Source organism: Panicum virgatum, chromosome 2K (genome assembly GCF_016808335.1).
Source record: "Panicum virgatum strain AP13 chromosome 2K, P.virgatum_v5, whole genome shotgun sequence".
In the NCBI taxonomy this organism is placed as follows: Eukaryota; Viridiplantae; Streptophyta; class Magnoliopsida; order Poales; family Poaceae; genus Panicum; species Panicum virgatum.
The window spans coordinates 46,183,674-46,287,402 of record NC_053137.1 but is presented as its reverse complement, the minus strand read 5'-3'; the positions used below and the strand labels follow the sequence as shown (position 1 = coordinate 46,287,402).

General features: G+C 46.5%; 9 protein-coding genes, 1 long non-coding RNA gene and 1 pseudogene across 18 annotated transcripts; 3 read left to right on the top strand and 8 right to left on the bottom strand.

The window, feature by feature from the left end:
* Positions 1–25,237: 25,237 nt before the first annotated feature.
* Positions 25,238–32,195, bottom strand: LOC120695366. Its single transcript, XM_039978637.1, has 8 exons — positions 31,986–32,195; positions 30,166–30,228; positions 27,575–27,650; positions 26,841–26,956; positions 26,598–26,687; positions 26,385–26,516; positions 25,891–26,059; positions 25,238–25,706 (listed from the first exon to the last, which is right to left on the bottom strand). The coding sequence occupies exons 1-7, from the start codon at positions 32,193–32,195 to the stop codon at positions 25,931–25,933; spliced, it is 816 nt and encodes a 271-aa protein (XP_039834571.1). The 3' UTR covers positions 25,238–25,706; positions 25,891–25,930.
* Positions 32,196–32,516: 321 nt separating this feature from the next.
* On the bottom strand, positions 32,517–42,894 carry LOC120679604. 6 transcript variants are annotated; one of them, XM_039961238.1, is made up of 13 exons: positions 41,999–42,893; positions 40,995–41,271; positions 40,450–40,635; positions 40,116–40,268; positions 38,484–38,906; positions 35,969–38,122; positions 35,396–35,589; positions 35,145–35,300; positions 34,520–34,754; positions 34,124–34,431; positions 33,274–33,649; positions 33,019–33,206; positions 32,517–32,916 (listed from the first exon to the last, which is right to left on the bottom strand). In XM_039961238.1, the coding sequence occupies exons 1-11, from the start codon at positions 42,775–42,777 to the stop codon at positions 33,358–33,360; spliced, it is 5,157 nt and encodes a 1,718-aa protein (XP_039817172.1). In that variant the 5' UTR covers positions 42,778–42,893; the 3' UTR covers positions 32,517–32,916; positions 33,019–33,206; positions 33,274–33,357. The 6 variants fall into 6 exon arrangements, with proteins under 6 accessions (XP_039817172.1, XP_039817182.1, XP_039817200.1 ...); XM_039961248.1 differs by having other exon boundaries at positions 33,024–33,649; XM_039961266.1 differs by having other exon boundaries at positions 33,019–33,649; positions 40,995–41,233; positions 41,999–42,137.
* A 7,597-nt stretch (positions 42,895–50,491) lies between these two features.
* LOC120696067 lies at positions 50,492–51,835 on the bottom strand. The gene is made up of 3 exons (XM_039979226.1): positions 51,148–51,835; positions 50,959–51,039; positions 50,492–50,742 (listed from the first exon to the last, which is right to left on the bottom strand). Exons 1-3 carry the CDS (start codon positions 51,721–51,723, stop codon positions 50,638–50,640), a joined length of 762 nt encoding a protein of 253 aa, XP_039835160.1. The 5' UTR covers positions 51,724–51,835; the 3' UTR covers positions 50,492–50,637.
* Positions 51,836–53,588: 1,753 nt separating this feature from the next.
* LOC120695365 lies at positions 53,589–55,094 on the top strand (annotated as a pseudogene).
* A 1,146-nt stretch (positions 55,095–56,240) lies between these two features.
* Positions 56,241–57,206, bottom strand: LOC120696066. The gene is made up of 3 exons (XM_039979225.1): positions 57,031–57,206; positions 56,653–56,874; positions 56,241–56,575 (listed from the first exon to the last, which is right to left on the bottom strand). Exons 1-3 carry the CDS (start codon positions 57,121–57,123, stop codon positions 56,486–56,488), a joined length of 405 nt encoding a protein of 134 aa, XP_039835159.1. The 5' UTR covers positions 57,124–57,206; the 3' UTR covers positions 56,241–56,485.
* Positions 57,207–57,504: 298 nt separating this feature from the next.
* On the bottom strand, positions 57,505–61,833 carry LOC120695364. Its single transcript, XM_039978636.1, has 4 exons — positions 61,653–61,833; positions 57,960–58,171; positions 57,672–57,866; positions 57,505–57,597 (listed from the first exon to the last, which is right to left on the bottom strand). Exons 1-4 carry the CDS (start codon positions 61,831–61,833, stop codon positions 57,505–57,507), a joined length of 681 nt encoding a protein of 226 aa, XP_039834570.1.
* Positions 61,834–70,167: 8,334 nt separating this feature from the next.
* Positions 70,168–73,556, bottom strand: LOC120679598 (ethylene-responsive transcription factor 1-like). Its single transcript, XM_039961220.1, has 3 exons — positions 73,073–73,556; positions 70,561–71,486; positions 70,168–70,453 (listed from the first exon to the last, which is right to left on the bottom strand). Exons 1-2 carry the CDS (start codon positions 73,383–73,385, stop codon positions 70,606–70,608), a joined length of 1,194 nt encoding a protein of 397 aa, XP_039817154.1. The 5' UTR covers positions 73,386–73,556; the 3' UTR covers positions 70,168–70,453; positions 70,561–70,605.
* Positions 73,557–77,433: 3,877 nt separating this feature from the next.
* LOC120679594 (E3 ubiquitin-protein ligase AIP2-like) lies at positions 77,434–80,808 on the top strand. The gene is made up of 5 exons (XM_039961206.1): positions 77,434–77,823; positions 79,097–79,310; positions 79,645–79,886; positions 80,092–80,301; positions 80,406–80,808. Exons 1-5 carry the CDS (start codon positions 77,665–77,667, stop codon positions 80,553–80,555), a joined length of 975 nt encoding a protein of 324 aa, XP_039817140.1. The 5' UTR covers positions 77,434–77,664; the 3' UTR covers positions 80,556–80,808.
* A 1,949-nt stretch (positions 80,809–82,757) lies between these two features.
* On the top strand, positions 82,758–89,651 carry LOC120679587 (AT-rich interactive domain-containing protein 4-like). Its single transcript, XM_039961199.1, has 16 exons — positions 82,758–83,864; positions 83,951–84,207; positions 84,304–84,495; positions 84,975–85,028; positions 85,586–85,674; positions 85,747–85,999; positions 86,083–86,139; positions 86,738–86,769; positions 87,176–87,311; positions 87,388–87,558; positions 87,705–88,301; positions 88,399–88,536; positions 88,632–88,730; positions 88,875–88,975; positions 89,062–89,152; positions 89,247–89,651. The coding sequence occupies exons 2-16, from the start codon at positions 84,043–84,045 to the stop codon at positions 89,364–89,366; spliced, it is 2,295 nt and encodes a 764-aa protein (XP_039817133.1). The 5' UTR covers positions 82,758–83,864; positions 83,951–84,042; the 3' UTR covers positions 89,367–89,651.
* Positions 89,652–96,959: 7,308 nt separating this feature from the next.
* LOC120679576 (glutelin-2-like) lies at positions 96,960–97,681 on the bottom strand. Its single transcript, XM_039961193.1, has one exon. It carries the CDS (start codon positions 97,612–97,614, stop codon positions 97,123–97,125), a length of 492 nt encoding a protein of 163 aa, XP_039817127.1. The 5' UTR covers positions 97,615–97,681; the 3' UTR covers positions 96,960–97,122.
* A 1,162-nt stretch (positions 97,682–98,843) lies between these two features.
* Positions 98,844–102,988, bottom strand: LOC120679565. Of its 4 annotated transcripts, XR_005677236.1 has the most exons (4): positions 102,345–102,988; positions 101,471–101,509; positions 101,287–101,382; positions 98,862–100,760 (listed from the first exon to the last, which is right to left on the bottom strand). It is a non-coding gene; the product is annotated as an uncharacterized LOC120679565 (long non-coding RNA). The 4 variants fall into 4 exon arrangements; XR_005677242.1 differs by lacking the exon at positions 102,345–102,988 and having other exon boundaries at positions 98,844–99,473; positions 99,560–100,760; positions 101,287–101,796; XR_005677246.1 differs by lacking the exon at positions 102,345–102,988 and having other exon boundaries at positions 98,844–99,473; positions 99,564–100,760; positions 101,287–101,796.
* Positions 102,989–103,729: the final 741 nt, after the last annotated feature.

Genomic DNA, 103,729 nt, shown 5'->3' with positions numbered 1-103,729 from the left:
CGTCCAGCTTTGGTCACACTAAACACAAAGTGCACTGGCTTCTAAGCTTTTTTAGGCTGCTTCGCACAAGTCGGCCCAATATGAAGAGCAACAACTAAGCGTTACTTGGGCCATATTCCCCCAAAAAACTAGTCCAATATGTGAACACTCCCCCACACTTATAAGTTGTGCTACTCCACTCTCCACAAGCAAGGTGGAACGCTTCCTAGTATATTTTCTTGCTACAAAATCATAGGTAATGATTTTTTGGGGGTATGCTGTTGGTAATTTGCTGACACTGAAGAGAATGCTAGAAATTATACTAACAAAACTGTTGGTCACTCCACAAAATATATTAATAGGTAGTAATATATATGTTGTTACACACTTATAAAATAACTTCTGGAAATTGTGAAAATTCTTTAAGTGATCGACTTGACTCTTATAAAATAACTAAGAGTTTTGAAGGAATGGAATAGACAGCAATAATAAGGGTTCGCTTCCTTAGCAGACATTGGCCATAGAGAAGGGTGGAAGAGGAGGCAACAACTTAGATGGCACATGTCAGCCATGATGATGGGATGAAGGGGCTCATCAGCGAAGGGGACGGAGCCAGGTAACTGGGAGAGTTGAGAAAGCTTCTACGCGCTTAGAGCATCTCCAGCAGTCCCCTTTCCTAAAAATTTATCATTATTGGAGAAAGAATTGATGTAGTAGTCTTCCAATAATCCTCCTTTTCCCATATATTTTAGATGGGAACGTATCAGGTGCAAACCAACATCTCCGTGCAAACTATGAAAACTTCAATCTGAGTCATTGGATCAATATCCAAGGGGTATGGGGGATTGAGTAATTTTACAATCTGGACCCGCCCTTGGATTGGGTAGTCACACTTTTGCAAATCCCCCCTCCCACCTCTCCCCTTGGATGTTGATCTGATGGCCCAGATTGAAGTTTCCATAGTTTGCACGGAGAGGTTGGTTTGCACCTGATATGTTCCCATTTTAGATATGTATGTTGGTGGAGAGTGTCTCCGGACCAGACGAACACCAAAACAGTACGGAAATGCACACAAAACAAAGTAGCGGGTTCTCTCCCTCTCTATTCAATGCGTCCCATCAATGCTTATTACAGTAGCCCCTCGGAGCCTCGTTCCGAGTTCGGGAAGGGCGTGGCTTCGACTTCGTGGGCGCCGCAGGTGCCCGAAGCACCACCCTTCAGGCTGGGCACCGCAGCGGTATTCGGCGAAGCTCAGTCCGTGTCGTCCTGCAAAAAATGTCGCACACCTTTGCCGAGGCGCAAAATTTTCGAAGTTAGTTTGTTAGCTTGCGCCCGGAAATTGGCGGGAAAAAATTTTGGTGGGAGAAAAACGTCCCCGCTCCTTGAATTCTGAAGAGACAGCTTTGCCCCTCGAGTTTAAGTTTGTCTCAGTCGTGGAGCACGGGGGTGCGGGCGTCTTTTCACTTAGCGACGTTGGTGTTTTGGTTTGGTCGCGGCCGCACTCCCCTCTTTAAATACCAGTGCCGCGCAACACAAACACTACTGCTTGTTGCCCTTGTCTTCCGGTCTCATAGCATCTTCTTCATCTCGCTTCGGTTGTAGTGCTTCAGAAAGTGGGGACATCGGATAATTCTGCATCTTCGGATATGGTGCCGAAGAAGGATCTATCCAAGGGGCCAACAACCACTGTTCTTGGTCTGTCAAAGATGATGCCATCTCTCCTCGACGATCTGGTTAGTCGAGGCGTTGTTTCTGCGAATGACGTCCGCCCACCGCCGAAGGGTGAGACGAGCGCGCGTCCTCGCAGCGACGAAGTGGTTGTTTTCCGTGACTTGTTCACCGCCGGTCTTCGGTTGCCACTGGACCCTGTGGTGGTGGACATCTTTCGACTGTTTGGGGTATACCTGCACCAGATGACGCCGATGTCGATCCTTCGGTTGAGCTTGTACATGTGGCTGGCGAAGACCTGCTAAATAGCTCCGAGCGCCGAGGGCTTTGCTCGTGCATTTAGGATTCATTATCAGCCGAAGAAGATTTCTGTTTAGTCCTCGGACGGCGTGAAGATATCGACTATCCCTCAATACAGGTGTTATACCTTCACCTTCCACAAGAACTTGCCTTGTTTGGTGGCTGCGAGCAAGAACAAGTGGGCAATTGATTGGGTGTCCCACTAGTTCTATCACAAGGTTGCGTTGGACCCAACGACAAAGACTCATGACCTTGTCATAGACCACATCCCTGCTCTTGGTGATGTGCCGAAGGTTGCCTCCTACGTCTGAGCCGAGGACGAGGCTTTGCTCGCGCTGCATCGGAAGCTGTCGAAGACCTTCGGCACACGAGACATCATCGAAGAGTTTGTGGCATACGACTGCTTCCCTGTTAGGGCTGGCTGGGGCCATCTCCAGCTGGTTGGCCTTGGACCGCTAGATCAAAGGTATCCTGATACCTGACTTCGTGACTACCTTCAATCTCTTGGCCAAACGTAAGTTTCTCATTCCTTTGATCTTTGCTCTTGCGAGTAATATTGCCCCGCTTTGTCACTTATGCCTTGTGCCTCCTCTCCCATGCAGGTGTTGATCCTGTAGTCATTGAGAGCCGAGCCGATGAGATAGTTGGGCCGGTTTCTACGAACGAACACAAAGCCTTGGTGGGGCACCTTGGCAGAGTTCGTCGGAACCAGGTGTTCCATGCTTTGGGCCTCTCCGCACCTCGGCGTTTGGCCGAAGTGAAGCTCGCTGAAGGCCAGGGCCCCGCTCCTACAGGTGCCCTGGAGAAGGCGAAGAGGAAACTTGCGTCCTCGTCGATAGTGCCGGCGAAGCGAAGTCGGGTTCTCGAGGCCCTTCTGAATCCGTCACCCCTGCAGAGCAAAGGGGATTCCGAGGACGCCGGGAGCGAGGACAGCAATTGCCTGTCAGGCGAAGTGACACCCCTTGCTCCGAAGAATGTGATGTCGCTGAACGTGGCTCCGGCATGCCTGGACCTTGAGTTCAGCACCATTGGGGAAAGCGGTGACGAGGGGGTGAAGAAGAAGTGCGGGTCAAAATCAACTCCCCCCTTCCTCCCCTCCCCCTCCCCCCCGCTCGGCTGCGGCGCGCGAAGCCCCTGCCTCTGGCAAGGATGCAGAGATGCCGTCCGTGCACGACAAAGCTGCCTCCGGCTCTGGGATGAACGGGAAAGAAAGCAGTTCCTCGGACAGCAGCAGCTACTTTGTCCGCGATGCTGATCCGGAGGCCGTTGATACCGAGCTAGGTGCGAAGCCCACCGCCGTACGTCTCGGCGGCAACATCATCAAGTCTCTTCATTTTGAGAGCCGAGACCGTGAGCACGCCCTCTTGGCGGAGGCGGGGGACTCTTTCGGCTTCCGGCTGTTCGAGAAAGAGCTAATGGAATCTGGGCAGGAGAATATATTGGAGAGCGCACAGGATCTGTCGCTCAAGGCCTTTGTGGCTGTGTGGTGTGCCGCCCGGCAGCTGGCGGCCGAAGGCAGTTCGAAGACTGCTGTTGCAGATCTGGAGGCAAAGGTGGCTGTTCTTGAGCAAGAGAAGGCTGCCCTGCAACAACACCTTGATAAGTCCGCAGAGGAGAATGCGACTCTCACTACGGAACTCTTGGCAACGGCTGAACGGGCAGTCAAAGCCGAAGACGCGGTGAAGGCAGCGAAGGAGCTCGCCGAAGAAGCGGAGACCCGCCGGACTCTGATGCGGAATCGGCTTCACACTTTCAAGGAGGCGGTGAAACCTGGTGCAGCGAAGTTGCAGGAGGAGCTCCCAGATCTTGTCGAGAAGTACGGGCTTGTTGCCCCTGAAATGTCTATGGAGGACAGCATCGGGCTGGAGGTGTTCTTCAAGTGGCTTCGTGCATGCGTTGCCATGCTGGATGCTGGGGCTCATTTCCATGAGGATCTCAGCGCTGTTGTTGCCGTGCGTACACTTAGCGCCGCGGTGTACGGTCTTTTTCCCGCCGAAGCTGGCAACACGGGCAGTGTGACAAAAGCGCAGCTCCGTTCTCTTCGTGATGAGAATTTTCCCTGGCCCGGGGAGGACGCTGTTCGTCCCGAGACGTTGCCAGCTTTGGCGAAGAACATTGCCAAGAACTTTATGGATCGCTTCTTCAAGGGCGATGGCCGTGCACTCGTGCGACGTGAACTTGAACGGATGAAGCCCTAGGTGAGTTCTCGTTTACTTCGATTGCGTTGTTTCTTCGCTTCGAATGTAGTTGATCATCTCCGGTATTGGTGTTTTCAGCTCCAAGCCAAGGCCGATGCTATCGCGGAGCCCATTCTTGCCGAGGTTGTGGCACCTGTTGTCGCTGGAGAAGGACCTACCGGCGAATACCAGCTTGGCGAAGAAACCATTCTGCCGCGTCCTAGCGAAGACGGTCGGAAAACTGCTGGCGAAACCCCAATGCGTGAAGGCCACACGGTGGCGGCTTCTTCTCGCCCTGCCGCTGGCGAGGAGTGTGGGTCGTGGCTTGTGATTTTATGAACGGCTTTTGGTTGTAATTAATATTTTTAAGAACTAACACCTTCGGTATCTGCGCAGGACCCTGTGTTGGCCCCTGCGCAGGTGACCGAAGGTATCATTCCTCGACTTTTGAAAAGAGGTGACTTCTATGTTTCTGGTGCGTCTTGGGCGAAGGTTCACACCCGTCGACCTTGGATTTCATTCGAAGACTTTTGGTCCGACAGAAAGCGAGTTTACGAGCGTCGGAATGCCGATACGAAGTGTTTTTTTGCTGAGTTTCAGCGCGATCCGGAGAAACATGCGAAGGTCCTCGCCGATCGCGTGCTCCGTCGTGAAATAAAATGAATCCTTGAAACTGATAGGCCTTATAGTGCTCCCGCGGGTCTCCTTGAACCGAAGCCGGAGCCCGCGGATGAAGAGCCGTTGTCTCCTCACGAATTTATGTATCGCCATAAAGGCATCTTCGACGAAGGCTTTGGTTAATGTTGCATTGCCCTCGATTGTAGGGGTCGGGTTTGAAGCATTTCTTCACCGAACAGCCAAAGAAATTTTAGATTGCCCGGTCCGCAAACTCATATCTGAGGCGGACCTCATCGTCTTCGAGGAAGAGGCCTCGGATGTAATTGTATGATTGTTGTGACTTCTCGCCACTGGGCGAAGTGTATGTTTATTGTATAAAGTTGTACTTTGCATCTGTGATGGGTGTGTTGTTTTCTCTCGTTTGCCCTTCGGTCGTGCAAAAATCTGTGTTGCGAAGCGCCACCCCCCCCCCCTTTGTGCGGGCGAGAGGGTGAACGTGGTTTGTTTTGTTCGTTGGCGCGGCAGTCGTGCGCGAATTAGTTTTGCGAAGCGCCACCCCCCACCCCTCCCCCTCCCCCCTGCCCTTTAACCGTACAGTTCTTTGTAAAAGGACTTCGTTAGATAGCCTTCGGCTCTTTAGCTTGAGAAGGCCACACCTGGCCTTTGGCTTTCGCACGACAGGACTTTTTCGCCTTAGGATTTCGCACGTAAGGACTTCGTTAGGGATACTTTGGCTCTTTTAGCTCCAGAAGGAAACACCTAGCCTTCGACTTTCGCGCGACAGGACTTTCCCGCCATAGGCTTTCGCACGTAAGGACTTCGTTAGGGTTCCTTCGGCTATTTTAGCTCGAGAAGGACACACCTAGCCTTCGGCTTTCGCACAACAGGACTTTCCCGCCTTAGGCTTTTGCACATAAGGACTTTGTTAGGGATCCTTCGGGTCTTTAGCTCGAGAAGGACACACCTAGCCTTCGGCTTTTGCACGACATGACTTTCCATCCTTCGCTTGTCCAGCGAAACGATTTTTATTTTTTTCCTCAGAAGTAAAGCTGAGGGGAGCAGGACCCATTTTAGGTCTTCGCGCCCCGTGCTTACTTCTTTCAAGCTTCTTAGCTTGCGTTTTGCGCCGATGACTCCCCTCTTCGCTTCGACGAAGAGGGACAGACGCTTCGGCGCCGCCTGGACATGCCTGTGCCCTCTAGACTTTTCTTTTTGCGGGGGCCTTGTTTATATTTCACAAGGGATTACATAGAGTTCCGCCTTGTTAAAAACCTCACACCTTCGACGCCCAATTTGAAAGTGCGAAGGCTTCCTCGTGAGGAAAAGAGTATGGGCCCTTCGATACATCATGCGAATCTTCGCAAGGGAAAGGAAAAAAATTTTGCAAAGAGAAAACTAATCTATGAGCCCCTTTGGTTATTTCCCTCCAGTGGCTTTTACATAGTTCCTACACATAGTACTTCTGTAATATGTCCTTGTTCCACGAATATGGGTCTTCAGTACCTTTCAACGTGCGAAGCCTGCAGGCCTCTAGTCTTGCAGTGGATGCGAAAATAAACGGACCCTCCCACTTGTTGTACATCTTTCCTTTTTGCTTAGCCTTCGGGATTCTCCGAAGCACCAAATCCCCCTTTTTTATTTCTCTGGGCTTTACCTTCTTGTTCTTCCACTTTCGCGTTTCATCTTGGTATTTGCCGAGGTTGATTGTGGCTTGCATTTTGCCTATTCCGATGGTGTCAATCGAAGGCTTTATGTCTTCTTCTATTTCATTTGCTCCTTCGGTTGTTCTCCATGACTTGAGTTTTATCTCCTCGGGGTCATGGCTTCTTCGCCGTATAGAAGCTTAAATGGGGAGAATTTTGTGGTTTTTGATTCTGTTGTGTTATGCGACCAGATGACTCTTGGCAGCTCGTCCACCCATTTGCCCTTCGGCAGTTCTGTGATGTTTTTCTTGATGCCTGCGAAGATGATACCGTTGGTCCTCTCCACCGCACCATTTGACTGCGGGTGATAGACTGCTGCAAAACACAAGTTTATCCCCAATTGTGCGCTGAAATTTATGAAGGTTGTGCAATCAAACTGCTTGCCGTTATCCACCATGATCTCCTTCGGGACGCCGAAGCGACAGACAATGTTTTGTCAAAAGAACTTCTGAAGAGCTCCGGCAGTGATATCCCTCAATGCTTTTGCTTCGATCCATTTAGAGAAATATTCTACTACAACTGCGGCGTATTTGTAGTTTTCGGGAGCTGTAGAGACTGGGCCAACAATATCGATGCCCCATCATGCGAGGGGCCATACCGGAGGCATTAATTGCACTTCGTCTGGCGGGAACTTGCTGTAGGGTGCATGCCTTTGGCAATTTGGGCATGTGCGCATCACATCGTGTGCGTCGGCCACAACCGAAGGCCAATAGAAACCTTCGCGAAATGCCTTGCCTACCAGGGCCTTTGTTCCAATATGCGAAGAGCACACCCCGGTGTGTATCTCCGTCAGCAATTGCTTGCCTTCATCTCGTACGGAGGGGCGCGCAGACCCCCCTGGTAGAGCTGTTCGTTGATGATCTTGTAACTTCGAGCGCGAAGTGCCATTTTCTTTTCTTCCTTCTTCGGGGGCGAAGTGTCCGCGAAGGTGAGCCATGATTTTTGCTCTCCCGTCTTCGCTTGTTATGGCATTGATGAATTTTGCAGGCTTTTCGGCATAATTTACAGAGCCCTGCTTCAGTGTTTCAAAAAAACACATCTGGTGGCAATGGGTCGTTTTGTGCTGCTGCCTTCGCCAATTGGCCAGCCTGCTTGTTCTGCGATCTGGGGGAACTGCGTATGCTGAAACCGAGGAAATACTTTTCCTTGCTTCGCACTGCTGCCAAGTATTTCGACAACTCTGGCTTTTACTGTTCCGATCCGCAAGTCCCAAACCCTAGTGTCCTCTGCGGCTTATGCTCCGGCCTCTGCCCCTAGAGGTTGTGGAGCACGGAGGGTCTTCCGACGGCACCCGTGGCCACGGCAGCACCCAACAGTCCACGGCAGCCGCAGCGGAGGCCTTCTCGGCGGAGCAGTGGCCAGGGCAGCGTCCGAGTCCATGGCCGCCGCGGCTTGCACGTCCCTCTCCTCTGCTATTTCCTCTACGCGAAGTAAACCGACAGCAGCTCCTCCTGGAGGCTTCTCCCCTCTATTCAATCTCATCGCAAGCAGCAGCTCCCACATTCTTTAATTTCCTTGCTCTGTCTTCTTCGTGAGGCAAGCAAGCAGCTCACACATCCTCTGCTCTTTCCACCGAACAAGCAAGCAACAGCCCACTGCCTCCCCGTTCCTGATGCAACTCAATCCATGATCAAGAAATCAGCTCTGCCAACGTCGTTGCCCAGATCGAGAACCTCGGCCTCCGCGGTCGTGGTCGTGGGGTGCGGGGGCACCGCCGCAGCGGCCGGGGAGCCCCGGCACCGCTGCTTGGAAGTCACCTGGACTGACTTCGAAGGGCGCAGGAGGGAGGAAGAGAGTAAGGAGTAAAAGTGGCCCTACGTATAGTATATTGGACGGTTTATTGGAGAAATGCTGCAACATCTCTCTCAATAATAAAAATTTTGATATTGGAATATCCCATTAATATTTTATTGGGAGAAAAATCATTGGGAGACTGCTGGAGACGCATCTAACCAGCTGTGAAGCAACGTGGTCACTAGTCTGCTTCATTTAATCTGCAACTATAGTACTATGTTCTTTCCTGCCTACTTACATTCGTATATGCCTTCAAGGTAGCTGAGGCATGCAAGAATTGAAAGAGAGGCCAGGGCAAACAAGATTTTAACCGCCGGGAAATGCAGCTTGGTAGTAACTCTCACTACTAGAAAACGGGCCAAAGATAAAGGCTGCTGTTGCAACCGGTACTAATGCCACACATCAATACCGGCTGCAAAAGCAGCTGGTATCTTTGGCCAGCGGCGATCAAAAGTAATGGGTTTGATACCACTAATGGCCACGTGCCTACCACAAAGGCACCGGTTGGTAACTTCAACTGGTGTCTTTGGCACCGGTTGTTGAGCACCAACCGTTACATTTGGCTCATGCCTATAAATACCCCAACCCCTCTCCCCTCCAATCTGCCGTGAACTCACTGTTCATGCTGCGCCAATTTGAGACCCGCAGCTCAGCTAGGCCTACCGCTGCTGCGCTGCAGCGTGCGCGTCTAAAAAAAACATTATCGTGCCACTGCCATTAATACAGCCAGAATTACCGTGCCAAAGAGAATCGTTGCACAGACGATGATCCCAAATCCTCAAGGCTCTAGGCAAACAAACCAAGATCCATATATAGAAATAAAGTTTTTTACACAGTCATGCAGCCAGAAGGCCAAATGCGTCATTTCTTGTACAAAAATATAAAGTTCCATATAGAGAAACAAAATTTTTATACAGTCATGCAGTCAGAAGGCCATATGCATCGTTATAATTTTGTAGTTAAGTTTTATTAATAGTGTATTCAATGTTAGTTATAAATTGATAGTATGAATGAACTATTTGTACACTACAATAATGTATATAAATATATTGTGGACCCAGATGAGTCGGCAATGGATGTACATGGCCGACCGGCGTTCAAAAGAGTTCATTGATGGCGTGCATGAATTCATAGAAGCGGCCGAGAAACACAAATATGGTGGTTTCGTTTGTTGTCCATGCAAATTCTGTAAGAATGGGAAGGATTACTCATCATCAAGAACCATCCACAGTCACTTGTTCAATAGTGGTTTCATACCGAACTACTATGTTTGGACCAAGCATGGAGAAAGAGGAATTATGCTGGATAATAATGTAGAAGAAGAGGACAGAATTCCTGACTTTACAGCCAATTATAATGCCTTTTTCAATGACCCTGCAATGGGTGAGCCTGAAGAAGATACTGAAGGATACGTTGTAGAAGATGATCTTGGTCAGATGCTGCGCGAAGCTGAGGAAGTTTGCCAAACAGAAAAGGAATCGAGAGATCTGAAGCATATGTTGGAGGACTACAGAACATTGTTGTATCCAGATTGCAAACAAGACCAAAAGAAATTGGGTACCACATTGGAATTGTTGCAATGGAAGGCATCAAATGGTTTGTCTGACAAGGGATTCGAGGATTTGCTGAAACTTATAAAAAACTTACTCCCTGAGGGTAACACCTTGCCGGAGACAACATACGAGGCAAAAAAAAGTTGTTTGTCCTTTAGGATTAGAGGCACAGAAGATACATGCTTGTCCTAATGACTATATCCTATATCGAGATGATCCAGGCGACGTTGAGGGGATGCGTGTCAAGAAGAGGGTGCCTGCCAAGGTGATGTGGTATTTCCCTCTAATACCATGTCTGAAACGTTTGTTCATGAATAAAACGAATGCTAAATTGATGCGATGGCACAAAGAAGAATGTAAGTAAGACAATATGTTGAGACACCCCGCTGATGGGTCGCAGTGGAGAAAAGTGGACAGAATATTCCCAACATTTGCAAATGATGCGAGGAATATAAGGTTTGGCTTAAGTACGAATGGTATGAATCCTTTCGGTGAGCAGAGTAGTGGCCATAGTACCTAGCCTGTGACACTCTGCATATACAACCTTCCTCCCTAGTTGTGTATGAAGCGAAAATTCATTATGATGCCGGTGCTTATCCCCGGCCCAAAGCAACCCGGTAACAATATAGATGTGTATCTAAAACCACTGATTGAGGATCTTCTATTGTTGTGGAAAGAGTAGAGTGTTCGTATGTGGGATGTGCACACAGAGGAACATTTTAATTTTTGTGCATTGCTTTTCGTAACCACCAACGATTGGCCAGCACTAAGCAACCTCTCCAGACATTCCAATAAGGGTTATAGGGCATGCACCCATTGTTTAGAAGAAACCGACAGCACGTACCTCAAGCACTGTAGAAAGATCGTGTATATAGGTCATCGTCGGTTTCTTCCGATCAAGCACCCATTAAGGAGGAGGCATGTTCACTACGATGGAAAGGCATATCATCGTACCAAGCCTAGGAACCGTTGTGGGAAAATGGTGTTTGAAATGGTCAAAGATATAAAAGTAGTATTCGGAAAAGGACCCGGCAGCAGATCAGTGCATAGTGATGACGAACGTGCACATATGTAGAAGAAGAAGAGTATTTTTTTAGAGTTACCTTATTGGAAAGTTTTAGATGTCCGCCACGCAATTGATGTGATACACCTAACAAAAAATCTTTGTGTGAACCTTCTAGGCTTTCTTGGTGTCTACGGTAAGCCAAAGGATACATTGGAAGCGCGGCAAGATCTTCAACGTATGAAACAACGGGCCGCCCTACATCCAGAAAAAGGGATAAAGGACATCATTACCTAGATCCTGCGTGCTACACTCTTAGTAAGGAAGAGAAGCAAAGTATATTCGACTATTTGAAAAGTATCAAGGTCCCATCAGGCTACTCTTCGAATATAAAGAGGCTACTGAACTTGAAAGAGAAGAAATTCGCACACGTTAAGTCCCATGACTGTCACGTGTTGATGATGCAATTGATTCCAGTTGCACTTAGAGGTATTCTACCAACTAATGTTCGAGCAACAATCATAAAACTATGCGCCTTTCTCAACACAATTTCTCAAAAGGCAATCGATCCATCGAGTTTAAGCAGGCTATAAGAGGATGTTGTCCATAATTTAGTCAGTCTTGAAATGATATTTCCTCCATCATTCTAGTTCACCTGGTCAAAGAGATTGGTATTCTCGGTCCTGTTTTCCTTCATAATATGTTCCATTTTGAACGATACTTTGCAGTCCTAAAGAAATACGTTCGTAATCGGGCTCGTCCAGAAGGAAGCATTGCGAAGGGTTACGTCACAGAGGAGGTCATTGAGTTTTGTGTTGACTATGTGGAAGAACTCTGTCCAATTGGGATTCCAGTATCACGTCATGAGGGGCGGCTGATTGGAAAGGGCACACTTGGAAGAAAATCAATAAATGCCACAGATCATACCACGTTGAGCAAAGCACATCTCACAGTTCTGCAACAATCAGCCTTGGTGGTTCCATACATGGAGGAGCACATGCAAATTATGCGAAGCATGTACCCTTTGAAGTCTGAGACATGGACTGCAAAACATCATAACGATACATTCGCCACCTGGTTGCAGAAGGAAGTCATGGCCAACGATCAAATTCATGAGCAGCTAGCTTGGCTGGCCAGGGGTCCGGCAAATTCAATTCTGATGTACCAAGGATATGAAATTAATGGTTATACATTTTATACAAGAGCCAAGATAACAAGAGCACCAATCAAAATAGTGGTGTCCGTATAAATGCCACTGACTCTAGTGGCCAAACGAACTCATATTTTGGTTACATTGAAGAGATCTGGGAACTCGACTATGGGTCGTTGAAGATCCCTCTATTTTCTTGCCAATGGGTTAAACTCATAGAAAAAGGTGTCAATATCGATGAGTACGGAATGACAACGGTAGACCTCAAAGAGCTTGGCTATCGAGACAAACCATTCGTCCTAGCTAACGATGTCACCCAAATTTTCTATGTGCAGGACATGTCTAGCAAACCGAAAAAGGATAAGTCTAGAAATAAATCAAGTTTTGTAGGTGCGGAAGATGAGCCAAAGCGCCACATAGTTCTGGCAGGCAAAAGAAAAATTATAGGAGTCGACGATGTCACAGATGAAGAAGAATACAACAAGGTCGAAGACATGACTCCGTTCGCAGTGGAAGCCTTAGACACCGGTTTTCGTTCCCCACCTGGTGCCAAAGGGGAATTTCAGTTCCCGCCCGTTGGGCACCTAAGGCACCGGGTGGGAGTTCACCCGGTACCTAAGGCATTCCTTAGGCACCGGTTGGATACCCAACCGGTCCCTAAGGTTGCCTTAGGTACCGGGTAACTTTATCACCCGGTGCCAAAGGCTTCCACCATATAAGCACCGGCCCTCTCCATCTTCCTCCACTCGCTGCCCCTGCTCGATCGATCGTCGCCGCCGCCTCGCCTGCTCGACCCCGTCGTCCCTGTGCTGCCCTCTGCTCCGGCCTTCTCCACCCCGCCGTCCCTGCGCCGCCCTCAGCTTCGGCTCGGCACCTCAACCTCCGCGCGCTGGCCGGTGCTCTGCCTCCCCCGCGGTAGCGCGGCCACCCGCCGGCAGCCTCGATGCCCTCCGCGCCGTGTCCTGACCTCCTCGACGCCCCGCGCCGCGTACCCGACATCGTCCATGCCCTACGCGCCGCGTCCCCGACCTCCTCGACGTACGCCGACGCCGACGCCACCCCGGCTCCTCCGCCCGCCGCGCCTTCACCGCCGGAGCCAAGTGCGCCGCCGCCCTACCACCTCGATCGACCTCCGCACACGCATCCCCTCCGACCCGCTCCCTCGATCTTCGCGGCCGCCATCAGCTCCGCCTCCCCCGCAGTGCGGCGCAGCCGGCCGGCGCCCCCTCCCCCGCCGGCCGACCCTTGTTTTTTTAATAGTTACATTAGAATTTTTTCCTTATATTTTAGATAAAACAATTACTGTCATTTTTAAGTTTTTTAGCTTATATATATATAATATAATATAGTTTTATTGTTAAGTAGATAGTTTAGTTTTATTTAGTTTAAAATTTATTTGTTTTAGTGATTACTAGATAGTTTAGTTTTATTTTGTTTAAAATTTAATTGTTTTAGTGATAACTAGATAGTATATAATTTATGTATATTAGTTTCATGTATAATTAGTATAATTAGTTTGTTATGTATATGTATATACTATATAATATATAATTAGATAGAATTTTAATAATTTTTGTATAATTAGTTTGTATTATATATGTATATATGTATATAGTATATAATTTTAGAAAATTTCATGTATAATTTTAGAGAATTTAGAGAATTTTCATGTATAATTTTTTTACAATGTATAATGTATAATGACGGATAGTAATGACGATGACGACGAGTAATGACGACGCATGTCAATTTTATTACTTTTTCTTTACATGTGTAATTTAGATGTACTTGTATTGCATGTGTAATTTAGATTGAGTTAAATTAATTCTTGAGTTCGAACCCGTTCGTATTCGCTCTCTAACTCACTAACACATTCGCCGTCCCTCGACCCTCGACCCTTGACCCCGTTCCTCGACCCCGTTCGTACCACAATTGTATAAACTATCGATCGTCGACACTCGACCCTCGAATACACACACACTCACACTAACACACACACGCACACACTCACACACTCACTAACGCATTCGCCATCCCTCGACCCCGTTCCTCGACCCCGTTCGTACCACAATAGTATAAACTATCGACTGTCGACCCTCGACCCTCGACCCTCGAATACACACATTCACACACACACAGACACAAACACACACACACACACACACATTCACTCACACACTCACTCACACACACTCACTAACGCATTCGCCGTCCCTCGACCCCCGACCCCGTTCCTCGACCTCGTTCGTACCACAATTGTATAAACTATCGACCGTCCCTCTAACTCTCTCTCTGTGGTCGTCGCTAACTCTCTCTCTCTCTCTCTCTTTCTCTGTCCCTCTAACATACACACACACACTCTCTCTCTCCCTCTAACATACACACACACACACACTCACTCACACTCATAAACACACACTCTCTCTCTCTCCCTCTAACATACACACACACACATTCTCTCTCTCTTTCAAACACGCATATTCGTTCAAAGAATTGAATCCTCCTGCTTCATTTAAGGATGGACACATACTCTAACATATTTTTACAGTTTCAGTTAAGGATGGACCCCTTCGGTGATGACGAGGCCACCAGGCAATACATGTTGGACGCAATAAACGAAGATACGAGGGCCAACACCACCCAGCCAATCGCTGAAGTAGATGCTCAGACAGCTGATTCGTTCCTGAATATGTCTGGAGATGCCGATGAAGAAGATGATGACTTTGCGCCGCCGCCCAATCAACAGCAGCATGTTCCAGTACGAATCTTAAAACTATATGCATGGTGACTTCGGTAGATTATTTTTGCAATTAACATATCTTTTCTGTAATTTAGTCGACCTCCGCATCGACTTTGTTGAGCCAGTCAAAAGGGAGATGCCAGCCAACCAAGAAAATGGAGGGAAGACAGGTCGTCACAGAAGTGGACGCAGAGGGCTGTCCAAGTGCTCTAGAGGCTGCTAGCACAAAATTTGTCAACCAATGTGGGATAATTATTCGGGCAAGAATTCCGATCACCACAAGACTATGGAAAACGAGCAAACCCGAAGAACAGCAACACGCCGTGCCTGCACATCAGAAGGAAATGCTATGGGCAGAACTCAAGGATATGTTCACTCTTCCTGAAGGAGTTGACCAAGAACTTGTGAAGAAATGTGCCTTAAAAAAGATGGCCCTTGCCTTTGCAACTTTCAAGAAGAAGTTGTATATCAATTACATCAAGAAGGATAAGGAGCCGATCTGGGACGATCTTCCTTAGGTTAAACCATACTGGGAGGAGTTCAAACAATACAAACTATCAGAGGAAGCCCAAGAAAAATCCGAACAGGCCAAGGTGAATGCAGCAAATAAGTAGTACAGCCACCACCTTGGGGCTGCCGGGTACAAGAAGTCAGTCAAAAAATGGCAGAAGATGGAGCAAGACCTTATGGATAGAGGCATCAGGCCGATGACTTGGGATTGGCCGGATAGATCCAAGTGGTGGTTATTTGCTAATGGTGTGACACTAAACCAGTTGGATGGAAGTTTGGTCGTGCCCGAGCATATGCAAGAAGTGTCCCGCGATCTAGTCGCTGCAATAGATGAGGCCCAACAAGGAACATTCCAGCCTCAAAGGGAGAATGATGAGCTGACAAGGGCATTAAAGAATCTGGAACATCCTGGACGAGCCCGCGGCATCGGCGTGGTCCCATGGAAAGTTGCTTGGGCCGGAGATTCCTCATACAAGACTCACCGAAAGAGCAAAGCCGAACAAGAAGAGAAACTCTGTGCCATACAAGAAGAGAAACTCTGTGCCAGATGTTGTGATAAGCCCGGCCTCTCAGTGATGCAGCAGCTGTGCATCCACGGCGGCGCCCGACGTACAAGCTGAACAGCAACCCCAGATTGAGCCAACGGTGGTAGATGATCAGAGGTATCCAGTGGATGATGTCACCATGCCGACACTGTGCGAGCTTCATGTGTGAGCAAGGAATATATCCATTCATGTCGCATACAGGTTAGCCCTGCCCCTGAATCCTTCTACTACAATTCATGGAAGGCCGATACCCCCTGGCTACACCTCCATCACAGTCGAGCAGATAGTTGGAAACAATGAGGATCTTGAGCTCAACTTCGTTGGAGGAGATGGAGAGAAGACATTGAGAGACGCACTGCACGGGGTCGTTCTATGGCACAAGGCTGACATCAAACTTACTGCAAGCACAATGGCTCCCGTACAGACTGATCGCCCGTCTCCGCGGCCTCCCTCACCGCCGTCCCCACAACCAGCTCCTTCACCACCGTCTCCGCCGGCGCAAAGGGCCACAAGTACTCCAACTCCTCCTGCACCAGAAAAAGGAAAGAAAAAGACAGCATCCATCCCAGCGACTGGACCCTCAAAGAAGAAGCAGAAAATGGTCGAAAGAAAATTGACCTACGAGAAGACCACTGAGGAGTTGGAAGAGGACACTGCTCGATATATAAAAGAACAGTTGAAGCCTAAAGTCCCCCCGTCGAGGGAAAATGTACCTCTAGAATTAGGGAAAAAACTTCTCGTGAGCCTAGACAACCCACCACAACCGAAAAGCTTACCCTCGGACTATGAACGTACTCTGATAAAGGCACACAAGATGAGAAATGTGAAGAAAAAATGTGGCACGACCATTCCTCAGCTTGGCACACAACAAAAAGAACTCGAGCCCCTCCGGGTGCTAGGGTTGCTACTCCTACACCCGACGGACGTACAACTCCAGGCGGACCTACAGGCCGCGATATTTCTTTCTGAAACTGGATTAATGCTAGAGGAGGCAATGGGGCAAGTGGAGGCGGAAATCCCTGTCGCTCCCGTTCTTATTCCATTCCAGCATGGAAAACCTTTTGTCACTGAGGAAGAAGAGAAAAGTCTAGGCACGCAGATGTTCAATTTGCATAGATGGTACCTGCGAATGTCGAATGACGAAGGGAAAATGTTTGGAGTCAAGTATCGTGACCATGATTTCTTCCGCGGGGAGGATGACTTCTGGGTGTACTTCGAAAATTTATATCACATTTACCATCGACAAGCCCTCGACGCCTCTATCATCACCATTTGGGTTTTGTAAGTATCACTTATCTCTACATTAATATTTTTTGTTAACAAGAACATAATTATATGTGTGCATTATAAAATTTCTATTGTATCATTTAGACAGGAGACCCAAAGAAGCAGAAAACATGAATGGCACCATCAGATCGGCTTCATGTCTCCTTTGCTAGTCAACCAGAAAGTGCTCAACAAAAATTACAAGGAAACGTGCCAAAATATGTACGATTCGTTGACTAGGTAAAATTACAAATCCTATATTTTCATACCATACAACTTTGGGTTAGTCTTGATCGACTCAATCCTCTGTTATATTACTAAATAAATACTAAGTCGTCTAAAATATGTATGTATATATCCTATCTATATCTGCAGTCATCATTGGATTTTACTAATACTTTTCGTAGAGACCGGCAATCTTATAGTCTTTGACTTAATGAGAAATCCAAAGTCTGCAATCCAACATATCATAGACCCCTTGAACAGGTAAGTTCAGTTTACACAATCAAATTATTTTTCTATTAATAACAATTCTTGAATATCAAACTTAACTTTGAGCGCATGGTTTGGAAAAAATTTGTGAAAAATAACAAAGGACGTGGTTAATGGAGGCCCGAACTGAATGTTAAAATGGATTATCTGGTATGTTGATTCATAAAGATTTGTCTAATTAAGTATATAATCCCAAATTGTTCTAAATTGAGTAATTTATTTGTTTATCCTTAAGTGTGCGAGACAACAACAAGGAACTGATTGGTGCGGGTACTACGTATGCGACTACTTGCACATCATGACTCCATGCGGGAAGACTACTGATGAGGACATGAGAGTACGTCCAAACCGTTCACTAGTACATTTTCATAATTGTACTAACGCACATGATGTTAATCATTTTTTCCCTAAATAATAGATGTCTCAAATGGGGGATGAATGTTACTCTACTGATCGGATCAACGCCGTGTGCGAGCAGCTCGCCGAATTCATTTTGAACGAGATCTTGGATCCTAAAGGCGAGTTCTACCACAACGGTCACATCCATAGAGGACTTCCATCAAGATCCTGAGGGGGCTAGTAGTTGGACTACAAACATGACTTGTACATTTGTAAATATTTCTAAACGTGATGCCTTGATGTTTGTATATTTGTAAATATATTAGTTCATCTAATTAACTTAATTATATGCTCACATTTCACTTTTAGTTAGTTTCAAATATTCTCTGAAAACGAACACGAACGACCAATGAACGTATAGTACTGTAGAGCTCGAGTGCGTTTAGTAATTATAAAAGAATAAATATTAATAAATATAACAAATAAAACTGAATTTGAGAAAAAAAGAAAAGGTCATTGGTACCAGCCCCTTTGATACTGGTTGGTCTTTCCAATCGGTACCAATGGAAGCCTAAGACACCGGTTGAAAAACCCGGTGTTTTAAGACGAGGTCATTGGTCTCGGTTTGCGGGAACCGGTTGGAAAACCGGTACCTAAGGCCTTTTCCAACCGGTTCCTATAGACTGTTTTCTAGTAGTGTATGGAGTAATCACGTCGCCGATGGGTACGGCACTCCTACCATTCGTTATAGCTAGGCGCCGGCCGCATGCATGTTTGTTGCATCTACCCGGCGCGGGCGTATGGCAGAGTACTCTTGTCGGAATCTCGGTGCAGACGAGGCTCGTGTCGGTACCTCCCCGAAATCAACGGCCAAACGTCAGGGTGTCGGATCGCGGACCTGCCCCCTGCTGCTTGCTAGCTGCATGCACGCATGGCGCCACGCCACCGGTGACCGGACTCGATCGTGCACGGCGGATCTCATCTCTCGACGCCGCACCACCAGCGCGCCCCATACCCAGCCGCAACGGGCGATCCACGGCGGACGCTGCGCGATCATCAATTTAAGTGGCCGCGCGCGCGGCGGCTGGGCTGGCCGGCCGGCGCCTTCAATTCACGCCCAGCCGCCGTACGCCCGCGCACGCACAGGCACAGCCGCCTGAGCCGCCGGGGCATCCACATCCGCTCTCATTTAATGCCTCGCCGGGCTTTCCGGTGGTGCGTACGCCCGGCTGGTTTGAGCGTGCAACTTGCGCGTACGGCGGCCGGCCGGCCGGCAAGATGGTGCCGAGTGCGACGACGCCGCCCCTGGCGTGCCATGCGCTCCAAGTAAGGTAATGTGCTACCGACAGGTATGATCCGTGACCAGACTATACGTCGCGACGGTGCATATAACCACGTACTACGTTGGACTATATATGAGCCAATAACGTAACCTTCCGTGTTGCCTCGGGAGCTCATGCATGGGTTAAGACGTTAAGTGGTCCGTGCATTTACGCCAAGCATAGAGTAGAGGGGTGGAGTTCGATCACTGTCCAGACTACAGAGCTTCATACTGCCGGATGTGCAGCCATTGTTAAATTTTCGTACGATCCGAGTACCACTCAGGATCAACCATTGCTAATCAGTACAGTATTACCAAGGAGTAGTGTGAGGGAGAGGTTGAGGTGATTTGGAGAGTTACTTTGAAGAGGCAGTCAGTTCATTCCCCCTGCCCTTTGAGAAGTTTTTATTTTTATTTTTTTACCTAATCTTTTACCTTAGGATTTTTACTATCCTCTTGAAGATGCTCCAAGAACTCAAAGTTAACTAATTTACTAGGTATGGCAGGCTAGCTCCTAGCTGACCGTTTACAAACTGACAGGTAAAAAAATAAAATAAATGTGACCTGTACTTTGTTGGTTCATCCACGCAGGCATTTTGGCTATCAATACCGGTGAATGTCTTGATGCCTTCACTCATGGTCAGTGTGTCGTCAGACCAGCAGTATCCCGCCAGTATATTCTGCGGCTGCCGCACAGGCACGGGTTCACCTTACCGTTTGCACGGTAGATTTTACCGTTTTTATTGTAGCGGTAACTATTTTTTTTTACTTTTGTATTTTTAAATTTTGAATCGGAAAACACTGGTTACCGCTACCGGTAAGTGTTGCCGGTTAGTAGCGGTATCGGTAATAAAATCTACAGTAGGCCGGTAAGGTGAACACTATCGTCAGGTCCAGCCAGGCACCGATCAGCTGCCTGGCCACCTCTACGCCTCGTAGGCCGTAGGGGGCCCGGTGGCCGCCGCTCGATGCAGGGCATGCAAGGACGGATCGGAGCGTGGACACGCACGCGCGCCGGCCGCTGCAGCACGTGCAGATGAGAACAAGCGCCGCGCGCTCGATCGGGCGCGGGATCGCCGGCCGTTTGCTCGGAGGGAGCAGCGGATCGCAGAGCGGCGACCGCGGCCCGCGGCCGGCGGCCGGCACGGCGCGGCGCGGCGGACACATCACACATGGGCACGCGATTGCAATTAGCAGCGGTCAGAGGGAGAGCATCAGCGACTCATCTCAGACTAATTAGTCAATCCGAGAGACGAGATACGGCAGGCATGTGGATGTGCATGCATGCTGTGTGCGTGGCTCGCCGGCCCAGTGTTGCAACACCTGTCCCTCGCATGCAAGACGTTGGCCAGAAATTTAAATGTGATCGGCTGAACGTTCAGTTTCCAGATTACAAGTCAATGACACACCACCCTTGCATGGTGACGTGGCCAAGTAGCTAGGTGTATTAAATGTGTTTCAGGAAAATTAGGAGGATACCTAGCTAGTGTGCCAATAACTGGCGTGCACGTGCTGCAGTGCGGCGGTGTATCGACAGACGGCGGTTGGGGCATGTGGCGTGGTACACTGGCGACGACACTGCCTGGCTGCATGCGGCAGTGGTGGTGGTGGTGGTGAGCGAGGAATCTCGTGGAGAGAGCAGTGCACTGCGATGATGATGAAGTTCCAGCCTTGTATCTGGATGGTCATCTGGAAGAGGCATAATTTTACCGACCGTTTTCAGATATTAACATGTAATTGTGCGGTCTGTGAAACGACCTACAGATGATTAATGGACTTAACACGTACTGTAATACGTACAATGCGTTGGCTTTTAGAGTCAGATCAATAATAAAGGTAAGTATTTGGCTATAAGTTATAAAAGCCAACCTATACAATGGTTAGTTTTTTATTTGTCTATTAAATTTCTTTATTATTATATATTTCTATTATCTTTTCTATTCCACCTCACATATCTTTATAGGAACTAACTACTGCTTATGTTTCCGTGCCCATCTTATTTAAGAGCCAAACTCTCTTCTCTCTCCTTCCTTCTTTGTCCCACATCAGCAAAAAAAAATTGATTAGCTTGGCTATAAGCCAATTATTGTACCAGCTCTTGCTAACTCTACTAGCAGGAGTATTTCTTAGTTTATTCATATAAAAGATATTATGAATTGCATGGTAGATGACAACCAGAATAATGGTGTAGTTTCATAGTTCTAAATTTAGATTACGAGATGATTATTTGGTGAAACATAATCTCACATTTCTTTATGAAAAATCCTATGTTGTAGTACATGCATGTCTCGTACTATAGGACTATAGCACAACTAGAAAAAAGCCGACTACTACCCAATCATAAGGCCTGTTTAGTATTAGTTTTACAATCGGTACTAAGCAACTGAAAAATTAAGGGTCTGTTTGGTTAGACTATGGCTGGGAAGAAAAGCTGCTCACCCGAAAGATCTCGCGCAATGGCGGCAAAGCTCGCCCAGGGGGGCGGAGCCCACGCCACTGGAGGCTCGATCGCATGCAGCGAAGAGAATCAGAGAGAGGAGAGATGACGGGAAAGAAAAATAGATCGAAAAGGTACGCCTGCTCTTCATAACTAGTGGCAAGGGGTAATTTTGAGCAAGAGTTGGAAGCCATAGCCGATAGAAGCATGGTCTCAAGTGCTGTGAAAAATATACTACGTGAAAGCCTGTACTTTTGTGAAAGTAGGTTGTGCTTGCGGGTCGTTTGGTTGGCGTTTATTTGACTTTTTTCACAGCAAAAGCAGATAGCAAAAAGTAGAGCCAAACGGACCCTAAAAGTCTCGATCATCAAGTACCTGTTGTATGGTCCGTTCTAAAAGTACCTTTAAGGCCTGTTGTTTGAGCTTTCTGACTTCTTGTTAGCATGAAAAGCCAGAAGCCCAAACAAATGATGAACTTTTCATGCAGCTTCTGGAAAGCTGGAAGCAAAAAAAAAACTGAGTTTATATGGAAACCTGGAAAATTAAGTTTTTTGAGCTTTTAGTAGCTTTTGAGCTTAGGAAGGTAAACACATCTTCTAAAAGTTAGTGTTGGATTTTTAGAAAAAAAAAAGCTAGTAGCAGCTTTTCAGAAAAGCTCAAAAGCCGCAGCTCAAACAAACAGGCCCTTAGTATGATTGGTAACACCAACAGGTACTAAAAGGTAGATATCAAAAAAATTAAAAAGTTATTTTCAAATCAGGTATAAAGACCGCACACATTACATGTAGCTAGGATTCAAACTCTAGTCCTCTTACCTGGCACATACTGGGCTTACCATGTCACCTACACAGCAGATCTAATTGGAAGAGATATGTTTTCTTTTCAAAGTAACTCGTATAACCCTTTAGTACCGCGTGGTAACACCAACCAGTAGTGAAGTCTATATTTATACTAGTACTGATTGGTGTTACCACCTTGTAATATCTCTCGAGCCTTCCACCCACCACAAAAATATCGGATTGAGTTGGACCTAGTTCCGGATCCAGCTCAATCCGCTAATTCTTAAGTAGATCATAGACCGTTTCTCTAGTAGCATAGGACTATAGTAACGTTAACATTGTTCTACCCACCGTCCTTGAAAATTGTGACGTGTCAAAAATTGTGAGTATGCCAAATCTTTTTACCAAAAGTAGGGCAAATTTAGAATATCACTTGGTTGGGCTGTTTCTTTAGCCTTCAACCAAACAAGTACCAAAATTTATAGGCTTTGTCCATATTTTGACATGCCAACATTTTGGAAGCGAACCAACCAGACCCATAGTACATATGTTTTGGGTGACCAAAATGTAACCATTGTAAACGCAGCAGCCACGCACATTGAGAGGGAAAGTATAAGGAAAGCAACAGGGTCTACATGACACGAGAATTTCGCATGCAGGCATGTACACACGGACGCAGACGAGACGACAGCGCTTCTTCTGTAGCTATACGGAGCCGAGAACGTGGATCCGATTGAATGCATCAGGCGGCAGCAGGTATAACAGTGGCCTGCGCCTACTATGCCTACCTACTAGGCGGTTATCCGATCAGTACTATAGCTCAACTGTTGAACGAACGTGCACACGGAGGGGGCGTATGTGTGTATGTGCGTATTCTTCTGCATCTTAATTATAATGCCGCCGATCATATAGTCCAAGCAAACGGCGCGCGGCTGCAACTACGAATCATTCAAAACGTTGCAGGCCGGTACATGACAGAATGAGGATAGAACAAGGGCGTTTTTACTTAATTTCGTTGGATGTGAACTTGCATTCATAGCTGCCTCGTCCATACTCTCTCTATATATTCTTTTATTTGTACAAACGAACGTCGTTCATATATAATATGTATTCTACTATATACATATATATGCGCCTGACATGCATGTTGCCATACTATCCGCAGGACATGGGCGCTTGGACCATACATGTATGCAGTGGAAATACATATTGTTGGTGGGCCTAAAACTAACACTGCAAAGTCAAACTACTTTAGTTTGCAAAAATTCCCAGATTTTCTGAAATTTGTTACGAATTACACTGTCGCAATATAGGGGTTTTTTCTAAACACAAAAGCTCCGCCCGCCCCCTCTCTATTTATTAAGAGATGGAAGGGCAGAGTCCTTTGGTGTCCCTTCCATTTAAGAATTTGAGTTTCACAATTACTAGCCTATTTCTCTCATGCCTTTTCTCCTTCATGGTTCGATCTAGTATCCTAGACGTAGAGGATCAATAATGTAATGCAACGCGACGAAACTGATGCATGTCAGGTCAATGTGCGTAACAGATGCATTCGTTAAGGGACCATGGCGTGGGCGTCCAATGTGCCATGTCGGGTCAGGCAGAGATCGAGAGAGAAGCGATAGGAGGATCGGACACGCCGCCGCCGCCGCTATCGCGGCACGGCCACCAGCTCGGCGGCGGCGGATTATATTGCACCAAACGAACGTGTGTGACCAAGAACGAAGCAGTCGTCCACGTTTAGTCGTCGCTCTCGCTATGAATCCCCGGTCGCGCGCATCGGATTCGCTCGACAGAGGAACATGCAAGGCACGCAGAGGGGTCAATGTTTTCTAGCGGCCGGAAGCGGGTGGAGTAAGCTAGCTAGCTAGCTAGTCGTGTCGCGTCCACCACACCGTAGCCGCGACCCGACGGCCGGCGGCGGAGGATCGGAGGAGATCGCCAGCGAATCGAGTCCGCCCCATGCCGCGGGCAACGACGTTGCCGTTGCGGTTGCGATTGGTCACCTGCAGCTGCCTGCCGGGGATCCCGTCGCGGCGGGAGATCCGTCCCGTCCCGTCCCCACCCCCGCGCGCGGCGCCCGTCGGCCGGATGCGCACGTGAGGGCGGCATCGACGCGAGATGTGACCGGATCGGCTCACTGTTCGCACGGCGCGAGATGCGCGGCGCCCGAGCAAGCTGTCCGGATCGTATGGTGAGCGTGCACTGCACACTGCAGCGAAGGCTCTCTGTACACAAGAACAACCTTCTACTGGAACTGCAGCAGACACGAGTATAAACGGGGCAGGTAACTCTGGGCAAGCGTACAGGAAATATACGGTTACTAAGGGTGAATCGCAGCAGGCTCACGGTAACATGACGTGCAGGGAGGGCCTCTGCTCCGCAACATGATCGACACTGATCGATAGCGAGGAGGCCGTCGTTGTCGCAGAACGCAGTCGGATCTTCGTGTTCGATCCGACGACTTGACTCGCAGCGATCCTGACCACCTGATTGGGGCTGGCTGGCTGGGGGCGCCAGCCTCAGCAGTCAGCATATCCTCGACTGGCCGGATCTCCCCCAGAGATTTGGTCGGCTTCCGACGGGACGCTGGTCCCGTTTTGCCGAGCGTTTATTACAAATCAACAAACTGCAATGATGGCGCTGAGATGAAAAATCCAGCCATGTTGTATTCGTAGACCGTATTAACCTCGTAAAGTTCCTGAACGTAGACGGATTGCTGTACCCTGTGCCTGCACAAACTTGAAACCGAATCGGTCAGTTTCCAGGTCAGCGTCCAGTCCTTGCCACCACACACGCCCGGGATGAACAGACTCGCTACAGAATCAGCTGCTAGTACATACAGCACTCGAGGACCCCAAGCAATACAATCGCCCGAGCTATGCGGTTAGATTATTATTACTACTAAGTATGTGTCCAGAAAATACAATGTGGCGATATATATACATTTCCTGTTACACCTATGACGCCCTTCCGACAGCCTGTAGAAAAAGCCGCGTCGGGCTTGTCTGCGTGCAGCGGGGGCATTTGGCCGACTTGGCCTTGCTGGCACCGTACCTCCCAACAGGATCATGTTTCTTGGACTTTGGGTTCGGTGCATTGCATGAGCTGCAACTACAATCTGAGTAGGCCCCGAACACGCAGTCTTGATCTTGATCGGGTAGTGTAGTACGGCTACGGCCTGTGGGCGAGAACAACCAACTTAGCACACACAGCCCAAATGCACTGCTTCTAAGAACCATACAATGTATACTCTGATATCGCATCAATGCCAGCCTCAGTCGACAGCATTAGCAAAGCAGGAACTGATGAAGCATTCCTGACGCAGGCGCCTAGGTTAGTTCAATGTAAACAAGATCATATCATTGATTCTCCATAGATTGCTCCAGACATGTTGCAAGTGCGATGCAATTGGTTTGTCCCAAATGTATTCGTCAAGTAATAAATAAACCCAAAGGTTTGAAAGTCTGTAACTGTCAATTGAGCCAGTGATTTTGAAATCTACATACTACATACCTTCATAAGAAGAATTCTGAACTTCAACGGATGTATTGATTTAAAGGGATCTAAGCCAATCAGCAATAGTTCTTGAGAGAACCCTTGTTTCATTCAGAGCCAATGATTTCAAACCCTGGGCAACAGCATCTGCTGGAGTGTATTCTGAACCAACTTGCCATTTCACATCCTGTTAAGCAGCAAAAGTGAGTGTTTGACATGCCTGGAGCATATCAATAGAACCAAACAGACCCTAATAGTTTTCTGAAATGGCAGACAAGATAAGAGCAGATAAACTCTCTTTACTATGAAGCAATGACTGCATGAATGCTAAATGGTGGTGAATGATCCCTAACTAAACATCAGCTTTCTTGCTTCCACTCTAATGCTGTCAACAAGTAGAGACTATAATTGGGGGGTGAATGAAGAACAGGGTCATACCCTTGCACATATGTAGCAGGGTTCCTTGTAATACCATTTGAATCCGTGGACGAAAAGTATGGTATATATATTACCTGTATACATGGAGTTAGATGTGTTCCTGACAGTATAACTTTCTTTATTTGTCCACCAATTGAGTCTACTCGGGGTCTCAGAACATCTTCAACTATGTCTGTATCATCAATAGCATCAACACTGAATTTGACCTAGGAGACATACATAAAAATTTTAAACACTAAACCATAACATATATAGGTTGAATTCAGTAGATGCAAGTTTGCCAGTACCAATAATGTATTGGGTACGCTGTAGGAATTCTTGCAGAATTCACGGTTTTCAGGTGGTGTTGGTTTGAATTCAGAAACACCTTCTCTAACCTGTAAATAATATGGGGAAAACTATCATCATAACAGTCTCTGAAGATCACTAGAAGTCTAGCACAGGACTTGGAAGCACCAAAGCACAATATTTTTTTTAAAAAAAAGACGAATCACTCTCAAGAAAATAATAGATGAAGATTCATACAGTACCTGATTCATGACTGATGGTAACTGATCAACAAATTTGCTCAGAGAAACCATAGCTTCTTGATCATACTCACGTATAAAACCTCCAGCTAAATCAAAAAGAGCCTTCCATGCATCTCCTAAAGTCATGACATCACATCTTACTAAAAACGTTCATGAAACATATCAAGCAAAAGTTCATGTCCTTGTTTCACTCTTTTCTAACAAATTTTAGCAGACAACAATGTACACTTCTACTATGTCAGAAAACTATGTCATTATGTGAGGCAGATGCAGCATGATATCATGAAGCACTCCAGAAACTACAAACTAAGTAAGAGCAAGCCATCAACCCAGATGGGGTTATCAGGTTGTTTGATTGTTGCATCCATATGGAAGCATAAGTTATTTGGGAACATATCAGGTGCAAACCAACCTCTCCGTGCAAACTATGAAAACTTCAATCTGGGCCATCAGATCAACATCCAAGGGGAGGGGCGCAGAGAGGTGGGAGGGGGGATTTGCAAAAGTGTGATTACTCAATCCAAGGGTGGGTCCAGAATGTAAAACTACCCAATCCCCCATACCCCTTGGATGTTGATCCAATGACTCAGATTGAAGTTTTCATAGTTTGCACAGAGAGGTTGGTTTGCACCTGATACGTTCCCAAGTTATTTATAGTCTTTTGAGCCAAAAAAATTTCAGTAATTGATAAATGAAAGATAGCACGAGAAGGTAAATTGTAACCTAACAATCACCTGATGCATATCTGGCCAGAGAATAAACAGGTGATGCCTCCATCATAGGCATCAGTTGACTAAAGAGTGGGCCTATCTGCATAAAACAAATATACTATTAACAGAGAGTAACTTCAAAAGATCAGTAGGAAAGAGAACAGGATAACATATAACATTTTAGACTGAAATCAGCTCTAGGCACAAATTGTATTTTGCAACATGAAATTGGAGAATTGACTAGCATTGCATACACAATGCTAATACTTTGTCATCGCCAAAATATGTTATACAGCCACATGATGCGTTTTCTATGCTCATTTAGGAACCAAAATAACTGACCCTGAACTTTTCCCCATTGATGTCACAATGGACTCGCTGACTGTGAAGTGTGAACACAATACATATTGCCAACCGCAATGGAAGTACCTTATACCTATTTTTGGCTGAAAGTGACAATGCCCTCCACACAAAACATCGAACAAACAAAACATATGACAGTAATGGTTGGGGATGCACTTTCAGAAAACAGCTACATGTTGGGGGGTTATGATGGGGTGGGCAGGTGTGTTCTACATATTCACAGTTTGAACTTTGAAGCAAGGTCAGACACTCAGACACAGGAGCATAGGTTGGCTTGGTCAGTCCAGAAATTATTGACATTCTACGATGTTAAGCCAAACTGCAAGGCTCTGATCTGAAACAGAAGAATTAGAATCAATCACTCAGTGATATTGGATGTCACAATCTTAAGTAGCTCAATTATCTTCTTCTATTAATACAATGATACGCAGCTCTCCTGCGTGTTCGAGAAAAAAAAAATAAGTACCTCAATTATGCAACCAATGTAAGACATCCTCTTGGCTGTGTCCAGTATCTGGGCTTTTATATCCTTGAAGGTACATTTTAATATCGAGACAAAAAATACTTTTTTTTCGACAAAAGGGGTGCCACTTCAAATGGTTCTGCAGTGAAACTGTTTTGCTGACTGCTGACTACCACCCAACATCCAATGTGCCTCGAATAGTTCAATGCAACAACTCAAATTTAGATGTCAACATGTCAAGGCCCTCTTCTCAATTTGGTGGTGACCTCAGTGGCCAATGGTGCCAACACTTTATTCTGGAGTGATACATGGCTGCAAGGAAAGGCTATTGCAGATCTAGCCCCTAACCTCATTGCTTGCATCTCAAAACAAATTACCAATAAGCGACAGTGCAGCAGGAGTTTATGCTTCACAACAAATAGATTCAGGATATTAGAGTTTCTTCATGTGCTAATGCCCGGACAGAGTACCTGGATCTATGGGGCTTGATTCCAGGTTCATCTTACAGCCTGACCTACAGGACGAGCTTGCTGGAGGCTTTCAGCTTCTGGACAATACATGGAGAAAGCAGCGTAACATGAGTTCTTCCTGGACACTATATGCTTTGCACCATGGAAGCTTATCTGGAAAACTTGGGCACCAATAAGACACTGCTGGTTCTTCATATGGCTCGCGGTACATAAATGCTGCAGGACAGCAGACAGATTGGCCTGTAGGGCACTGCCACCTCTATACACCTGTCTACTTTGTTGCCACGAGAATGAAGCGATAAACCCCACCTTAGCCTCTTGTGTATTTACGTGCCAGGTATGGTTCTTGCCTTCTTGGAGGGTTGGTTTACCAGACATCTCACCTCGGAGTTATGATGCAACTTTAAGTGATCGGTGGTTTTAAAGGACATGCAAGAAATTAGACAAAGAGGCGAAGGCTTTAATTAATTAGTGATTCTAGGTGCATGGCTGTTATGGAAACACTCGAACGATTGTGTATTCAATAAATGTACTCCAGATTTGCAAATAAAATGTCTAAAAACAAAACATACATGAACAGAAGAAGAGAGGAACCAAAAGCTAACAACAGAACACTAATTAAAGAGATGGAGAGGAAAAAGAGGAGAGGCAAACATAATGCTACAGACTCGCCACTGACTCAGCAAACTGTTTCCAGGTCAACTACAATGTTACTGTGGCACGTCTGAAAACTTGAACCTAGTGTTGCCTACATATGTTCTTGTGTTGTGGGTTTCTTGTGAGATGGTGTGAGTGTTACCATGTGTTTCTATGCTTTTTTTTTTGTTTGTACCTTTTTTTCTTTTTAATGCAATGATGCTGAGCTCTCATGTGCGTTCTAGAGCAAAACTCAAATTAGATACTTAACTACAAACTACTCAGTTAGACAAACGAATTATACAGTTAGCATACAGTCAGTTTGCATCATATTATTGAGTACCATGCACTGACACTCAGCCTACAGTCAAAACTCAAAACACTCTTTCCTTATTTTTCAGGTACAACTAACTAGAAAGAAGAGTTCAACCAGGAACTTGCATCACAATTCACAACTAATTTTAGGTCCAGATTTTCTCCTAGTCACAGTTAATTAGAAAGTTCAGCTACAATTCCTCTACTGGTCTGTACAGATAATTTCATAAGTTTACACTCCGGTTTCTATGGTTGCTAGTCAGCATCAGTAACTTGGCAGCCAAAGCCTTACGAAGGGAAAACAGTAAGGCATCAAACAGAAAAGGCACACCAATTAACAATAAGGTAAGAAAACCCAGACTAAATACCTGTTCAAAGTAAGGAACAGCCTCTGAAGCCGGCCTATTGTTGAATGAGACAATGGCGTTAGCCTAAAATGAGCAGAACCCAATGGATAAATAAGATCAAAGCCACTCAGGTGCCAGCATATATGCAATTTTATGGAACTCAAGCCTGACTAATCACTATACCAAATTATTCAAGAAAACAGAAACATATGCGGACACTTTATCCACCCAACATCAGCGACGGTGGCGGATAATTTCGTTTACCTTTTCGTTTTTTTTTATCCACCCAACACATTCGGCGAAATTTCGGCCGAAATTTCGTTTACCTTTTCGTTTTTTTTCCGAATCCCGCCATTTGCCGGAAACGAAATTTCGGCCGAAATTTCGCCGAATTTCGCTAATTCCGAACGGAAAGAGAATTCAAATTCAAAAAACGAAATTTCGGTGAATTCCGACCGAAATTTCGGTCGGATTTCGACCGGAAAATGATGTCCGTTGTGATTTTCGTACTGTTCCCGAGGTCAAATGAAAAACTTTTGAATACCAACTTTGTTCAGTTTTTCGAGATCTACAACTTTTGTTTCAGGAACTTTTTCATTTGAGCAATGGTTTGAAAGTTATTTAATTATTTCAAAAACTACCAATTAAAAGTCTTGTCATTTCATGTGACAACTTTCATTTTCTCTCTTAGGCCTCAACTGGACTTTTATTATTCTTGTTATGGCGGATATTCCTATAAATTTTTAGGGACATTAGTTGATCCAATTGAAAGTTGTTTTAAATCCAGGACAAACATGATTTGAATTGGTTATCAATTCATGTGACAGTGTTTGAATTTTTTGTTTGATTCAATTTGTATAGAGAATTGTTAAAGCATTCTGAAAGGTGTGTTTTCCGGCAGTTTTCCAACGGAAAGTTTTTCCCTGCTCTATAGATGGTGACAATTCTCTTGTGGCCTAAGATTTTGGTCACATGCATGCTGTGGATGCAAGAATTTGACCTTCTCTTCTTATTCTCGGGACTGGAATGACGTCGGAGGAAATTCACTGGAATAAGGTTACATTCACCGACCTACTATTGCAATGCAAAGCTTTCTTCCACGAAGTGGGGGCAGATCAAAGGCCACAACTGACTTAATCTGCAGTTGCCAATGGAATTTAACACGTATCAGCAATGGCCACAACTTCAAAAAAAAACTCCCAAGTCTCCACAGTTACCGGCTACAAAGCTAGAAGAAGAGCCAGATCGAGGGCCTGGTTAAGAATAATAGACTACAGCAGACAGAGGGCTTTAGCTGCCATCTCATTCGATCTCACCGCTACATACAAAAGAAAAGAGCTGCTAGATGATAATATAAAAGCAGATGCAAAAGGCAAAAGCGAAGCAAGATTGACGACGAGCCTAATTGGACAGCACGAGGAAACCAGATCTACTAGTCTACTGATGAGAGTATAGTCCACCCGGGCCGGCGATGGATCATCATCCTAGTTGCAGGTATGCATATGAAATTGAATAGGTACCTCACCAATATCATGATAAACCAAAGTCTAGTTGAAGTCGAGGGGGGAAAACAAATTTTTGCACATGAAATGACGAGTCATTCAAATTACGATTTCAAATGTTAATTTTAGCCTAGCAAATGATCTTAGATTTGAGTGTGTTCTAGTCCTATTTGCTTAGAAAAACACCTAGTTTTTTATCATATTTTTTACATATTTTTTTACAAATTTTTTTGAATTTTTGAATTTTGAAACGAAATTTACCGAAATTTCACTTCCCGGTAACTACCGAAAACGAAAAAAATACCGAAATTTCGCCGAAATTTCACCGAAATTTTGAACCCTGTTCCGCCACGAGGCCCGCGGCGCGGCCGCGCCTTTCTGCCCTGCACCAGGGGTGCCACTTGTCCTCGCGGCGATCCTCCGATCACGCCGGACGCTGTCAGCCAGGGACTTCGGCCCGTCGAATTCGTCCGCTGCGTTGCTGCTGCTTCCTCTCCGCGGCTCCTCTGCGGCTCTGCCGGTGCCGGCTAGCTGATAAACCCATGCCATATTACTCAAGCCAACGGAGAAGATTTCTCGAACGCCGCAGAAGTGAACCCGAGCCATTACTTTATATAATTCCTGCAAAACTTTTAAGTGATTAAAACTGTTATAGTTCAGGTAAAATTTGAAGTCAAGTTCCCATGTTAACTGATGCGAAATCTCAACGTCCAGATTTCCTGGCAGTATTGCAGAATTTACAGCTGCCCAGCAGAATCAGGACTCAGATGCACATTGCAAGCACAGGTTATAGTTTCACACAAGATTACGCCCAACTGCCAAAGCGAAAGACATGACTCTCAGGATGAGAACTTGGTCAAAACTCAAGCATTGCAGGTATAGGGCAGGCCACTTTGCTTGTAAACCTTTACTAAATTCAGCTGTACAATTATACAGTTGGAGTAACATTACAGCTATACACGGTAACATTGACAGAACCGGAGGTGAGGGGAGATGCATCACCTAAATCAGCTAACACAGTCATTGTACTGGAGCTACTTTCTGTACACAGTATATGTTGGCAAAACTCGCTATCTCAAAACTTGGGTGTGCTTATGTTCAAAGATTCATGAACAGAAGTACAAGTTCGGGGGTCAACAGACCAATACCAGAAGTCAATTGTTATGATTGTATGGACAAATCATTGATCGAAGTCAGGCGCGACTATTATGATCTGCTAGTTTCTCTTCCCAAGTATATGCAACAAATTAGGTCATTTTGTTCTACCCGCCTGCATTCATAGTAACAAAGGTGTTAGAAATTTCTTAGGCAGTAAAATGGAACGTCAATTTTCCGTCAAAAAATGAAAGTAAAATTGTGGTAAGGTGCAAACCTTACAAAGTTACAATGCTGGGAAGAAACCATCCCCGTTTGGATCACCTACAAAAGAGTAGTATACACACTTGCCAGGCATAAATGCCTTGGATACTCCAATTACAGATACAAAGCCATTCCATTTAGCAGGCCTCTCAGTCTGATGAGCACGGAGCTAACCGAGAGCATATCTTCGCACCCAGCAAGCTGCGGAGCATCAAAACAATCAAGCTGCAGTTTAACATGGTAGCAAGAGCAATCCTTCATTACTCACATGTGCGCAGAGGTGATTCATCCTTGTTCAAAGCTCACTCCAACAGCTATATGCCAAGAGTAATATTTACTCTTTTGACTCTTATCACACAGATGTATCCTTCTGAACAGGCTTTTGAGGGAAGAAAAGGATAGCAAGCAAAGAGCAGATACTTAAGCCAATAACACCATCAAAAGGATGCAGATGGTAGGTGCTAATCATCCAAAACGGAGTTTCAGGTTTGGATATTATAACACGACTGCTTTGTATTAGATAATTAGTGGTCATAATTCCAGAACGCAGGCCAACAGGTGCAGCAAGCTTTCCTTCTGTCCTCTGCTTAAGTCCAAAAAGCGCCAGAGAAAGTAGCAAGAAACCTGGTACTGAGGGTAGTGACCTGTCATTCAATTGAATTGTTGTCACAAACTTTTTCGACGCTTTGCACAAGTGAATCACGCTTTTATGTTAAAAAGACGGAAAAGTTCATATGTACGTATCTCAGAATTAATTCTTTCATGTGTTTGAAGTTTTTGAAAAAAAAAACTAGTTAGTTCATTGATACTGCATGTCATTCTTGGTTTTATAGTAACATAATGGTTAAACATTGATATGCACATGTCCAATAATGTTCACTGCACCACCCCAAAAAAAAATGTGTTTTCATTTTTTATTGTCCCCCTTCCCCTCACCCATCCACCCACCGCCTGCAGTGTTAACTGACACCCCTCCCAAATAAGACTCAGCACATCAATGATTATAGTTCCTAAGTTTAGTATTGATTGCCTTAAGCATTCACTAGCAGTGGCATGAACCATGTACAGATCAATAAAGCAGTGAAAAAACAGGTGATAGTGGAACAGAATTGACATACCGATGAATTAGAGAAAACACAAGTCCTGATATCAGAATGGCATTGTAGTAACCGAGGTCAACAGCAATTTCCTCTGGAAGCCACGATCTGAAAACCATTTCTTCCACCGCAGCAATGCTAGTTGCTGTGGCAAACCCTCTAAGAGCTAGCATGAATACATTACTAGAAGACTTGATAAGATCAAGGGGCCTAGCTAAAGATGAAGAGAACCCTGTCCGAAAAGTTGCAAAACCAAGTAGAATGCTTATTGAGTGCACCAACCCTACAACAATTACACCTCCAACTAGACCTTGAAAAAATTCTCGCAGCTGCAATAAAACATCAGTTGTCATATGTGTACATAATCAGCACTCTGAATCTTTTCTAAGAAATACCAAGGTGGCTAAGAGGTTATACCCTAGGTGCAGACCAAATATTCATGCCATATTGCTCAACTGGATCCTCGTAGCCCCGTATCCTTTTGCCCCATAGCATAACAAGTATCGTTATAGATACATACAATCCAACAATGCAAGCATATCCAATAATCCCAGTTGAAGCGCTTATTGTCCAACTTTGAACAAGCGTTGGCAGTAGAGGAATCACAACAGGAGACCATAGGACGAGAACCATTGAAGAAAAGCCCAATATCCTATCAATGCAAAGAAGGCACAAATGAAGGATAGCCTAAGAATAAAAAGTATAGCATGTCTACGATGGTGAAAACTCACCCAACTAATCCACAAAGGGCAAACTTGTATTCTAAACATGACAGTTACAGGGAGAACTAAGTCCACTGAAACCGTGGCTCAAGTAACAACTACTATAGTACTACTCAAGAATGAGCCACTGACTGATAGCTCTCCAAATCTTCTCTTATAGCACAAAAATTGAATGTAAGTGTACAAACGAACCTCAGATGAACCAGGATTTTTTAGAAAACTTATTAACTACTAACATAATCCATCTGATGAAGGCACGTGAATTACATTCTCATTTTCTTTTCAATTGTTTCTCCTGCGCATAAAAACATAGGACTAACCTCTGAAATAAGGGTCGTTCGCTGATACGTAAGAATGAGATAAGCCTATTAATTAAGCTCATAGCACCACGGATTCCACCCCAGAGTAGAGCAATTTTTCCAATGAACCTCAAAATTCCACCTTTCTGTCCAAGTTCAGCTAAAACTGCAACAAGCCTGCTTGCAGAAAAGTCAACATAATAAGCGCATTAACAGAAAACAAAGAGATGGTGTAATGACAAAGTAAGAAAACAACAGTAACATTAACAGACCTTTCATGATCAACCTCACCATCACCCTTTGTGGGAACTACCGGCCCTGCAACGGATAAGGCTTTCTCAGCAAAACTGCTCATCAAATTGTTCTCGCTCTTTCCCTGTCTAGTTTCCTCATGCTTGACACTTTCAGCCTGAACAAAGTCCTGCTGATTTTCATCCTTGTTGACATGATTTTCATCCTTACTTTGCTGACATATAAAGTTGCATGTATATAAGGGAATGTTCCAATAAGAAGAAAGAGAAAGATTAGACAATCCAACTCTAATGCAGTATAAAAAGGGAAAATGAAGTATGTCTTGTACAAATGAAAACCACTACTTCATACTTCCTTGAACATTTAGTTTGACCAAAAAAAACACACCCTGAGCTGACACCGTTGCCCATCTTTTATTTGCATAAGGAATTAAATACTTTAAAGGAAAAATCTTGAAACAAGTTTTGTTTACCTCATCTATTAATTCTTAAACATTACCTGAGGAATTGGACAATAAATCCAGCGACATAAAAATGTAGTAAAAGGCAAAAGGAAAATATAGACAGAATGAACTTGGATATTAGTTTACTTACTTGATGATGTGCTACCAAAGCGGAAGCACCTAGGGCAGCCGTCACAGCCCCTACCATCATACCTTGACCCTGTGGACTTGTCGTTTCCTGCTGGTAGTCTCCATGATCGTTTTCAATATTATTATTTGTATTTGCTTCGCTACTATCCTGAATATTTGCTCTGGTGCTATCCTGAACAATAAGATCCTCACTCAAAATATCTGATTTCACAGTGGCTTTCATATGGTCATCATGTCTAGAGACATCAACATGGATGTAATTTCTCAAACATGCCAAAGTTACACCAACTATGACACCCACAGGAAGAATGTTCCTCAGATTCTGAGATTTCTGAACTGCTGTTGCTACAGCTTCAATGACATATTTTCCATGTGTTGCACCAAATTTGACAGTTGTTGGGCTTCTTTGCACATGCGCCGCTGAATATAACTCACAGTTAAGCACAATAATTTCGGAAACTTCAGCAGCAACGCGTTCTACATCATTTGCAAGACCTCTTTCAAGTTTCCTAGAATCTGTTGTCCCTATTTTGCGACCAACTTCAATTTTGAGGGCGGCTGATAGTTCATTTCTAATGAAGCATCTAAGTACCCCTCTCAAATCACTACCAGGTTTCAATCTGGCTGCTACTGTATTATTCCATCCATTTGACTTGTATGTAGAGTCTGGAAATCTTTCTGGTATAAAGTAGGGTGGCTCAATAACATTGCCCACTTTAGATGGTTCTTGCGGGCATCCAGCATACTTGACCTCTTCCATGGTTCCATTACGTCTACCAGATTTAGAAATGTCATTTTGCACATTATCCATGTGATCTGCTATTTTCCATTTACCCTCTTGTGGATCAAGAAAAAGATCTGTTGCTGAATTAGGCTCTGCTGATTTGAGTTGCAATTGTGTATTAAGAAATTCATGGAGGTACATTGCGTACTGTGCCTTCAAGTAAGAGTTGACAGCGATATCTAACAAATAATCAGGTAAGCCACTGACCTTCATACCATTAGCATTCACATGAGCGCCAGCTTCATTTCCTTGATAATATCTAAATTTTCCACTACCAGATGAAACGATACTTAGGTTGGGATTTTCCTTACCAAAAGCATAGTCATCTTTGGACATGATTGAATGACTTATTCCAGCACTGCTATATTCTTGTTGTTGAGATGATTGGATTATAGCTTCTCCGCTTGATGCATTCTCCATATTCTCCTTCCCATGAGATTCTGTCTCATCCACAGAAGGGCCATCACCATTTTCATCAGAATTTTCCCCATTCTCAGAGTCCTGTTGTTTCTGAAACTGATCAATCATATTCTCAAGGACTCCAAATACACTGTTGACAGCCATTTGAGTTGAGTCATCAAATCCAGTTAATGCATCTAATGCTTGGGTCATAGTAATAGGGGAAGGTTTTGACTCTTCTTTTTTAGAGACTTGCGTGCTTTGATCATCCATATTATGAGCAGCCTTATCTTCACTGGTGCGAATTGTGTCACCTTCCTTTTCTATTGCATGGGATTCTGGATTCTGATCTGCTGTAGAATCTGCAGACTGCCCTCTTTCTCTAGGAGACCCATTTGAGTTGGCCGCTGATGGATCATCTGAAGATTGCTTTGGAGTCGTTTCGCTGACCTGATCATCAGAAGCTTGCTTTGCAATCGTTTCGCTGCCCTTCTCTGTTCTATTCTGCTCTTCATTGCTATCGTTGGTTCCCGAGTCAGACTTATCTGATTTATTGGGTTGAGTTTGTTCACCTCCCATTTCAGTTACAGCTCCAACAGATCCAGAAGTTTGGGATGGCTTTCCTTGTGATAACTCCATGCTTTGTCCAGGAATGTCATCATCTGTTGTGTTAGTGTTTTTCTGGTCCCCGTCACCAGCAGTTGCAGAACTCCTGTTCTGATCAGCCATTTTGGCATCCTTAAGCCCACTATCATGATCTGAATCTTTGAACTTTTCCTGGGCTACTGTCCTGGTGGTGGTTGGTCTTACATTGTTCCAGCCAAGTCGCTTCAATGCATCTAAACTGAAATTTTCTCGTTTGGAATTTAAAATTTCAGACACAGAAGTTGTAAGCTTTCCACGCACATCTTCAGGTACAGCTTCCTCTAGAGCTTTCACAAGAGTTTCACCTTGCTCCACTGCTACCAGAACCTTATAACAAGAAACAAACATGTAAGCAAACTCGATATATGTCACAAGAATCTAACAGGCAATATTTATACCTTCCCCAGAAACAAACAATCATAGTTTAGTTGCTAAACAAATTCTGTATGTTTATCGGGAAAAAATAACTCTATGTACCGAGTCAGTTATTTTAAATATATAGCATAAAAGAAGGAAAAAGAATAAGAGAAACTAAGCACAAAGTTAAAAAAAATACAGCAAACTTAGAAGCTAATCCAATACTCCAATCCGGCAATCCCCTTTATTTAGGACACAGGGATGACTATTTTCATCTTCAGGAAACTGCAGACAAACTGTACAGCAGGGAAAAGGTAATATGTCTGCATACCTTCTTCTTCTGATCATCATCAAGAGTACCAGGCATTGTAGCATCTAGCATATTCATCACGAGACTTGCTGATTGTAGTGCCTGGCCTTTTTCAACATCTTCAGAACTTCCTTCTGACTCTTCTTCTGGATCTCTGTTTACCCTTTCTACGTCACCATTATTTTTCAACTGCCCATTTTCATTGTTTAGAGCACCGGAATACTCTCTTGCAGAATCAACTAGCAGCCCATTTATTCCATGAGGAGCATTATTATACAAAATAAGCTCGGATTGAGGGCGAAAACTATTATCTTTTTGAGCTTTCCTCTCATTCACTTGAGGTTCAACAAATGCTAGACCTTTGGATGGGTTAATTGTGATGTCTACATCTTTGATAAGTGGATGGCGACCCTTCAGAAGAGCAAACTCTACTGCTGACAGCCACTGCATAAATTAAAATAAAAATTCAGCTTGACAGCTGAAAATGCACATAATAGAAGAAGCATGTGCAGGAGATACATAGAAATTAAAAATCCAAGGGGCACTACAAGCAACACTAGTGATTTTTTTTCTTACAATTTTCATGAATGCTATAATATCTAATAGAGGCAAAAAAAGGGAAAGCAATCGAGATTGTGGTTGTACATCAATCTTATGTATGTTACTGGTACTTCAACAAATTATCTATATTTAGAGAGAAATTTTACGGTGCTTGGAGATTTTACGAGCAGTTGAGGAGTCCGGATCCAATGGTTAAAAGGGGGGAGGAACCAGTTACGAAGAACTAAAGATGTGGACCAGAACCTATTATTTTGTGGGCCAGGAACCACTTATAAAAATAATCTTAAGGGTATTTTAGTACTTTTCCTATCCTTTCCGTAGATCTCTTTGGAGAAAAAAATGATCGATTGATTGAAGTCGCCCCCATGTCCAGAGGATTTGATATCCAATCTAGCATCAACTCAATAGCATGGAGATGCATTCAGCAAAGGCAGGAGCGTATTGCCACGGGTGTTCAAAATGATGGTGGGATGCCAGAGTGGCGAGTAATAGGTCATTGTAGGGGTTGTTGGTGGGCTGAGGTAGCCTAGCTAGTGAACCACAGGGCCACGAGCTCATGGGCGGTGAGCTCCTCCTGCGTGGCTGCAAAGGAGAAATGGGCGCTGGGTGATGGAGGGTCTCTGGATAGTTGGTGGACGGGCTGCAGTATCCTCTGTTCGCCTGATTGGAAGGCCACCGGCAAGACCTTGCGCAGGCGAGTGATGGCGAGCCCATGGGCGGCGCCAAGCCCCTCCCCAAGCGCCGCGGAAGGGTTTTTGATCTGTTGCGGTGAGGAATAACTGGTGCAAGTTAATTAAGTGAGCAACCATAATTACTAAACTACCCTTATTTGTAGAAAATTATCTCTTTCTCAGATCAAAGGATGAGAATTATTATGATGGAAGGAACCTCAAGTTCCTTTCAAGCACTATAACAAACCTCATATTTAGAAGGAATACTTCTACAAAATTAGTTGCTGGCACTTCTTGTGAAGAAGTCTTGTTAATAACACCAAAATATACATGTCTACTGCTGGAAGGTGGTACGAGTATGCTTCCATTTGGATTTTGGAGTCCTAGAGAAAAGAAAGAAAAAAAATAAAACAATGCTTACCTCTAAGGCAATATTCTGGCACCATAACACTGTGTATCTCTGAAAGGTGAAGATAGTGGAATGTACACAGGAACAAAGGAGAAGGCTTGTAAAAGGATTCTCTGATATTGAACTGCGAGGTACTGAAAGAAGTGGCACAGTCCCATCATCGCTCTGTGGTACATGTCTTCAAATTAGATAACTAGAAAGATGGAGTTAACAATGGCATGCACTAGATTTCCTTATAATGATAATTAACTTTTAGATAGAAGTCTAAGAGTTCATAGTAATATGCATGCAAATAATAAGTTACTAATCTCTAGCATTGTTTACATTGACTAAGTTAGAACTATACCTGTATAAATAGTAGAGGTATTTTCACATAGGCAATTGACAGCCTTGTGCTATTTTCAGAATAGAAGTCATCAAGAGTACTAAATCCATGTGATACCATGGATATTGCTCCATCAAAGTCACGCAAACTCCTAGCTGATAAAGCCTTTTGAACATTGAAATCTTTATCTTTACCTTGAAAGAGTTCCTGAAAGAGTACAGCATCAGTTGTTCGGCAAAATGCACTTACAGGGAAAAGGCTAGAAATACTTGCGGTTGCGGTACTGCCATGGATTATAGACATCACTACAATAGCAGAATCCTGGTTGTTAAGTATCTCAACTTTCACAGCTTACATACTTTGTCTATTTAGAGAAAAAGGTGAAATGAGACCAGTAGGGCTACTTTCTACAATGACCTTCCACTTATTTGGTGGATTGATATATTCACATGCCCACCTCTGAGGAGATTGTGCAGACATGAAAGCACATGGTAGAAAGGGGGCAATTTTTTCTGGATGTGTGTGTGTGGGTGGGTGGGGGGGGCAGCAGTGGGATCACAACCAACCTTATTAGCGTGCAGAATATCGACCAAGCCAGCCGTGAGCTTTTGATCAAGAGCTATATGATGAGGGAACGATCTCGTTGCTTCATGTAGGTCAAAAGGGTTGTCGATACAAACAGCAGCGGTAAGAGGAGTAGACTCTCCGACTTCCACGAGGTACTTTGTCAGCATATTTGCACCATATCCCCATCCAACACCCATTAGTGTTGTCCAAGGTCTCTTGCTGTTTATGAACCGTACTGCTGTGCAGATATCATCACTGTCAGCTGCTGTAAATAACCTACATAAGCAGTTAGTTTAGAAGCCCTACAATCTAGAACAAATATACATCACTGCCACATCAAAACTTATGTACAAGCATCAGGGAGGTACAGTAATGAAATGAAGTAAAAATAAATAAAATGAGTGCATGATTGACCACATTAGAGTCCTCGTGATGTTCCAAAACTACAGATTTTTTTAAAAAAAAGCTTAAAAAAATCTAGATATTTTCAGTGTAAACAATAAGAACCTAACACTTATGGAAGATGACATTGTCTGAACTTGACAGTCATGGTGCTAGTGACAGATTTTGACTACAGACTTGTCCAATTACATTTTTGTAGCATATCAGTACCTTTTTTTTAACATAAGGCAGGAGCGCTGCCGGATCATATCAGTACTTACAATCACTAGGTTGTGTAAGCAATATCATCTAAATTCTTTGTAAACCGGCTTCAGAATGGACAGCAGTTATGCTAGCATATCTGTGGCATACTTATTTTGAATTGACCATATAACAGCACAGGGCAAACATCACGATTTTGGTACTACATCAAGTCAGAAGTCGATGAACAAAAATGAGGAGTTTCAAGTGCAATGAACACCTATAAAATAACTGCAAGGTTCTAGTTCTGGCACCAAGGAACTTCTTGTGACAGGCAAGGCAATGATTTACCCCAAAGCATTTTGCTTTCCAATTAAGTAGGTCAACAATTCAGCATCACGAATGCAGAGAAGAATTTCACCTTGGTGTAGTGAGTGGGGAACCGCCGCACCCTCTGGGGTTCATCACAATAGGAAAGTAGCCATTCTTCAGCGCATCCACCACGAACACCTTGATGCTCCTCTCCATGCTCCCCTCGGGCGTCCCCGGCACCACGAGCACCGTGGAATCCAGCCCATGCTCCTTTTCCAAGTCCAGATTGTCGGGCCAATCGAGCGCGATCACCCCGCCGTCCTCGAGCGCTACGCAAATCCTCTGGTAGGAGACGTCGCAGGCGCCGTCCCCGCCGCGCGCCGCGGGGATGCGGCCCCGGCTGAGGTTCACGTAGTGCCGCTCCTCGGCGAGCAGGCGCTCGTTGACGCCGTCGAGCGGCACACCGCCGTCCTCGAACGAGACGGACGGGCACCGCAGCAGCACGCACCGGTTGAACGGGGTCGGGCTGGTGAAGAGGATCCACTGGCCCGCGGCGTCCCCGCACGCGTCGCCGTAGTCCTCCGGGTCGGGCGACGGCGGCGGCAGGCTGGTCCGGGGCGATGAGGAGGAGGAGGACCAGGACCAGTAGGAGGAGGCGAGCGCGGCCGCGGCGGCGAGCGCAGCGGGGCCGACGAGCGCGAGGGAGGAAGGGAGGCTCGCGAGGAGGTCCGAGAGGGAGGCGCAGGGAGCGAGGCGGTACGCGCGGTCGTGGTGGTGGCGCCGCCTCCGTTGCCGGCGCCGGAGCACGAGGACGAATGGGGTGGGCGCGGGCGCGGCGCCCCCGCGAGGGAGGTGCGGAGGAGGCGGGGGTCGGGAGGAGAGAAGCATCAGCGGCCGGTGCGGCCAAGTCTCGGGAGTGGGAACGCGGCGGCGGAGAGGGAAGCACAAACGGTGGTGGAGGGAGGCGCGGAGCGGATGGGGGGGAGAAAGGGGAAACGGGACGTCGACGGCGAGGCGAGGAAGGCCCGCAGTTCGTTGCCGTGGCTCCGACCGGGCCCACGGGCTCCGTCACCGACGGGTGGGGTCCAGGGCGTCGCGTGGAATGTCCGACTGCCAGTCCGCGAGAGAGCGAAGCGTACGGTCCCAGACTAGGGAGGCGGCGTGGGGCGCCGAGTCCATGGGCCGGGTTTTGTGGGTGGGGTGAGGTGGGGAATGCCCGTAGCTGCCAGCGCTTCGGCGACGACCACGTGGCACCGCGCGGAGGCGGGGCATGCACGACAAGTCGACAACCGGGGGGAGAAAAGAGTTGAACAGTACACTCGCGGGGACGGGTTGTTTGATTGCAGGACTAAATTTTAGATATGTCACGTTAAAAAAATATTAACATTTAGAAGTATTAAATAAAATCTAATTACAGAATTTTTGGCTAAACTGCGAGACAAATTTAATGAGGTATATTAATCCATAATTAGTGAATGATTATCGTTCCATTACTGTATCAAATCATGAATTAGTTAGGCTCATTAGATTCTTCTCGCGAATTAGCACTCATCTGTCAAAAAAATTTATAAACAGATTTTATTTGATACTCCTAAATGGTAAGGTTCTTTTTGATGTGACAGGGCTAAAAAACACTGTTGGAAACAAAACAGCACCTAATTAACCAGACAGATCAGAGAATACTCCCTGGGAGTAAACTATTTTACTTTATCCTAAATTAAATTAATCTAAGATTGACTAAAGTTATATTCCTAAATAAATTATAAAAATATATTTTATAATAAATCTAATTATTTCATTTGACATTCAAAATATTATTAATATTTTCTATAAACTTAGGCAAACTTACAACAGTGTGATATAGAACAAAATAAAATGTCATACATTTCAGGATCGAGGGAGTAGTTAATTATCCTCATTTAACTTTTACCGCTCATATAATATTTCATTAGCTAATTGAACCCAGTTAATCCAAACTACTCCCTCCGTCCTAGAATATAAGGTGTGATTCAAATTTTGTACTCGGATGTATATTATTGTAGGACTTTTAGATAAGTATTAAATGAAATTTGGCTAGGCTAAATGGTAATATGAAGAGTGAGATTTTGCTAGACTATTGGATCCAACCAGGACGTAAGGAAGTATTGCTATCAAAAGTTCAACTATATAGAGACTTACCGTACCCCAAGCTTACGACCGTATTTACGTTATTACCACACCCACTGCACTAGCCTGTTGTCGGTAAAGTCGCTTCCTTACCATCCCCGCTGTTGTCACAACAAATCAGCCATCCTCCACACCACTAGCAATCGCTCGAGTCCCGATCATACTGCTCTAAAAGGCCTACGTCACCATCGCCACCACCATGGAGCCACACAATAATCTTTGTGTTTTAGAATGGCAAAGGTAAATAGTTAGAAGAGTCCCATGAGAGTGAGAGATTTTTTTTTCTAGTGGCAGAGAGGAATGCATTATAGAAGTGGGTTTCTACCGTTGAGCGCTCGCACGTGCGAACGAGATAAGCCACGGAATAGGAGGTAGCCTGGTAGCAAGCTGCAAAGGTTAAGGAGTAGGCAACGAGTATGGTTTCGGAAGCAATTGAGGTTTTAATAGCAAGATGTTTGTATATTGCCACGAGTAATAATATAAATTTGCATGAACATATAAATATACATGGGACCAACAATTTGGTGTTGTGACTGTGCGAGGCATTGATTATCCAAGTTCTGATTGGAATTCCGATAGATTGATTTGTCTGGTTACAATTAGGATTTCGATTGATTTGTCCGTATTCCGACTAGAATTCCAATTGACGGACCAAGGAATTATTGCTTATTTTAGAAAATATATATTTACATGGTTCCGGACTTTCAGTTCTTCCAGATCCACCAATCAACAACACATGACGAACCAAAAGTCAAGGAATCATTGCTTACTTAAATTGTATGTCTACATGGTTTCAGACTTTCGGTTCTTCCAGATCCACCAGCCAACGACATGTGACGGACCGAAAATCAATGTACCGCAGAAACGGTCTGCTCTTTGTAATTACTAGCAAATATGCCCGTGCGTTGCTAAGAGAAAGAAGATAAACCTCGCACACTTCTACTCCACACAATAGCTTCTGTTTCCAGCACGTCTTCTGCCAGTAAAATTCAGGTGATATCAGTCCAATTAGTTCTGTATAAACTTGTAAACTTGACTACCAATAGAGCCGGATGAAAAACATGTGGCTCAGTCAGCTTGTTTAACTCTAGATGATTTAGCTCAGCACTACTCCGCTCATTATATTTTTCTAACGAGCTGAGCTGAGCCGAGCTCCGGCTAGCCATCCGCCGACCGGTCATGCCGGAGGCCGCTCGCCCCCGTCGCGTCCCGCGCGAGGTAGGCTGGCTCCGTGCTCCGTCTCGACTACAGTCCTACCCGGTGATCCTGCTTGCTCGGCTCGCGTCCGTCTTCTGCACCCGCACGCAGGCGCAGTTCTGCCAGCCGGCGACCGCGCGACGCCGCACTCCGCGCCCGCCCACCCTGTCTCGCCTCCGGCCCTCCTCTGCTGCTCAACGCAGCCTCGTCCACGGCGGCAGCCCAGCGTTCCCTCGCCCACTGCCTGCAACGGGAGCCGCGCACCCTGCCGCTTGGCGGCGGTCGCACTAGCTGAGATGTCCATCCGCGGCCACGCCAGAGCCAGCGCGCTTGTTGCGAACTCGCCTGCGTCAGTTCCGCTTCGCCCGCGCTCCAACTCCGCACTCTGCCACTCGGCAGAGAGGCAAGTTGCAGCTGCTCTGAGTACCTCCACGGGCCGGTGAAAGTGATCGGGTGCTCTAGCCTAAAAGGGAGAGAGGGTGAATTAGTCACTTTAAAAATTTAGACTTATAGGTCCAACTAGTTTGCACAAAACTTAAACTAAAACACGCTATCTAGATGTGCAACTAGGTTGTTATAGTGAAAACCCTATCTCAAAAGAGTTTAGCAATCTATAGCCTTTCCTATCAAGAAACTATTCTATGAAAGTAAAGGCACACAAATTGCTAGTATGAAATGCGGAAGCTTAAAGAGCGGGATAGGAGATAGCAAACTCTTGACGCGGGTGTTTATCCCGTGGTTCGGTTAGCCACAAAGGCACACCTACATCCACGTTGTTGTAGCACTCACTAAGAGTATTGCTACTCGGCCACCAAGTCTCTTTCGTGAACACAATCACGGTAACCTTGGCCCCGGGTTCCACTAAGGAGCTTCTCCACAAAGGATGGGGGTCTCCACATCCCCCGCACAAAGATGTCGTCGCCGCTCCACACCAAGTCGGAGGGTCGATGACGTTGCCGGCGAGCTTCACGCTCCAAGGTGCCGGCGCACCAAGTTTTTGTTTTGGTTCGCTAATGAACCACAGCACAAAGGCTCTAAGTCTTCAATCTCACTCACTAAGAGCTAATCCTTTACACAACACTCTCAAAGTATGCTAAGGGCTAAGGATATGATCTTGATGCTTTTGTATGGCTTGGAGATGTTCTTGGGTGTGTGTGTGGGGGATGTCCAGCAACTCCAGCAAGCTTCAAATGGCCGGGGTGAGGCGTATATATAGGTCACCAAGTCCTGTAGCCGTTGCTCCAACGGTCAGCTGAAAATCTACGTATCACCGGAAGAACCGATGCATCTAGCAGGGGTAGCGTCGGTTCTTCCGGTCACTCATAAACCGAAGTAGCCGTTGAAGTCCTGACAGCTGATGCAGTGACCACCGGTTGAACCGATACTTTGTACCGATGCATCACCGGTTCATCCGGTGCTTAAGAATTTTCTCCTGACAGCTGACGTCATTACACCGATGGTATGCACCGATGCTTCACCGGTTCAACCGGTGCTGAAGAATCTTCTTCTGGGGTCTTGACATCGTCTCTGGAACATAGGACGCCCAATGCACCGATGCCCCTTTTTTGACCCGTCGGTTCAACCGGTGTCTAGGCTGACTTGGCTTTGATTTCCTTCTGCACCAAACTTCATAGCGTCGGTTCTTCTGACAAGCGTCGGATGCACCGATGCTTATGCATCGGTTCTTCCGGTGCTCCTGATCCGAAAGCCTGAGAATGATCATTTTAACAATCATATTAGTCCAAGTGTTGTGTTGTCATTCGATCACCAAAATCACTCGAAATGACATAAATGGTGCCATGTTCGTTACAGCCGGGAGGGAGCAGCGCACGCCAATTGGAGTTTGCGTCGGACTCGGTGTTGTGGGGAGGCCAATTGGAGTTTGCGTCGGACTCGGTGTTGTGGGGAGGTTTTTTTTCTTTTGGCCCACATGTCATTGAGAGATGACGGACCAAAAGTCAACATGCTGCAGAAACCGTTCGTTCTTTATAAATAGGTATATAGATATAGATATAGGGCCCGTTTAGTTTCCAAAAAATTTCGTGTGTTACAGTAATTTCGAACGTTTAACCACTAATTAGAAGTGTTAAATGAGGATAACTGACAAAACCCATTCCACAACCCCCGAGCAAAATCGCGAGACGAATCTAATGAACCTAATTATGCAATGATTAGACAATGTCGTGCTACAGTAATCAATTTCTAATGACGGATTAATTAGGCTTAATAGATTCGTCTCGCAATTTCCCATCCATCCGTGTAATTAGATCATGTTTAGCCCTCCTAATCTTCGGTTGAAAATTGCTACAGTAATTTTCCCAAAAAAATTTGGGAACTAAACGCGCCCATAGATATAGATATAGATTTTTTCAGTAAAAACAAAGTTTATAATCCCCTGTGAGTGTCACTTGAAGATTTTTTTATGGTGTACAACTCGTCATTTTTGTAATCGAAATTATGGACGTAAATGAACCTTCATTGGTGCTTGATAGGCATGCTAAATTTTTCATAAACCAAACATGATATTGTAAATACTGTTGTTCTTTTAACTCTGTCAAAAACTTAAAATATTTTCTCTAGAGCATACTCAGGATTTCATATATTTTAGGAGACTCGATAGAATTTTAGGAATTTTCTCTTGAGCGGTATACGTTGCGCACACGTCGTGGAACATTGTTGCGCGCCAAACAGAGAGAAGTCGGATAAACCCGCATCGCCGCATGCCATCATGTCTTGTTTAACATGGCGCAACGAATCGCTACACCGAGTTACTCACGAGCATGGCCACCTGGCGGAGGTGCGGGATCTCAACAACTACGGTGTCGTCCTCCTTGGCGGAGGTGTTTTTTTTCTTCTTTTGGCCCACGTGTCATCGAGAGAAGACGGACCAAAAGTCAACATACCACATAAACGATCCATTCTTTATAGGTAGGTATATATAGATTAGGTAAAGATAAAAATATGCGGGTGGGTGCATGATTGGTAGGTCGCATGACTAGGGGAGTAGCAATGGAAATCTTAAGGCTTCGATGATTTAGCAATGGGACGATGAAAATTAGAGGGTGCGGATGACATATTGCACTATTACAGAAAGGGTCTTCGATTTTTGCATTTAGTCCAGACCACATTTGGGTCCAGGATTAATCTAGGTATTAGTATTCCGGTGCAACGACTAGGGGTGAAGGGGCTCTTTAGTTCCAACTAGAGCCACCAACCGGGACAAACTTTTAGTCCCGGGTGGTAACACTAATCCGGATTAAAGGGCCACCTTTTAGTTTCGGTTGGTGTTAGAATCTGGACTAAAGTTCACGGCTTAGTTTAAAAGGATAGCATCCCAACTAGAGTCACATGTGTTTATATAGATAAAGTGATAAAGAAGATATACGTGAGACAAGAGATTTTGGGTTCAAGTCTTATAAGCCATGAGAATTGATGGTACTTATCCATTATTTTTCTAACCTTCCACACAACCGGAACTAAAGGCGCTTTTCATGGTTTTTATGGCGTCGCCTAGGCGTCGCCTTGTCGTCCGGGCGATTTCTGAATCGCGGTGTCCAGCCCGCCATGACTTTCTGGCGTATGGCGTCGCCTCGTGAAGAAAGGCGTCGCCATGGCGTCCGACGGACGCCACGCCGGGCAGGAAGTCGCGCGCTCGCAAGAAAAACGGCGGGAAAAGACGCGTGGGAAGGGGCAGGCGCGAGGCGCGCGCACGGGAATGGCAGGGGCGAGGTGCGCGCGCGGGAAATCGCGGGGGTATAGCCCGCGCGGGCACGCCGCAGGCCCCTACCGCGCCAATTGAGAGAGAAGGGAAGAGAGGAGAGGGGGGAAGAGAGGAGGAGGCCGGCGGGACCTGAAATCCGGCGGGGGGAGCTACAATCCGGCGGCGCGGCTCCTCCACCAACCACTCCAGCTTCCACGACTGCTACTCCATGCCTCCACAGCCTCCAATCGGAGCTCCGCCCGGCTGTCGATTGGAGCAAATTGTGGCTGCCTGGCGGGTTCCCCTGCTCCTCCTCTTCACGTGGCTCTGCCCCTTTGCTTCCTCTGCTGGTACGCCCTCCCTAGCTGCATCACATGGACGCAAGTTCCTTTTCCTCTGCTCTGCTGTAGTGCTTGATTGGTGCTCTGCTCTGCTTCTGGTTCCTCTGCTCGATTGGTGCTCTGCTCTGCTCTCCTGCAGTGTTGTTAATCTGATATATATAAGTAGATAGCTTGTGTGAATGTGTGGTGTGTGCCTGTCTGCCTGATGCCTGCGCTTGTTGTTCAGTTAAAAATGTCTAATCGCTTAGGTTTGTGCTGCTCAATTCTAAATGGGGATATGTGTATGGCGTCGCCTCGCCGCGCGCCTTATTCGCCTAAGCGTCCAGAATGGGGTGGGTCGCCGCGCCTCGCCTTACCGCCGTAAAAACAATGGCGCTTTTCTAGTAGTGTTGGCCGAACGATGGACGTGGGAGCATCGGGTGTATGAAATTTCACAAGACGAAGTGTGAAAAGTGAACTTTTCACTTTTCTTTTTAGAAGTAGAGATAGAGATAACTCCTCGTTTGTTCTATGTTTGATTTGGTGTGGGCGATGTCCCATGTTGTTCTATGAATTTCTATCTCATAATTGATTAATTGAATGTCACTGCAGCGGGGGAGTCTATTCCTCGCATGCTGTGATGGGAATCCATCCCATCACAGAAGCGTCCTTCTTCTTCCACCGCCACTCCTCTGCTCCCCCGCCTCTCCCGCCTTCGGCAGCGCCTCTCCCGCCTTCGGCGGCGCCTCTGCCGCCCAGCTGCCGTCGCGCCGCCTTCTCTTCACCCCGTCCACCAGCCACTGCCCACCGGGAGTCCGACCCCGCCTGGCCGGCGGTGCTCCCCGCCGCCTCGCCCTCCGCCGGCCAACCTGCCACCATTGCCGTGCCGCCCCCGCCCCCATCCCCCTCCTCTAGGTCCGGTGGCCATGAAAGCCCCGACAACCCAAACCCTAAAGCTCCGCCGCCGCTCTCCACCACCCCGACCGCCAGCGGCCGCTTCCTCCCCCCCCCCCCAACACACACACAACCACCCCTTCCGAGCCACCCCCTCCCCCTCCCCTAGCTTGCAGCCCCCGCCCCCGCCATCACCATCGCGAGTTCAGAGGTGAAAGAAGCCTCTGTGATGGATCGATGCAAAATCACATATACGATAAATAGATTTCACCGCTGCATCTTCTGCCCTTTTCGATAAAAAAAAGGAGCAATCATTTTACTAGTATTGATGCTGATGAACATATAGGATTGACTACGTCTGAGTGTATTTACATCTTGCATTGGGGTCCGGGGACACCGAAAAGAATTATTTTGTCTTAGGTTAAAATTTTCACACAATTAAAAATAAACTTGAAGCTGTGAGACTAAGTATCAGCATCCTAGATCGTCAAGACTGGCCCTCTTTCGTCTGGACCTCAAGTCAATCTTGATAGAGCACTTCTGCGAGATGTGAGGCAGTGAAGATAAGACGAGAGCCTGCACAAGGAACCACGAAAAATTCAGACCAATCGTCTTACAGAAGCATGCGCGTCTGAACGTACTACAATACCACAAAACATTATATATATATATATATATATATATATGTGTGTGTGTGTGTGTGTGTGTGTGTGTGTGTGTGTGTGTGTGTGTGTGTGTGTGTGTGTGTGTGTGTGTGTGTGTGTGTGTGTGTGTGTATGCAGGCACAAATACCTTTCGTGTCATCATGGACTTGATTCCTTCACGCAGCACAATGTCGGTGTAGTTGGTTCCAAACCTGCAATCCAGCCAAAACTGCACCCAAAAAATTAAAATACGATCGAACTTCAGACACATTATTGCGTTTTTTTTTAAAAAAAGAACTTCAGAAGTAAGAGGGACAAGTGTTGTGGTGGTCTGGACCTGAACTTTTGGCAGCGCGAAGTTCATGACGTGCGTCCGGGCGTCGATGCTCCCGGTGACCCTGATCTCCATGTAACTCCGCTGCGCCGAGAGCTCGCTCACGAGGAGCCGCGTCACGTTCCGCGCCGCGAGCACGGCGTGCACGAGCACCGTCACGTTGCCGCTCCGCGGGGGCTGGTAGAACGCCGGCACGTCCATGGCGCCGACCGACTCGTTCGCGTACGCCACGCCCAGCGCCGTCGCGCCGTACCGTATCCCGACGGCGTTCAGGTTCCGCGCCGCGAACACCAGCGACGCCACCGCGCACGCCGCCGTCCCGTTCGGCGGCAGCCGGAGGCTGAAGGACCGGTCCGTCTGGATGGACTGCAGGTAGAAGTCCGGCTTCTTGAGCCTCGCGACGAAGACGACGAGCAGCGCGGCGCCGACGGCGACCAGGAGGGTGACCGAGAGGAGCAGGTAGAGGCAGAGGCATCTGGCAGAGTGTGGATGACGATGCCAGTGGTGGCCATGGCCGCTGCTCTCCTTGTAGCTACTGTACCCTCGCCTGCTGCTGCGGCTGCTGGCACCATGGTCCATGGCCAGCTACGACGGCAGCGTTATGCCGGCGAGATTATCGATCGAGGAGGCATATGGATCAGAGGAGCGAGATGCATATATATGTTTTCGTTTGCACATACACAATGCGAGGGGAAAGCATTGGCTCATCCCCTTCTCCTTGGTCGCAAGCCCCGTGCAAATACTTCACTTGCCTTTATTCCTTTCGTGAAAAGTGTGTGTGAATCTGAAATCCTTGAGAGAGAAGATGGAGAATCACTTGGAGCTGCAGCTACGCAGGTGGCTGCTCGGCTCTGTCATCCGGCCTAGTGTTGACTAATGTAGCCTATGTTTGAAACAAGGTTTTCCATTTTTTAGGCAAAATAGCCAATTTCATCACTCAACTTTCTTCCAAAGCTCAAATTCATCATTCAACTATAAATTGGTCAATTTAGTCCTCAAACTTTTCATTTAGGCTCAATTTCGATGTGGCATGCTTACATGGCATGCCAAGTCATCCCAAAATGCATGAAAGGTTTTGGACATGTCCAACACCAAGATCAAATCAAGTGGTATACTACTCAATTCAATAAGATAGTGGAAATAAGTTATTTAAGATCTTGTGTTTGTGAATACCTTTTAGTTATCTGTGCATTCTCATTGATTATTGAATCATAGTTTTTTAGGAGAAATCGAATGTGAGGAAAAATCAAAGATAAAAGAGTCAATTTATGTTTATTGAATCACTTTTACATTGCCCATTGTTGAGTAGGCATGCTAACATTGTTCCTTACATTAAATAGGATCATATCAAATATTAAAGCTAAAGCGGTAAAAGGTAGTACCAAAGCAATAAAGTAACCTTTATTTTCTACTAAAAAGCATCATCCTTTTAGTATTTCTTGACACGAAACCTTCATACTTAATATTCTCCAAGATATCATTATCAGGTGCTAAATTTAGACTATGACAACGGACAACCACATGCTGAATAAGAGGCTCTAGGATTTATGTCTAAAATTTGTCTTTGTTCTCCTATATTTTTTCCTTTCATGTTCCTGTCATCTCACGTTGTCTATATGAAGTTCAATAATCTGGGAGTTTGGGAGATGAACAGGCGGCGTTTGTTCTTGCGGCATGCAGCGTCAGAGTTTGGGAGGCGAAGATTTTGCGGAAATACGGAAGTATTGATTTTCTAGTTTCCTGCATCTGCCAAGCGGGAAACTGTTTGTTGTATGGGCTTTGGTGGGTCTTTTTTTTGCTATAGATAAGTACTAATTAGCTAACTAATTACAGGATTTGGAGGCCCCAAATATTTTGGGTCCCTGTGGGCTGCCCACCTTGCCCACGCGCATTTTTTTTAAAATTTCCTATATATATGGTTCAATAGATCTTAGCTTCAAAATCTTTCAGTATTTGAGATACGTGTAAACAACCACGCCCGCTGGATCCCACACCCAAACCCTAGCTGCCTATCTTCTACTCACGCTGCCGTTGCGCTCTGCGTCGCCGCCCGCCGCCGACCACGGCTGCCACGCGCGGCGACCCCTTCCGTGTCCACCGTGCGCCGCCGTGCCTGGCCCCGCTGGGCCGCACGCCGCACCCACGCCCTCCCACGCTGTTTTCCGTGCCGCCGCCTAGCTCATCGGAGAAGAAGCTTTCCGAGGTCACCATTCACATTTCGGCTAAAGGTAGGTGACTTATCTGTTTTCCGGAAGCTACATAGAAGTCTCAATTTTTTTCCCCTCTGCCGCCCCTTATTGTTACCGAATCAGGATTTCGGAGGAACACGCGATTGCCTTGTTCGATTTGTATTCGTTCACACGCTCCCTCATGACTCCACCTTCCTATTTTTACGCAGGATTAATTAACTTCGTGCGCGTCCCTAATAATCTTGAGCGGCTGCAATGGAAGGAGAAAAACCCCAGCATGATCAGCATCAGTCGGAGGAGGAAGCAGTCCGCGATGCCGCCGCGGACGGAGCGGCGGAGAGCGCGCAGGCGCATCCCATGGAGGAGGAGGATGTCGCGGTCCTGATGGAGGATGGCGCAGGTCGGTCGGATCTCGATCTCGACGCGGTCGCGCGGGAGGACGAGGCCATGGCGCACGCCTTGCACATGGAGGAACTCATGCAGGTGGAGGACTGGGACCTGCGCCGCTTCGAGTTCGAGGAGCCGGCTGCCCCCGCCGGCGCTCATGGACCGGGGTTTTCCACGCCGCGCCGGCGGGGCAGGCCGTCAATCTTCAGCTCGTAGAAGGGCAGCCAGTCTTCGACGGTGCCGCCTTCGTCCAGATCGACGCGATCGGCGCAGCAGTAGCTCCTCCTGCCGCAGGAGGCGTCGGCATGCAGGAGCTTGCTGCCGACCACGCCGCGGAGGGTCTGTAATTCTTCGCCGCCGCCCAGGGCAACGCCGCCGGTAACCAGCGGCAAGATGCGGCGGCGGATCGAGTGGCGGCCCCCGGAGCCTTCAATCAGACGGCGGCGCGCCATGGCCAGCCCGTCGGCGGCGTCGAATCCATAACCATCCGTTTGAGCAGGGCCGAAGCAGATGCCGTGATTTCTGCAAGACAGGCCGTGCTCGGCAACGCTTCCTCCTCCCCTGCCGTCCTCGCGGGCATGGAGGAAGAGCACGACAACAACTGGTACGAATCCGTCCTCCGCGATGCTCAGAGGATGGAGCAGATGGAGGAGCCGGGACTCTACGAGCTATCTTTCCCAACACTTCTTCCAAGCTCCCAGCAGGAGCCCTGCTACGGCTCCACCGAGGGGTCGGGCTTCTTCCAGCCGTCTGACTTGGACCCCGACGACGACGGTGAGGGTGCCGCCCCTCGGCGACGACGAAGTGCCCATGTTCAGCTGCGGCATCTGCTTGGAGACCCTCCCGATCCTGGACCTCTTCCACGGCGTGCCGTGCGAGCACAGGTTCTGCGCGGAGTGCATGGCCACGTACATCGAGGGCAGGATCCGCGCCGGCGAGGTGCCGATCCCGTGCGCGGACCCGACGTGCAGGGAGGGGGATGACACCCGCGCCGAGCTGCACCCCGAGGCCTGCAAGAAATCCATCGACTTCGCCGCGTTCGGCAGCTGGGGCTACCGCCTCACCGAGGCCGCCATCCCCGCGAGCCGCCGCGCCTACTGCCCCAACCGCCAGTGCGGCGTGATGCTCTAGACCACGGGGGGTACGACGCCGGCCATGGCGTTCTGCCCGGCGTGCGGCCACCCGATGTGCGCCACATGTGGCACGGACTGGAGCTCCGACGGCAGCGGCCAGCACGACTGCACCGAAGGGCCGAGCGCCGTGCTCGTGAAGAAGCTCGCCGAGGAGCGTCGGTGGAAGCAGTGCCCAAAACGCAGGATGCTTGTTGAGAAGACCTACGGGTGCAATGTCATGCGTTGCAGGTATTCCACTTGATCTCCTCCTGTTTATTTGCCTCAAGTTAAGTAGTCTTGTGTTTATGCTAAATTGCTAATTAATTATTCCGTCATGAACACTGTGCATGTGTTTGTTTAGTTTGATTATTACTATCATTGTTAGTGCTTGTCTTGGTGAAATTAGACCAAACTTATCCAGTATTTGAAACTGGGAGGAAATGAATTGGCTTCTCTGCCAACAATGCCAATAGGGCATACAAAATCTTTGTTATTTCATACTTCATGGGTCCTTCAATTTTCAGGAAAACCAGTTATTACTTATTCCGGACATTGCATTTTTTTTTTGTTAATTCACACTTCACTGATTTTCACATCATCATATCTCACCTGATGGTATAATGCACAGTACAATGTCAATTTTAAGTCACATGGGATATATGAATGTACACTCACCATTCAAGTTAGAGTTATCTCACACTTCACTACCAGATTCACTGGCTTTGCCGAGTGCCGGTTACACTCGGCAAAGGCCAGTTTGCACTCGGCAAACTCTTTGCCGAGTGTTACACTCGGCAAACACCACTCGGCAAAGCCTCCCACGGCAAAGGGATCTTTGCGGAGTGTCGGATTTCGGGCACTCGATAAAGTTTTTGCCGAGAGCCCTGGCACTTGGCAAAGCGGCCACGTGGCGTCACCCTGGGCCGGCACTTTGCCGAGTGCCAGGCGGCGACACTCGGCAAAGTTTGAAACTTTGCCGAGTGTCGGCGCCTGGCACTCGGCAAAGTGCCGGCCCAGGGTGGCACCACGTGGCCGCTTTGAACTTTGCCGAGTGTGCGCAAACTTTGCCGAGTGTCGGCGCCTGGCACTCGGCAAAGTGCCGGCCCAGGGTGGCGCCACGTGGCCGCTTTGAACTTTGCCGAGTGTGCGCCGTTAGGCACTCGGCAAAGTGCCGGCCCAGGGTGGCGCCACATGGCCGCTTTGCCGAGTGCTGGATCCTGGCACTCGGCAAACGTTTGAAACTTTGCCGAGTGCTAGGGTTTTAGCACTCGGCAAAGCGGCCACATGCTGTCCTGTGGAAGGCCACTTTGCCGAGTGTATTGGCTTAAGCACTCGGCAAAGTGGCCTATTTTTCTTTTTTTTTTTTGCTTCTTTTTCTCTGTTTTTCGATACAAATACAACAAATATATATATAAATGCAGGGGTCATTACAGGCAGTTATAACGACAAATATATAATTTTCAATTGCGACAATAGCATCGATACAAATAACACAAGATAATGTCCATCACATCACATAAAACGAGTCCGAATACAAGTCCATCACATAGATAGAGTCCGAATACAAGTCCATCATATCACATCACAAGTCCACAAGGGTACTACAAGTCCATCACATCACAAGTCCAGTAGGGTACTACAAATCACTCACGGTTAGGTGGAGGGGGGTGGCCAAGATTGCCACGGGGCCGCCGGCGAGTTCTGGTCCGGAGGAGGGTCGTTCGATGCGTTCCACGACTGATTCTACAAATAGAAACACATAAATTGAGTAAGAATAACAAAGATATGATAATTAATATCTACAAACAAAGCATACTCACGGGAGTGTCAGAAGGTCCTGCAGGAAAGTAAGGCTGAGCTGGTAAGGCGAAGGGAGGAGGCGGCGTCGCATAGTTCATCGACGCGCCAAGTCCTTGCATCCAGGTGACCATGCTGTGCAACATAACCGACTGCTCCTCCCTCAACTTCCGCTCCTGCTCCAGCTTGGCCTCGACCTCCATTCGGCACCTCCTCTCCTCCTCAAACTTTGCCTCCATCTCGGCCTACAAGATTTAAACCTCCATGTTACAATACGAAGCAAAGTTTCATTTTAATCATAGAACGGCAACTAAATCTAAACTAACCTGTCTCTGGTGCACACTGGCCACTGAAGTCTCAGGCCGTGGGCGTATGGGCGGGGTCGAGTCGGTGGTACTTACCCTAAGCTGCGAGAGACTGGGCGTACTCGCCGTGTCGACCAAGCTGTTGGCGATCAAGTACCGCCCGTGCTTCTTACCTTGTCCCGCCCTCATGATGGCTTCTCCGGAGAGTGGCGCGGTGGTCGGATCCCAAGTCTCCCCGTGGAGCGTCCTTCCCACCTCCGTGTACGCATTGATGCGCGCGTGGATGCTTGGATTTGTGTAGGCCTCTGGTGGAGCCGCCGGGTTGTAGGCCACGTCCGACGTCGCCCTGCCCATGTGAGACATGGTGTACGCCGTGAAGTCGTTGCAAGACTGGCCTGGATGAGACTCCAACTGCCAAGAAGTCAACAAGATGATTAGTAAGAATTAAAAATATAGCTTTAGAAAGAATGAAGATATTAGTGAACTTACCCAAGTATTCTTGTACTCGCCGAGGCTAAGACTCCCTTGATGATGTGCCGGACCCGGCATCATCAAGCGGCGCTCCCAGCATCAGGCGTGCTGGCGGGCCCAATCCTCGTTGATCCACTTGTCCACCATCATAGACCAGCACTTGGCTTTGTTTGCGCACCCGTTCGGAGGCACCTAAACGTAATGAAGTGCATGACATATTGTAATATCAAATACAAGATAAATGAGTAGATATGGCATTTATTTACCCTTAAGTACTGGTCTCGCGTGAGGAAGATGTCCCTTGCGGCTAGTTTCTTGACACTCTTCTCGAACTCGGCGCAGTACACAACGACGGCTTGGACACGCGCCTCGTAGTGCATGTCCTTCACCAGCTTGTAGCAAGCCTGGTGAGCCAGCTCGTTCGCCCGGGCCTCATAGCCTTCCTCGCACCTGTAGAAATCCTGCATATATACCCACAAGATAATTGCAATCATTATTCCAAAAATTGAAACAGAATGCGATATTTCAACCATTTTAGTGCGAGGATGACTTACCCACAACTCCCCGACCACCCGCCTCGCTTTGGTGGTGAAGTTCCTTCCTTCGCGATCAGTAGCGTCCGGGCTGGCCATGTAGTGGTCCCACGTGTATGCCGGCTCCAGCACTCCGGCATGCATCACGAGCCCGGGGAAGTGCAGCCGGCACAAAAGACCCAAGATACCATTGGGCTTCCGTTTGTGCTCACCAGGCTGCAAAAAAACAACCCCTGCAAGAGTGTTTAAGGTAAAATTTTAGTTAGTATTGCAATTTTAAATATATGTAATGCATAATAAATAAGTACTAACATACTTACTTAGGCTCTAGTGGCCGAATCATCGGGAGTCTCGCTAGAGGTACCGGACGTCGCGGGAGTTGCGACGGTCCACGCCTCTAATCATCCTCTAATCATGCGGTCAAATGCCTTATTAACTACAGCCCATGCTACAGTGCCATAATTATGGAGATTGCTTTATAATTAGACTTCATTTAATACCTCTAATTAGTGGTCAATGGAGCAAAAAGTTTTCATGAAAACTTTTTCACCCCATAACCAAACAGGGCCATAATCTCTCTAACTCCTTGCACTTATTGTTTTGACACCATTTGTAGGTGTTGTGCTGTCTTCTGCTACACCTGCGGGCGCCTCAAGCGGCCAGTGCGAGAAGGAGATGAGTTCTGTCGGTGCCGCATCCGCATATAATGCCTCAACCCCATTGCAGTCAGGCAAGAGTAAAGCTACGCCACACCCACAACAGCTCACCAAAGGAGGAAGGGCAGTCGACGAGCACCAGATGTCCAATGAAATTGTTGTGGCTTTGTAATTTGCCTTGAATTCAGTGTCATGTTTGTGGATGGGGGCTTGCATCTGGCAGTTTAGTTTCAACACTTCTATTTGGTGGTCATTTTCGTAGACCATTTTTGTTTTGTATGTGTTCTTCCTATGCCTTGTTCTGACGAGTGCTTGGAAGAAAACTTGGTCAATTTGTCAGGTGGTGTGTGGATGAGACATGTGGCTCATGAGGTAATATTTGATTTATGTTGCATTTGATATATATTTTGGTGGATTTAATGTTTAGCATGCCCCCAACATGTTTGTGATGTTTGCACCTCTTGTTGGCTAGTATTTATTCTTCTTGAAGACTTTTGTTCTTTCACTTCGTGATTAATAAATACTTAAAATAGCAGTCACCACTATAAAGATTATTACATATTTGGTACTTAATTAAAACTTATGAATACATTAAGGAACATAAACTTAGTTCTTATTAGTTGTTCACACATAAATTCGATAGTGGCATTTCTATAAATCACTTGGGTGTTTTTTCCTTACATTTTTTCTCACTTTTGAATGTTCTTATTGTTTCTAGATTCGATTGGTGGTGGTGATTGATTAGCCCATCGATGTGTTGTGGCCAAATTTGGGTTGATTTTTAAGTCCAATACAACTTTCATCATCCTCCCTAAAGTTTGATCTCTCTCTCTCTCTCTCTCTCTCTCTCTCTCTCTCTCTACTGGGGGATAAGTTTAGACCTTCTCTATCATACGTTTCTAATGTTTGCAGTCTATTGGTCTTATGTCAGAGATTTTAGGTTTTGTTGGTCATGTATTCAATGAGAAGCTTTGGGTTAAGAGGATGTATTTGCCAGTGTTTCGACTAAATTTTTCATGACAATGTTTTTTTTCTATATTCCTAGTTTTGTATTCTTTCCTCATATTCTACCTTTAATTGGAAAATGGAATGAATGAATCGGGAACCAAAAACCGCTAGTGCCTCCGCACCTTGATGACATGCGCGAGTTTACTGCCTTTCCGGCTACCACGGCTCGTGCGTTCGCCTATGCATCCACTCAGACACTCCCATCTAGGGGCGGTAATGGGCCAGGGCCCTAGTAGCATCTTCACATCGCAACAAGGACTTTAAATTTTTTAGCTCAAAATTGTATAAGATTAGAGCTCAATCTTTTTAGGGCCCGGCCTTTAAATTTTCTAAGCCAAAATCTAGAGCCCTTTACCAGGGTCCTGCTCGGGGTCTCCTGCGTGACCTCGAGCGGACCAATTGCAGAAGCAGTGGAGGCTACTACTGGGCCGAAAGTCTTCTCGGGCTGTTGGTCTACAACTCCTTCTAACCGGAGAAAAATGTTCCACTAGAAAAAAATATTTTTTTTCGAAACCGCTAGAACAAAATATTAATATTCCGTTCAAAAAAATGTTCCATCAGAACAAAAATAAAATATGTTCAATTGGATTCAAATTTTACCTTTGGAAAACGAAAAATGTTCCACTACAATAAAATGTTCCGTAAGAACAAAATGAAAAAAATTATTTTGTTGCAACTTCAAAAAAAAAGAAAAAGAAAAAACAAAATGGGCCGCGCGGACTACAATGGATCTTAAAAATCACAGTGGGCCGCGGAGTCCCAGAACCCCTAATGGGCCACGCGCAGGGCCTTGTGCGATGGGTCAGCACGCACCTGCGCGCGCGACCCCTAGTATTCGTGCCTTTACCACCCTACTCCCATCAATGGCGAACGCGATGGGAGGGTGCGCCGCTGCCTACGACGCCTACCTGCAGGATCTCATCCGTGGCTCTTGCCGAGCCCATATTCGTCGTGGCACTGCCTTCTGCTACAACTGCCTCTCACAACTTCCAACGAAAGGTTGCGGATGCATTCCACGACCAAAGGAGGATGCTTACTCTTCTACCTTAACTCTGCTGAAAGCAAGACTTGAATGCAAATTAGGCATTCCGAGAAATGTTGAGCCGGGCAAGTTAGTTATCTCTGGAGCAGCAAGTTACTCTGCCTTAACGTGTCAAAGACAGGTGCTTTCAGGAGCGGCTGCCTGGGTCAGGCAATGGGAACGGGTGAGGTTATGCAAAAGGCAAAGGATCAGGACCCGTAATAGAACAGCAACGAAGTCGTCTTCCTCCTCATGACCCTGCTCTCTTGTTAAGTTGTTATTCCCTACTGTTCTTGATCCCTACCCAGGGTCCTGCTAATCCCTACCCAATCACTCCTATTCCTCTCCAGAATTATATCCATGTAAATACTCTTGCTATAATGATCTAGAGGTCTAGGATAAAGATGGCAACGGATATAAAATACCCGTGTACCAGCGGATACCCGACCCGCTGGGCGCGGATTCGGGTCTGGGTTTGTGCCCGCGGGCGCGGGCATGGGTACGATTCTAAACCCAACGGGTATTTCATAACGGGTTTGAAAATTTAATACCCGAACCCGAAAACCCGCAAACCCGCAAACCCGCTGACATGTGACCCCTAACACAGTAACACCCTTGTATATAAATCATCTCTACTAGACTCTCTAGGGTTTCTCTCGTTCCTTCCCCACTCCCCAGTGCCAGCCGCCGCTCCCTCCTCTCGCGCCCCTCAGCCAGCGCCCCGCCCCTCCCTCCTCCTCGGGCCGCCGGCCGCCACTCCACCGTCGGCCGCCGCTCCCTCCCTCCTCTTCAAGCCGCCGGGCGTTGCTCCACCGCCGGCTGTCGCTCTCCCTCCTCCTCGGGCCGCCGGGCGCCACTCCACCGACGGCCGCCGCCCCCTCCCTTCTCCTCGGGCCGCCGGGGGTCGCTCCACCGCCGGCCGTCGCTCTCCCTCCTCCTCGGGCCGCCGGGCGCCGCTCCCTCCCTCCTCCTCGAGCCCCTGGACCGCCGCTCCACCGCTCGGCCGCCGTCCGCGTCACCTAGATCCACCCCGGCCGCCGTCCGCATCGCCCACATCCGCCCCAGCTGTGGATCCCGTCGCCCCGCTGCCATCCGTGGACCCCGTCGCCTCGCCGCCATCCGTGGACCCCGTCGCCCCGGCTACCATCCGCGTCGCCCCATCGCCTTGGCCACCGATGGTCGACACCATGGCCCCGGCCGCCATCCGCATCGCCCCGCCGACCCGTCGACCGGCATATCCACGGGCATATCCGCGGGCAAGGCATGCCCGCGGATAGCGGGCACGGGCGTAACTTGCTACCCGTGGCGGGTAGCGGGCACGGGTGCGGGTGTGGATTTTTGCTCGCGGGTGCGGGTTTGTGACACTGGTATCCGCGGGTAAAATACCCGTTGCCATCTATAGTCTAGGAACATAACACAACGGATGCCCGAAATAGTTTGAGACGTATAGAGAGTTTCTCTATAACATCTCCTGTCAGTTTTCTTCAGAGACAATGTTAGCAAGGCATCGATCTCCATATGAACCCATCTCAGTGGGACTTCCACAGCAATGTCTGTGGGTCTACGTTACCAGTCAAGGCATTGATTTTTTCAATTTTGCAACGCAATCGCTGCTAGCTAGCCTCTACCAAGAACATGTTCCCTGGAATAGTCGTGTTCTAGCTCGCTGCATATGAAGGCAGGAAAGCCTCATGGATCAGTGTATTTAACACTACCGACTGAATCGGCCTAGTTTGGTTAGGCGATGCCGTTACGCCAGGCCCAACTCGCTTTGACTATGTCGATTGCACCAACGGCGTGCAAACTCTCGCGTGCTCGCCCCCGTCCTCATGGATTGACTCACCTGCTTGTATTGGTTATGATCTCATTCACGGTGCCAGAGAACATTCAGTCCGATAACAGTACCCATGGAACGATGCAGTGTTATCGTTAACATGGGCTGTTACTTTAAAAATATTACATGTGGGGTACTAAGGGTACGGCTGATGTGTACAACCGCATATGGTGAGAAAAAAAATAAGTTTCCGGCCGGAACACTCTCCAACTTGCGATTTCTATGGGCCCTCCCTCGGCTCTGACAGGCGAGTTCAACGTGAGAGGTACGGTGGACCCGTTCCGGGTGAGAAACGTTTTCAATTATTTTCGATGTTTATAGTATAGAAGATAGATAGATAAAAGTATAGGCATATTGGATTTTTTTTGTTAAGAGAATTCAAAAAAGTATTGTGGTTTAAACGGAATTGAAGTTCGAAGAAGCATTAGAGAGAACCTCGAGCAAGCAAGCAACACTGTGCATGTGAACATGCTGCTTTTCCGATCTCTTCCAGACTCCCATCGCACATACCCCACACCTAAGATTTATATCTCAGCACGCAACATGGAGAAGAAGAGGACAGAAGAAAAATCGTAACCATCCGTCTCCTTCGTTGCACCAATCTTAAAGTTGAAAGGTAACCTTCCGGAAAGAAAGAATGTCCGGGCCTGGTCAGCAAATACTGTGGGCGTCGCGGAGTTGGGCCAAGAGGCTTGGATCGAAAGGGTGCGGGTGCGCCGGGTAGCATGGAGACAACCGTTTGAATTGAATGCAGCCTAGCGGGCGCGTTGGCTGGGCAGAGAGTAGCCCTCAGTTACTTTAGCCCACTTCCCACTTTAGTTCAGGCCCGTGACCCATGCATGCCTGCGACGGGTGAGAGAGAGGGGCGGCTGGTACCCGTCTGCCTCCGTCGCCGGCCCCGCCCTTCTTGTGCTCATCGTCAGACAGACCTCAGGAGACGCGCCGCGTGCTATCCCCTGCCGCCGGCTCCGGCTGCGCGGCGGCGATGAGACGGCCGGCCAATCCACTAGCTAGATGGCGGTCACCACCTCTTCTCGTCGTGAGCGTAGCAAAGCACAAGTAGAGAGCACGCACGATTGCATCCGATCGTGGCTGGCCTGTCCGGCGGTGATCATCATATCATACGTGTCACGATGACAGTCGATTGACGAGCCGCGCGCGCGCAGGCGCCACTGCAAAGGCACGCGACGAACGACGGACGGCGCGCCTGCACAGCCGGACCAGCAGGGTCTCTCAGTGTGGACAGAGAGCTGAATTTCTTCTAATTTTTTTATACTCATAGATCGACAGCAGACCGCTGAATTGAATTTGATTTCAACACATCTGCAGGTACAATGCATCGCTGCAAATGTAACATCATCCAAGCACTACGCGCAAGTTGGTCCTAGACCTCGTACTCATGTGGGAGCCGGAAAGTGAAGCTGCACGAGTGCAGGGGCGGAAGGATGCAGTGTATGAAGGATCAGGCCGGGTCCAGTGGATAAGAATGTAAATAGTACGGATATTTTCCGACCGTATTTGAATTCGATCTGGTCTGAAAGAATTTTTATCCGTCCGTATCCGATTCCGAGTATCCAATATTCATAATCGATCCGTATCCGAATGCTCAAAAGTTATATTTTTATGATGTCGATACCCATTACAATCTTATCCGAACACTATCCGTATCCGACTTCGTATTGGAACACAAATATAAAAACAAATATGATATCAGTAATATACATCCATATCCGATCCGTTTAGGTCACTATCAGTCGACGAGGAGGCTAAGGAACCTCTCCCAATGAGACCAACCAATTTGGTGGATTTACCCGCTAGTACTCATGGTGCACACATTCTTTTCATATAGTACTAGGATGTGGATGTCGTCATACAAATTATCTTAATAAATTTATCACCTGTGGGACAATACAAAACATATATTGTGACACAGATTCTAGAATATGAAACAATTCAAGATGACTATCTAAGTGAATATATTTTTAGTTTTTTACCAATGTTCAAGAAAACGCTAGGTGCTAGGCAGGCGCTAGCCTATTGACTAGTGCCTAGGAAGGTTAAACATAAGTTAAACGTAGATGTTAGGCCTCCATTTAGCATTTAATCTCGATTAAACGATGTTTAATAATATTTTTTTTGAACCTTGATTTTTACAAAGAAACTATGAACTAACTAAAAAACCAAAGCAAAATACCAAAAAGTCTATGAACGAGTGAACTAAGTAATATTTAAATAATACTAAAAGTAGGCGTGAATCCGTAACTCATACTCCTACGATCAAGTGGGCGTACATACGGTACGCTCTCGTCTGTCTCTGCTAGCTACAATTTTTCATGCATTCCCGGGAATGGCGCTCTGGTTTAACGGCCCTGCGTCGGGTACGTACGTACTCCCTCCATATAGGAAATATGTGACGTTTAGGACAGCGACACGGTCTTCAAAGCATAACTTTGACCGCTTATTTTTATAAAAATATTTGTTGAAAACTGATATATGTATATTTTTGTGAAAGTGTTTCTTAAGACAAATCTATTCGTATACTTTTCAATTTTTCAAACTCAATAACTTAAAAGTTATTCATGATTTATATTCTCAATGTTTGACTCAAATTTTGTCCAAAATATCATCTAAATCCTATATGGAGGGAGTATATATATACGTTGATGACGCGTCCGATCCGTTTAGCTAGACCTAGAGGGCTATACGCTGGCCGGCCGCCGGTGACGAACGCAAACTTTCTGTCGTCGGCCCATCATCGATCTCCCCCGGGAAATCGCAACAAACTTCTTGCTGACCCAATCGAGCATTCAGAAAAAATACTAAATACTAGGAAAACCTAACACTAAGCATCAAAATACAGTAGCACTACTTACACCTAAGCACGGAGGGCGACGATACACGACGACGGTACTAGCTAGCTAGCTGCAAGTTGTCGCTTGATGACCACTGCAAGGGCGGATAGATGCAATGCACACCTAAGCTAAGCATGGGTCAGTCGACGACATCATAACGTTAGAAAAACCGGCGATGACCTACCGGCCAATTTGACGCAGCACTCTTTATACATTCTGGGGCTAGGTATTCAAATCCCAGATAATCTCCAAGGAAATAATAATAATTGAGAGAGAATCGCCTAGATAGGTTATTACTCGCTACACGACAAGCACTAAGGTGACTTGTGCGGTGCGTATAAGATCTTGCGCTAACCATGCCGATGAACCTAGCAACGCCAAATGGCTATTTCACCTATATTTGTCACACCCGTGGCACACCTTCCACCATGTGGGGTGCCGCTCGATCAATCAATATATATACATCGAGATTACCATTCGGTTGCTAGCTTATAGGGGGCAGGCAATAATAAAATCTTTGAACATATCAAATACTGTAAGTATCAAACAGTGTTTTAACAGCGAGCTATAAGATTTAGCGGCATCCTTTTCTATATACGTACGCTATATTAGTGCTGCTATAACCTGCTATAATTTTTATATACAAAACACTGACATTAAACGGTGGCGGTGCGAGATACGGCACCGGTGGGAGAAAATCAGAGTTATCTTTAATTTGTCCGTCCTCGTGGAAGTCGATCGTGAGATGAATGTTTTGCGAATCTTCACCACTGCTTGTTTCGCACCAATAAGCAAAAGCAAAAGAAAATTATACGAATTTTGAACGACTTTTTTTCCCCAGGAAAACACACTAGCAGAACCCATGTTCATTTCTCCTATCTATCTTCTCGGCAAAAGGAGACGAAAAGTGACCAACCGATTGGTGACATCCGTGGGGATGGATGTCGGAGGGCAACGGAGGCTGAGTTCATTGAATTGGAACCCAACCTTTAGTCAGGTCAGGCCGTCAGGCCCCCTCTGCGGACCCAGCCAGGACGTACGGTATTTATTTATCTTGTGCTAATCGTTGGGGTCACGCCGTCACGGTAGGCGTTCGATCGAGATGGTGCGGCTGGGATTCAGACGCGGCACGATAGCAGGGGTGTAAAGAGGTCTCCAACCATCTTTAGTTCAAAATTTTGTATTATTTTTCTAAAATAGTAGTACAAAATTTTGAACTAAGGCTAGTCTCAGTGCAAGAGTCATATGAGTGTCATAGGTATTAAAAACTATGACACATCAGCAAAATTGCTGATTTGGCAACAGAGTTAAGAGGAGAGAGAGATGACCTAGGTCATCATCATGACCCTCTCGTGACACGTTGCCAAAGCCATGACACGGGGATGACACTTCCACTGAGACCGTTCTTTGTTGAGTTCTAGCACATTTGATTATACAACCATTACACTATTTAATGTTGTAAGATGTCTATGAAATTGTGCCATGACACTATGCACTGAGAGTGACTATCACCGTGTTCGGCTGGTGCACTAGCCTCCAGCCCTACAGTATTTCTCTCTCACATCGCTCCAGCACTAGCCTCCAGCCACCAGTCAGGTAACAGTGTTTTTCTCTCACACTACTCCAACTCCAGTCTCCAGCTCCAGCCTGCCGAACACACTATATGTCATTCCAGTGTCAAGCTGATGTGGAATTTTTGGTAACTGTGCTATGATACTTTTCACTGAAACTGGCCTAAAAAAATTAAAGGTGCACCTAGAGGATATCACTTTGCACCCCTACACGATAGGCCATGTCGATCGCAGCTGGCCAGGAGCCGCAGCCGGCATGGCGCCGAATGGATTTAACCGGCCGGGCGATCAAGAGGGCGGCGGTACGCTTACCGTACGCCTCCGCTAGCTGTGTCTATCTAGATCTAGCTCTGATGCCTGTCCCGGCAATGCCGTGTATCTAGCGAAACGGCTCTACCATCTACACATGAGGCGGTCGGCCGGCTATGAAGACAGGCCGACGACCACCACCACAAACTCCCTATGTAATATGTATCGCGGTCGATCTTCAGGAAATAATCGCAACAGCACCAATCAAGCACGCACGTCAGATAGAGTAACTAAATACGCATGAATGTGAAGGCAAACCAGGTCTCTGATGCCTTCAAACTGAGCCAGCAGTTAGCTAGCCTACACGCATGCGTACGTATGGACGACGGAGAGAGCGTCTACGCATCGAAATGGTACAGCACCGCCGTACGTACGTATCCAAGCATGCAGCGCCGATAAAACAACGCTGCAAGTTGGTCCTTGACCACCTGCATGTGGGAGGAGCCGGGAATAAATAAAGCGGCGCTGCAGGGCGGCCGGGTGCAGCGTACTAGGGATTGGGTTAGTTGTTGACGAGAAGGTTGCTAATAATTAAGAAACCCCCAATATAATGACCTGCCAATATAATCGAATCCCAGGTAATCTCAAGGGAAACGGAGAGAGAGGAGGGGTAATTCGATTCCAGCACCCTAGCTACTCGCTACACGACAAACTAACCAGTGTGACTTTTGCAACCCGGCCGGTGGTCACTTGGTCAGTCACCCTGCTCTAACGATTAACACATCCGGGTATCTAATTATCTAACCCAACCACGCATGGAACACGTACTGCAGGAAGCTAGCAGAGGGTGATCGGAATCTATAGCAGCAGGGGGCGAGAGCATGGACATCCTTTTGCCGTTGCTAGGTTGTTCATTCATTCACTTGTTCTGCTCATGGAACGCCGACCCCAACGAATCATCTTTATTTCCCCAGCTAGATCCGCCACTTCGTTCCAAAAAGGAACAAAAACAAGTTCCTGCTGCAAGCTTTCGACAGATTAAAATTGCTTTGGCCGGGGCGACCAACCACTAGCAGAGCCATATCATCATTTCCTGCAACTGAATGCATGAGGGTCCGTCTCGTTCGTGCGAGGAAATTATTATATATTATTGTTTCTTGTTTCGTTCGCATCCTCTCGCTCGGGAAAGGGAGAGCGCAATTGGTGGGTGATATCTGAGGGGGATGCGCTGCCTGAGGTGGGTGGGGGGTTCGAGTTCATTGAACCTGAGGGGGAGAGGGGGAGAGAGTGGGATCCATGACAATCAAGCGAGATCAGCCAATGGATCGATCGCGCGGTCCTTTTCCGCGCGCCAAGTGCTGGATGGCCACATCGCGCGCGGCGGCTGCCTCCAATCAGGGGCACGGGCTCCTGCGCTCTAGGCCGCGACGTTTTTGTCCCGCCTCATGATGATCGGGCATCTCAAGCAGGTCTGATGTGAGGTTTTGGTCTGGTTGGGGAGATGACGATCCAGCAAAATATCCAGCCCCAATGGAGCTTCCAAGCTGTCAGTTGCATGCTTATAGATTGGTCTCGCGTCAAGCTAGGTTCCGGTCCCCAATTCTCAAGAATTAATGCAGCCATTGTGTGTGGTCGTTTACAGTCTGATGAGTGCTGATGACAGAGGCTTCGACGGCACGAGTAGAAAAGATGGGTCCATATCTATTACCCTCTCAAACATTAATCCTCATGTTCACACGAAGCACTTCGATTTGCGTCTTACCTTGTAGCATCAAAACATATATCCGTGCACCCGCACGAGTCCATCCTCATCTGCCAATATGGTACTTCTTGAGTCTTGACAGACTCTCTCTCTCTCTCTCTCTCTCTCTCTCTCTCTCTCTCTCTCTCTCTCTCTCTCTCTCTCTCTCTCTCGGCCTTTAAGGTGTTAACAATATATGCTGCATCAACAAAGGTGATGAAATGGATGGCGACATGTGGAAGAAAAAAAAACTTATGACGCGAGACCATCAAAGTTTCATAGCTGCATCAACAAAGATTTAGAGGCTATTAATTTGCGCCCGTTTGTCCATTGGACGATTTCATAGTTGTTAGTTGAAATCATCATAAGCCTAAACGGTCCACACTTTGCCTAGTGATGTTTTCGTAGACGAGTGTTAAACGTAAATGTGGGCAAGTCGAGGGAGAAGGATTGAACTTATCCACGCAAATTATTGCCCTCGACGATCCGAGGTTGGAGGAGTTGAGTTCTCCCGGAGACCCACTTGGGATGGTGGCCATAGAAAGCTCGGGATCCAACCGCAGCGCACCTAGCTAAAATGAGCAGCCTCTCTCACTGACGCCATGGCAATAATTCCCTGAGGACCACAGCTGACAGCACAAGCAATAGCAACCATAGCAACAGGCCCAAGTTGGCCAATTTGCTCCCTAGTTTTCGATTGAAATCTTGACAAGAAATCACTCTCCCTGGAGCCTGAATTTTGTTCAGCGTCATAATATTGGCACTTGCTCAAAAGAACATCACTACAGGCATGTAAGGTGAAAAAGATTTGTTAGCAACTCCTACAGGGTAAATTCAAGTTTTTGTTTTTGGTCTTAAAAAACTCGAAGTTCGACTTTGTTTGTGGCTGTAGAGCTCAGTACCAACCTAGAAAAGCAAAACCAGGCACCAAATCCAGTGTGCAGTTCATCACTTTTCTCAGTCACAGCCCAAGATACAATTATCTGTTCCAGTATCCAGCTCTCAACAGAAAAAAGTCTCTCGCATAAAACTATAGCACAGAACGAACCTGCCCAGGTTCAGCTAATGCCTTGACCAGTGGCCCTTAAACAACCCAAGCCGGAATCTAACGCGAGCTTATTCTTCATTTATTCCCAGCAAAGAGCTGATCGAGTGAGACAAAACAAGTTTGCACATCAACAATCTGCAACAAGCCTGATTAGATCATCATCTGGATCTCTCTGGATTTCTGGTGCCACATATCGTCAGCGTTGGCCGGCACCTAAGTACCTAACGTTTCCCGAAAAGAAATGTTGCGTGGAAAGCGAGACCAAGTGCTTCCAGACCAAGAGTTGCAATACAAACCATATAATACATAGCAAGCAGTACGCGCATTACAGTACAGCAGATATATGGGGCATGGTCGTTACTGAATCAGTCTCAAGCTCGCTTCCAATCACAGACGCAACATACAGCAGCATACTATAAACACTGTTATAGAGTTCCATATTCAAATCTAGCAGATATAACTACGGTACGATCCGCGAGGAAACATAGCACATAGTGGACATAACTGGCTCTTCAGCATCACCACAGGCAAGGACCTGACATGGAAACAAAATGAATCTGAGATAGTCCACAAGCAAAAGAAATAATTGTACAAGAAGTATATGCAGGGAATCCAAAATGGGCAATAAGGATGATTACTTACATTTTTCCACAGCAAAGCGCCGCAATGTCAATAACCATGGTCCTCTCAATAAGCACCAGCTGCCATGAGCAGCTCATCAAGGCTCCAGAGATCCCCACTGCTAGCCCCGTCCTGTGGAGCATGATTTTGCAGAAGGCTGTCCATTGATGTGTCTGAGCTGCTCTCAACATAAGGCAATGGTAAATAGTTCATCTCAGAACCAAAACCAGACATGCCTTGTGCGAGATTGGGCGCACCATTTCCCTGAGGCACAGCTACACCATAGTTGTTCCTCATTCTCTTTGATGCTTCACCTTGGCCTTGCAGGTAAGCGGGATTGGCATATGCTGCCACAGCATTATTAGGAGCAAAGACCGAAGTGTAGTCTGAGGTCATGGTCTCATCATCCCACCCAAAGTCAGAAGAGCCATACGAGTTACTGCTCTGGTCAGAGAGCATGTTCTCCGCAGATCTCTTAGTGGGCCCAAGAGGTTTCACAGCAGGGAGGAAACTGGCACCCTCAGCTGGCTTCACAGGCACCTTACTCTCACTGAAGGCAAACATTGCAAACAAATCATTATCTCCATTGTTCAGATTACTGAAAGTCTCACCAGCACAGGCCTTTGGTGGTGGAGTAAGCTTTGTTGGATTGGCAGTAGTTGGCTTTAGGATTGATTTCTGAACATCTGCCGCTTCATCAGGAAAATTGACCTTTGCTTTCTTGCCACGAATCTTGCGAGCTTCAGCATCATATGCCCTTGCGGCCTCCTCAGCCGTGTTGTAAGTTCCAAGCCAAACACGGACACCCTTGCTAGGGTCTCGGATCTCAGCCGCCCATTTACCCCAGGGACGCTGGCGGATCCCCCTGTACTGATTCTTCCGGTTGCGCTTTGCTGAGGTAGCAGTAGGTTCATCATGTTGAGCAGTCTTTGGAGTCATCACACCATCTATATAAAGAGCCCTATCAGTTCATCTCAATAAAACCATATGGAATAGGCATGCAAGTTTTGTAAGGACAGAAGTAGTTGATCAATCTATTTATTATAATAGACCAGTTGCATGTTAGATAGGATGTCCCCTTTTGTGTCGCAAATTCAGGAACTTAAATCTTCAGATAATTTACACCTTCCACATCTAGCATGGATGGATCATCATCAACAATATAGCACTAAGGCACAGTGTTCAAAAAGGCGCTACTAGGCACTCGCCCAGGTGCGCTTATGCGCTAGGCGGAGGGGTGCCGCCTCGCCTAGGGGGGTAGGCGGAGGATAGGCGCCACTGGGAGGAGGTGGGCCGCCGGCGCGGCCAGGAGGCAGCAGGCGGAGGTAGGGATGGGCGCGGCGGAGGCAGGGGTGGGCGGCGGCGGCGGAGGAAGGAGGGGATGGGCGCCGGTGGAGGAGGAGGAAGCAAGGGACGGGCGGCGGCGGAGGAGGAGGAGGCAGGGGACGGGTGCTGGTGGAGGAGGAGGAGGCAGGGGACCGGCGGAGGAGGCAGGTGCGGGAGCGCGGCGGGGAGGAGGCAGGGGCGGGTGTGCGGTGGCGGTCTGGCGGAGGAGGCAGGTTTGATGGATTTTTGGGCTTTCTTTTCGACTCAAGATTTACTGGTTCTCTCTTTTTCTTTTCTTTAAGAGATATATGATGTCTATTGCAAGATATATGTATGTATATAACACCGCCTAGAAAAACGCCTTGAAACGCCTAGTCCCGCCTAATCCCGCTTAGGCTCTAGGCGGTGGGTCACCGCCTAGATAGCGCCTAGCGCCTTTTTGAACATTGCTAAGGCACAATTTAAGATATTGCTTTTAACAATTTACACTTCAGAATTAAGTTCATGTGAATTAAAAGCACTTGAATCCTTCTCTCTTAACCATCAAATACTAACCTATATTTTTCTTATAAAGAAAATTTGACAGGAAAAGAAGCTTAACCTGCATCTAACATCAATAGTGAGATACAGTTAATACGAAAGAATTCCAGATTCCGGAACCTATTCCTCACCGGAAATTAACTAGACATGATACAAGCGCTGTAAGATCCCTAATCGGAATAGATCATCTATTCTCAAGATACCTTTGCAAGACAACTACTTGTTTGAGTTGTTTCCTACTTATGTAAAATCATAAATAAGAAAATTAAAGCCTTAATCTACTAGGCTTATAAAAACCCGGTTCTAGCAATCGAGACGCACGATAGAGCAAAGCACGTGAACTATCTTAAGAGCTACACCAAATAACTTCTCCATTTGCAGCATACTAGTATGTGATGTCATTACGGACATATATAGTACTAGAAATTACTCATGCAGTTCTAGGACAAAAGTTCGTCTAGCCGCTGCATGAGTAGCCAAGAGATAGAATTTCGGTCTTGCTTGCAGCCGTAAAGCCTGTGTGGCTGCAGCTCCATGGAACTCAACAACCACAGCCCACCAAAAGAGGCATCTTTCTCTCGCCCGGCCGTGTCTAAGCGGAGTGTGCGCCAGCACAGAAGGAAACAAAACAAACAAAAGGAGGTAGCGACTTTAATGCGGTTCTCACCGACTGCGGGGGCCGCCGCCTTGGCCGCGGCGGCGAAGGCGAACATCGCCGGCTCCGGCGGGGGGACCTCCACGACCTCGTCGTCGTCGCCGACGTCACCGGCGCCGTCGCCCTCGCCGAGCCCGCGCACGAACTCGCGGAAGTCGGCCTCGAAGTCATCCCCCACGGGGGCTCCCTTCCTGCCGGCCCCCGGCCAGAGCAAGTCGGCCGTGACCCGGCGGGGCTGGTGCTGCAGCAGCAGCTGCTGCTGCTGCTTCTTGGCCGCCGGCCCGGACGGCCGGATGAAGCCGGAGAGGATGGCGCCGCCGCACATCGCCGCCGCCGGAGGAACAGGCGCCGCCGCAGCGGGGTGGGGGTGGGAGTGGATGGATTATTGGTGGGACGGGAGGGCACGGGCGGCACAGTGACGAGGCGTGGGGGACGGAAAGGTGGAGGAGATTTTGCGGCTCGCAGAGAGAGGGAGGGGGACGGAGATGGGAAGAGGGTAGCTGGCCACGCTACTTATAATTGGGAGCCACGCTGACGCGCTATGGGACAGTGACATCAAAGGAGATAGCTGCGCGCGGTGGGGCCCGCTACCCCCCCGGGCTCCCGTGTCGCCTCCTCCCGTGGGTTGCGCGGGGGCTCCGGCGGTCCGGCTCGCGGCGCTTCGGCCAGGGGCGAAGCCACGTTCACCTACCATGGTGCACTTGCACCAGGGTAAAGAAAATACTACCACTAACCAAATTCAAATTCACCATGTATTTTTATAAAATTTCACGTGTCCCTTAAACAGTGCACCATGGTCAATTTTTAGCTAGCTTCGCCCCTGGCTTCGGCGGTCTTTATTTTTTGTTACCGCGGTATAAACAATTCAGGTTTACCTCCAATGATGCCTCCTCTTTTACTTTTACCGAAGCAAAAAAACATTTTAATTTTTTAAAAGGGACAAAGTTGTAATAAACCATAACAAAAAGTGCATGTCGAGCATATTTGTAGAGCACGCTACTAGTACCTACTCCCTCCGTCCTCAAATGTAAGTCATTCTAAAATTCAAAATTTATCCTCAAATGTAAATCATTCTAAGTTGAAAGTAGATCCAATCATCTTAATTGTGCATTATTTTTTGGTCTTTTCTAATAAAAAGATGTGCATGCAATCATATAGAAGGAGGTATATGTGTGGGAGGTGCATAGAAAAAAACATACTAGTTTAGTTAGTATATTGCCAATGCTTAATAATTAGGGGTAGTTGAGTCTTTTCTACACAATCATAATCTTTTATAAAAACTCTAGAATAACTTAGATTTGGGAATGGAGGGAGTACATTATAGTAGTAGACGTTTGCCAAAAAGATGCTTTCAGCTTGGTCACAAAACGCTGTTCATGTGACGAGGCTCCGGCTGGGGGGGGGCGGTGACACGCCAAACGCGAGTGTCTTGGCTCCGAAGAAGGCGCTACTTGCATTTGATGCAGTAAAACGTAACGTTCCGGTAATGAAAAGCAGCAGGGTATTAGAGCATTTTCTGGAGACGTTCCTCAGCTCGTGATACAAAACGTTCCACAAAGTACCAGCTGATGGCATCATCGTAGCGCATCGGGACGTTAACCCGCGATGGGAAGAAAAAAAACCTCGTAAAAAGATGCTCAACTTTCGGTAGAAATTAAAGATGCTTTCAGTCCGAAACGGAAACGCTGTTCCGATCCTTGTGACGAGGGCTCTCTCTCTTCTGGCTTGGCTTGCAGTGGCACGCCAGACGCGAGACTACGACGCTTGGCTGGCGGACCCATGATATCTCTTGCCCGTTTTCGAGCAAACCCGGGCGGGCAAGATGACGGCGCGCGCGGCAACGAACTGACAGCGAAATTAAACCCACGGGCAGCGGATCGTCGTCTCGAGACCACTGCGGCCTGGCTGGGCTCTCCAGAGGCGTGGTTTGGGGTTTGCGGGTTTGGGATGCTCGCGATCGATGAAGATTTGACGTGCTGGTAACTGCCGCCGGTGGCGCCGATCGAGCGCCCGGCGGCAGATGGATCTCGATCGCCATCGCCTCGTGATATGATGCTCGACCGGTCCATCCTGACGTGACAGCCTTCTTCGATTCTCGACCCGGGCCTGTCCTGAATTCGGAGCACGCACGTAAACCATTTTTCCTAGTAGCTCTTATCAACCTTTCCCTACGTTAGCATTCTTGGTTTCCACTGCAGTAATTAAACACCGCCGCAAAGCCACGAGACGGTAAAAGCAAGACGAAATGGAGAGACCTACTACGTGGTTCGCTCATCCTAAGAAGCAGTTCCTACCGTTATTAGTATACATACTAAGTACTTTCTGTTCCGCTCATCTAGATCGACCATCGGGCTATATATGTGTACTGTATACCTGTCAAAATCGACGGTGCTTCTGGAAAGCAAGGGTTCTGATTGTATCCAACAGCAAAGGCTCTGTCGTCTTCCGGACTGTAAGAACGACGTTATAATAATCTAAACGTATCAGAGACAAGCATCTCTGGTCAGGTGCCCAAGTTCATTGCACAAGCAGGAGTTTTCAACCACTACATGCATGTATGTATTTTTTAAGCTTCAAACTGTGGAGCTCTCTAATATAATCCTTTTCTTCGTTCCCATTAGACAAAAGGACGATAACACTCTGATCCTTTGATTTATCGCCCAAAACAAAAACAAAAACAAAAAATAAACAGAGAAGAGGATATGCACTCCCTCCAAGCAATTGACTTCGATTACAGTAGCGTAGCAACTATCATGGGAGTACTAGCTACACCTATACGTGCACTTGACCTGGGCTTCTAAACTCCGCAACACTTGCATGCACGGGTTCAGTTGCGCACACAACAGTCGCCTTCTCGCCCCGCCCATCTCTGAGGTTTGTTGGGCCACATAAATAAGCGGCCAAACATACAAATCATGCATCATCGCCAGAGCGGTCACCAAATTAAAATTCTGCAAGGTAGGAAACGCCAGTGGCCAACTTCGGTGCACACGCAGCACGATCTCCGTGTCCGCGCCCGCGCCCGCGCGTCGGCGTCACCCCGGCCCTGTTTTGGCACGGCGTGGCATACGGCAGCTGGGAGCGCCACACAAAATTTTGAGTCTGTACTTGTTTATGTGATCATCAGACGTCAATCATGCACATACATGCATGTCTGCATTGAACCGAGCGAGATGCTCCCGGCGCAGTGTTGAGTTGACTGAACGTACAATAATATTCCCGGCCGCATCAAGCAGAAATGCTGGGGGATTAATAAAGTTTCCCTGCAAAATGGATACATGTGGTGATGGAATAAATAAAAACAAGTCCTAGATCTAGATGAGATAAATAAAAACGAAGCTGATCCCCCTGATGATGGAATGTGGTGCGCGAGTAGTACAAAACTATAAAGTGCAGAAGCAGCGAGTCTGCTCTGATTTGGCGATAGAGGACAAATAAACTGTATTACTGTGATACGAATATATATGATTGACCTGACACCATTTTTTACGTTTTTCATCATATATACTGGTCGACATAAATTAAACAAACCAAATATATATCATCGTGAACCGGCTCTACGCATGTCTACTGCTCGATGGAAAAAGAGAGAGAGAGAGTAGCTCTACGTGCTATATAATCCTCCGGCCGGGAAGAATCCAGCCATGGTTCTTCTTCCTACTGCACGTCCGAATTCTCAAATGGGCTACAAACTGAACGGACCTCGTGTTGCCGCGGCAGGTACCATGCCTTTGTCTGCATCGGAATCACGAGACCACGCATACGGTCGACTCGCTCACACGCTGTTGCGATCTCCCATCGGACTGGCGAAATAATGTTGGGCGCGTAGCGTAGGGATAGGATATGGCCAGGCCGCCCGGGGACCGGCGCTTTGGCAGATCCAAGTTTGATGATACATGGACATGGTGTCAACTACCAAACGTGCCGCAGCTTCCCGCTTGGGGGTCTCTGACTCTCTGTGGCTCGTTTTCGCACACGTCTTGTCCGCGCCGGTCGGTCTCCACGCGGTGGAGGCTGCCGATCCGATCCGCGGGGCGGGTTGGGCTCAAGTCTGCGGCCAACGAGCGTCTGATGTTTTGTGCCGCGCGGCGGCGGCGCGGCCCACGCGATGCAGCCTGTTGTCGGTGCGTTGGGTCTGAATCTTGCGGCCCACGCGGCCACGCGCAAAGGGTGGCCCACTAACTAACTTGCTGTTGCTCGGCCGCGAGCGTCGTGAATGGATTCGGTAGCGGCCGCGTCCGAGCCCAGCTTCCGCGGTTCCGCCCACCCAATGACCCAACCAAATGTTGGCTCGTGCAGTGCAGTGCAGGTTCCCATCCGGCCGTCACGTAGCCGTCTCAAGTTTAACGGCAAGGCTCCCCAGGCCATCAGCACCAGACGCACGCCGACCGCGCCGTCCCGCGGCCGCGGGTGTTTCTTTCCTCTCCTCCAAGCCAGCGCCCGCCACCGCCCGCCTCCATTTATACCTCCTCCGGCGAGGCGAGGCGACGCACGCAACCCTTCCCTCCCGCACCGACCAAGGCGACGAATCTCGGAATCCCCAATTCCCATCGATCGAAATCAGGGTCCCCCCCAGGCCCAGGAGTCCAGAGCCTGCCGCCGTGATGTCGGCGACCGCGATGGGCGAGGCGGCGGTGGAGGCGCGCCTCCAGGCGCTGCGGCAGAGGCTCGGGAAGAAGCAGCAGTTCGAGGAGGCAGTCGCCGACCTCGACGCCGTGGTACGGGACCGCTACGCCGGCGCCTCACCCGCACTCCGCAAATCGGTAAGGCCGACCCGACCTGGCGACCTGACCTGCCTCTCTGCGACAAGTGCTCCTGCTGAGTAGCTAGATGGGGGAATACACGTACAATTTGGTCAGTAGAATTCAAGTTGGATATGTTTTATTGCAACTGCTGAATTTAGCCATGGGGTTTCCGTTTAGCAATTATTAAGCTGTACGAATTTGGTTAAGAAGAGTGTCAACCAGGGACGTTGTAAATTTCAGTGTTCTTCAATAGATGGTGGGTGGTATTAGTTTTCCTGACTAGTAACATGACTGGATTTTAGAGCAACGCTATTTAATTTGTTTGACAGTAGATGAACTTCAATAGTTCAATAGATGGTGAATGTGTTAAATTTCTTCAAGATATGGTTAAGAGTGTCAACCAGCTCGCTATCTGACTGCACTGCAGCTAATTCCAGCACTGGAGGGCTGGTGAATCCTTCTCAATGGTGGAGAGTGATCTTACTGTGTCTTGACGTACTGTAACAGTTTTTTTTTGTTTGTTTGTTTGCACATAATGCAACAAGCAACTCCTTTTGAAATTAAGGATGGCTCGAGTCACTGTTTTAGTATGGTTTTGGTTAAAATTCTGATGATCTGATCTTAAACTTGTAGTAACATGGCTGAATTTCAGAGTAACATGTGGTATCTGTTGAAAATTTTGATCTTCACTTAAGGAATGCTCTAAGAAAGATGTGATCATCATGTTAGTGGTAATAAAAGTTGCATGGCATTTAGAGTAATTTTGTATCTCCATGTTTGACATATAGAAACATAAAACACAATTATTTGATGAGCTAAGATTACCAACTCTGAAGATAATAGGAGACATTGTATTGCTGTTGCTGTCTAGTGGAGCAAGCTTATCTGCAGAAACTAATAGTATATGTGGCCATATACGGAGTGAGTACATGAAAGAAATGTATATGCTACAACATGGCACCTACATATATCAAGGAGACATTTACCACACAGCTGAAAAATATGAAAAGCATCAATCTGGGCAGGCCTTTCAATCTATGTTATCACAAAACTAATTTGTCAGAAGTGTATTTCATTGCGCTAAAAAAGAAGGCAAAAGTATACACTTGCCAATTGTTTTAGTTGTAGTCGCTTGTGCATCCTATAGTACAACTACAAAACTATGTTTAATCAATTCTAAATCATTACTCATTTGGACTGCTACAACCTTTAATATCCATTTTGCTCACCCTTGACTGTTACAAGTGCCAATGTCTTTGTGTTTATTTTGGTCGTTTTTTACTTTTTGCAGATGTATTCCACAGTTTGCCGTGTTGCAACGGTGCTTCAGACTAGATATACTGCTCCTGGATTCTGGCGTGCTGGTCTGAACCTCTTCATGGGAACTGAGAAGCTGGTAACTAATCCTGCTGAGAAGGAGCACTTGAAGAGCTGCATTTCGAGGGCCCGGGAGCATCTTGATGAAAAAGAAAATGAGGATTCCATACCAAGCAACAGAGAAGCAGGTATATACCATACAAAAATCTAAAATACATTTAGATTAATAAACATGGTCTAAACATCTAAAATACAAAAATTCTTCTAATGCAACGTCCAAAAGTGTTGACAAATACACACCGAGTTCTTTATGATATGACTGGGCTGGTGGTAGTGGTATGAGAACTTAAGCTTCATATGCCCACCATTTGGTTAGATGGCATTTATTGGGTTATCGAGTTGAGTATGTAAATACAAAAAAGAGTTTGCATATTTTTGCAATGCACTTATATAACCGTTTCTCCTAAAAGAATCTTGACCCTTATAAATATTTGTTTGCTAATAAGATGATACTTTTCGCAGACACCAGATTTCTTTTTGAAGGACACCTTACTGTGGGACAGGAGCCTCCACCTCCAGCATGGCTTGTTGCTGATAACTTAGCACGGGAATTGAGCATACTAATTGAATCCTCTGGGGGTCAAGATGGGAACAGCAATAGGATAGAGTCTAGAGCTGAGGATGTGACACCTGCTATAATGAACTTCTTAGAAAGCATATCAGGAAACAGGGATCTAGAAACTGCCTTGGAAGAATCACTGCAGGTAGGCATAAATACTGATCATGAGAATCCACTTCTTTGGTATATGCTCGCTCATGTTGTCCTTACAGTTTATTGTGGTGTAGCTCTAGCTTGTGTTCCAGCTGTGAGACAACTTTCTACTGTCATGATCAAAGTCTGCTTTAGTTAGCTGAAACTGTACTAAGATGTATGAATATTGACCTGGAGCATCACTTTTCTGTTGCCAGGGAATCATTGAGCATCCACCCAGGGCACCCCCAGCTTCAAAGGAAGTTGTTGCCAATTTACCTGTCCTAACAGTTACCGAGGAAGTCATTGCCAGATTGGGCATTGAGACGGAGTGTGCTGTTTGTCGTGAAAACTTGGTTGTGGATGACAAGATGCAGGAGCTACCGTGCAAGCATCTTTTCCATCCTCCGTGCCTGAAGCCATGGCTGGTAATCTTCTCCTAGACCCTTCGAATAATTAGATCTGGAGGAGAGTAGCATTATTATTGCAAGTCAGTGTAGCTAATCGCTCATGATCTTTTGTTTTCTTTTAGGACGAGAACAACTCATGCCCGATCTGCCGCCACGAGCTGAGGACGGATGATCATGTGTATGAGAGCAGGAAGGAGCGCGAAAAGGAAGAGGAGGAAGACAGGAGGGGAGCGGCAAATGCCGTTAGGGGTGGGGAATTCATGTATATCTGAACTCAGCAGTAGCAGAATGTGACTGAGCTTTGTGATTTCTTGATGCCTCATTGTAACTTAAGTTAATAGCGCCTGTCGTTCTCCACAAATTTGTCATGTTCTGTTACTGGCTGGTCAGGCTGGACAATGCCGTTCGTGATGGATGATGTATTGTTTTCTCACCTGTGGCCCGGCAGAGCGCTGTTTGATCGGAACTCGCAGCGCCTATCTGATCCGGCATGGCTGCCAGGTCGCTGATGAAGCTTTAAGGCAACGATTGGGGGAGAGATTGCTTTAGAACTCTCGATCTTGTTTGAATTTGGACTCAAATATGAGCCACAGCCCACAGATCCTCGCCCACAGACTTCAAGCACATTGACAGTGTATGCGTATATATAGATATGTTGTACTTATCTACGTCGACCATTCTTTATTCCATTTAGAACTAGGAATTTTTTCTTAAATTTCATGAAAAATTCTTTCTACGAATTTGCCAAATTGGTAAAAGTAGGTTAGTTCGACTTAGATAAAGCAAATAAAAATTGCTTAAATAGGCAAAAATAGGTTAGTTTGACTTAAATAATGAAAAATAAAAAAATGTTTAAATTTTAGGACCAAAGGAGTAGATGCAAATGGCTAGTTATCCTGTACCAGTGCGCTGACAAAGAAGTTTGCGGTGCAATACGTATTTCTTGTTTAATGAGCGTGCATATCTATCGGTACTAGGAGGGGCAAACGAGATAGCACCGATGTAATAATGAACAGTGTAGTTGTGTCAGGCCAATATGCATTGTATATATTCATGCTATGTTTTTTCTCCCGGCGTTAACGTAACTTAATACTCCCTCTGTTTCAAATTATAGATCATTTGACTTTTTTAATTTCAAGTTTGACCACTCGTTTTACTCAAAAAGTTATGCAAAATATCACTTTTTGTTGTTGTTTGCTTTATTAATACAAGTTCTTCAATAGTAACTTAAATTTTACTATATTTTTACAATTTTTTTGAATAAGACGAGTGTCCAAACTTGTGATTTAAAAGTCAAACGACCTATGATTTGGAACGGAGGGAGTATGATAGATGCAGCTATATCTTTAAAAAATAAAATACTAAACGATAGAGTACAACTATCTATGAAGGCCATAAAGTGAGAATGTTGCATAACTAACCTCTGTGAAGGATGCAATCCATGCTACAAAACTATGTCGAGCACAACTTTTGTGACAACCAGTCCCCACTCTCCTTGCTCCATGGAAGGCTCACTTGGATACTATCGTGAATGAGTTTCTCTGCCATTTGAATTATTCTCAAAAAGTTCTCCTTTTTTCTTTGACAGGTGAAAAATGAAAAGTTTCACATGGAGAAAAATTATGAATTAAGTCAGGAAATTCTAAGATGAGAAGTTCAAAAACAATCCAAAAGTTTTGAGTTGACAGAAAAGGTTTCTGTTTAAACTTATAGTTCAACATAAAGGTTTGAATAAAGTTCCATTTAGAGCTACTCACTCCGTCCATAAAAGAATAAAATTATAGGATCCGTGTCAGTCAAATGTTCAAGTTTGACAAAATTTACAGTAAATAGTATTATCGTTTATGTCTCCATATAAATTTATTATTAAAATATATTCTATAACTAATCTAATGATGCTTATTTTGTATCATAAGTTTTATTAAGTTTTTATGTAACTTTAGTTAAAGTTTAAACTATATGATTTATTGAAAAGCGAGAATTGCATTCTTTTGTGTACGGAGAGAGTATGTAGTTACTATTTGCTATTGTTCTCCTATGTAACGTGGCTCTAAGGCTGACTCCACTAGCTTCACGATGATGATCATGTAGGAGTATGAGAGCACTCGAACAGTATATAGTTTTTTTTACCTTTATAAGATAAAAAACCAAATTGAAGCGGTGATTCTTATGCTACAAAAAATTACCCTCACCGCAGGCAACAAAGAAATTGGATAACATAAGATGGTTAGCGTGGCATTAACTTTGTTCACCGCCATAAAATAGTGTGGCTCGACCAACCGGCATGGGCCCCCATCTCACGCAGACGCCAGACGACGGCGCTAAACGTCGCTACCACCGTTCACCCAGAACAGGGCCCACCAGCCAGGGACATGGGCGCCCACCCGTAACGCTGACGGTGACGGCGCGTGAGCCCTGCGTCGCTCCACCGCTGGGAGAACACGCCGAAACGGATCAAACGGGCCCTTCGCTCCCACGACTCCACGAACACCAAGCTGCCGCGAGCGAGCGAGCAAACCAACAAACCCCGTGCGCGGTCCCGAATTCCGACGCACTCGAGCGCCCAAGCCAAGATCCCGATCAACCCTCCGCCACACCGCAGGCCACACCGAATCGATCTGCACCGAACACCCGCCACCAAATGCCATGCAGGCCCAAAAGCAGCGGCAGCATCCCCATATTCCGATCCCGGCAAAAACAATTCTTCCAGAAAGAGATTATTTCCCCCCCAACCCAACCCAATCCCGCTCCCGAAATTCCTAATCTTTTAATCCGTGTTTTTCCTGCGGCCCGCCGCCCCTGGGAGCAGTAATGAAGCGGAAGAGGAAAAAGGAGAAAACGAAAAAGCGCCAGGAAAACAACGCGCCAGCACCAGCGGGGAGCAGGCACACATCAACTCATCATCGACGGCGCGTTACTAGGCGATCAGGGGGAAAGGATGCAGCAGGCGATGCGTGTGATTGCGAGCGGGTGAGCAGGCGCGGGGCAAAAATCCGAGGAGGAAAAGTCCGCGAGAATCTCCGGGCCGCCCTCCCCACGCCCGTCGAAAATCCAATCTTGACGCCCCCTCCCTGGGGCCTGGGCGCGCCCAGACTGTTCCAAAGTTTGCGCCTCTCGGCGATGCGGGATTGTTTCTTGTCAGTTGGTTGGTCGCCGCTCTCCTCGTGGTGATGGGAGGAGGAGCCCCGCCTGCCTGATCCGCGGCTATTTTCTTCGGGTTCTTGGGGAGAGATCTTCTCTCGCCCTCGGCTGGATTGCGCTTCGTGTGGTTGGTTGGTTGCTTCTGCTGTGTGTTTGGCTCGATCGGGATGGGGGCGTGGCCCGATTCGCCACCACCACCACCACATCTACGCCTCTTCTTTTTTATTGCCTCCGCAGTGGGATTTGCTTTCGCGTTGGTGTGAGCTATTTCCGCAAATCTTCTAGGGCTGCCCGAGGCGCCGGGCGTTCTCGCGCACTTTACTCTTCCAACTATTCCCCCCCTTCGCCCCCGGATCGAATCCGCCGCTTGCCGGCCGCGCCGCGCCCGGGCGTCGATTCGAGCTGCGCCGCCGCCGATTCCGCCGCAAAATCGCGCCTTGGTAAGGTTGCCCGCTCTGATTCGTGGGGTTCCGCTGCGGATTTGGTTGGATTTTGGGGGATTCCTGATCCAGTTTCTGTGTCGCAGGGCTTGTTTGTTCCATGAAGGCGTGAGGCAGGTTTGGAGGGGAGGGGTTTCTCGTGTCTGGCCGCCGTCGGGGAGGCTCCGACCAGCCAGCCATGTCTCAAATCCAGAGCTTCTCGCGGAGCAACTGCGTGCTCCTCGCCGTGCTGTGCGGGAAGCACGCCGAGAAGCGTGTGGCGGCAGCGAGGTCCGGGCCGGAGGTGAAGCGGCTGCGGCCGTCTTACCCGTTCCCTGAGCTTAGCTCGGCCGGCAGATTGGAGGTCAGTTGGGGAGTGTTCTCTCTTGAGTGTGGTGATGGTAAATTTTCTGCTCCCCCTCTCTTTGTGTGAGCTGAATGAAGGGGCTTTCGAATGCAGGTGCACACGTTGTTCAATCCTACACCTGAGCAGTTCCTCGAGGCGCAGCGAGTGGTGCAGCCCAACTTCTTGTACATCCAGGGGCAGCAGCTTGAGGATGAGAAGGAGATTGGCTCACTTGTGTGGGGGGATGCCGATGTCTCTGACCCGCAGGCATTTAGCACTCTCATTAGCCCACCATTCCCCACGATAGTAAGCTCTGGGCTTTTCTCAAGTTTGTGTGCAATGTTATTACTTAATAGTCAAATGATGATGGCAGCTTGTAGCGCATTTGGCTGTTAATTGAACGACAAATGCCATGATGCGATAACAGCGACTATGCCAGTATGTTTGTTTCATTATTGCATTTCACAACAATTGCCTATTGAACTAGCAGGCTGATTGTCTTGTCTTACAATACCCATGTCGCAACTACTTGAGTAAGCTTGGTACTCTGGTGCTTAATCCAGTTCCCATGCAAAAATAATAATTTCTGACCGTTCCACGCACCATACAATAAAATGTTTCATCTAGATAATGGAAATACATGTTTGCTTTATGCGCTTCACATAAATGCATATGGAACATGGATTGTACGGAACCTTTGTGATGTTCTGTTATATTATTTATGTTGCCACATGGACCCAACTCTTTAGATTTTAATGGCTGCTGATACCATACTCCCAACACAGGTATATCTGGAAGTTCCTATTGGTGAAAAACTTGCACAAGCAGTTCATTCAAAGGTAGACAGTTTCCCTGTACAATAATCACCTCTCTTGAACAACTATAACATTACTCCCTCCATTTGCAAAAGAGTTATGTTTTGGGTTGCATGCAGTCAATCTATCAATTTATTTATCATCAATTACTTTGTGTGTATTGAGATTGAGCATTTGAAAATGGTATGTGGATTTGTCTCAAAATACTTTGATACTTATAATTTTGCAATGGTTTGTAGATATACTACTCTAAAATTACTACTCAAAAGTCCTGCTGGACACTATCAATGTGCAAAATATAATTTTTTGCCTTCTATTACTTGAGTGGGTATTTGCCCGCTTCCCATAGCATCATGTTTTTATGGATTTTAGTTTTGTTTTGTTTTGTTCGACAGCAATGTCATTTTGCTCCTAGCTTATTGTTTACAAATCTATTCATGCCATTTTTCCTCCATATGTTTCTTTACATCTAAACAAGTTGTCAAGTCATTAGGTGCCACATGTTCGTAATTTGTTGATTGAAGCAAAACCAATTTTGTTATTTTTGGAGCTTTGCAAATGTTGATATTATTTTATTTCAGGGGATCCCATATGTAATATACTGGAGAAATTCATTCTCATCTTATGCTGCATCTCATTTTCGCCATGCATTGATGTCAGTGATTCAAAGGTATTCTCCCTCCGCCTTCAATTAGATCTACATCAGTAGAAATGTTAACTAATTGCTCATGCTTGGATGCAGTTCGGTGAGCCATACATGGGATGCTTTTCAGCTTGCTCATGCATCCTTCCGTCTACATTGTGTAAGAAACAATCACGTGCAAAGTGTTAAACTTGGTCCTCGTCTCCTGGGGGATGCTCCAAAAATAAATATAAGCCCACCTGAGACTGAGATGGTTGATGAAGAAGGTTCTTCTGAAGTGACCCCAGCTATAAAAATATATGATGAAGAAATAAACATAAAATTACTTCTCTGTGGAGTGCCATGCTCCTTGGTAAGCTTTTATATTTATGTCCAAACATTATTCTTTATATTATTCGAATGCAAACTAATGATTCTCTTTTTACTCTCCAATAGGATCCTTGTTTATTGGGCTCTTTAGAAGATGGTCTGAATGCACTTCTAAATATTGAAGTATGGACAATAATTCTAGCTTACAATCCCTATTGTGTGGAAACTTCTTATTGTTTTTTCTTGGAAGTGACTGATGATTCCTCGGTCTTAATGCTGTGCTGAAATACACTCCATAGTCCATACACTTTTTTCTTTTAGAAAATTACTTCTCAATAGATATGATAAAAAAATATTGCTTTTTAGCGTATGTGGTAGTAATTCAGATATATGGAAAATGTTATGCTTTTATTTCAATACCCATGACCTGTATTCACTAATTTGCATGCATGTTTTCTGTAAGGGACCCTAGAACAAAATCCAGTTAGATGTGCAACACAAAGGCAGATCACATATAAGCACTACTAGATAAGCTGTATGACTGCTGTTTTTCAAGGAAATTACTGTACTCCATTTGCAAGATGCATTCTTCATCTATTAGTTGGTTTATTTTTATTAATCAGACCGCATTTCTTGGATGTGATACAAAAAGCAACCATGCAAACATTAGATGTTCCACGTTGGTAGTTAAGAAATTCTTATATAAAACTCTATGGAACTTCTGATTTATTCTTGCATCGCTTGAAGAGGTCATGTTATGATTGGCTTTTGTTTTTCACAGATTCGTGGGAGCAAACTGCAGAACCGAATCAGGTATCTGTTATAGTTCTATTTCCTTTATCCTTATATTGATGACTCTGTGAGTTATTTAACCAAATTTGGTTGGCATGCTGTCATGCACAATTGTGTTGGTAGTTCATGCTCAATTTGTAGATGCGTATTATTCTTTTACGATTCATTAGAAGAAAATGGTGATGGTACGTCTAGAAACATAACATCATCTATGGGAAAAATGAGCAAATGAGCCTTCATTGATAAAACCATTGTATTAAGAAATGAGCCTTCGTATGTGCTATCTACCTTTCACATGTCAAAGTTGCCTCAATATTGATATTTCTTTGCTTGAAGAAACTTAAATCTGTTGTTAACTGCCAATGTGCCTTTGCCATAGATTGTTTTCATTAGCAGAAGCTAATTTGTTGGCTTTCCTGTATGGCAGTGCCTCTCCGCCACCTCTTGAAGCTGCATCCTTACCACGTGGGATGGTTACTATGCGCTGTGATGTCAGTACTTGCAGTTCTTCCCATGTGTCACTTCTCGTTTCTGGTAGTGCACAAACTTGTTTTGATGATCAGGTACATATTTCTCTGACCTTGGATATGTTTTTTTAATCCTACTGGAAAGTAATACGGTGCTCATCTGTCTGTGCAGCTTCTAGAGAGCCACATCAAGAATGAAATAATTGAGAAGAGCCAGCTAGTCCGTGCCCTCTCAAATAATGAGGATAAGTTATCATCGAGTGAGCCTTTAACTTCCATGTCCACGGCTTGTGGGGCTTCTACGTTTGAAGTTTGGATGACACTACCTAAGTGGGCAGCGCAGGTTAGTTTACAACACTTGTAGCGTATAGTATGCATTCCTTAGAATTTCATTATGTGTTTGTGTGTTTTTATCATATTTTCTTTCACTTGTATGATTGAATGAGTATTTGTTCATCTTGAACTTAATATTCTTCTTTGAATGTTTAGGTTCTGAAGCATCTAGCACCAGAAGTATCATACAGAAGCTTGGTAGCACTTGGAATTGGTTCTATTAATGGTACTCCTGTTGCTTCATTTGAGAGGCGAGATGCAGACCGCCTTCTTTTCTTTTGCACAAGTCAGCGCAAAGATTTGGTTAATGAAAATGGTCCATATTTTCATCTGCCAAGATGGTCAGCCTCGCTTACCAAGGACAGAACTAAAGCGACTTCAGAATCAAAACCAAATCTGGTGGGCAGAAATGGAGTTTTAGAAGACAAGAAAAATCTGATGGAAGGGCCTTCCTCGTTCCCATCCTTCAAGGCTAAATTGAAACCTGCAACTATGAGGCCTATTCCTCATTCTCGAAAGCAACAAATGCATCCTTTCATGGGTTTACCTGAAACTGCGCTTCATGATACTAATCTGGTTAGGCCAAGCTTGCCGGTTGCGCCACCTGTGAAGCATAGTTTAGTATCTTCTGCCCCAACTGCACATAGAAAATCAACATCAGGGCCATCTCATACTCCATCAGTCATTCAATTGAATCCTCTGCCAATGAAGAAACATGGATGTGATAGGTTGCCCATCCAAGTATGTTCTGAGGTATACATCTGGAACCTTCATGGGTCATTGTGATCATATAATTCTGCACAACTACATAATTAGGCTAGAAGAATGATCTGCTCCTTACCTTGTTTAGGAGGACTTCTTGAAAGATGTTATGCAGTTTTTAATTCAGCGGGGCCACAATCGACTTGTACCTCATGGAGGACTTGCTGAATTTCCTGAGGCAATCCTTAATGCCAAACGCCTTGATCTTTATAACTTGTACAAAGAGGTAATTATTCACACTTATTTTTTGTGAACTAAGAAGTCAAAGAATAACATGTATTATCGGCTTGTTTCCTGATAAAGATTTTGATTCTCTTCTAGGTGGTATCTAGAGGTGGATTTTATGTGGGCAATGGCATAAACTGGAAGGGTCAAGTATTCTCAAAGATGCGCAACCATACTGCAACAAATAGAATGACTGTATGTATTTATTGTTCAGTTCTCTGATACTTTCTTTACCTTCTGATCCTGCCTTTTAGCTTCTTGCTGAAGGACTTGGGGACAACCTTATATTGAATCTAGTCAATCTGCATTATAACTGTACTTTTCTATATATATATTTAGGGTGTAGGGAACACATTGAAAAGGCATTATGAGACATACTTGTTGGAATATGAGTTAGCGCATGATGATGTGGATGGCGAATGCTGCTTACTTTGTCACAGGTTTGGTGGCATATTCATTCAATCTGTCTGCTTCAATACTCGTATTGTCATGATTGAATCTAAGACCTCCTTTTATGTAATTCCAGTAGCGCACCTGGTGATTGGGTGAACTGTGGTTTATGTGGTGAATGGGCCCACTTTGGTTGTGACAGACGACAAGGGCTAGGCACTTTCAAGGTAAAAAATTAAAGAAATTCACCATCTTACCCTTTCCTGAAGTCACTAGCTTTATTTCACCAGCTGGTTTTTCTTTCTTTTTTTTTGTTGGCAGGATTACGCGAAGACAGATGGATTGGAATACATCTGCCCCCATTGTAGTCTAGCAAACTACAAGAAGCCACCGCTGCCAAAAGTAGCTAATGGTTTTGCTAATACCGCATCTGTATCCTGAAATGTTTAATTTTCATCTTAGTTTTCTTTTCTTTTTTTAGCCCCATGTTGTGTGGGGGGAGAAGAATCATTAGAGCAGAGAATAGGCTGATGGAAAGAGAGGGGAGAGGGCCTTGAAGGTATGTAGTATTTGATCTGTATCATCCCATTAATTTAGTGGTTATGTGGTTTATATAGCATGTAACAACTGACAACAGACAAGTTCCTACAGTAGCTGTTGGTTAGATGTGGTAAGCTTCTGTTCATACAAGTCTTGCTGTGTTTATATTGATGCAGCACTTGTTTTCTTTGCCTTCTTTCACGAAACATTTGATGGAACGGTCATCGTACTTGAAAGCTGCTGGGTCCTTGCAAAACGATATGCATTTGGTTCAGTGACTTGCATCCATACAGTTTCTGTTACCTTCTGTCAAAACGGGCCTAATAAGGGGGCCAAAACTCTATTTACGATTTGCCTTCTGCATCAAAAGTAGGCACCCATTAGGGCCACGTCACCCACTAGCTGTCGGATTAAGCCAGAGGGACGTGAACCGTCCAATGCGGATAGGTGGTTAGGGCAAATGGGCTGGGGATCGGTGTTTCAAGTGCTTTGCTCGCGACCACCGCATTGCCTAGTGCCGTGATCCTCGACGCTGCCTCCTGTGCTCCAAGTCCGGACACAAGGCGTGCTTCTGTCGGGCTGCTTCTAGTGCTGGCTCGGTGGAGTGGAGGCCGGCTGTCAAAGCTTCTGCGGCGCGGTCGTCGTCGGTGATGGAGCTCATTCCGGGGGACTCTGAGCACCGTCCCGCCTGGGTGACCGTCTGTGCTGCTCGCACGGGGCCATCAGGGAGGCGGAACGGGATGTCCAGCTGCATTCGCTCGTCGGCGTGCAGCTGGATGAGAGGATGCGACTTTCCTGTAAGCAAGTACACAGGGAAGTCATGCAACAGCTGCGTATTCCGGGGTATGCTTTGGACATTGTCTTGCTCAAATCTGCTACTTTTCTTCTTCGTTTCGGGCAGCCGGCTCAGCGCAATGTTGCGTTGGGGCGCCGGTCTCTGGCTGTGGGAGGGACTCGACTTCATCTCATGCCGTGGACGCGTCAGTTCGGGGCCAAGGCAACTAGCAAGCTCAAGTACAGGGTTCGTGTTTGCATTGAGGGTGTTCCTGCTCATGCGGTCGACATCGACACCATCAGCAAGCTCTTTTCGGCCGAGACGGTCATTGACAGGATTGATACAGAGAAGAAAAGAGAGGAGGAGCGGGCTTGCATCTGTGTTTGGATCACGACAAAGGATCCTGACAGCATTGCCATTGAAGGAACTCTTCGCCTTGAGGAGCCGGTTGAGTTCTCGGAGGAGGAGCACAACGAGTTCTTCATGAGACTCGGGGATGCGGACATGGATCTGCCTGAGGTCTGTCCGGGTGTGGCTACATTGCTTGATTATGAGGTCATGTTGCACATTGATGAAGTTTGGGATTTTACAACGCCGCCAAGCAGCCCCTCTTGGAAGAGTTATGGTAGTGATATCAGTGGGATTCCGGCTGATTCGTCCGGGGGTGAGTGGCCGGTGAAGCACTACTTCAGTTGGCGTCTGGGTGTTCCTGATCACAGAAGGTCGCCGCCGCGGGTGCCGGTGCATGAGCGCTTGGTGGGGCGCAGTCAAGACAGGTCGCCTGATAGAGGCGCTGGTGGTGGTCGTATGCAGTTCCCTCCACCTTCTCACGCTGATTTCAGGCATGCTGGTGGTAGTAGTGCAGCTAGCGGCGGCGGCGGTCGTGGTGCCACTTTCAGAGGACAGAGCTCTGGAGGTCCTTACCGCGGACATACGGCGGGGGACGTTGGTCCGGCGGCCGGTGGTCTCGCCGGCGAGGGAGGAGAAGATGCAGTTTCAGACGGTGCTACTGTCCTTGAGGGTCCTGGCCAGGTTAGGAAGGAAGACATTGCCACATCTGAGGAGGCAGGGCTAGGTTTCCTCTTTGGTGAAAGAAGTGATAACCATGCAGCGGCGTGCGACCCGATGCTCTTGGAGGTCGTTACACAGGATGGTCGGGTTCTGGGTTCGGCTCAGGTGACAGGGGTTCAGGCTGTGGCAGGAGTTTTGGCTGTAGCGCATGAACCGGACATGGGAGCGCAGGTGCGCACTGTACACCCCGTGGATTCATCTTTTGAATTTGATCCCATGCGGGTGGAGGCCTACTGTCAGGGACTCAGCAGTTCTACTGGGCATGCATCCCACGTGATAAGTTCACAAGTGTCTTTGGAGATTAGGGAGGATGAGTTGTTGCTGGGCATGCAAACTATGGCCATTCAGACTGAATCTTCAGGTCAACTCCATCAATCTGAGGCACAGACTGTTCTGGATCAGCTATCCCCACAATCTGCTCATAGCTTGGACGGGAATGGCCTATTCATTGCAAAACTTCCAGAGTCCCTACTGGCCACTCCAATTGTTACTAAGAACAGCAACAATTCTGATTCTGACACCATCCCTGCTTCGGTCCGTAGAAGCACGAGGATAGCTAATAGGCCTAAGTCTGATCTGACAATGGAGCAACTAGCAACTGTTCTGCTAATGAGGAAGTGTGGGGTCCTGCATCAAGATCAGCAGCCAGATCAAGAAGCCAAGGAGCGTTTCTCAGGGCAGTTTTCTGAACCAACGGTTCCTAACACAGTCATCAATTACAGAGAGGTGTTTGGGCTTCCTCTGGATGAGGGCACTGACAGTTTAAGTGCCCTGGTCATTCATGCTGAAGCTTAAGAGGGAGTGGTGCTCCCTCCCAGTGTGTGTGTGTGTGTCTGTGCCCAATGTGTGTCTGTCCAGCTCTTCTTCAGTGTTTTCAGTGTTTCTGTTGGGGCCCTTCGTTAGTTTGTGTCATGCAGTTGGTGCAGTGTCTTGTGTTTAATCCTGATGGTGGTCCTGGTGTGCTGAGCGTTACCCTGAGCTTAGTGTTTCTGTTGTTTGTTTCTCTCCTTGAGTCTTCAGTGGTTGGGTTTCTGTGTTTAGTGGTTCAGAAGTTCAGAGTTCAGGGCCCTATGTTCAGACGTTCTTCGATTCAGATGTTCACCTTATTTTCCAGTACCTCAGTTGGAGTTCTTACTAGTTTGCCTCATGAATGAACAAAAATGTCTAATACTCAATTGGAATGTGAGAGGGTTGAATAATCGAGCAAGGAGGACTGTGGTTAAAGACTTGGCCAATGATACTAGATGCACAGTTGCAGCGTTACATGAGACAAAGCTTGCTGCAATACAATCTGCAGATGTTAGTGAGGTGCTTGGTGCTCGGTTCAGTAATTAATTTGCTTTTCTGCCTGCACAAGAAACTCGTGGGGGAATTCTTTTTGCTGTCGACGATGATTTCTATAGCATCACTTCTATCCAACTCCATGCCCATTCTCTGACTGCTCAGGTGCAGACTAAACAATGTTTGTCACATTGGTGGATAACTGTGGTATATGGTCCTCAAAGTGTTCAAGACAAAGTGCAGTTCCTGGCTGAGTTAAGAGCCATTAAACAAGTAGTTGGAAATCGATGGGTGCTGTTAGGAGATTTTAATCTCATACTTGATGCTGCAGACAAGAGCAATGACAACCTGAATAGGAGGTTGATGTCTGAATTCAGAAACACCATTAACTATCTAGAGCTCAAAGAAATCAGCCTGACAGGGAGGAAATTCACTTGGTCAAATGATACCACACAAACGCGTATTGATCGGGCTTTCTGCACAGTTGATTGGGAAATGATGTTGCCAAATTCAGTCCTGCATGCTCTCTCCTCTTCTGTTTCAGATCATAGTCCATTACTTTTAATGGGGGCATCAGTTCTTAATACTTTCAAGGGGTTCAGATTTGAGTCTTTCTGGCCATCAATTCCAGGATTTCAGGAAGTAGTTCAGCATGCCTGGGATGATCAAGTCAATTTTTTTAATCCTTTCCTGAGGCTACATATCAAATTTACCAGAACTGCAAAGGCATTGAGGAAATGGGCCAAAAAAAAACTATTGGCAACAACAAACTGCTTCTGTGTGCTGCCAGGCAATTGGTTGCCATTCTGGATGTTGTGCAAGAGTTCAGGCAGTTGAGTGATCATGAGGTTTTACTGAGGCATGATCTGAAGGTCAGAATACTAGGTCTAACTGCAGTGGAAAAACTCAGGCTCAAACAGCAATCCAGATTGTCTGCCATCAGAGCTGCTGAAGCCAACTCTAAGCTGTTCTACTTGCATGCAAATGGCAGGAGGAGGAAGAATTTTATCAAGTATCTCAACAATAATGGGATGATCAAGCATACACAGCAAGAAAAGGAGGAATGTGTTTTTCAGCATTTTCATCAACACCTAGGCCAATGTTTGCCCAGGGAGTACACTATAGACTTGACCAATATTCAGCTCAATAGATGTCAGCTGCAACACCTAGAACATGAGTTCTCTGAAGAAGAAGTTCAACATGTGATGCATCAAATGCAGTCAGACAAGGCACCAGGCCCTGATGGGTTCATTGGGGTCTTCTACAAATCTTGTTGGAACATTATCAAGCAGGACATTCTTGCAGCTGTGAACTACTTTTATACCAACCATGATCAGCATTTCAATTTGCTCAACACTGCACACGTTGTCCTCCTACCAAAAAAAGAGGAAGCCACAGTGATTGGAGATTATAGGCCTAATAGTCTGTCACACAGTTTCACCAAATTGATTTCCAAGCTGATGTCAGTTAGGTTAGCTGATGAGTTAAGTCAACTGGTCTCCAGGGCACAAAGTGCTTTTATCAAAAGGAGAAGCATCCATGATAATTTTTTGTACACTCAGAACTTGATAAGGGACCTGCACAGGGCCAAAAAACCTACTCTTTTTCTGAAGCTAGACATTGCAAAAGCGTTTGACACTGTGAAATGGGATTATCTGCAAGAGGTGTTGGAACAGTTTGGCTTTGGGAACAGGTGGAGAACTTGGGTAACCATTCTTCTTGGGAAGTCTACCTCCTCAGTGCTACTAAATGGTTTCAGAGGAAAATGGTTCAAACATACCAATGGACTTAGACAGGGGGACCCTTTATCACCCATGCTTTTTATCCTGGCAATGGAACCTTTACACCTTATGCTTCAGAAGGCCACAGAACAGGGATTGTTAACTCCTTTAGACAGTTCAAGGGCAAATTTGAGAGTCAGTTTCTATGCAGATGATGCAGCAATTTTTGTTAATCCTGTCTCTGAGGAGGTTAATGTGGTAAAAACCATTCTGGGTGGCTTTGGGAAGGCTTCTGGTCTGCTGACAAATATAGAGAAGTCTGCAGTTCATCCTATAAGCTGTGAGGGCCTAGATCTGCAGCTCATTATGCATTCTTTTCAGTGCCCAATCAAGGCTTTTCCTTGCAAATACCTAGGTTTACCTATGAGCTTAAGGCAACTAAAGAGGGTGGAGGTTCAACCTCTAATTGATAAAATAGGGAAGAAGCTGGCAGTGTGGAAGGGCAGATTATTGAACAAGTCTGGCAGGCTTAAGCTTGTTAATACTGTGTTGTCGGCTATGCCCACTTATTTCCTTACTGTGTTCAAACTGCCAAAATGGGCCATTAAAAGCATTGACAAATTCAGAAGAGGGTTCTTGTGGAAGGGCACAACTGAGTACAAGGGTGGCCAATGTCTTGTTAACTGGCTGGCAATAAAGAGACCTAAGAAATTTGGGGGCCTTGGGATACTTGACCTTGACCTGTTTAGTCGTGCACTCAGATTGAGATGGTTATGGTATCAGTGGACAGAACCAGAGAGGCCCTGGGTTGGGACTGAACCTCCAATTGACAACATTGACAGGCAATTGTTCAGAGTGTCCACAACTGTGATCATTGGTGATGGACAAAAAACAAGTTTTTGGCAGTCCTCTTGGTTAAATGGCAAGGCACCTATGGATGTGTACCCTGACCTTTTTCGGTTGGCATGGAGGAAAAATAGATCGGTCAAGGATGAGCTGCATAATTAGAGTTGGACAAGGGGACTTTGGCGTATGCAATCTGTCAGTGAAATGGCTCAGTTCGTGGAACTCTGGGACCAGGTGCAGAATATTCAGCTTTCAGATTCAGTTGATCACATCACTTGGAAGTGGACTGCAGATGGTCATTACTCTTCAAAGTCAGCATATCTTGCACAATTTCATGGTGCCTACAGCTCTTTCAGGGGAGACTACATTTGGAAAGTGGAGGCCGAGGGCAAACATAAATTTTTTGCCTGGTTACTAATTCAGAGCAGAATACTCACAGCGGATAACTTAATCATCAGAGGGTGCCCATGCAATACCATTTGTGTCATGTGTGATCAAGAGAGTGAAACAGCATCCCATCTCATCCTACATTGCAGTTTCGCCCGTCAGGTTTGGCAACAGGTAACACAGTGGACAGGAGGTTTAGTTGCAAATCCTCATTTAGATGAAACATCATGTTCTGGTGGGAGCGAGCGCTTGGTAATCTTCCAAAAAACATCAGAAGAATCAAGGCAGCAGTGTTAATCTACACAGCCTGGAATATTTGGAAAGCACGAAACAAGGTAGTGTTCGACAACAAAAGGCTGTCACCGGTTGATGTTCTTCATGAGATCAAAATGGAGAGGGCGGTTAGGACCTTGGCCTGCGGTAGGCCGGAGTTACCATTTGCAAATGTTTAAGAAAGTCTTCCATTTGTATGAGTATTGAGTTTCTCCTATTTTATGTAATATCACGCTTGTAAGAACTCGCTTGCTTCCTCTTCCTTAAATGACATAGCGGTGCTCCCGCAAACTTTTCAAAAAAAATACATTGGTCTAGTTTAATAGAAGATCTCATGTATTGCCATATCATCTTGAGATGATGTAAAAGATAATAAATACAATATGTTGTCTTAGAGCAAGTATTATAATAGGCTGCAAGAAAGCTAAATGATGAGTTGGAAAAGAGGAGAGGAGAGAAAGGAGAAACATGCTGCAAGTTTAGCCGGTTTTGACATAGAAACCGAGAAAGTTTGTGAGAGAGACATGTGGATATTATATTAATGGTGACGAGTGGCCTGAAAGATAGGCTGTAAGGATCCTTACAGCTAGCAGGTGGTTGTATTATTAACCTTACTCTTATAAGGTGTCTCATAGTATTGCATAATTCCATAATGTGTGCATTGGAAAAGAAAATATTGTGAGTTGCATGGCAACAACTTGTACAATGGTGAGAAAAGTAGTTTTATAGTCCTAAATTTTAGCCTATGAGATAGTTGTATCGCGAAACAACCATCTTGTTCGCCCCCCTCTCTGCCACCTAATCAAAAATTCTACATGGACTTTATTATAAGACCGCATATTTGTAGCAATGTACTTGCCAATCTTTTGGTCATTATGCGAAGAAATCGGGCGCTCCAGAAAAATTTGAAATAGGATTTCAACTTGGCTCGTTGTCATCGTGCCTCTTGACATTCGGTCCAAATTAGGATTTAGGACATCATCATGGGTTAGCAACAACCGAAGCGTGGCCTCCTGTTTCTTCCCCCTCCTTTCCTTTACTCCTCTTTCTCATTTCTGTCAATTTTGCGCCGTTGGTGATCCAAATCTGGATGCGCCAACACATAGGCATTGTGAATACTCGTTGTCACACTGATACATGATCCGAAAACACTTTATTGTTAACAAGAGAGATCTCGTTGACATGTAAGGAATTATATATTTTCCCCGATTATTCATGTCATTGCCTCACACATGGTGATGCGTGATGACACTTTATTCCCTCATAGCTAGCTAGCCAGCGGCCACATCTTACATTAGTTCATTCAGTAAGGCACACCGCCAGCGGCGGCGCCGCAGGCGGCGCAGGGAGGCTGCTGGTGCATGCCGCAGGTCGCCGTCAGCTGCTGCGCAACCTGCGCCGCCACCATCGCCGCCTGGCCCTGAGGGCCATGGACCCCACCGTACGGCGGCGGCTGCTGCTGCTGCACCATCTGGAGCACCATGGTGTAGACGGCATGGTACTGGTGCTGCGGGTCCACCTGCCTGAGCTGCTGGCAGCACTGCTGCCGCAGCATCTGGCACTGCGGCGTGCAGTAGGGCGTCGCCATCGGGCTGCACTGCTGCCTCAGCAGCTCGCCGCACTGGGTCAGCATCGGCAGCTGCGGGTACGGCTGCTGCTGCGACTGCTGGTGCTGGCACGGGCACTGGTGCAGTGGCGGCGCCGCCTGCTGGTGCGGCGCCTGCCCGCACGTGTGCGTGGAGGTCACACTCACGGCGAGAGCTAGGAGGGCGAGGGCAACGAGCACGGTCTTCATGGTAGTGTAGTAGCTAGCTGTAGGTTCGGTTGATCTGTTCTTTGGTCTATCTGTAAACTGAGCTCGAAGATCGATGGTGGTGATGAAGAAGAAGCGCTAGGCGTGTGAGGGTTATTTATAGATATTGATGCTTCTTGTACCTTGCAATGATTGCTTGCTTTAAGTAGCAGATGTGTGTGGATATAACGAATGACTCATCACTCACTTTGGAGCAAGTCGAGGTTGATCTCGATTCACTCCGTACCTTATTTCGCATGCCTCATTTTTGTTGGGTTGTACGTGCTGTGTTGATATAAGACAAATTGGACATGTAGCTTGATCTTGCCTTGTCAATTCACTTTACACGTCATGGTATGGTGTCTCTCCTACTTTTTTTATGAAACTAACTTTGTAATAATGTGGTGTGAGTTGTTTTTTGTAATGTTGTGTGAGCTTTTAGCTAGCATATATCATGTCAGTGTGACTTGGGCATGACTCACTATTTCATTGTGCATAGAAAGGATCCGTTTATACTGATTCAATGTCTTCACGTGCAACTGAATTTGGAATGTGCTGTGATTTGTTAAGATACAACAATCTGTAGAGCCTCAGATGCCAAAGGTTGTCCCATGTTCCTCATTTTACGTGTTAAGTTTGATCCGTAGATGAACATGTATTACACAAGCAACCTACTGGTATCGTCCAAGCAACTTGTGACTTGTTTCAGAGAGCTTGCATTGTGGGACCTCTGCAGTGATTTGTATTTTATTACGTAATTCCTACCCGTATGACATCTTTATGTAAATGATACTACATGCTCAGAGCTAAAACTAGAAATGGTCGCGGCGTTGCCGCGTATGACCAGTGTGTGGACTATATTTTGCACGTATGTTTGTAGTTGATGCGAACTTTAATTCGTGCATATAATATTTATTGTTTCAGATTTTCAGACTGCTCTCATCATTTGTAATCTTTTATGTTTACTGATTGCATGATTTCTGATAGGGCAACTTCAGGTGTTACAACCATACTTGGTATATTTAAGAGTATTCACAAAGCATGATTCTCCATGGTGTCATCATTCAGAGTAGACCACAAAATCCTACTTCAAGCAGAGTGTTTCAGAAATGTTAACCATATGTATGATGGAATAGATCAAATGGTTGAAATACAGAAATATTATATTTGCGATAGGATTCATTGCAAGGAAAAAATATTGATACCATATACGAAAATGAGACAAATCAAGCTTTGTAAACTAATTTCAATTGTAGAAATATCTCCTGAATGCTTGTATCTTGACAAATATGTCCAAGATATATCTTGGTGACATACGTCCAATATAATTAATAAGATAAATAGCATGATCTACATATGATTGATCATTGCTATTTTTATGGCATATTCTACTTGTATCCATCACCCATCAAATTCAAATGTGAAATCGACCTTACAAAGTGGAACTTTCATGATCGAATGGGTAAGCTGCTCAGGCAACTCCTCTCATCCTTCTCAGCAATCATCTATATGTACAGGAAGGTAGAAGCTTCTGCATACATATGTCGAGCAAGCTGTTAGCGAAAGAATCTTGGATATTGTTGATTCGATAATCTGGCTCCATGTAGAGTCAACGGATAGGCACTATAATGAGCAGAATTAAGGACTGCTTGGTTTCTGTCTTCAGGCTTGCCATTTCCTGCTCAAAACAGCATCCTAGGGACCGAAAGTGGTGAGAGATGCTGCAGTAGAAATAAATGCAATCAGAGATTCATACCACATGTTTCACTGCTAGCTTGAGATCAGACGAATTGCAGTTGACCACAAGAGCAATGATCACAGCTGGAGGTAGAACAGAGTATGCTGTAGATGTAATCAGTTACCTGAAATAAATGTAGCCAAATATACTCAGATCTGTAGTTCTTTCATAAGAGAGGAAACAAATAGGTAAGATGTATGCCAAGTTTACCTACTTACACAATGTTTGAAGGTCCACAACAGTGGGCATACTACTATATATAGCTTACGCTTACTGCACATCTCTCAAATAAATTGTGAAATCAAGATGACTGAGTCCATAATTTAGACATATATTATTTCAAATAGCTAGGGGATCAGAATAACCAACTTGAACGAAAGAACAGTAAATGAAGTCTCCATCAAAATTTCAGTATAGTCAAGCATGCAACATTAAAAGCTGAAACTGACAATTATGGCAATCTGGCGCACAGAATCCAATAATAGCAGTAAAACATGTAAAAACTCAGAATTATTTTGCTGCCCAATGTCTTGCAAGTGATGCTTCAAGTGATAGATGCAAATGTGGGGGATCAATGCATTAAATTCCTAGTAGTTAGAAGATAGGAGAACATTAAAACAATCAGACTGAAGCCAGGGTATGGTGCACACCTCATGCTTCCCAGAAAACTATTTTGGGTGGATAGAAATACCTGTAGGAGATGATAGAACAGAAAGAGAAGCGTCCACGCAGCAGACATTCAGAACATAACAGCAATGAATAACAGACAATCAGACTGAAGCATGATTGGACCTGTAGCTTAGCTAAGTTTATATGGAATGGTGTCAGAAAATGTATATGAAGCAAGTTTTTCCATGGATGTCAAATTTGGTAGCTCCACAAGAGCACCTAGCCATGGCACAGGTTAAATCGTATTCTCAAGCACTACAGGTGAAATTGGCCTATATTTTTGCTTAAAGTTCATCACTTCTCTACCAATCAGGACACAATCAGAGCAAGAACTTCTTTTTTTTGTTTTGCTTTTTGCAGAATAATCATAAATTCACAGAAACCGCGGAGACTATCACATATCCAATGTTAGGAACAGTATCTAAAGGCATAAACGTCAGTTAAGAGAGTCAAACCCAACTACAAAGAAAACATTAGCCATCCATTTCCATCTCTACTCATTCACTGGGAAGGCAAAGCGAACCTTCGCATCACATCTGCAAACAATGACACTGTACAGTAAAGGTTTACCAGATTTGGCCAAACCATGGTAGAAGTTTTCTCTATTCAGTGGACTAATCTTTGTTGCCCACTGCCTCTGGAAGCTTGTATGTCGGAGGCCTGTCTGCGCCTCGCCTTGAGTATTGTCACCACCGTCTGGCAGCAGCCGCCGCTCTCTTGGCTCTCTCCGATGCTTCTTCCTCTGATAGTATCCACCAGCAATAATCAGATTCAACAATACAAGAGTTGGTAGAGAGACAGTAAGGGTCTGATTGGTTTTCTTCCCGCTGCAGCTTGGCTCGTATCAGCCATACATATAGGCCCCCGCTGGCCAGGCTTTAAAGGTGCAGAGACCCTTTGTTTGGTTTCAGTTCTCTCGCAGCCAGGCTAGCTAGTGAATTTGTTTGGTTACCTGCATAGCTAGTGCACCCAACTGCCTTTTAGCCTGTTTGCACGCTACCCGAGCGCTCACCTTGCACTGCGTCAACCTGGCTCGGGAGAAACGAGCAAATTCTCCGTATCCCGTGAGCCAGGCTGCAGCGCTGTTTTTGCATCCGTGAAGCCAGGCCAAGAACCTTCCACAGGTAACCAATCAAGGCTTCCCTGCATCCGGCGGGCCTGGTTGGCCGAGATGCAGTGAGCCAATCAGCCCCTAAGTGGATACACATTTACTAAATACTACAGAGTAACAAGGGTACTTCTGAGGTCTGATAATCTATTAGCATTACCATTGTTTTGATCTCGTGGTGGGGATCCCCAGACATCGCTCCAAGACCTGCCTGTGTCTGAATTCTCTTAGTTCACCATCCGTTATCTGACTTTTTCTGAAAAAATAATCCAGATTTAGATTTGAAACATTTATATTTTTTCTTTTAAAAATCATTGCATAAGGTGAGTGCAACCGAACAGTACCAAGACTTTTGCTTGCCTCTTTTCCCAACGAGCCCTTGCCTACCACATATAGAAAACATATCAATATAAGTTGACATTTAACAACAGCACAGATAGGCAGTGTTTAGGTCCAGAAGAAATTATGCTACTGATACAATTGCACTTCGGTAATCTCGATATTGAATGTATGGCATGAACAGATTATTTTGAATCTTTCCATACAGAGCAATTATGTTAATTTGCATCCATGACCGAAGAAAATGGAATTTTATGAGCGTGCCATGGAGTAAATTAGGTAAAGCAGATAAAATTTACATGAATAAAGATATAATTACCATTTGAAAAACATTGACCAAAGCTCCCATACCAGCAAGCATCAAACCAACTTGCTCACATTTGAAATTCCAATTACTGTACTGCTAGAAGAATTCTGGATAATACCAGCAGATAATTCTTCTAAGTTCATAACTATTCAATGCAGTATGAGTGCTTATATAGAAATGCAAATTAACCAGGCTTTGTACAAAGCGGCTTCTAATTTACTATTTGAGAGCCTTTGCTTCATAACGTGGATGTCGGCAACAGATAATGTAAAACACTTATTTATAAGCACTGTCTATTTTCTGTAGAGTAACTAATCGAAACTACTTAGCAATAAACATTGGATGTGATAGATGTCAGTGTCGTCCGTTAGCACATTGATTATAGGAATTTAAAAACTTATTATTGAACTGAATTGCACAATTTGCGGAATCAAGGATACATTGGATTAGAAATTTCATTTGGAAAAGGTCTAATCAAGTAGGAAAATGCATGGTTCAGTTGTCCCTGGCGAAATCAGTAGTTACTTTAAATGAAACAGCGTTATTCATGTAAATTGAGCAATGGCACTCACCTTAATTATTCTGGTGAGAGCAGTGATGCAGGTCTTGCTGTGAGTGACGGTGACCATTTGAGATGTGATTATGGCGGTTGACCCATATAGTCGAACACCTTGTGTGCGTAGACAGCAGATATTCATCCACTCTTGGATTAAAGGCATCCATAGCTGCGAGAGCTCCGCTGAAATCGTTGTGTTTATCTGACAAAAAAAAGGATTAGGAGAGGAGCCCTGAACAGGATGATGCAGCAACAGAGTATCAGCGACAGGGCGGCCTCCAGCGACGCCCATACTCTGCCCGCAGGTAAGCTGCCGCAGCTCTGGCTCCGTTCGCTTCACCCTTTGCTTGCTCGGGATAATCTTTGGTGAGAGGCGAAGACATGGGAATTTTATCTTCTGCTTGCTCTCGATGTGGAGAAGAACAGTCGCAATGCTCGAAGTCTGCAGAAGCCGTCACCTGGGACACACCGTTGTACTCCCGCCCCGCGTCGCCGATGGAAGGATTGCTTGAGACCAGACAAGATCGGAGGCGCAAGGGGCGTGGGTGGCGGCGGGCGTAGGGTGTCGCGGCAGGGGCAGAGAAGAGGTAGCGGCGGGACTCCTGCGCGAGGTACGCACCGGTCAGCCCGCAGGACGCGCGGCGGCGGCCGGCGCGGGCGAGGGCTGCGTGCGGGGGCGTGCTATTGTGCGCCTCAGTCCCTCCCCACTCTCTCTCTCTTTCCCCTGGTTGCGGCTGGAACTCGGGCCGCCGGCGGGGTCCCTCTCTATCTCCCCCTTGGTCGCGGCCGGAGCTCTAGCCGACGGCGCGCGAGGCGCGCGAGGCCTACGCCGAGCGGGGGAGTGGCGCGGCGGCGGCCCTGAGCACAGACGCATGTGGCGGTAGATCGCCCGGCGGCTGAGGCGGCGGGTGCACGGCGGCGGCCGATCAGGGGCGCGTGACGGCGTTCGCCGCAGCTGAGAGCTACGCGCGGTGCCATGCTAGCCTGCGCCCCTCCACTCCCGCTGTCCCTCCGCGTGCTCGCTCTCTCTCTCTCTCTCCGGTGAGCTCGGGCCGGCGGCGGGCGAGGCCTCGTGGCGCGCGGCTGGCGGCGGCCCGCATGCGGGGCGTGTGGCCGCGGCCGATTCGTGGGGCGCGCGGCGGGGGCCGGTGGGTGGTGGTGTGGACTGCGGGTTGATTTCAGAAAACTTTAGGGGCTTATTAGAAAAAAGTTTTGAGATAGGGGAGTGGACGGCGGGTTGTATTCCGAAGAAGTTTGAGGACTTTTATGCAAAATGAGTGGACAACGCGAGATCTGGGCCGTCCGCCCGGCCAATCCGACGGCTGGGAGAAGCTGGCGACGTGGCCGGCTTCTCAGGCCTTGGAATTGGCCGCGAATCGTAGAGTAAGATAGGATTTATCT

Bases quoted from the DNA above. Each gene is read 5' to 3' on its own strand.
- LOC120679598 (XM_039961220.1), bottom strand. From the start codon at position 73,385: ATGTGCGGCGGCGCCATCCTCTCCGGCTTCATCCGGCCGTCCGGGCCG. The intron at 71,487-73,072 runs GTGAGAACCGCA...CTCTTTATATAG, and splicing joins GGCGGCGGCCCCCGCAGTCG to ATGGTGTGATGACTCCAAAG.
- LOC120695366 (XM_039978637.1), bottom strand. From the start codon at position 32,195: ATGGCATGGGTTTATCAGCTAGCCGGCACCGGCAGAGCCGCAGAGGAG. The intron at 27,651-30,165 runs GTATTTAGTCTG...TGTTTTATGCAG, and splicing joins CTGTTCCTTACTTTGAACAG to ATAGGCCCACTCTTTAGTCA. The intron at 26,957-27,574 runs GTGATTGTTAGG...TCATGACTTTAG, and splicing joins TCTGGCCAGATATGCATCAG to GAGATGCATGGAAGGCTCTT.
- LOC120696067 (XM_039979226.1), bottom strand. From the start codon at position 51,723: ATGGACCATGGTGCCAGCAGCCGCAGCAGCAGGCGAGGGTACAGTAGC. The intron at 51,040-51,147 runs GTCCAGACCACC...TTTTGGGTGCAG, and splicing joins TCGCGCTGCCAAAAGTTCAG to TTTTGGCTGGATTGCAGGTT. The intron at 50,743-50,958 runs GTATTTGTGCCT...TTCCTTGTGCAG, and splicing joins AGTCCATGATGACACGAAAG to GCTCTCGTCTTATCTTCACT.
- LOC120679594 (XM_039961206.1), top strand. From the start codon at position 77,665: ATGTCGGCGACCGCGATGGGCGAGGCGGCGGTGGAGGCGCGCCTCCAG. The intron at 79,887-80,091 runs GTAGGCATAAAT...TTCTGTTGCCAG, and splicing joins CCTTGGAAGAATCACTGCAG to GGAATCATTGAGCATCCACC. The intron at 80,302-80,405 runs GTAATCTTCTCC...GTTTTCTTTTAG, and splicing joins CGTGCCTGAAGCCATGGCTG to GACGAGAACAACTCATGCCC.
- LOC120679576 (XM_039961193.1), bottom strand. From the start codon at position 97,614: ATGAAGACCGTGCTCGTTGCCCTCGCCCTCCTAGCTCTCGCCGTGAGT.
- LOC120679587 (XM_039961199.1), top strand. From the start codon at position 84,043: ATGTCTCAAATCCAGAGCTTCTCGCGGAGCAACTGCGTGCTCCTCGCC. The intron at 86,140-86,737 runs GTATGGACAATA...TGTTTTTCACAG, and splicing joins ATGCACTTCTAAATATTGAA to ATTCGTGGGAGCAAACTGCA. The intron at 88,302-88,398 runs GTATACATCTGG...TACCTTGTTTAG, and splicing joins CCATCCAAGTATGTTCTGAG to GAGGACTTCTTGAAAGATGT.
- LOC120696066 (XM_039979225.1), bottom strand. From the start codon at position 57,123: ATGAGGGCGGGACAAGGTAAGAAGCACGGGCGGTACTTGATCGCCAAC. The intron at 56,875-57,030 runs GTAAGTACCACC...TAAATCTTGTAG, and splicing joins CCAGTCTCTCGCAGCTTAGG to GCCGAGATGGAGGCAAAGTT. The intron at 56,576-56,652 runs GTGAGTATGCTT...TTCTATTTGTAG, and splicing joins CAGGACCTTCTGACACTCCC to AATCAGTCGTGGAACGCATC.
- LOC120679604 (XM_039961231.1), bottom strand. From the start codon at position 42,777: ATGCTTCTCTCCTCCCGACCCCCGCCTCCTCCGCACCTCCCTCGCGGG. The intron at 35,590-35,968 runs GTAAGTAAACTA...TTTATATGTCAG, and splicing joins CTTTGGTAGCACATCATCAA to CAAAGTAAGGATGAAAATCA. The intron at 35,301-35,395 runs GTCTGTTAATGT...TTCTGCAAGCAG, and splicing joins GGTGAGGTTGATCATGAAAG to GCTTGTTGCAGTTTTAGCTG.
- LOC120695364 (XM_039978636.1), bottom strand. From the start codon at position 61,833: ATGCGGATGGCGGCCGGGGCCATGGTGTCGACCATCGGTGGCCAAGGC. The intron at 57,867-57,959 runs GTAAGTCATCCT...GTATATATGCAG, and splicing joins GGGTGGTCGGGGAGTTGTGG to GATTTCTACAGGTGCGAGGA. The intron at 57,598-57,671 runs GTAAATAAATGC...CATTACGTTTAG, and splicing joins CGCGAGACCAGTACTTAAGG to GTGCCTCCGAACGGGTGCGC.